Raw genomic sequence first — 144,179 nt, 5'->3', positions numbered from 1 at the left:
GGGTGTGGTGTGGTTAAGTGTGGTGGTTTTTTTTTTAATGTACAACTTTTTTAATATATCAAAAGCCATTATCAAAAGCAAGTTTTACCTGTTTTTTTTTTTTGATGGATCCCACTAGAAAAAGCAAACACACCCTTAGTTTCTTCTAAAAAAAGAAAAAAATTGAAGTTAAAAGAGAAAGATTAATTTAGTCTGAATTTTAAAATTAGTTTTTAACCTAACCTAGATTTCTATAAGACACGTTAAGTCCTAATTGATGACAATTTTGCTTTACTTGCATAACCATTATGTAATTGATTTTTTAATACAGAATATTATTATAAATAATAAATTTAATACAGGCGGGAGAGAAAAGTTGAAACATGAATCCTCAAAGATGACCTGGCATTAAAAATTTATCTATTTTTATATAAAGATAGATAAATATTAAAGGTTCGGCGCAGTGGGCAATGGGACAATGTAAAGCCCATTAACGGCCCATATCCAGCGTTGAAAATGATTTCAATTAATATCAAACAAGGAAAAAGAAACAAAAATTCACAGAAAAAGCTCGATTGATCCAACAAAAAGAAAAAAGAAAAGAGAAGAAGAAGATGTCGACAGAGAGACATGGCAATTCCTCATCAACGTCTCGTGAAGAAAACGCTCTGTAAGTTTATCAAGCATTTATTAAAATAACAATATTTCCAATTGATTATAATAAGCATTCTGTGCTGGTTGCAATTGCAGTTTCTTAGATATAGTGCAGGAGGCTCCTCTATTCGGTCACCGGAAATCCAGGAGTATTTTTGGTGCTATCGTTTACTGTGCTCTACTGGCAAGTACTGTATCCTTTCTATTTCCTCTTCAATTATTGTTATATTATTAATGGTATTAATTAATTTTAGGCAGGTTATGCTGTTTTGGCAGCCGGAGCTCCATATATCTTTCGCCCTATAAAGCATTTGGTTCCGTCTTTGCTTTGCAGTTGTGATGTTGTTCTTCTTATACTCACAGGTATATCTATCTATCCATTAAATTTTGGGAAATACGATATGCTTAAGAGAGAGTAGATTCATTTCATTTCTTCCTTCAGGCATCTTTCAGCAATATTTCGTTTCTCAAGTTCAGAAAATACGGTTGCAGGTAATCTCCACTACCTTCCTACTCTAATTCAATGTAATAAGTTCGTTTTTAGATGTTTATTGGTCCACTCGATAGCCTTTTTGCTGCTCTTATTGGGATTTCTTTATGGAATGAAAGCGCAGTTTATATTCGTCAAACAAATGTTATTTTGACGCCTGTTCCATGTAATTTTCTCCCAGCCTAAATGTTGCTCTTTAAGATACTACTGGGAAACCCGCAGCAAATGTTTTCGCTTTTTTGACATTTCTGTTTCTCTGTAGAGCTGTTGGATTCTTAAATCGTGGGCTCTTGTGAACAACGTTTACCTGCTCTACAAACCATCACAGTCTCTTATTTGTTTTGTAGGGTTATTACAGTTTTAGCCAGAAGTTGAAGCATATTGTTCGCTTACCATTTGCCATTACTGCGTATGGTAAGGAAATGATTTTAAGTTCTGTCCTTATCTTCTCATATGTCTATCTATTTGACCATGGTTTTTTGTTCGTCTGTACAACTCCACCATATTTCTCCTCTATGTCCTGGATTTCTCAACTCAATGAGTTGAAAAATTAGGTCTCATGGTAAAATTTGGATATAATTTGTGAGGGTTGGTACCACAATCATTCTATCATTAAGTTTGTCCATTACTCTGGAATATTTTGACATATTTCAGCTATAGTTAAATCAGAGATTTTGCTATTTGTATCATCTACAAGTTAATTAATGTAAATCTATTATTTCATCTCATAATTTTTATTGTTATCATTGTAATGATTGTTTATTCAAATTCTAGGAACTGCTACTATGCTGCTTGTCATGGTATGGAAACCCCACATCAGTGTCCTTTCAGTCTCTACATTACTGAGGTCTGGACATTATTTGCTTTGCTGACGTGCATCTCAATTGCTTCATTTTCAAGATATGTCCTATTATTGCTCATGATATTGAGCTGTGGTCCTATTATTCACAAGTAACATCGTATCTGATCTGTTCTCTCATTAGATAAAATGGAAATTTTCCTGCTCTGTATCGCTTTTTTTCTAACTGTGCTGTGAAAATTCATTTTCCTTCTCATTAAATCTGCAGGATTAACATGTTGGCTGAAGCACTATGTGCTGCATCATTTATGAGTGTCTATATTGGTGAGCCTATACAATCCTTGTAGTGTTTTGAGTTTAACATTATTTATGTAGCGTTGGTACCATGAAAAAAGCTATTGTCAATAATCAAACCTTATAGGGTGCTTGTTAGACAACTCTTTCCCCATCCAGATCTAGTGTGGAATATTTGCAAATTCTTTATCTATACGCTTCCTTCACCCAGGATTTTGACATTGTGTAGCTATTCTCGTAACTATTGAAACTTCAGTTTGAATAAAAAAATGCTTTTGGAAGTTCCTAAGATCCATGGAGCATGCATGATTACAAGAAGCATCCATTTTGAACTTCTTAAGCTTTCCTATGAACAAGATACTCTGTAAAAGCTATCACATGACAGTACTGAGCATTTGAAATGGGATTTTCTTCTGGAATGCAAATTTAGATAGCCTCGAGATCATTTTATCTTTGCCAATTCAAGATCTCTACTGTTCATACCTGTTTACTGAATTTAAACTCATAAATCAATGTTCCATTGGAGATTATAAAACTTTCATCGCAGTTCTTTCCCTCATTGCTTTTCTGTGTGCACTTGCAGGTTACTTGCACCAGTACAATTCGTTAAACTCTGAACCTGACATTTTGAAGTCATTATATTCTCCACTTCAACATTCAAGTCCTTTAGAAGGTTTGAGGTAGTCATATTCTTATTTTGTTATTCCAGAAACCCTTGCCTATTTCTCAAGCTTCAGAGTGAAATAGACTGTGTACTTTTTTTTTAACTTACAATGCATGATGGTGTTCTTGAAAGATTATTTGTTGCATCTGGAGCTATCCATTTTTTCAATATTCTGATTTTGTCATTGTTGCAGTTGGTGGCATATAGATAGAAATCCCAATTCCCATGGATTAGTTCATATAGAAACTCAAAGTTGAAGATATCACTATTTTATTGGTTGTATGTGAAAAAATAGATGACAGTACCATTTGGTGAAACAGGTATCATGATGGCAGTCGACTTTCTGATCAGCAAATGGCTTTGCTGCAATATCAGCGTGAGAACCTTCATTTCTTGAGTGAGGAGGTATGCTAAACTCAATTAAGTGTCAGTCCAAAATTTGTCAGTGTTGGCAACATGGGTACTTTGTTCCCTGATCTGATCTGTTAAAGGTTATATATTTTGTAAGTTCATATACAAGAGCCTTTATTAGGAGGTTCTAGATTGTTAAAATCTATGATTGCACTGGTTTTACATAGCTGCGCTCTTGAGCTGTCAGTGAAACCTATTATAGCATCAGTTTTTATGTCCCTGCTCTCTTAATGTTGTTGGTTTTAACAAATACACATTGTTTGGTTACTGAAAGTTATGGGCAATGATCTTCTCTAATTGGCGTAGTTAGTTAATTTATTGGCACCAGTTTAACTGATTTTCTTGTTTTTTTGGTAAATTCTCATTAATTCTTCACGCAGGTTCTTAGGTTGCAAGAGTGCTTAAGCAAATATGAACGCTCTGATGATGGGAGTACACCTCAGGTGATAGTCATACTGTTAATTATTTAACTTTACTGTGGATTTCATAAAATCACAATGTAAAGGAATGTAGAGGTCCATAATGTAATTGCAGTTATTGTAGCCCTCAAGAACAGACGACTTCTTTCACACCTGGAAATTTATAACATGGCTTAATGAAATTTAAATGACTAAATGACCTCTATATATCACAACTACATTTAACTGCACTTCAGTATGGAATGGAATGGAATTGTTTTCTGAAAATAATGATAATGATTGCTGTTGTCCACTTTTCCAGGTTGATCTTGCCCATCTGTTAGCAGCTCGTGAACAGGAATTACGGACGCTTGCTGCTGAGGTATACATGATAAAATTCTGTCCTTTAGCATTCAATTTCTTAAATAAGCAAAAAGAGAATTCAATTAAAGCTTACAATATCACCTTACAGATTAAGAGAACATCTCCTACATACACTATACTGTGTAGAATTATCTGTATGGGATATTCAATTTTCCCCGTCTTCCATGCTGTCATTGCTACTTCTACCTACTCCTTATTTGTGCTGTAATGGGTGGATTGTATTTTAGGCAATATATCAAAAACTCATTGTTAGCGTCAGATGACTTTAGCTCCTAAATGAAGTCACTTGATTGTTATTTTAGGCCACATAAGCATCAGGAGAATTTTGACATTTCAATTTTAAGTGAGGAAATTATTTCTCATGCAAAATTGATGAAGTAGGAACCAATGGGTTAAGAAACTTAAGCAGAAAGTTCTAATTATCTTTTTTTGTCAAAAGATGAAGATTTCTATGGATATTTGTAAACGATCAGGGCCTTTTCTTCTCTTTATTACAGAAAATGTATTTAATGTCAGAAGGATATTTGATTATCTTTTTGAGCAAGATGTAGCATAATCAGCTATGGTGCTGTAGCTCATGTTGCTCTTGGAGTTTAATCAGTCAGTTGTTGTGGAAAGTTCAACCCATCCATGGACTGCTGATATATTATGCCTTCCATTGCTATTAAAATTAAATGAGGCACTGGTTCAACAACCATTTGACCTCATCCACGTTATCCTCTCAATGTACAGATGAATCAATTACAATCTGAGCTAAGGCTTGCTCGATCTTTGATAGCTGAGAGGGACTCTGAACTCCAGCAGGTGCGCACCACAAACAATCAGGTACCATCCATAGATTCAACCCTAGAATTTTGGAGTGTTGTGCTTGCTCTACAGAATCCTGGCTGTATGTACTAACTCTATTGCTAAAAACCCAATGCTTCACTAAAAGGACAACATCATCCTAATAAAGATGTGGCTGCTAACAATGTACTGTTAAAGAAAGCTAACTGCATGTTTTTCAAATGAAAAGATGAAGTCTACTAATCGGCCAGGCATGTTATAATAATTAGGGAATATTGGGCACTATTCCTTGAGAAATTGAGAGATGCAAGCTCAGCTTTTGTGCTTTTGTCCAGTTTCATTTTCTTTTGTGAAGGAAAATATCGCTATTGGGTGAACTTATTGTCTTCTTGTTTCCTTGAAAAGTCATGTCCAAATGCATGCACACATTCTCTCGTGTCATTTCCATGAAATACATGCCAGAATGCATGTCCCAGTACTACCACAAGTTCTCTCTCGTGAGCACTCATTAGCTCACTCCAGCAAAAAGCAAAGCTACATAAATATACTGTAATTTACTACTTTGTTGAAGTTTCCAGCCCAGCAATGTAAAGGCTGATATTCTCATAGTAATTAATTCATATATGCATATGGTCATTGTTTGAGGTCGCAAAATTCCATGGTACTGCTTTAACTGTTGCCCGCCCGCAGTTCTTTAATAAAAGATGCATTCTGATTTGTATCTGTGTTTTGGGATTGCCACTTTTGTGCTTTGATTGATGAAATGCTGGAATAGTACGTGGAAGAGAATGAAAGGCTGAGGGCTATTTTAGGGGAATGGAGTGCCAGGGCAGCTAAGGTACTTGTTTTTTTTTTTGTTTACCCTTCCTATGTACCCTTTGCATGAAGCAATAATATCGTTAGCATAACCTCATAATTTGACCGACATGTTACAGCTTGAGCGAGCATTGGAAGGTGAGCGGATGTCAAATCTTGAATTGCAAAAGAATTTTTCGACATCCAGAAATCAATCACATGCATCAACTGAAACAAGTGAGAAACGTTGAACTTAGCTGGCCCAGAATTTTCTCACAACTCTACTACCATTTTCTTGTGGAAGTGTTCATGCCGGACGCAAAACGCCCTCCATGACAAGCATGAAAGTGCTACCACAACGGTAGTAGATGGCTGAATGTGCGTAACAGTTCATTGTGAAGTTAATGTTGTACATAACCGTTCATTATTTTGCTTTTCTGGTTTTGCTGGAAAGTGTTAGATGCAACTCTCCCCGTCAGAAGGCTGTTTCGCTCTCTTTTTTTTGTGAAAAGAAAAAACTACCATTACCATTAGAAATAGAGTTCATCACCAACATTGACGGGAAGGGTTTGATCAAACAACAGAGTACTAAAGGAACTGGATCCATACATATGGGGCTGCTCCATGAAAGCGCTTTTCTGGAAATGATGTAGCGGTACGTTTATCAACAAGGTCGCAGAACGTAACACAAGCTTACCTGAGCCGATATCTGTGTTTTCTAGTTATAAGCATATCACACCAAATTCAACGGCCCTTCTAGCAATTCACAACTGCCAATTTACTCGATTGCATTGGCACCCACAGATGAGTTCTCGTTTGGAATGAAAAACTTTTTATACCTAGGAATGTCAATTTGGAGATGATGCTGGGTTTAAATTAATTTTCACCAACAGAGAAAAAAAGAAACCAAAAAGAAAGATACAATTTTATACCAAAGAAAATCCTCAACCTAAATTACAATGGGCATTCATGTGTGGTTTCATCAAGAAAGAGACAACCAAACACATAACTGAAGAAATCAGTACCTTTCGCTATTCCTCCCCTTCCAACTATATAGATTGTGCATCAATACTTGCATGCCCAGGACAGTAAGTGACCTCCACACAGAAAATGCACGTCCTTTGACACAGGAGTGTCATGTTGGGTTAACAAAGCAAATAGATGAAGTTCTTGTTGATGTTTCTGTCAGTTCATTGTCAACTCTGAGCCTGAATTTTTGTTTTTTTATTGTATGAAAAAATAAATTTATCTGGTTTTCAAGTTAAGAATATGATCTTTTTATATTATCCAACTATCCATGCATTGAAGTTTTCTACAATAAATTATGTTTGTTTTAGTTTATAAGCTTTTTAAATATCTATTTTTTCCAAGTAAAAAATGTGCATGTTTATCTAGTTTTCTATCAAAGTCATTTGTTTGGTTCTTAATTGTATCATTTTAGTGTTTCCCTAAACGTGGAGGGCTATTTCAAGTATATATAATGATGATTCAGACTATGTATTGAGATCTTTTGGCAAAAATTTAATATGAAAATCTTTGACTTAACCTTTTGAAAACCTTTCAAATTTTTTATTTTCTTTGTAAATAGTGGACTTATCTCTTAACTATTTTTTATTTTCTTTGTAAGTGGTGGACTTATCTCTTAACTATGTATTTTTAAAGTGGTGATTTAATTTGTATCTTTAGAGTAATAAGTTATTCATGTCTATATCTCTTTGGTTTTATACCTTAGAACGGTGACTAAAAACATTGATTTGTGTTGATATCATGTTATTTTATGATATTCTTGTTATCCCAATATTCAGTTGGTATTAGAGCTTAGAATTTACAACCATGGTTATTCATAGATATCATGTGTAAGAATTTGAGATGGACGCAATACTCATACAATGGATGAAATAAGAAGGCAAATCCATCAACTTAAAAAATTTCTTGAATGTTATGAGAATCAAGACATTGATGATGGTGAGAATAAAACTAAAATTAGTTCCTGTAGCAATAATTAAGAGGATGTTAATCCTTTTCATCATAGACCTCACCATGATGCTAGTAACAACTCTTCTTCTTAGCATCAAAGTAAAAGGAATAAAAGGCCTTATCAAGATTATCATGTGAGAATTGATATTCCTTAATTTAAGAGAAAAAATTCAACCTAATGATTTCATTGATTAGCTCTAAATTGTTAAGAGTTCTTTATTTTATTTCAAAAAGTATCCCGATGATAGAAAAGTGAAGTTGATAGCTTTTAAAGTTAGAAAATATGCTTTCTCTTTTTTATGGTGGGAGAATCTTAAGAAACAAATCTTGTAAGGGCAGGGACAAGATGAAGTTTGTGGAGAAGATGAAAAAAGAGTTTAAGAGGAGATTATTGCCTCGTTGCGTAAGAAATCCTTGAAAAATAAGGATTGTTGCCTAATTGATGTTCTTAAAAAGTAAGGAATCCTTACAAAATAAGGATTCCACATTTAATTAGATCCTTACCTTGTAAGCATTCACAAATCATATGGAAAACAATCATTTTCCAACTTTTCTTGTTTGTTGGCAGATTTCAAACTTGACTTCAAACATTTTTTTTTCTCTTGTCAGAATGAGTTACCAAACATATCATATTTATATGGAAATCTAGAAATATCTAGTCTCCATCCCAACTAGAATCATATAAGAATTCCATTTGTAGCTATAGATATAGACCAAACAGTACATAAAGATCCAATTTGATAAATTTGCAACTTCTTAACCTAAACATCATGACCTTGTAATAGGCTCAATTGGTATGGATCCTTTGGTGATGCTCACTGATTCTCATCACTTCTTTTTGGCCTCAAGAAAATTTTTACATGCCCATAAAAAAAACTGTAACTTTTTTTTTCATAATTTTGTATTTTTCATAGCCCACCGGTCAACCTTAGGCATATTTTAGGCTTCAATTTATGATTTTGCATGTCTGTGCCAAAACCATAACTTTTGTTGAAATGAGTTTTTTATTGTAATTTTGTGCTTTCCATGACCTAGTGGCTAACCTTAAGCACATTTCAGATCCTCAACACATGTTGTTTCATGCCTATACAAAAACGATAACTATTTTTGAAATGGACTCTTTTTATATATATAATTTTGCACTTTCCACAACTAATTGCCCGACCTCAAGCTTTTTTCGAGGTCTTAAGACATGTTTTTGCATGCCCATGTAAAACCATAATAGTTTTCAAAATGGTTTTTTATATATATATAATTTTATTTTTTATATGACCCATTGGCCAACCTCAGACACTTTTTGGGACCTCAAGGTATGAATTTCCATGTCCATGCTAAAAACTATAACTTTCATTGAAATAAGTTTTTTCAAAATTTTGCACTTTCCACGACTGACCAGCTAACCTTAGGCACCTTTTGGGGCCTCAAGGTATGTCTTGCATGCCCATGCAAAAAAAAAAAACTTTTTATCAAATGATTTTTTTGTTGTAATTTTGCATTTTCCACAATGAACTAGCCAACCCTCAAGCATACTATAGGACCTCAAGGTATGATTTTGCATGCCCATATGAAAACCATAACTTTTGTTGTATCTGTTTGTTTCCTTGTAATTTTCACTTTCCACAACCAACCAGCCAACTTTAAACACCTTTTGAGGCCTCAAGGTATGTTTTTGCATGCCTATACAACAACAATAACTTTTTTGAAATGTTTCTTTTGTAATTTTTTGTTTTCCATAACCTAACAAAGATGTGATCCTTGTGGATCTATTGATCCAGAAACCCAAAGCATGATTGACTCCTGAAAAGTCAAAAATCAGATTTGATAGAAGAGTGTGATATAACAATTACCTTGAATTAAGGCATAAATGCTATTGGAATTTGAACCTCTACCCAACAATTAAAGAATCGGGATCGAGAAGTACAATGAAGATGCTACAAAGATAGTTATTATTTGATAAATCAAATTTAGTTCTTTTAAGAACTAAAAAAAACATGAGAATACCTCACAACATACAAGTAAAGATATGGAAAAATATTAATAATCATCCAACTAAAAATAAGTTCTTAAAATGGAGTTTTTATACTTCCTAAATAACTTTAGGTGTTGGGTTTTTGAAAACATATATAAGCAACAAAAATGATAAATTTAAAAATTTTCAGGAGTCTCAAGATCTTGTTAGACATGTCAAGAGTTATTTAGAGTTTATATGAAAATTACTTGAAGATCAGATATTCTTTTTAACTTTGAATAATTGCTTCGAGGTTAAGTTGTTACAGAGCATAAGTCATCTAAGTATTCGTCCTCTAATAGTAATTCACACAAACCATTAATGAGAAATCTCCTAAATCCTTTTAGAAGAGAGGAATTGCTATGTCTTTGAATGCTAACTCTTTTCTTTTGTATTTTTTAAGTGTTTTGTAATGTAATGTGTACTACATGTTGTACATACAATAAGAGGCATAGAATTCTGTTTATAAGGAAACCTAAAAATCCTATAAATGATAAAATATTAATTTTTTGCCTTGAATAATATCACATATATTATTTTAGAATAATTTTAGAATTCATTTAATCAAATCCCTACTTGATTTTTGGTGTGTTGTTACAGGCAACCAAAAATAAAACCTAGACTCTTAAGAATATATGTAGAAATGCGAGTACAAAGCGTTCCCATAGAGAGTATCTAGTCTAATTTTGTGCTACGTGAACAAAGATATGGGGTTTTAAGTATAATTTAAAAAAAACAACTAAGAAACAACTTAATTTAAAATATCAAAATCAATGAGAAGAACAAACCTTGGTTTAAGTCAACATCCACTATTGGGTCTTTTAAAATTGATCATCAATGCAAATAAATATCAATTCATACTTTTAATATTCACAATTGGAACTATTTTTCTATCTCTCCTTAGTTATAGTTAATTAGAAAACAAGTAATCTAATTAACCCTAACTACTAAACAACTCAAGAAAAATGCTAAAAATTTAATGTAATAGTAGCCTTAAGAATTAGAGAGATTGATTAAGCTAAACAATATAAGCACAAGCGATTGCATTTAAGTTAGATAAATATTCTTTCTAAGATTTACTAATTTCTGATGTAACAAATCATTAACCTTAGTTGCTTCACAGATTACAGAGATCAAACAATTATGGATCTGATATCTAACCTAGCAGTAGATTGCAACAAATAATAAACTAGTCAGCCCCCTAGTAATTAAATAAGACAATCATGAAAATAGATATCGGAGAACATTCAATACTAAAATCATAAATTGAACAATGAAAACAAATTACATCTCATAGTCTTATTGATTCCGAGGCTTTTGTTTCTTTTTACCAAATTAAAATCTAGTTACACAGTACTATAATGAAAACTCGAAGGAGAAAAAGAAAATAGAGAAGAGGGAATAAAGATGAGATAAGAAAGAAGAGAAAGGTCTAATCTAATCCCTTTTTTTCTCTTTTACTCGTTCATTTTTTTTAGAAGCCTATAAAATCTCTTAAAAATACTCTCAATATCATCTTCCAATAATGACTATAAAATTTGAATATTTAATGAAATTATTAATAATAAAATAGTCTTAATATAATAAGGAAGGTAATATCTTCAGCTAGAATGCATGCACCAAATTTGAAAGCTTTTAAAAATAAATTACATTATATTAGATTTACAAGCCAAAGAATGTTCCAACTTGTTGACAATACAGATATTGGACTTTAAAACTACAGATCTAAAAGATGTCTTCCAAAAACATGTTATCATCTAAGAAGGAGAATAACACTTTTCTTTTTTGTTACAGGCGATGTAACAACAATTTGAGCATATGAATGTGTTGTTTGGTGATATAATAATATGTATTGTTTACTAATTTGCAAGAGAAGTAATCACAAAGGGTTCCTAATGCAAGGAGGTAAAAGAAACTAAGGCTCTCAGCTTTGGAGGTTGATGATAAAAAAAAATTAATAAGATTAGTAAAAGAGAGTAAGGGTGAATGACAAATAATCTACTTGTTAACTGGAGAGATGCAATACAAGTCCAAAAAATGCACCAAACATTTAAATGATATTAAACCTTTAAAAGACTTTAAAGTTGATTCATTTGAGATGGATGCTTCAACGAATAAAAATCCAGATTTATATCTTAAGAAACATAACATCATTGATTCTGATCTTAATGATGTTAATGGTGAACAAGTACAATATAAAGTTGAGGGGTGAGTAACTTGTGGTTAGGCTTGCATTAAGTTTACAAGTTAAAGAGGACGATTTAGAGCAATAAAGAGAGAACATTTTTCATTTGAGATGCCACATCAGTAATATGGATGAGAAGTATTGACCTTTAATATCTTTATTACTTTCATATGGATATGAGAGAGAACATCCTAAACCTCGGTATGAAAGTTTAATCTATGGTCAAAGAGTTCATGTGCATGTTCATATACATGGGAGTGAAGAAATTCTAGTGATACGAACCAACCCACAAATACAAAGAATTCATTAGAGGTGCCAATTAGGTTAATGGTCAAGAAGTTAAATAAGGTATTAAATAGGCCTGTTTAACATATTTGGGCCAAGACTGATTTTAAAAGGTTACAACACATATAAGACAACTTATAATAAACCTAATCCAAGTGCAAGAAATATCTAATTCTTCCACAAGATGGGCTTGGGGTTGGCGGCATGATGGAAGCCTTATTTGGATAATTTTTTCTATGTGCAACAAGGAAATAAATATGGTGGCAATTAATCCTACTCATATAAGGATATTTTGGGAATCTAATTTAAGAGTTTCTATCTTTTACTAGGATTCATTATGAGTGACATCAAAAGCTTTCATTGTATGGCAAAGATTAATCAAGATTCTCCAATCAATAAAAGGGAAACTAAAGGCGGCAACAAATAAATATATTTGTCTTTAGTATTTTTTTCATGTATTACAAAGATTCCTAGTTCTATAAGGCAAGTCAATGGTGTCAATATTCAGAGATGATTCTCCTCGCTTATTTGAGATTTCTAAGTGTTGATAATTTGATCTTAGAAAGACTAGGACATTAACTTTGGCCATACACCTATTTAAGTTAGGGAATTACACTATCTTAGGGTTATTTTTTTCCTATATGTTGAAAACATTGACTTTACAAATCAGACTTATTATTTTTATTATTTCTATTAGGTTTTGGGTTTATTTCATTTATTTTAGGTCTAATTATAAGGGGGCCCAAATTAGCCCACAACCTTTGAATCCATTAGAGTTATTTAGGGAGTATAAATACTCTATTGTAAGAACTTATTTCAATTTGATGATTATTGATATCTTGTTGCGGCTTTAATTGTGTACTGTGAGTTATTCTCACGTTCTTAATTCTTCAAAGAATTGAATTTGACTTATCGAAAAACAATTGTATTCGTGACATCTTTCTTATACTTCTCATTCACAATTCACTAATCGTTGAGTGAGGGTTCATATTCCAATAATGTTGTGCCTTAGTTCAAGGTAATTGTTGTGTTACACCCTTCTATCAAATCTGACTTTAACTTTCCAGGATTGTGTCAATCTTGCTTGTGGGTTTCTAGATCAATGTATCCTCGAGGTTCATATCATCCAATCAGAAATATGACTTTCTAGAATATGCCAGTGAGGTTAACTTACAAGATAAATGTGGCAAAGTTAAAAGAAAATGGTGAGTTGGCTAAAAAAAGGAAAAAAAAAAGGCCATTAAAAAAAAGATTATTGAGGGAAAAAAAGAACCACAGGAGTTTTTATGCAAGAGAGTGTTTTTATGAATATTTTTTATATTAATAAGCATATGCAAAATAATGTTTATGCTTCTATATAGCAGAATTATGAGGACATATTGTCCATAAATGGTGCTTTTTTTTTATCCTTTTTTTTTAACTCCATTTCAATAACTAAACAATATTTTTTGTATAAAAAAATAATCCGGCCCCGCAGTGAAGCACAACCACCAAGGTTAATTTTAGCTAAAGTAAATAACCAGTCATTCAATACCTAAACATTTTCTTAAGTATTAAAAAAATCCTTTTAGTTAGTGGGATTTTTTCTATACATGGTAACACACATAGTTTAATTCATTATTATGAAACCCAACTCAACTCAACAGGTTGACTCGAGACCCAAACAACTTGGGGTTTTGGCTGGGTTTCAAATAGGCAAAATCCAAACTTGCAATTGGTTAGGTGAAACTTAGGTGACCCGCTTGGTCAACCCGAAACCTAAGTGACCTCACTACAAGATTTCATAGTTTTACCGACGAACAAATTCCGTCGGTGTGTGATTAGAAGTTCGTCGGTGATTTTTTTACCAACGTCATCATCGACGGATTACGTTCGTTGGCTTTTCTTTCGTCGATGATTCCCTATTCCATCGCTATATCAGTCGGCAAAACAAAAAAACCATTTGCCGATGGTTTTACAGACGGAATTTGCGCGCAAAAAAAAAAAGATTCCCGCTTGAAATATACCAATGGATCTTTAGTCTGTCGGTAAAGCTGTTGGTGAGTGTATGAAATACCGACCGAATATATCCTTCTGTAAATTCGTCGGTAAGTGTGGCAGCTACTGTTAAATGCCGACGGATTAATTCCATCGGTAAGTCAGTCGGTGAGTGTTTAAAATACCGACCGAATATATCTGTTTGTAAATTCATCGGTAAGTGTGGCAGTTACTGTTAAATGCTGACAGATTAATTCCATCGGTAAGTTTGTCGGTGAGTGTTTAAAATACCGACCGAATGAATCCATCGGTAAAATCCTTGGTAAGAGTTTTTTTCTAAATTTGTTTTTAAAAAATTATTTAGGATATATAATATAAAACTATATAAATTAATTGTAATGCAAACCAATTATGCAAATAAAATTTATATTAAACATAAAAAAAACAAAGTTAAATAATATTCATTACAAACTGAATATGTTTAAAAAAAAATATTAAATGAAGTTTTAAAGGTAAATAATGTTTGTTACAAATTAATATAAAGGTGGAGCTGAAGGAGGAGGAGGCTGGTGGTTATACGACCAAAAAGGATTAGGCGCACATGTTCCACTATTTGCCATGTTCATAACCATTTCGCGAAGCTGTTCATAAGCCGCCTTTTGTTGTTCATACTCCGTTTTTTGTTGTGCTTGAGACGCTTTGATTTGCTCAGACTCCGCTCTTTGTTGTGGATGAGACGCTTTTAGTTGTGCGTACTCCGCTGATAGGTGGTCGTATTTGTCGGTGAGCTGAGCCGTGGGTTGCTGCAAGGCCACGAACTCCTTAGATTGGGAGCTCGATATTGATTGGGAGCTCCCAACGCTTGAAACACTACGGGTCGACCGCAAGTTGTCCGCTGTAGTGTTGGAGAGCCCGTAAACCTGATTTTTATCGGGTCCACCTGACGAGCCAACCTTCATCCACAAATCCGGATCGAATTCCAGATGGGTCAAAATATCATCCTCGTATCTCTCCCTCAACCGATTATTATAGGTCTCCTGAAAATAAAAATAAAAAGTAATCATCATATTCAATTCAATAAACATAATAACTTACATAATAAAATGATCGAACAAACATACCATGAAATGTTGAGCACGGTTATCAACGAACTATTGTGCCCCCTTTTGGCGGTCTTAACTCCGCACGTGCGTCTCCACAAACAGCTCCATCGGGCTCAGCTCACGTCTAAGAGACGCAGCCTATAATGAAAAAAGATATATTAACAACAACTTAATTTAACAATATATTTCATTTAAATTAATCTTACCATCTATTTCGTATGTGAAGCAAACGGAACAGAGCCGCCAGTGTGCGTTGTCACCGAGCCATGAATTGGCCGATTCCGATTGCCAGCACCGGACTGTGAGCGTCATATGAACCGCTCAGACGTCACATGCTCAAGATAGTGCGGCCATATATCTTCCAGGATGTATATCGGTTTAAAATCCCTCCAAACTGCAACATCGTTCCCGCTTTGGAAACCCCTATCTCTCGCGGTTTTTTTTGCCCTTTTCTGTGCTTCATACCGAAAATCACGCAATCTACTTCACGCAACCAAAAATTACATTTCAAAACATAAATTTTAGTCTAAAAAAATCTTGTATTTTTTCGATCTTACCTAGTTGCCGCGTGAGTTTCCCACACCCTCCTCACAACAGTGTTATGCTCACTATCCCAGCAGAATTTGTGCTGTGTATAAATAAACAAGTTTAAATAAAAGCAATAATTTATTTACCATTATATTAATAATTTATTAGAAATAAGCTGAAAATTATAAATTAACACCAACCTGAAATCTGCCAAACCATGCATTGATTTGAGGCATCCATTCAGGATGCTTGGATATCTAACTCCATTGAAATAATGGAATTTCCATCGACGATTTAAACGCCGATGATATTACTCGGGCGGCCTCAATGTTTGTGAACCTGAAAATAAATGAAATAAATTAAATAGTGATTACTTCATAAATTATGTTGTAATTTTTTTTTAAAAAAAATTAAACCTTAACAAACTTACATTGAAAGGTCGTCCTTCCACTGTGCCTCGTACTTGCAGGTAAATTGATTCCGCTGTGAAGCCACGCTGCCTCTGCACTGTGAAGTACTGCTGGAAGAGGCAGCATCAGGTGACGGTGCAGGTGTTGTAGGTGCCTCTTCTTGAGAGGCACCTAAGGAAATATCATCATCGCTGCTTGACGAACTAGCTGCGACCGTACGTGAGCGAACAACTCTGGTTTTCATTCTACGCATCTCTACAATTTTATACAAATAATTATATAATTAAATTCAAATGTTAAAAAAAAAATTTGACAGCACCTCCCCTATACCAGATACTACCCAAATCCACAAACCTGCACATATTAACAAAAGACACAACCAATTGACCCAATCTATACTAATTACTCCAACATATTCAATTACTAATCCTAAGGTAAATTCAACAATAAGAATTACAATTCAACAAATTATTCACTAATTATGCCAATACAACAATAAAATATATTCAATAAAAAAAAACTGTAGACTAACAATTAAAATTAATTGAAAAAAATTAAACATAAATCATGCAATAATAGAGTAAAATTAACAATTATTCTAAAATATTCAATTACTAATACTATGGCAAATTCAACATTAACAATTACAATTCAAAAAATTATTCAATAATTATATCAATACAACAAAACAATAAATTAAAAAAAACTCTAGAATAACAATCAAAATAAATGCAAAACATTAAACACAAATCATGCAATAATAGAGTAAAATTAATAATTATTCAAACATATTCAATTACTAATTCTATGGTAAATTCAACATTAACAATAAATATTCAACAAATTAACTAATAATAATTATGCCAATACAACAATAAAAAATATTCAATAAATTCCAAAAAAAAACTATAGACTTTAGCAATGAATTATGCAAAAAAAAAACTATAGACTTTATCTACATTACAAAAAATACACCAAAATAAAAAACATACCAAAAACAAATAGCAAAAAAAAAACCCTTAAAGCAAAAAACATACATACCTTTTAAACTGATGGAGATTCACGAGAAAAATTGCTAGAGATTGCTGGTGAAACCTTTGAAGAACGGAGAGGAAAAGAATCAGTGAAAAACTAAGGAGAAAATCGGTGAAATGCTGAGGAGAAGAAAAAATAAACTGAAACGGTGGATGGGGGGACTTATATGGAAGTTTTACCGACAGATTTACAGACGGATATAAAATTAATTATTATTTTAATTTATTATGTCGGTTAAGTGTCCAAAATCCTTCGGTAACTTTTGAATTTCGCACCAAAATTTTTAATGACCTTTCATATTTTTTCGTGGTCCGTCGGTAATTCCGTCGGCGACTGACGCAGTCAGAGATGCATTTAATGCATAACCCTTTGGAATTCGCACGGTATGTCGATAATGTCGTCGGTAAAATTGACCCGCCGACAACTTGCCGACGTACTTACATTTGTCAGTATAGTCGTCGGTGATTGTGGCATTTCAAGTAATTATTTTCGAACTCTCTGTGAAATGCCGACAGACTTAATCCGTCAGTATTCACGACGGTGAATGTGGCATTTCACGTAATTATTTTCGAACTCTTTGTGAAACGCCGACGGATATAGACTATCGGTATCGACGTTGGTGATTGTGACATTTCAAGTAATTATTTTTGAACTCTCTGTGAAACGCCGACAGACATATGCCGTCGGTATCGACGTCGGTGATTGTGGCATTTCAAGTAATTATTTTCGAACTCTCTGTGAAATGCTGACGGATATATATCCGTCGGTACAGACATCGGTGATTGTGGCATTTCAAGTATTTATTTTCGTGTTACAAAATATATCATCCATGATCTATAATTATTTCAAGTAATTATTTCGTGATTGTGGCATTTCAAGTAATTATTTCAAGTAATAAATATTTCGTGTTACAAAATATATCATCCATAATCTAAATTACATGAAAGAAAGGGTTTTACACAGGGCTTAAATTTGATTGTTAGTCAGAATTTTCTTCTTCTTCGTCATCAATTGAATTATCATCACCGTCGTCACAATCTTCAATACGGATATCGTCTTCTTCATCCATATTTGCTTGTCCGCTAGAGCTCAAAACAACATTCAACTCCTCTGCGTCAACATCAATAAGACTATCATCGAAAATACGAAAATTTGAATTTTCTTCCAATTCAATCGAAGGAGCAACTCGATATGGTTCAACCAGCTCACTAACTTGAAAGATTTCATCTCGCACACTTGTGTCTTCGTTCTCATCCTGAACAACCTCGACACGACCTCGGGGTTTCGTTTTTAAAACGGACAACTAATCCACTCTTGATCGATCCTTTTTAAATGAAGGGGTGTATGTGTAATAAACTTGTTGACATTGCTTTGCGAAAACAAATACATCGTTTATGTTGCGGAGTCTAGCTTTTGAGTTGCCAGACCATAGTCCGGATCAACTCTGATTCCTCTGTCAGTCGTGTCATACCAATAACATTTGAATAAAAACACTCTATTCTATTTGTTATGATATTGCAGTTCGACGACCTCTTATAATCTACCATAGTAGTCAACTTCTAACTCACTACTAATGGATCCCTTAACACAAACACCGTTGTTGTATGTCTTTCTTCCTTGCCCGTATTCTTCAGTATGGAAAACATATCCATTGATAAAATACCCGTTGTAGCACTTACATTATCTTTCAGGCCCCAGGCTTAGTGAAGACAATGACTTAGGCGCACTCCTTCCCATTTGATAAACCTTGTATGTAATGTACATCAATAAACAGTAAATGAATGAGAATCTCATAATGACATACATACGTACAGTAATTTTGCAAGCTAGAATGAGTTTGTGATAGTACTTACATGTGTTCTGAACCACGTGGCAAACTGTTCATCTTGTAATTGAAAAATCTGGGATTCGATCAGCTGTGAGTTATTGGAAAGCAAATATTGTCGATATTGCCTACAAGTGATGATGAGTGTATGATATTACAATATATAATTAACAGTATATTACTAACAAAGTTTAATGAGTTTAAACTTACTGAATAAAAGGTCTCAGCTCATCACATTTAAATAGAACATAGTTGTGTGCTTATTTGAACTCTATTTCCGACAAATATCTTCATCTTACGACATTTTTAGGTGTGGGTCGTCCAGTATTGGAGAATATTAACAAGTTCCCATGGAAGGCACTTCACCGCCATCATCATGCCGTGAAACGCGATTGATTCTCGTTCTCAGATGAGGTTCGAAATAGTACGAGATAAATGTTGAGATCTCCTTAACAATATAGGCATCACATATCGAAGCTCAACATGCGTCTTGTTCTTAACCTTTTTCTTGAGATTAAACAAGTACCTGCATTGAAATATTAATCAAGTATTTTCAATTAAGAAAAACATATAAAATACTTTTATATATGAATTACATTGCAACTATAATATCTAACCGTCGAATGGGTACATCTATCTATATTGGATCGGTCCTTCAGCTTTTGCCTCGAACGGTAGATATATAGGAAGATGCTCCATTGTGTCAAAAAATGATGGAGGGAATATCATCTCAAGTTTGCATAGTGTCTTGACGATATTCGTTTGAAGCCTCTCAATGTGATCAACATTCAACTTGCTGGAGCATATATCTCTGAAGAAATTACTGATCTTTGTGAGTGCATCCCATATTCCTTTTGGCAACAAATCACGAAAAGCTAATGGGATGAGTGTTTGCATAAACACGTGGCAGTCATGACTCTTCATTCCATACAATCTGCAGTCCTCTATATTAACCAGCCTTGGTATGTTCGATGCATGTCCATCCGAAAAACACAGACTCTTAAGCCATTTGTAGACTAGCAGTTGTGCGTTTTTCTCTAACACGAAGCTTGCTCTTGGTTTTGCAACCCATGACTCATCATAAACCAACTCCATATTTTTACGATTACAGTATAAAGCTATATCCAATCTAGCCTTGATGTTGTCCTTTGTCTTCCCCTTCACATCTATGACGGTGTTGAAAATATTCTCAAACATGTTCTTTTCGATGTGCATGACGTCAAGGTTATGACGGAGCAAATTGGTCTTCCAATAAGGAAGCTCCCAAAAGATACTTCGTTTTACCCAATTATAGGTCAAACCAAAACCAGGAAACTTTTGCTTACCTGATTGAAGGCCAAACACAATGTCACCGTACTCTGAGACAACATCATGCAATTCTTCACCAGAAAGACGCGGGGACGCAACATCTTTTTCAACTCTGCCAACAAAATAATCTTTTCTGTTCTTTCTGTACCTGTGATTAAGTGGCAAGAAGCGACGGTGACAGTAAAAAAAAAAAGCTTTACCTCCATTTGCTAGCGTGAATGCCTTGTTGTTTTTCATGTAATATGGATATGCGAGTTTCCCATGTGTGCTCCAACCAGAAAGCATTCCATAAGCTGGAAAATCATTGATAGTCCACATCAAAGCCGCCCTTATAAGGAAATTTTGTTTCCTCGATATATCATAAGTCAGAGCTCCGGAGGACCACAACTGCGCCAACTCATCAATCAACGGTCGAAGACAAACATCTATATTCTGCCCCAGGCTGCTTGGACCGGGTATGACAGTAGATAAAAATATGAACTCCGGCCTCATACACATTCCTGGTGGCAAGTTATAAACTGTGAGTATGACTGGCCAACAAGAATAAAGAGCAGCAAATGAGCCAAATGGGTTGAATCCGTTTGTACACAACCCAACCCAAGACGCACATTCTTTGATTCAGCTGAAAAGTGAGGATGAACACTATTAAAGCGTTTCCACGCTTCACCGTCAGAAGGATGAACCATCACTCCATCAACCGCATGGTGTGCTTGGTGCCATGTCATGTGCTCAACAGCCCTTGGTGACATGAATAACCTCTGTAGTCTAGGTGTGATCGGGAAGTATCTAAGTTTTTTATATGCCACTAGAGTTTTTCCCCTGCCAATTCTAGGTTTGTAACGGGAATGCCCGCATGTCATGCACTCGGTCATCTCAGCATTTTTAAGGTAGTATAACATGCAGAAGTTAGGGCACATGTCAATTTTCTGGTATCCTAAACCGAGGGGTTTCATCATGGACTTCGCAGCATATAAGTTCTCTTTCAGCCTGTTATCTTCAAGTAAAATGCTTCTTGCCCATTCAATAATCTTGTCATACCCGGCCTCACTCAACCCGTGATCTGACTTGATGGTGAACACCTGTGCTACGGCCGATAATTTATCGTGGTTCGTGCAGCCATCCCATAATGGTTCGTCAGAATCTTTCAACAAATCAAAAAACCTAGCTGCATCTACATTAGGTTCTTCTTCTATGATTGACATTGACTGACATTACCTTGATTCATTCTCATTGCATCTATAACCATATTTCTGTAAGTATTAGTGTTGTTATTTGCCGCTTTATGCACTTTACTAGCACTAGAAGTAGACCCAATCACCGTTTCTTCCATTCTCCTTTCACTAACATATACTTCTCCATGTGCATACCAACATTGGTAATTCTCCATAAACCCTTTGTGTAGAAGATGCATCATTACAACATCTGGATGCAGATACTTTTTATTTTGACACTTCCTGCATGGACACCTAATACCGCCTCCAGTAAAATTTCTAGGAATAGATGTTGTGAAATTAATAAAACCCTGAACCCCGTTACAATAATCCATCCTCCGCAATCCTTGGGGTGAATCTCGATACATCCATGAACGATCATCCATGATTTATATCGAACCTCTATAAAATTATGATGACATAATGTATTAATTAACTAAGTTAGGTAAATAAACTTGCAAAAATATTACTTTACCTCTAGATTATCCAACAAACCAATCACAACTTCTCATAAATATTAAATATTCATTATCATTTATCAACGTCCATACAAATTAAAATATATAAGTTTACAGAAATTACCACTCCGCAATACCATTAATAAAACTTTAAACGGACCCATTAAGTAAGCTATTAATTATTTCAAAACAGCACTGTACTTCGATAGTTCCATAAAGTTTTAACAATTTACAAACAAATACAATCTTACGAAATCTAAAACAAACCATAACAGGTATAGAATTATACATTCATATACTACAAGTTTGTTCGAGAAATAACAATAAAACATGTATATTTACTAACAAAATACATATACTAAAAAAACAATAAAATTGACATTTAATTAAATGTTAAAATTTAAAAAGATAGAATTACTTACAAAAATTGATAAAATCAGTTGGTAAATCAGAACACGGATGCTGTGACCATAAAACTTCAAGAAATATAACTTGTTGTGCTGATATGAGAGAGATTTTTGTTTGGGGGGAGGGGGGGCTGGTTGTTTACAGATGGGGAGAGTTGGAATTAGGAAGAAGAAGGAGAAATAGGGGAGGAGAGGGTTGGTAGAGTGGACATATATTAACTTTTCCAGACGGTTTCACCGACGGAAACTCTGTCGCTGAAACTGTCGATGATTTTGATGGAACAATCGACACGTCACCGTACAGATCTGCCATTTTAAATCCGTCGGTGATTTCGTCGGCAATATAAACGACGGTCGCTGTACGGGCTATCTTTTTGAATCCGTTGGTGATTCCGTCTGAAAAAATAACCCGCCAAAACCTCCACGTCAGCGACTCGCTTTTTTTTTACGACGGAAACTTTTCTGTACGTAATTCAGTCTGTAACTACTGACAGAAATTGTCCGTCGGTAGTTACCAGCTGAATTATGGACGGAATATTATCCGTCAGTAATTTTAACCTTAAATTACCGACAAAAATATTCCGTCGGTAAATCCGTTGCTATTTAGCAAATTTCTGGTTGTGCCTAACATAACCCAAGTGAGACTCAAATTTTTTTTCCTATATTTTTAATAAATCCAAAAAATATAAAATTAATTTATAAATATTTAACTTCGTATATTTTTTTAAAAGTCAAAACCAACATAGATTGTTACTTAACTTTTGAATATGAGATAATTATATACATAACTTACACTAGCATTAAATACCTTTTAACTTTTGAATGTAAGATAAACTATATATGCTTATATACATATGAAATGTTTCTTAACTTTCTGATATGAAATAACTAAATATATATAACATGTATCCACATGGATTATTTATTAATTTTTCTAACTATATGTATCTTATATTTATATGAATTATTTTTTTTATTTTTTTATGTGAAATATTAAAATTTCAAATATTTTTTTAAATACTTTCAGGTTGATTTGGATCAATTTATATGACCCGAGACCCGGCTCTTTAACAGAATAAAACCCCCACTAAGTTTAATAACTATAATTTAATTTCTAAATAACTTTTTAATAAATGATAAAAAAAGGGGGGTTTCTGTTTCCCACATATAGCTAATACAATCATGTGCTTCTCACATGACAGAAAATCATTAAAATTTTGATAAATGGAACGAAAATAATTTGTGAAAGAAAAGAAAGAGAGGAAATTAAGAAAATCAGCCTTCCCGAATTCAAATTTCCTAACCCTAACCCTAAAATCCTACTACTTCCACTCTGATTTCCCCAATTATCCAAAATATCCTGATCAAACACAAGGAATTTCCCAAAATCTACAATCTTTGTTACTCTCTGAGTATTACCACTTGAGAGCAGTCCGTCCATCCATCATCAGTATAAGCAGATGGGTGTCGATTCTCAGGTGCATGCCTGTCATAATAATAATAATAATAAAATAATAATAATAATTCATAGCCTTGCAAATGCCCACCAATTAGCTACGAAGTGTATCATATATATAAATAAATATATAGCGAGCAGCAGCGTTCGCTGAAGAGTGAGGAAAGCAACAGGGACAGCCTCAGAGTTGAGAGACAGATGAATAATATTCTGTCGTGATTCTTCCTCATCGGTGGCAGTCAATAGATCCGGCTAAACTGGATTTGTATTAAAATTCAATTCACCCCGTTGAGTTTAGTGATCATATAAGACAAGGAGGAGATCTGATGAGGTGAACATAGTTTTCACTGGGCATGACCTAAAAATTGTGCAGATTATGATATCTTATTGTAAAGCACAACTAGTTCAATTATACTCCCGCTGCATCCAGCATTAAGAATTTGGAGGTATGCTTTATGGTTACAATTCATTTTCACTATCTCCGCAAATACATTAGTGTTTGCGTTTCTGTGTTGTTGATTTAATGCCAGGAGTTTGAGGGGTTTTTTTTGTTTTATTATTAATATGTCAAGTAATTTAGAAGTAATCATCTTCTACTTTGATGCAATTATTGTAGTTCTATACTGAATATTGCTCTTCCTATCAAGTCAGAATCCAAAATACAATAGGAAGGACAGTTTTGGTTTATTGCTGCACACAAACCTGTCTCTCATGTCCCTTCTACTTTTGGTCTCATAAAGTCATAGCTACTTCTGATATTTTTTTTATCCTCAATTTTAAAGGAAATGCCTTTTTTAATTAGAGGAATATACACTTTGTATTGATGGTGTCTTAATGGTGAACTGGTGGAGAAAAAAAGTATAATTTGTCAGTAAGAGGCTGCAACTTTCAGGATGAAGGCAACCCTGTTTTTGTTCCCATTTCTTTTAGTTTAATTAATCAAAATGAAATATTTTCTTTTAGTGGTACTGTTGAGAGCTCATACATGTCATATGAGCCGTGGTAATTTTGTCATTAACATTTTATTTAGATTTCATACACGAGTCTCATGTCCAAAATCTGTCAGTTTGGATGAAAAAGTTTGACATAATTAGGGATGTAGGGATCAATTGTAGACTCACCTCACCCTCTTATATACGGACAAATTACCATTATCCCAATTTCTAATTGTATCATTATTTTTATGGAATTAAAAAAAAAAAGAGTTAGACTATACAAACAGAAAATTATACTAAAAAGCACTAATAACATTTAATGTAATGATTTTATAAATCATGTATATGGCAAGTAAATCACTTATATAACACCATTCATCATTTGCACTTCGTTTAATAAGGTTTTTATGTATGGCTTTAACTTTTAAAGATTTGATCTTTAAGAAGTAACAATCTCATAATACTGGCATCTATATATGCCTGTAAACCTTGGAGAAATTAAAAATCTACTAAATTGAGGAACTTGTAATGCAGTGGAATTATGAGTCTCAGCATGGTGCAATGCTCCTGATTATCTCAGCTTGGTCTTGTTCACCTAATTTTCTGCAATTTTAAACTATTTCTGGTCATGTTGGGAATTTTAGTACAAGTTGTCATTGAAAGCCATTTTATAGATGAACTTGAATTTCAGTTCTTATCCTTTGATTTGTGTCCTTTGCAGGTGCATCATCCTTTACTATCGTTTAAACTCTCCAATTTGCCTTTATGTGCTACAGTACTCCTACTTTGTCATGCATTATTGTATTTATTGGGTTTATAACACAGAGTTTGTGAGGAATCTGATGCAATGGCAACGTCTAGTAAGTTTGATCTGTCTTCTGATAGCCCAGATAGGCAAATATACACCAGTGGTCAGCGTGGATCCCACTTAGCTGCTCAGATGGACAGATCGAGTAGCTTTCGTGAGAGCATGGGGAATCCAATCCTATCTTCTCTCCCGAACATGACCCGAAGCAGTGCTGTTGTAGTACAGGGAGATGTGGTGAACTTCTTACATTGCTTGCGTTTTGATCCAAAGGTGGTGGCCTCAGATCACAAATCTAGTCGTCAAGGGGACTTTAAACGACATGTGAATGCTGCTCTTGGAATTTCAGCAGATGACTCTACTGGTTCTTTGAAAGGCAAGGTGGTATCGTCTCCCTCACCTGAACAAATCAAGCGAGTCAAGACTGGTCTGCGTGAAAGCTCAGTCAAGGGCAGGTAGTTCTTTGAATATTTTGCATCTTACACAATACTTTTTAGTAGTTTAATTGAGTCTTATTAAATAATAGGGAACGTGTGAAGATTTTTAATGAAGCCTTGTCTGCATTCAACAAGTTTTTCCCATCCATACCATCAAAGAAGAGGTCTAGATCAGAAGCTTATTCTAATGATCGACCTAATGCTTCAGTATCAATTGATCGGTCAGTCCTTGCTCCAGGTCTGTGTAAAATGGGAATTCAAAATCATTCAGCCACCAGTGGTTTTGAACTTGAACAGCAGCAAAAGCCAGAAGAACAGACCAAAAATGCTGTTCCAAACAAGCGCACACGAACTTCTTTGGTGGATGTGCGGGTATGTGACTTATATTTTCCTACTACTTGTTCTTGCACTACTCATATATGATGGTTTATAATTTTCTTTTATTACCAATTATGATTTTTTTAATTAATCTGTAAAGTCCACATGACTTGTGATTTTGGCTATTGTTTAGGCATTATTTCCTTTTCTGGGTTGCATTTGTAAGCCAGTAGTGGTATATTTGACCCTAAATTGTCATCTCCCTTAATATTACATGGAAGATTCCTGTCTTTAGCTAATCTACCTTTTTTTTCTTTTTTTTATTCATTTTCATTCAGAATCTCACTGGATTTGAACCCCTTCTTCATCCCCTTCGAAGGAGGAAGGGATGGTACCAGGCGGTTCAGTTACCAGCTATTATTTACAGCTCTATTAATTATAAGACTTATTTTTTGTGGCACCTTGGTTTCCAGTGCCTAATCATAGTGTTAGTGGTGCCTGCCATGTTTTCCAAATGTTATGGACATTCGTGCCTTAGTTTCTTTAAGTGAAAGAGTACTTACAAGCTCTGATTGATAAAGATGAATATGCAGGGTAGTTCTCTGGTCAGGTCATCTGTTACTGTTGACAAAGATAGGGAAGTGCTAAGGTTTGCAAATAATGGTGCAGTTCAAGGTGATCAAACTTTATCAATTGGTGTTGATGGTTGGGAAAAGAAAAAAATGAAGAAGAAACGTTCTGGGATAAAGCCAGATGTTTCTTCTAGTGTGTTGTCAGCTAAACCAACAGATGGCTATCGGGAACCAAAACAGGGAGCGCCGCAAATACCTGTTACTGATGCTCGTTCAAGATTGAACATTGATTCCCATGTGTTCAGGTATGCATTCTGAAATTGATCTATAATTCTATACCTGCATGTGATTACTACAATAGTGCTTGTGAATGTACACCACTATGTTTTTCCATTTTGCGAAGTTATCATTTTGCCATGAGTGTTAAGAGTTCCTGATTCTACCCTCTGTTATTGCATGATTATTGTTTTCAAGCCTTATGGCTATTTTGCTCCAATAGGAGGATTGGTAACAACAATCATGCAGTTTGCTATTGTTTGTGACATGATATTTTAATACCATATTTATTTTACGCTGCTCTTGTTTCTTTCCTTTTCGTTATCATCCTCTTTCCATTTATGGTTGTGAGTCTACAGTCTAGAATTTTTGGGGGAGCCAACTTCATTTTTATTTTTGCTGGAAATTCATCATAAGCAAATGCTTGTTAATTTGAGATGAAATTCGGAAAGCTATCAATTTCTGTACGTACCAAAGTTGTATTAATAAAAAAGCGAAAACACTGGGGGGAGAAATGGCACACCTATATGATAAAAATGTAGCTATCTCTTTTGAATTCAGTGATTATCTTTTCTATATGTGATTTTTTCCTGTGCTGTATTTTTCTTATTTGGGCAAGTTTCAAGGAAATAGTGGAAGAAAAACAACTCAGTTAACAGCAATAGAAGTCAAAGCACATATGGTTACACCTGCTGCCTAAGACACACAGATACTGTCTTGAATGCCTATTTATGAAGGAGATAAAATTGCATATTTTGTCAAGATTTTTTCACAATAATACAATTTGCCTTTTGTTTCAGTTGTCTTGAAGTATTGCTATAGCGATAATCTGGTTAGCATATGCTGTGCTTGATTAGCTGTAAAGATCTGTGAAGTTCCTGCAACTCTTTGATTAGATTGAAACCCATCACTAGTTTTGGGAACAGTGAAAGGATTTTTTCCAAGGTTTGGGCTTCACGTGATGGTCCTGGCTTTCATTGAAACAATAATTAAAAGTAACTGCAGTTATGGTAAATTATTCTTAGATTTCTTTTTGTTTTCTTTAATCTGCTTAATTGAACTTTAGAGGAAGATATGTTTGGTTATATATTTTGGTAATTGCTTGACATTTGGTAATCTTCAGTTTGTGAAGCAAGATTAACTTGTATTTCACTATAGGCCTGGAGGTTCTAATAGTGCCGTTGGAGTTGGAAAAACAGATGGTATCTCACAATCGACAGGCTTGAGTGTGCGATCAATAACCCCTAGGACTGACCTGGACAACGGTTCTCTTCAAATTGATAGGAGAGAACACCCTCTTGGTTCAGACAAGGAAAGGGTGAATGTCAGAGCTGTTAATAAGTATGCATTGCATCCTTAACACATTCATTCACATACATTTGTTGTTATTCATATTCTATTGCATATTAGTATTATGGACTTTTATTTAGCTTTGTTTCTTCCAATATCATTCTGGAGTTTTCTCTTCGGATAAATAGAAGATTTCTTGTTCTTTGAATTGTTTTTTCCTTGAATATTTACAGGGCACTTTCTTTTGCTTTATCAAGCCCTTCTTTTGCACTGTTAATATGTTTGATCAGAATGTGTATGGATTCACTTTTCTTTGTTCCTCTACAACGCTCAGGGAAAGTGTTAGGGATGATTTTAATTCTGTTAGTCCCATTTCTGGTGCAAAAATGAATCTGTCTATTCGGGCTCCCCGATCGGGTTCAGCCATTACATCGAAGTTTTCCCCAGTTTTCCATAGAGCAACTGCTCCCAATGATTGGGAGCTCTCTCATTGTACAAACAAGCCCCCTGCTGTTGGAGCTAACAACCGCAAACGCACTGTATCTGCTCAGTCTTCATCTCCGCCTGTTGCCCACTGGGCCAGTCACAGGCCACAGAAGATCTCTCGAACTGCAAGAAGAAAAAAATTGGTTCCCATTGTTAACAATGATGAGAGTCCCACTTTGGATAGTGTATCTGATGTTTCAGGTAATGAAATTGGGGTGGGATTTGCCAGGCGCTTGAAATTAAAAGGTGACACCTTATTGTCAGCCGTGTTATCAGAAAGTGAAGAATCAGGGGCTACAGAGGTTAAATCTAGAGATAAGAGCAGAAAGTCTGATGAGATGGATGAGAAAGCTGGACAGAATGTACAAAAGATATCACCTTTGGGCCTTCCATCAAGAAAGAACAAGCCAGTTTCAGGTAAAGATCTTGGAGATGGCGTTCGCAGGCAAGGGAGGATTGGGAGGGGTTTTACTTCAACAAGGTATCTTATGCCAACAGCAGTTGAGAAGCTTGGCAATGTTGGAACAGCAAAGCAGCTTAGAAGTGCCAGACTTGGTTTAGATAAAAATGAAAGGTCAAATATTCTCCATCAATTTTTCTAGTTATCCTTCAAATGTCTTTATTTTGTCTAGCATTGCTGCACTCAGATTGGAAACTCATATTTTCATGAAATATTTTTATGCAGCAAGACAGGCCGTCTCCCAACAAGAAAACTCTCTGATCGTAAGGCTTATACACGCCAAAAGCATACAACAATCAATGCAACAGAAGATTTTCTTGGTAGTTTACTTTGAAGTCTCTGAGAATTTCTGATTCCCTAAATGTTTTCTTTCCGTCTTTTATTTTCTGTCTATTTACTTTTGGTCTTAATTTTTTAGTTGGTTCAGATGATGGGCATGAAGAGCTGTTGGCTGCTGCAAGTGCTGTTATTAATCCTGGTACTTGTCACTGAAAATTTGTATTCTGTTTAATTGCTTGAATTCTGTCGTTGTTGGTTAATTGATTTGATTGTCACTGCAGACCAAATGTTTTCCAGTTCATTTTGGAGGCAAATGGAGCCATTCTTTGGTTTTATATCTAATGTAGACATTGCTCACTTGAAACAACAGGTAAAGCCCTTTGTTTTTAGTTTTAGTTTATGTAGGATGTATTACAATTGCTCTACCTCCTTTTAGCAGCATTTTATATATGCAACTATGGTCATTATGGATTAATTAATGCGAAAGCTTAAGCACACAGCCAAGGATGAGTCCTGTTTGACCTGCATTGAATTTAAAGATGTGTGTGAGAGAGAGGGAAGGCTGACCTTTAAGTACAGTCTCTTCCTTGTATACCCAAAATTGTTGTAGGGAATTTACAAGCCCTTAATTAATGACATTCTTAATAGACTTCTATATTTATTAAAATTTCGTTGTTTGTGTGCTAAATAATTTAGCAGTATTACGCATGGCTATATGTTGAACTTCTTATGACAGTCAACACACTCTGGTCATGTTGCAAAAAAGTTCAAACTATTGTTGCTAAGATTGAGTACTTTTATTGCTTCTCTTTCTATTTTGTTATCATTTTAAGGTTGCCATGTTATGTGGAATTATATTCTTGCTATCAGCAACTTTCATTCAATAAGTTTGTCGCCAACAGCATGTAGGTAGAAAAAGAAGAGTTTTTCATTAAGGGAGATGACAACCCCCATAATAAAATTATGCATATTGATATAAGCTCCTGTTTCAACCCAATGACAAATGGCATATACCTTTGAATTTGAACTATCAACCTACAGTAGACCATGTATGGAGTCTTGACACTTGAATCTCTCTTTGGCACACTTCTATATTCTTTCATGAAGGTCTCTTTTGTCTTGATTGAGACTAGGAGTAAATATCTCCTTAGTACACTTCTGTATTCTTTTGTGAAGGTCTCCATCTTGGTTAAGATTAGCAGTAAATAGATTTGCCTGTATCTCCTAGCCAATGATTTGGAAGACTGGTATATATTAAATATGGCAATGAACTCAGATTTTGGGTTTCTTGATTTTGAGTATGGAATCAATGTTGTGTAGGTAGTGCATTGATGCTTTCAATCAGTGTGAAATTTGCTAGAATCTAATGTATTTTTCCACACAACACAAACACATGTATTTGAAATCCTTTTCTACATCATGAATTATAGTATATTTCTTTCATGAAAAACAAGTATTCCTTTTCTTTTATATTCACCGAATGTATGTCATTTCTGACATGTTATTGTTGTTGCACATCCAAAGCTATATATTTTTATTCTTTATGCAAAAGCTTGTCAATGTAGTTGATTTTTTCTTTACTTGTTGTTTTAATTAACAAATAGTTGCAGTGCTGGCTGGGGATCCTACTAGCCAATAACTTAAATTTAAGGTTCCACTTATCTGCAATATCTCTATGGAGGTGCTCTATATACAATGTCACAAGCACTCATCTCATACCTTTCAAAATCTCTAATTCTAAAAGCTGTTATTACTGATTAGGAAATATTATGGTGAAAAAATTTCCTATATTATTTTCTACCTGTGATGGCATCGTTTTTGTCAAATAAAATCTTGTCAAAACTGTGACTTATACTAATTTCCTTAACCCTATGATTCATTTTCCAGGGAAGTATTGTATATGCTGCACTATCAGCAATACAAGTCCATTCTGATCCTAACAACTGCAGTACTGTCTCCAATGGGCATGGGTTATTTGATCATGAGAGGGAAGTTGGGCATGCTGCTGAAACTAGGACTTCAGAACTTCTTCCAGATCAGTTAGTGCATGAAGAGAGAGAAATTCCCCTTTCTCAGATACTCTTGGCAGCCATAATATCAGAGGAAGATTGTACCCATGGAAATGGAGACCTGGAATTTGATGCGCATGGAGTTGGTTTCGAGCTGGATGAGGAATTGGGATCAAATTGTGTGAATCACCTAGATAATTTTCATTTTTCTGGACATGCTGCATTTAATGGTTACAAGGTGACTGGGAAGCCTGACCATGTTGAGACAGATATTGATATATCAGGCATCCCTAACATGAGTATCGATCCAAACTTCAGACATGCTGTAAATGGTGTACTTTCAGATCATGCATTGGTACCTGAGATGGTCTGTTCCAAATTTCAATATGATAATAAGAAGATAGAAGAAAAACTTAGTCTGGAGGTTCATAGTCTGGGAATTTTTCCAGAACCATTGGTAAGTTTACTTCCACATTTAGGTTATCCTTCACTGTTTCATCATTTTTTTCCTGCACTTGAGCTGTGTTTGGACCATGAGGCTGGGTAATGTGTTGGTTCTAATTTTAGCAGCAAATGGCTTCAAATGTTTGATTATTAAGTCAGGATTGATCTGAAGTGTTGCTTTCTTGGAGCTTCTTTCCTTTTCCCCTTCTTCTTCCTTCTGTCCCCCTTTTGAACTTCCCCTTCTCTCAGTTGTGGGGAGGCAGGAGCTTGGGAGTTTTTGGCAGTATGGCTCCTGGGGCTGCCTTTGAATGTCTTATTTAATGTTATTGCAACAGCGCTAAGATCTGTTAACATATACCATTTATTACATAATCCTCTTAATTCAGCCTGACATGCAGATGGATGATGAAGGAATCTGTGGGTATATCAGCAAATTAGAGGAGAATCACCATGGGCAGGTACTTCTGATTATACTGTAAAAACCCTTCATAGCAAATGACTTCAATCAATTATCCTTTCTCTCTCTCTCTCTCTCTCACTCACTCGCTGTATATATCTTTGGGTACATCTCTAATATTAAATGAAGCAAGATTATGTTTCTCTTTTATTTCCACTGTTTCCTTCCTTTCTGATTTTGGATGACTGTTGTTCAATGTTCTGTACTGTGAAATTTGTTTACTCTTCATTTCAAGTAGGAAGTTGAAATATGAATCTTTTGTTTGCATTGATATTTACTGTTGAGCTTTCCATTCTGTGATGAGTTCATTCTTTTAACAAGGTCATCTCATGGTTTTGTCTGTTATTATGATAGGTTTCGAAGAAGAAAGGTTTGTTAGACAAACTGTTGAAACATGCCTCAGAAATTAAAGAACTCCAAGAAAAGTAAAGAATTCATTCTTGAGACAGATCCATTTGCTTGTCTTTTCACTTAAACTCTCACATATACTCATGATACTGCATGATTGTATAGGGAATTTGAACAACGTGCTCATGACAAACTTGTTGCAATGGCTTATGAAAAGCACATGGTAATTTTCGTACTGTTTATTTATCTTTCCTATACTTCATGCTTTCACGTGTATTTTCAAGTTTTTGGTATGAATATATCAGTATAATGAGACTGCAAGCAAAGAAAGGGCAATGATGCCAAATATATCTGAACTGACCTTTTAAAACTATGAATGGAAAGTTTTGCAGGGCTGCACTGCAAAATAAGCTATGGCTTACATGGGTTGGAATGAGTTATTATAGATTCATAGAAGTAATAGATAAAGGAATAGAGAGGCATACAAGTATTTTCTGGTGATCTTGTTTGTCTTATATTGCATTATTTATATATGATTTTTGGGTACCTTCGTTGGAAATTTGTTGCAATTAATTGTCCCACTTGTAGGACCTGTAGCAACCTTCACACCCAAAGTGTAATGATTTAGTTGATTAGCTTATAAAGTTATTAGTCAAGAGTACAATGAGTGATTTCTACTCATAAATAACAATGTCCATAGATCTGTGGGCTTCGTCCTTGGCTGAAAATTTACCTTTTTTCCCCTTTGTGCGTGACATTGGCTCTCTGTTTTAAGCCAAAGGTCTTTATTTCCCATAAAAACATGGGTTGATCCCTTTGATCACCATCCGCATCCATGTAATGTGGGGAAGAATTGAATTTCATGGACATGGATGCTTTTTCAATTTTCATCACCCACCAAACTGGATGGTTAAGAATATATATTTATATATATACTTTTGTGAAGAAACAATAATCCATTAGACTGAATCTGAAAGGGCAACCCGGGCAAGAGGGAGAACACTGCATGTTAGTTGAAAAACCTGCAAAGGCTGCCTAAGAAAAGAAAACAAATTGGTACAGAAGGTTTATTAAGTAGTTGTCTTGAAACCTTGTTTTTCCCAAGGCAAAATCCTTGTGAATCGTCAAAAAGTTCCTAGAATCATATATGCAACTAGCATAATCTAAGCATGCTACTTCTTCAGCAATTTTTTTTATATATATCTTAATAATAATCGGTGTGGTTTCACACTTGTTCATCCTCACACTGTCACTCTGTAAATAAGTGTAATCTTACTGTTAGTGTCTAGTTACCCGACTCAACTCATATAGCATGCCCATACCAGAAAAGAAATGATGAAATCCAGTGAATGGTTGTTTATTAGAGAGACAGTATGGGAATTCTCGAAGCATCAAATGAATTCTTTCTGCTAAATTGTCTCGTGATCCAAGTAGGAGGATAGAATTAGAGAAATTCCTGTTCAAATTGTCTCAATTTGGTATGCCTGTTCCAGGAAGATTTGATGAAAATCCAGTGGAAGGTTGTTTAATAGAGAGACAATGTGGGTGTGCTCAAAGCATTTAATGAATGGCCTTCTGCCATATTTTCTCTTGATCCAAGCAGGAGGATAGAATTAGGAGAAATGCAGCATGTCAGCATTGTTTTGAAGTCTAAAGGTGTGAATGTCACTACTGGTGTCATCAGGGTACTTGGCCAGAAGAAAACAACTGAAGTATGTAGTTTCCAGGACATGATTTTAATTATAAAATCCTTGGTTGAAAACAAATACATTTCTGGCTTGCTAGTTAGCTACTTCAGCTCCCCTCACCAACCTTCTCTTATGTGCTTCACTGAGGGATGAGTTGCATCCTTGTGTGTGCATGCAATTTTCATCCTGGAATCCATCAGCTTTGTTACTTTGTAGACTTTTCTTAATGGGTTTTGTGTAGTTCCTTAGGTAACAGCAAACCCACTGTTCCATTTAACTGGTTTTTTTTCATTCTTGGTGCTTGTTTCATTTTCTTTTTATCATGTGGTGGTCGGTAGGTTGTTATTATTTAAAAACTTCCTAGGTTGTTTTTATTTTAAAACTTCCTTAACAGGTTAGCTAACACAGCATTAATTGATAGACTTGTTGGGGTCCTAACGCTGGTGGTGGGAAGGGTTCCAGTAACAAAATGGCCAAGCAAGCTGCCCTAGCATTTGTTAAACGGACATTAGAACAATGTCATAAATTTGAAGTTACAGGAAACAGCTACTTCAGTGAGCCCTTATTTAGGGATATGTTCCTGGGGACTGCCCACCTAAGTGGTGCACAATCAGTAGATACTCCTACCAATGATGAATCTGCAAAGTTGTATGGCAATACCTCAACCCGCTCTTTGGAAGCTAGAGTTTCAGGTAATTGTTTTTGCTTCAGAATTTGCTTTTGGAATTCATACATGTCTGGATGCGTGTTTTAACTTTTAAATCTCATTTTTCTGGGTTCTCATGGTCTGTAATGTGTTGTTTTACCTTTTGTATTCGTGTTTTCCAGTTACATGGCACAAATTTGGATTGTTAATGTTGTCTTTTCTGCAGCTTCCATGGGTTCACAGCCAAGTCCTCAAACTTTACCTCTGGGGAATGAGGATAGCTACATTTCAAATCCTTCTGATCTGCTTCCACCTTTTAATCGTTTATCCGAACAAATTACTGGTAAGGAAGATACGTGGTCAAACAGGGTGAAGAAGAGGGAGTTGTTGCTTGATGATGTTGGTTGTACTGTTGGTAGTCCATCAAGTGCTCCATCTGTAATAGGAGGTTCTCTATTGAGCATTACAAAAGGGAAGAGGAGTGAGAGAGACAGGGAAGGAAAGGGGCACATCAGAGAGATTTTATCTAGAAATGGAACTAATAAAATTGGTCGACCAACATTTTCTAATGCAAAGGGGGAACGAAAAACTAAAACGAAGCCCAAGCAGAAAACAACTCAACTATCTGTTTCTGTGAATGGCCTTGCTGGCAAGATATCAGAGCAACCAAAAACAACTTTGCCTTCTGAGGCAAAGTCAAGTGAAAACAATACTAATAGCAAAGCAAAGGAAAATGATGGGTTTGTTTTGGATGCGTTGGATGATGCTATTGATTTGTCCAACCTGCAGCTTCCAGGAATAGATGACAACCAAGGACAGGATCTGGGTTCATGGCTGAACATTGATGATGATGGATTACAAGAGCATGGTGACATTGACTTCATGGGCCTTGAAATTCCAATGGATGACCTTGCAGATCTAAATATGATGGTTTGAAGTCTTTCTCTGTATAGTCTTGTTCTTTATACTATTGACAAACAAAAACATAATCACTGTTGTCTAAAGATGACCAGTTATATGGATGGTCATTCAGCCACTGGTCCACAATTAGGTTATATAGATTCTTTTGTATACTTCACAAGATTTTCAAGTGAACCTTTGGGATGCTTTCGATTTTGTTCCTGTATTAAGTTGGTAACTTCAACTGTAAAGAACTTTTGTTCAAGGTACAAGTTAGTTTGTCCTAGCATTTACATGTTAGCAAAACACTATATTCTGGCTGTAGCTTTTACAAATCAGAGAACAATGCCTCCTGTACATACATTTTATATTTCTAATAAAATCAGTTTTTTGTTCAGTGATTTATATCTTGCAGACTCTCACATTTATCTTTTCCTGTCCTTTGTTTCTGATTCTTACAGATGTCGTTACAGTCAAAGTTATGATAAAACTGACTTTATTAGATGCAGTAACTTCTTTGAGGGGTAGTCCCTTAGAAGACTCGCAAAGAAAAGGTCCAATTACAATAAATTTTTTGTCATCACTTTGATATATTTGGCTTTTGATTCATAAACAGGTTCCTGTTGAATGTAATCTATAAGAGCAGCTCATGGTAAGAATTTTCCTTGCCCCATCTTTGCTTTTGTTCTTTCATTAAAATTCTTTTTTTGCAGATTTTATCTGTTTATAGAGATATAAAATTGTGCTGAAACCCAGCAGGTCAATGCTTTTACCGTTGCACCAAGAAATGATCCCAATAAGTAATTTTAGAATGGATGACCATTTGCTTGGAATCCTGCAACGATTAGTGGTCTGGCTAGAATTTTCTTTGCAGTTATATTCGTACCTGGAATGCAAGGCTAGGGTGCCATCTTTCACAGCCCAACGAATTCACCCTCCAGTTTACATGACCAAGGTAAACCTATTATCCATTCCTGTGTGCTTTTTTGCTTAACTAATTAACAGATTTAGGAAATGACTGGCTGTCTTTTAAAGCCAGATCAAGTAACTGATAGTAGAATAAATTACTGTTAAGGGATGTCGTCATGATGTTTGTTTCTCATCTCAGCATTTGTTACTGTGCAAGAAAATCCGAACTGGAAGTTCTAAATGGAAAAATGCCCCTCAGAATTCAAGTCCATAATATTAGTCTTCATTGATGCATGGATAAACGTACAGGTTTAAGATGATAGAGGACTTTTCAAACAAGCTTAGGCTTTATGAAGATGTGGTTTGCTACAATATTTGTCCTTGCTCATGTACACCCAGACACACAAAGCTTAACTGAAAGTCAAATTAGTTACTCAAATGTTACTAGCATTTCTTCACCATCAATGCCCGTCTCAATGTGGGGCTTCAGCTGTACACCATTTCTCCAAGGTTGTCTATTTGAAATGACGACGGCCCTTCTCTTCCTTTTGTTATATGCCTAACCAAAGTTGCTTCAAGCTTATTTAGTCTTGGTTTCCACAGATAAATGGTAGAGATCCATTCAGTTGGTCTTACCATCTTTTTATGCAGGAAGCCATCGCGGTTGTACAAGGACAACACTACGATCATGCAACTTCCAAGGGATATTCTTACTCTGATGCAGGACAATAGTGAATTGAAAAAGAGAAGAAGTAGAGAAAAGAGAAGAGAAGGTATGTCTGCAATTTCTTTAATCAATCATAAAACTTGTATGTCCACTGGAAGAAATATATCTAAATAGCAAATCCTATCCAAAACGCTACCAACAATTGGGCTAACCACCCACTAAAACAAAACAAAATCTAAATGAGGATCAAACTAAAATCTGTTTTTTTATTGAAAAATAGTTTTTTTCTTTTAAAATGTAGTTTCCATGAAAAGTGAGATTATTTTTTAATTTTTGACCTTGTCATAAAAAATAAATTGGAAAATACTTTTCAGTGTTTAAGTATGCAATGGAAAATAAATTAAAAAATAATTTATTAATGTTTTAATTTTTTAAAAAAATTTATTAAAACATATGGACAAAAACTGTCATGAAAAAGTTGGAAGAGAATGGAATTGAGAAAACAATTGACCAACTTTTCTAATAGTAAATAAATATGAAAAAAATTGAAAAGTGGTTTTTATGAAACTGTTTTTCATGAAACAAACGGGGCCTGAGCTCAATGATAAATGAAATAAAAGTCCAATAAAATAGACTTGGATGTAGTTAATCTTCTAATAAAAGAGTGATGTGTTGGCCTATTCTATGTTATCTCTAACTATGCATATGTGATTTGTGGCTCGGGTCTAGTGTCTATACCATCTCTTTCGGGATTGGGAAAACTTGATCTTGTCAAATGTGACAAATGTAGCTCCTAGCAGCTTGGATAATACTAGTATGGATCAGAATCAATTTGTTGTAATATATCTCTAATGATCTAAGTACAGTTCAAATCATGTCGTCTTGACAATGAATTATATCACTGAATTTCACCATCTTTAGTAAAAACTTCTTTATCCAAAATAGCATTAATATATTCCCTTAATGTTGATGAAAATGATAATAGGGCACGGGTCTTAAAAAGATCATTTAGGATGAGTTATTGTCTTTTATATACAAGCAAATCTTTTATGTAAAAAATATAGCTAATATTAAAGTTATGTAATAGGTTTGACATAAGCATTTGATTCCTTATAATTGAACATCTCTTTATAAAACTGGTTTTGGAAATGCCATACAATTTTATGATCTCATTAAAATAGAGTTTAGGAACTCTATAGGTATCCTTGTTCTTGGTACAAGAAATGAAATGAACCATATTGGAAAAAAGATTTAAGATTTCATTGTAAGAATTTAATAAGAAACAAATATCGTGTTCTCAACCCATGAAACATTTTATGACATGTGATAAGGAATAAACTTGAGTTTTAGACAAGCTACAATATTAGAAGAAACATCATTGGTACAATTCCCACTACCAATGATGATCCTACATCTTTTATCCTCACACTTAATGTAGGTGTGAAAAATAATAGCCTCCTAATCTTCGATTTTAATGGGTTGTGTCAGGATACATTTGACTACACTCATCCTAGCTATACCAAACTCTATGATGTGTTATTTAACCAAAATGAATATGAATTGGACATGACTTGGTAAATTAAGACCATACTCATATTTATTTAGATCATGAAAATCCTCAAGATCAAGTTTATACACTTGATCACCAAAGTCTTTCTCTTATATCCTCTTGCTCCTAGATGACTAAGATTGTATTGGTATAATTGGCTACAACTTGACCAAAAACCTTCACATCTCAAACATTGAACCCTTGAACTCATTTTAGGCACTTCAGTAAGCACTTTGTTGTCCTTGTCTTTCTTATAAGATGAGGCATCACTAGGGTTGGTTATAAAGGGTGGAGTACCTAATAAAAAACCATTGTTCCTAAACTAAAACCTATTAAGGGTGTTACGGGAGTCTTGATGGTCATCTATAAGATCTTTTTAACTATCTCATAATCTTGCACTAAGGTATAACTTTGGTTAATAGTAGAACACCTCGGAGCACAACCTTTTTTCTAAGATTATCATTTAAGACCCAACAAAACTTACTCAAAGTCACGACCTCATTCTCTCTAGCAATAAATCTCATCTTGTACTCATTAAATTGTGTTACAAACATCGCTCTTTGAAGTATGTATTGACTCATGCATACTTTGAGTAAGTTATATGCATACAATAGTTATTGTTGGAATTTTCAATATCATTTGGTTTTCTTGTTTGGGAAATCTATATTGACTAACTCTTATAAATGTCAGTCATCTTGGCTTGCATGAGTTGTAGTTGCTCTTAAATGGTTCTAAGTGCATCACTTAGAGTCGAGTCCATGGTAGATGTAAACTCACAGTTGGACATTAGACAACTATTATGCACATGCATGCATTACTAGCTTAAAGATGTAATTAAGACTCCAACAAATCTTGCAAATAAAACCCCAAATAAAATAAAGTAGATCCTCATTTTCTTAAAGGAGATTGCTTAAGACTATAATACACGAGGAAAATTGTAAGTATGCAATGTTATACCTTTTAAGAGCAAATGGTTAATCTAACAAAAAGTTACAACTTTTCGTAAGCATAGGCAAGTTTCACAATTAATAAAAAGGTTTAATTGTTAAAAATGGATGAGAAAGTTGGGTGATGGGAAAAAATATAACGAGTGAAGCAAGATGAGTTTTTTCTCTCTTAATTTCTAGCATAAAGTTACTATTAATGACAATGTTGAATAACAAGTTCATTACAAGACATAAAATTCAACAAATCAAAATGTTGATTGATTTACTAATCAAGATGCTTGAGGTGAGTATGAGACCACTTGGATAATGAAATTTAGGATGTTTTTTACTGCTATTTTTGTTGTTGTGGCTGATGTGGTGGCGTTGTTGTGGTATTGCTCTAACTGACCTTTATATTACTGCTGCTAGTGTTGCTATTGTTTAACTTTTCTATCGTTACTTCCTATTAGGTGTTGTTGCTGTTATTTTTTGCTTGTTATCGCTGGTTGCTATTAATAGTTGTTGCATTTTGTTTTACTGTTGGTTGTCCTTATTATTAGTGCCTTTTGTTTTGTTGTTTTAATGGTGGTGGATATTGGATGATGTTGCTGGTTTGGTAATGATCGTGGTTAGGTTGAAATGGAGAAGTTGTTGGTGGTTGTGTTTGTTGTTTTAGAAGGGTTATTTCAGGGTGATTTGGGTGGCTATTTTATTGATTTATGGGTTGTATTGGAGGCTGTTTTGCTACTAGACAATGGATGTGACTTAGTGGTGTGGGACAAAAGAGATTTGAAGATGACGTAATAAGCTAAGAAGAGAAAAAAAAAAAGCCAAAGAGAAAAAAAAAGAAAAAAACAGAGAATAAAAGAATGAGGTTTAGAAAAGCCTGTAACTTTATATTTTTTTATTTAATTCATCAAAAATTGTCTATCATTTAGAAAAGTAGGATATAAATACTAAAACTCTAATTAGAATAAGCAATTGAGGTTACAGTGCTCTGAATAAAATAACCAACAATAATTAAATTAAGCCCAACATATAAAGCGTAATTAATAAATCTTAACTAAAAGTTTAAATAAATTAAACCAAAACATAAGTTAAAGTCCAATGTCTTAATAGTTTGGGCTACCCTCCATCATTTATGATCATATGAGTGCGTAAATAATATTTCAAGTCAAGTGTTCCCGCCAACTCTTTTGGGGTTAGATAAACCTAACCTCGTCGAGTGTAGTTCAAGGTGACTCTAATAATGCTTCCAAAGATCAAGATCAAGTTGTTGTGATGTCTATTTGATAATCCAAGTATAGTCTGAATTTGATCATCTAGCTCATATATTGAGATTCGTTGAAGTTCACCATCTCTGTTAAAAGCAACTTGTGTATTTAAAGTAGCATTAATATGTTTTTTTGTGCAAAATATGAGGATAATGAGGTAGAGGTTTCTAAAAGATCACTAGGGATAAATTAATATTTTTTAAATATAATGAGATTTTTCATGTTCAAAGTAGAGCTAATATCAAAGTTTAGTGGTAGTTTAATGACAATTATTTGATTAAATCAATTATAACACTTTGAATGGTCTAGCACTACTCACTTGTAATTTTTTATTGGTTTTTAAAGGACATCGTTCAAGTCTATCTGTATTATAAAATAATCTTCAACATTAAATGCATCATGATACTTATGTAAATTAGCTTGAAATTTGTATTGTTCATTACTTGCTTAAATATGTTTTATGATCTCAACATGCAAATTATAAACTCTACATGCAAAGGACTCGGCTAAATAAAACATTTTAGAGTGAGGAGATGAAAAAAGAAAATATACTTTCATCCTAGATTTGTGACCATAAACCTTGTATGATGGGGAGTATGGAATGTAATACATACCTTTTGAATCTTGAATGGGTATAAATTGGACACAACTTAGTAAATTGGGGTTATCTCTATCCTCTTTATCATGAAGAGGTAAGGATCCAGAGAGCTTAGCAGATTGCTAAAGACTTATGATATGTTGGATTTCAAGAATAGGGGGCAAAATGTTAAAGAGTTTAGGAGGTTGTTCACAAACTATGACATATTGGATGTCAACTATAGAGATTGAAGAATTAGAAAGCTCGAAAGGTTTTTTAAAATCTATGACAAGCTGGATGTTAAGCATAAAGGTTGAGGAATTAGGGAACTTAGAATGACAACTATCTTGAATCTCTTCTAATATTACACTTACCTCTTCAAGCAACTCTACTAGAGAGTCTCCATAAACTTTTACAACTAAAAGAGACACCACTAATTCTTCATGAACTCCATTTTAAAAATCTTTTGGACCTATTATGTTAGCCATATTTACCCCTTTAGGTAGAACTACTAGAGAGTTTCTTGAAATTTCTTTTACATCTAAACCAAACATAATAGGTTATTCTTTAACCTCATTCTCAAAACTCATTTAGACTCATTATATTAAGTCCTTGTTCGTTCACATTCTCCTTTTTTATTTATTCTTATTGTAATCCAATGAGTTTGATCTTTTTACCTTTAATATTGAAAGAACATGAATTTGATTGACCATAAATGGTGATGTCTAAATCATATATTCATGGTTTACCTAAAATGACAAGTCCTACATTCATTGGAATTACATCACACCAAATGTCATTGTGATAGTTTAGGAATTTGATAGGAAACAAACATCTCTCATTGACTATTATGGGTTATTATTAATCTATGACACATTATATGGCTTAGGATGAAGAACATGTTTTATGCCTAAGTGAGCTATAATATTTGAAGATATTGCATTGATACAACTTTCATTATCAATGATCATCTTGCAACTCTTATCCCCATACTTGATATAGGTGTGAAAAATAATAGTTCTTTAACACGATCAAAAGATTGATGTTTTATTCTAAGTGAAGGAGTAGCGAAGTAATAAATAACCCAGTAAGACCGGGGTCGAACTACAAAGAGGTGAACTATATAAAATTATAAACAACAAATGAAAAAGACTTAAGAGAACTTTTGAGATGTGATATTGATGTAAGGATTAAATAATGATAAAAACAATTGTCAAGGTTAAAGGATCCACTAATAGTATTAGAAATAAGTATAGTATAAACTCTTTTTATTAATCAACTGGAAACCACACACAAAGAATGTTCCAATCGGATGATTTATCCTTAATAATTCATTATAAAATTTTTAACATGATCATATTAATTATCTTATTTTAGTAACACCATTCTTTTAAATATTGTCAGGAATTCATGATGTTAACTTATGTTAACAACAAATCAAGTTCCTTTCATAGCACATGTGTCGGTTATACCATACAATAGGCTATGAAAGTGCCAAGTATTTGTTGTACCAAGGGTTGTACAACACAAATCTAGATTAATCATTTAACAAGCAAGTTATTAAGAATTAGTAAGATAAAAAGATAAGACATGTTAATAACAAACTTTCTTGGATATAAACATTGAAGTCTATGTTGAGTTTATATTATACATATTCTAACACCATTAGTGAAACCTTTTCACCTTGACATAATAAACTTAGCTAAACATTGTGAATAAGAGAAACATAAATAAACCAGATAACAACATAGTTATGATGAAAAGCATAAACAAGAGATTAATGAAAGCAAAACTTAAACATTACAAAAATACAAAGAAAGAAAGCAAGAATATGATCTTGATCTGAAAACCAAGATGTCTAAATATATGGCAAATGCCTCCTTTTATAGGCTAAAATTCAAAACTATTGATTTAATGATTAATTATTGAGTGGGTGGCTACCTTTTGACTTGGTGATAACCATTATCTTCTTATCTAAATAAAACATCATTGCTAACGTTAGAATTTGAACAGATAGTTCCCATGAAAGTTTGTCTCAGCTTTCCAACAAAACAAGAATAATCTCATTTGGACTTCTAGAACTCGAGTTATGGGTTGAATACTGAACAGTGTCTAGGCTACATGACAAATTCTGACTTCTCTTTTGTTGCTACAATTTGAACTTGAAAACGACCGTTTTGAATCTTGGACTTTTTATGAAAGTTTTAGGCATATGTCTTAGCTTTCCATCCATATAAACCATACCTAAATCCATGATCTACAACTCTAGTTATGATCCAATAATCGAATGATGTTCCAGTTTCAATTGAACCAGCATCTCTTCTTTAAACTTAGCCCTCTCTTTGTCTTTTCACTTTCAATAATTAAACACATCAATCAATTATTTAAATTGTGAGATATGCCTGCATTTAAAATGAGCATTTACCATAAATTAAAGATATTTTATATTATCAGATTTGTTATTATAAACCATGCTTAAGTTAGAGAATTTAATGATACTTTAAGTGCAATATGATGATATAAAACCTTGATAAAAATGCACTTTTAAATAGTAATCATTCTTCTCTAATCTTCTATTCATTTAGGTTGTGTCAAGGCATATGTAATTACACCCATTCTAGTTGTCCTAATCTTTACGGTGTTTTGTTCATAATTTATTTAAAGATATCACTCAATGTTGAATCCATGGTGGCTATAAACTTAAAGTTGGATACTAGATGACTATTCATAAATGCATGCAACACTAATTTAAAAATAGAATTGAGATCACATGTGATTCCTGCAAGTGAAATCACAAAACAAAAATAAAATTAATTCTTTTTTTTAATGTGGATATTAGTCAAGAACAAAATATACCAATAAAATCTTAAGTATGTATTGCTAGACCCTTAATTGTAAATGATTAATCAAATAAAAGTTCACAACTTTCACTAGTTTTGGCAAGGTCGGCAATTAATTAAAAAAGACTAATGACAAAATTTGAATAACAATATATAAAGTGAGCAAAGATATAAGGGTGTAATGTAAAAAGATGTTTTTTTTAGGCATAGAAAGTACTATCAATGATAATTTGAATAACAAATGTAATACCAAAACAATAAAATTCAACATATCAAAAGGTAAAGTAATTTACTGACTAGATTGCTTGGTGGGAAGATATTGGAAATTACTGCTACTAACGTGGTGAGAAAGTTGACATGTCATTGATGGCTAACGCGGCGCTGACATGTTAGTTGTGATAACATGGCACAACGAGTCATTGCTAACTGATGTGCCATTGATATGACATAAAGGTTAATTTAGTAGTGTGTGGTGACATGGCTGCATGAGGGTATTTTTTTAGATTTAGGTTGTAAAACAAAAGGAATCATTTTTTTTCAACTATTAAAGATTATTCTACATAATTTCTAAGGTTTAGGAATTTTGTTGAATTTTGAGGATTTTCACAATCCCTAAAAGATCGATTAATTATAAAAACAATTAAAAACCTAGCTTTGATACCAAAGTTGCTGTGAGAAAAAAAAAAGATTTGAAGATGAAGTAATGAGCTAAGAAGTAAGAAAAGAAGAAGCCAAGAAGAAAAGGAAGAAAAAACCAGAAAAGAAGAATTGGCCAACATCTTAAAAAATAAGATACAAATACCAAAACCCTAACTAGAACAAACAATTGAGAATTAATGGTTAAAAATCCCGGTATAGAACATTGGACCTACAAGTGAGGTTGGTATTTGAAATATCAAGAGTTGATCGGAAAATTCTTAAAGTTATTCTAAATATTCACCAATTTTAATTGAGTGTATTTTTCACTATAATACACAACTTACAAAGAACCTTTTTCCTAAGAATTTATTTGGATACACGAGTCCATAATAAATTCTTAACACCAGATTTATTCATACAAGTAAATCTCAATCATAAACCTCTAAACCACACAAAACAGCTTATCTCAGGCAGGGTGTGCTAGGGATGTTAATATCTTCCCTAACCACAATCAGTCTCTTACCATCGAATCTCTGATAAAGCTAATACACCTGAGTTTCATAGCGACCTTGAACCAAACAACTAGGTGACGACTTCTTCAGCCTCCACTTGCCTTTCACACACGTGCGACAAACGATGTTGTATTTAATACATGAGTGATTAACTTCAGTGTAAGTAGGAGATTGTTAATGTATATGCCTTGTAGCTAATTGGTTGGTTACACATAACTTTGTTTATATAAATATTTTAAATTTTTAATAAAGACTTATTTATCTTTAATATTCAAAAAATATTTGATCAATTAATCTAGAGTAAAGATAGAGTCTTTAGAATAAAAATGCTTTGCAAATGTTTCTAGTCAATACTTTATTAAGATTGGACATTAATTAAAGATATTGACACTGCTACATATTATGCTCTTTTCTTTATGAAAGAAAAGAGTTATTCTCATAAGCTAAGGTATGAGAGATACATAGAAATAATATGTAGGTGCTTGTGTGATGTCATGTACACTGAACTGACCTACATAAGAATTTCATATGGAGAGATCATTTGTGTCTATGGAAAAGCTTACATTATGGTTGTGTAAGTGATCCTTAGACTTCAAATCACTAATTTATCTTATATAGGGAGTGTTATGCTTTTATCGTGCTATATGTTGTCCTAATCAAAGATTAAAAATAAGCATATATTGGGCATAACATGAATTATATGAAAGTGTTCAAGTAATTAGGAGAGGATTCATCATCCTAGAAAAATTAGAAAAAGCATTTTGTTTGTTTTCAAATAGTATTATTTATTGTAGATTCTTGTGCAAGGTGGAATGATATTTAAAATGATTTTAAAATCTTATTCAATGAATTAATTATTATGATGTTTAGAACAAACATGATCTAACAAAAAAAAATGTGTTTTATGTTATAATGTCTAAATTAAAATATTGTTGATGAATGTATAATAATTACACTAAAAAACTCTCACTGAAAACTTATGACTTTCTTAATATTTGGAGGATCAAGACAGGTTGTTAGACATGGTACTTAATCTTCAAATATAAATCAATCAATTGTTGAATTGATAATAAATTAATTTATTTAATCCTATTTTATTAAGATTATGGTTTATATTTGAGTCAACTTATTAGGGAACCTAATAGGTCACACATATATAAACTATTAATTAGAAATTAAAATAAGATGATTAATCAAGTGTGACTTGATTGTAAATAATTTTTAGAAATTAAAGATTAAAATATAATTAAAAAAGGAAATTGTTAGTGTATATGTCATATAGCCAATTAGTTGGTTACACGTATCACTGACTTTGTTCATGTAAATATATTTAATTTATTAATAAATGCTTATTTATCTTAATATTAATCAAATATGTGATTAATTAATCTAATATTTGCAATATAGAGTAAAGATAAAGTCTTTTGAAAAAATGATTTGCAAAGAAAACTATAAATTTGTTATAATTATAAGATTTATATTACATCAAAGCATTATTCCTAAATATTCCTGGTCAATGTTCTATTAAGACTAGATATTAATTAGAGTTGTTGAGACTAATACATATTATGTTATTTCCTTTATGAAAGGAAACAATTGTTTTTATAAGCTGGAGTATGAGAAATACCTAAAACTAATATGTATGTGCTTGTAAGATGACACATACACTGAACTGACCAGTATAAGAATTTTATATGGAGAGATCATATATGTCTATGGAAAGGATCACATGACAATTATGTAAATGATCCTTAGACTTGAGATCACTAAGTTATCTTATATAGAGAGTGTTATGTTTTGATTTTGTTATACGATGTCTAAATCAAAGGTAAAAAATAGGCAGAGATTCGATATAACATAAACTATATGAAGATATTTAAGTTATCAAGAGAGGATTCACCATTTTTGGCGAATTAGAAAAAATATTTCATCTGTTTTTAAATAGTATTGATTGTAAATCCTTGTGCCAAGAGGAATGAGATTTGTAAAGAATTTCAAATCTTATTCAAAGAATCAATGATTATGGTGTTAAGAACAAACATGATTTGACGTAGTAGACATACTTTATGCTACAATGCCTAAATTAGAATATTGTTGATGAATAATTAATAATTACACTGAGAAACTGATCACTGAAAGATTAAGTCAAATCACGTATGACTTTCTTGATATTTGAGAGATCATGACAGGTTGCTATACATTGTACGTGTCTTCAAATATAAATCAAAAAATTATTAAATTGATAATAAATTAATTTATTTAAACTATTTTATTTTGAATTATAATTTATATTTGGGCCAACTTATTAGAAAACCTAATAGGTCACACACATAAAAACCATTGGTTAGAAATTAAAATGAGATGATTAATAAAGTGTGACTTGATTGTAAAATAGTATTTGAAATTGAGAACTAGATTGTAATTTGCATAGGGAGTTACAATTCTAAACCTGAAAAAATCAAATAGGGACTTGATTAAATAAATTTCTAAAATGGTCCTGAAATATACATGTGATATTATTTAAGGGAAAAATTGATATTTTGCCATTTATAAAATTTTCAAGTTTCCTGGTAAATAAAATTTTATGCCTCTTGTTTTCAAAGTAGTACACAATACAATATAAAATAAGGGTGAGAAAAAAATCGACAAACCAATTAAACTAAAAAAATCAAACCATGAAAAAACCTATTAAAGCGATTAGAATATTTTAAAAAAATATTTGATTTGGTTCGGTTTCAGTTTCATAAGCCTGAAACCAAAAAACATCAACTGAACTGAACCGGTTTAGTTAAAAATAAACCGAATCGAACTAAAAAACTTAACTGAACTAAACCGGTTTAGTTAAAAATAAACCGAATCGAACTAAAAAACTTAACTGAACTGAAAAAACTGAACCAAACCGAAATCAAAACCCATCAGCAAGTCTAAAAAAGCCCAAAAAACAATATACTTTTTGGTTTTTAATATAAAATAACCAAACCAAACTGAATAGAACTGAAATCAGTAGGTTGGGTTTCGGTTTTTGATATAAAATAATTTAACCGAACTGAACCGAACCAAAACTGGTTGGTTGGAATCAGTTTTGGTTTTATTTTTTGTATTTTACAAAATTTAAGTTTGGTTGTTTTTATAGGTAAAAACCAAACAAAACAAAAAACGATCACCCCTAATATAGAACATCTAAGAAACACAAAATAAAAGAGCTTGCACTCAAAATCATAACAATCCCTCACTCCTAAAAATTTTAAATGTATAGTTTCCGCTAAGTATATGTGTATTGAAAAACCTAATAGTCGTAGTGAAGCCTTCGTTAGACAGTTAGAGTTGTTGATTGCATTTTTTAATTATTATTAGTGTTAATTTCGAGTTAATTTTTTTATGAAAAAATATTTTTCCAAAAGTCATTTGGTTATTGTTCTTGTCAAATTTGGCTGGATTTTTCATGTTTGGTCGAAATCCACCATTGAAATTAAAAAAAAAAACATATGTTGGTTGGAAAAAGCAAAATCGATGGCTAAGTCACCACTAGTGGGGAAAGCAACAACCAAGGGCTATTGCATGTGACACAACATGAGGTAATAGCCTCGTATTACAAAGGAGGCAGTGCGAGGGTTGCGCCTCACTCTAGTACGAGCAGCAATAACCGCTACTAACACTGCTACTGGTTGTGGGCGATAAGGGGAAAAATTATGATTCTTTTCTTGTATATTTTATAATATTACTTTTTGGGTTTTAGGGGTAGAATTACAATTCTACCTATACACCTTATAAGTTATTACAATATAGTATATTAGATAGAATAATGACTAAACCTCTCCTTATATAAAATGTTGATTTTATATTATAAAATTGAAACCTAAATTAAATTGATTATCCTAATAGGATTAGTATTGAATTAAAATGTTTAATTAATTTTTTTTTTGTTTTGTAATATCCTAATTGGAATATGATTTAATTAAAATAATATTTAGGCAAATGATTTTTCTAAATGAAGGGAGTTTTTAAGCCGAAATGTTTTATTTAATAGATCCTAAAATAGTTTAGGATGTTAATAAAAAATTTAATATGGTTAATTTTCTTATTAAGTTTTGAAAAAAAAATTTCAAAGAAAAAAATATATTAAATAAAATTTGTACTAAAGAAGGTAGTTTCAAGTAGACTGATGAAGCTGAGAAGAGTTTTGAAGTTATGAAGCAAAAGGTGACCAATGCGCCTATTCTTTCTCTATTATATTTTCAAAAGGTTTTTGAAGTTGAATGCGATGCTTTCAATGTTGGCATTGGTATTGTTCTTAGTCAAGATAGTAAACCTATTGCTTTTTATAGTAAGAAACTAAGCAATTCAAGAAGAAAATGTTCAGTTTATGACAAGTAGTTCTATGTTATTTTTCGTGCTTTGGACTATTGGTGTCAATATTTGTGTCCAAAACCTTTGATGCTATATTATGATCATGAGGCTTTGAAGTTTCTTTATAGTCAGTAGAAGCTTAGTCGGTGACATGCTCTAGGGTTGAATTTCTATAAACTTTTAGTTTATGAAACAAAAATCTAGAATTTATAATGTTATTGATAATGCTTTGAGTTGAAGACATTTATTTTTGATTAATTTGCAAGTGGAAGTGACAGGTTTTGAAGTGTTGAAAAATCTCTACAAGCATGATGGTGACTTCAACAAGATATGGGTTGATTGTGAAAATGGTGTTCCAAGCATTTTATTATATTGGAAGGTTGTCTTTTTAAAGGAAACCGATTGTGTATTCCTCAAGGTTCTTTAAGGGAAGTCATTACCTTTAATGCTACTAACAATGGGCTTGGTGGGTATTTTGGAAAGAGACAAAACACTTGTTAATATTCAGGATCATTTCTTTTGGTCAAAGATGGAGAAAAATGTCACAATGTTTATACAACGCTGTAGAACATGCCATATTGCCAAATCACATAGTAAGAATTTGGGTTTATACACTACACTTCCAGTAGCAAAAGCACATTGGGAAGGAGCCGACATGGATTTTATGCTTGGTTTACCGAGAAGTTCAAAGAATAAGGATTCAATTATGGTGGTGGTTGATCGTTTCTCTAAAATGGTGTATTTTTTTCTTATACCAAGACACTTGATGCTATTATTGTTGATTTATACTTTAAAGAGATTGTTAAACTCCATGGCATCCCAAAGACAATCACTTATGATCGGGATTCCAAGTTCATGAGTCATTTTTAGCGTACACTTTGGAGAAAGCTTGGAACTCATCTTCAATTTAGTACAACTTATCATTCATAAATTAATAGTCAAACTGAAGTTGTCAATCATAGTTTGGGAAGTCTTTTGAGAAGCTTGATAAAGAAGAATATTCGAGATTAAGATCTAGTGTTGCCATAATCTGAATTTTCTTACAAACATTTTACTTGTCAAAGTACGGGTTGTAGTCCTTTTCAAGTTATGTATGGTCAGAATCCATTGAGTCCATTGGACTTAATTCCTCTTCCAACAAATCTAAATTTTAGTAGTGATGCTGAAGAAAAGGCCAAACAACTTAAAAAGTTACATGAATAAGTTTGTGACAAGATTGAAAGGTAAAATCAGAATTATCAAATTCAAGCTAATAAGCACCGTAAATATGTAAAGTTCAAAGAGGGTGATCTGGTTTGGATACATCTTAGCTAGGAAAGGTTCCCACAAGGTAAATTTTCTAAGTTTAAACCGAGGGTTGATGGTTCATTTAAGGTTCTAAAGTTAATTGGTGAAAATACATACAAAACTGAGTTACCCATTCACTTAGACATTTCAGACACTTTTAACATGACCTTTTTTTTTATGGTGACAACTCAACATTTGACTTGAGGTCAAGTCTGTTTCAATCGAGGTAATATGACATGGAAGTGTCCTCTATTGGTCCAAATTGAGTTGAGTTACTTGGATTTAAGTTAATATTACAAATGAAGGATGTTTTTTAAGTTGTTTGTTATAAACTTATGGTCAACTTTGAGCCTAAATTTTCATCTCTTTATTGTATGGGAAATGATCTTATCCTACGTAGTTTTCAACTTCAGAATGTCATTTTTCTAGATTATTTAGTCATGCATGCATTGGAGTTTTCTATAAAGAGTTATGTTAGTTTTAATTTTAGTTCTTCTTAAGTGTCTGTTTGCACTTTTTAGAGTAAAAAACGAGTTATTGTTGTTTATTGTCTAGAATTCTATTAAATTCAATTATAGATCTCATTTATGTTATCTTAGTGTTTCCTATACTTGGAGAGATATTCCAAGTATATAATTATGATTCAGACCATATACTGGATCTTTTGGAAATTTTTGAATTAAAGTCTTTTGCTTGATTGGTATCTATCAAGTTTTGTATCTCATTTGTGAGTAATAGACTTATTTCCTTGACTTTGTATTTCTAAAGTAGTGATTTGATCTGTATCTTTAAAGTGATGAGTTGTTTGCATCTGTATCTTTTCGATTTAGAACCTTAGAATGGTGAGCAAAAAACACTTTCTTTTGTATGGGTGACTTTTACTGTTGGATTTTTATACCATCCTAATAGCAATGAGGGATATTTAGAACTAATATGTAGGTGCTTGTTACATGACATGTACACTGTTTGTTACATGACATGTGCACTGAACTGACTTATATGAGAAATCCATATGGAGAGGAGAACTAATTTGTATATATAGAAAAGTTCACGTGACAGTTGACAGTTGTGCAAGTGATCCTTAGACTTGAAATCACTAAGTTATCTTATATAGAGTGTTATATTTTAATCTTACTATATGTTGTCCTAATTAAGAGTAACAAATTGATAAATATTGGGTATAACATAAACTATATGAAGGTATTTAAGTAATCAAGAGATGATTCATCAACCTTGGTGGATTAGAAAAAATATTTCACTTGTTCTTAAATAATATTAATTGTAAATCATTGTGCAATGTAAAATGAGATTTGTAAAGAGTTTTAAATCTTTTTCAAAAAATTAATGAATATGGTATTAAAAACAAACATAATTTGTTATAGTAGACACTTCATGCTATAATATCTAAATCAGAACATTGTTGATGAATGAATAATAATTACACCGAGAAATTGATCACTAAAAGGTTATGTCAAACCATTTATGACTTTTCTAATATTTAGGGGATTATGATATGTTGCTAGACAATATACTTGATCTTTAAATATAAAATCAATCAATTATTAAATTGATAATAAATTAATTTATTTAATCCTATTTTATTTAGGATTATGATTTATAGTTTGGGTCAACTTATTAAGAAACCTAATGGATTACATTCATAAAAATAATTAGTCATAAATTAAAATGAGATGATTAATTAAGTGTGACTTGATTATAAATAAGTTTTAGAAATTGAGAACTAGAGTATAATTAATTCTATTTTATTTGGAATTATGATTTATATTTAGACCAACTTATTAGGGAACCTAATGGGTCACACTCATAAAAATAATTAGTTAATAAATTAAAATGAGATGATTAATCAGGTGTGACATGATTGTAAATAAGTTTTAAAAATTGAGAATTAGAATGTAATTTATACAGGGAATACAATTCTAAATCTAGAAAAATCAAGGACTTAATTGAATAAATTTGTAAAATTATCTTGAAATATATATATTATTTAAGGGAAAAATTAATATTTTGTTATTTATAGAGTTTTCAGGTTTTTCTATAAATAAAATGTTATGCCTTTTATTTTCTGGATACTACACTATAGAAGAATATCTAAAAACATTAAAAAAAAAACACTCAAATACATAGCAATTTCTATTTTCTAAAAAGGTTTAGAAAATTTCTCACTAATAGCTCATGTAAAGAGTCTGTTTGTTTTGTTAGAATCTTCGAGTTTATAACCAAGGTTTTTGCATGGAATAGAAGTAAGAAAGGAAATATAGGAACATTTGCTTCTTCTTTTTTTCGGGCTAATGTGTTTTCTTTACTGGAATTCCAAGGAATTAAGATGAGCAGCCACTAGATTTTTTAGTCATGAATGTTAGCAGGACAATATACATGCATAATCAGTAGATAGTTGCTTTCCTTATGAAAGAGTCGTTTATAAACCCAGTTTTCATAATCTGCAGAAAGATAGAGAATGTAATGGCATATTCTGCACTTCCAACATTTGCAACCTGTATTGTGATACTAACTTCGCATCTAAATGATATTACAAGTTTCTACTCTGTTGAGACTGGAATATATCAGCCATCCACTTGACTGAATTCTAGAGCATTTGCATCTGGATCTCGTGTAAATATGGCAGGCCTTCCAGACCGGCTAAGCGTATATGGAATACCTGAAGAACATAACACCATAAGGCACTGCATTCCTTCAACCAGTTACAAAGCTAGTTGTCAAAATCATTTTTTAGGAGCTGGTGGACTATCCTGACTCAAGCAGGTTAGGTATGTATGTTCAGAAATCCGACTTCATTTGGCACGCAAATGCAAATATATACAAACATGAAAATATACAAGCACACGCATTAGGCAAAAAGAGTGATAATAGAAGAGTGAGGACGGAGTGGTGTACCAGCTTTATCAAGGATCACTTTTAGCTTGGACACATCCTGAATGGCAATGCAAGTATGTCGATCCCGGCCACCATGTTCAGGTCGTCCAGTCAAGGGGTCAGGATTGGGAAGCTCCATTAAATGGATCATTTCAGAACCCACCCACAACCAGGCACCCCTATAGGGAAGTTTATCATGTGGCCTTTCTTCATTTATTTCAAGCCCTAATTTTAAACAGAAAGCAAGTTCATTAATATCTGTTTTTCCATCACGGTTTACCTTGGGGGATAAAGAAGGGGATGATGTATAAACACCGGCCAAGAGATAGTGACAAACCTAAGATTCCCTGATAAAATTCAAGAGACCTTTCAAGGTTATCACACAGCACTCCAACATGATGAACACTAACAACTCCATAATCTGCAGGAATTCCAGCAAATTAACAGATACAACTCAAAAATAGCAGCTAGCCTTCTCAATCGTGCACTGTTATTTAATACGTGATACATAAAGCCATTGTTTAACACAAAAACACACATGTATACGCTCACAAAGAGTAAGGGATGTGGAAATAAACTTGCACCTTCAGATGTAGTCATACCATTCAATTTAGGAAGAGAACTATTGAACTATGTAACTATATATATAAAAGAAAAAAAGAATTTCGTCCTTGTACCTTCTTAAATTTTGCCCCCATCCATACAAGGAAAACAATAGCAAATCCCTCGATTCCCACTTTGGTTGACACTCTCATAACCAAGAGCTTCTCAAAAAATTGATAAAAATGAAACTTTACAGCAGGAGCAGTGTCATTCGTGCTTTAGATAATTTTCTCTCTTAAAACCAAACCAAAACATGGAATTGTAATCTAATGGAAGCTTGTAACATGTAGAACATTTTAATTGGTCCTAACTTTGAAGAAGCATACGTTTTAGTAGCTGACAAGCAAAGGATTAGGCAAAATGCATATCTCTTTAACACTTCATTACAAATCCTCTATGAAGCCACACAAAATATATGTCAAATCATAACATCGGTTCTTTTCCCAATAAAGCTATCAAAGAACAAGGGTTTAGATCATTAAGAAAACTAATTAGAGTCGACAAAAATTAGGCAATCCTCAAATGCATTTGACACCATGAAATAGAGAAAATGTTAAACCAATTGTGAAAACTGATCCCATCCTTTAAACATTCACCAAATCATTTTCTGATCGTTACTAACCCAGGCACATAGTCTATTGGATACTTCGTTGTACATACATAGACAGTCCTCATCTATATGTCAAACTTTTTTTCTGAAACAACTCTACCTTCTTTCTTCCCTACTAACTATCTTCCTAGCACACGGCCGTAGTTCCTAAATGAACCATGTTTTGGTCTATCAGTATATGTGGAGCTCGCATTGAGTTCTACTTCAATTTGTTATTGCAGAAAAAAAATCTAAACACTGTTAAAATGCAAGGAAAAATATAACTGAAGGGTAAATCAAGGAATATGTTTCAATTTTTCCCTAATTTAATTCAGTGTTAATGCAAAGAAGAATCATTTCCAAAGGCACGAAATACAACAGAAGGTGTTGTTCAGTATGTGAACAAGCTAGGGTGCAGCAGTTTTCTAATCATGAACTAATTTGTTGTTTGCTGTTAGAGGAGTGTGATCCAGTAAATGAGACAGGTCAATTTCTAGAAAGATTGAGAACATTCACATTGCATCCAAATTAGCCCCTCCAAGTCTACTTGAGCAAGACCAACATGGCATACTGACTTTCGATCCAAATGCAACTAAAATGGAGAAATATCTGTAACATAAAGGAGCACAAAATCAAACAGGAAGAGTTACCAATCTTCTCATTGACACATGTTGATTCTTTCTCAACTATATTTGTTTCAGCAGAGAGCTTAGCTTTTGTCTTGAAACAAAACCTGGGAGACCTACCGCTACCAACATTGGTTTGATAAAAATGGCATAGTGAATTTACAGATATAGGTTTAGCAGTTGCACAATTCACCTGCAATGCAATAACAAAGATAAATTAAAGATAAAAATAACCAATGGGAGCAACAATCCACAGCTGTTTGATGGGCAATATCAATATCAAAAGTACAAGAAACAATAGAATGAGACATGCACGCTACCAATTTGTGCCATCAAAAACCTTAACCGATACTACCTACCAAAATGCATAAATTGAACACAAACGTCTAGTTTATGAAGGTCTTGTAGGCTAGGGGTCACTGCAACAAAGCGGAACAGTCTATCAACATCAAGAAGTCCTTTGAGGCCTTTTCCCATGAAGATTGTATGTACTGGCCGACTCTAGTCTGGATCAATCTTGTTCTTCTATTGTTATTTCCCAGGTTGAGTAGCTCTTAAGTGCCCTTCAGACAGATTGCAGAACGGCCAGGTATGGTTTTCATGTCCTCTACTTTTCTTTGAAAATATTGCTGGCGACATAGAGTCATTGTCAACTTCAATCAGTCACCCTAATGTGGTTTTCGTCAAAGATTCTCTGGTGTTAATACCTAAGGTATGTCTTAATGATTCATAAAAAGAAAAGCAAAAAGAGACAAATAAAAAATCCTGGTCTTGCATCAAAAACATTGCAGTAGATCATTTTAGGTGATGGAGCGAATTGTGCTGTGATTGGCAACTATTGATTGGTCGGTGATGGAGCGAAATGTGCTATGGTTAGAGCTAGGTGATAAAGCAGCGCAGCAGTTAATTCAAAACATACGTTGGTGACTGCACTGGTAGGTCATGCTAGTGATACTTTGAGGCATTTGAGACAATGAGGTACAAAAATTAAACTCGTTAACTAGACTATAAAGGGGTAATAATAATAAAACAAAAAATTCAAACAAGATAAAAATACAAAATTTGCCTTATATATAATATATGAAAAACAATATGACACTCACTCTCTCTTTCTTGTCAAGCTTTCTCTGTCCCTAAAATCATATTTTCTCTCTTCTTTTGATCCAAATTTGAACCCTAAAAATAATTTATCATATCCTTGCAAATTGAATCAATTAACACAGTTTTAATTCTTAGAAGTGAAAAGTGCCAGTTCAACTGTAAATTATCGGGGCTTTACGTTGAGTTACGAAGTTCTAATTCTAGATAGATAGGATGAAGCATCATAGGCACTGCTGTTTTGATGCCTCACTATAAGACTTGTAGTAAACTTGAACTTAACAGCACCAACACTGTCTCACCATTCTTTTCTTCATTTTTTTCTAAAAAATTTGCAGATGATATTTGATTTTACTGCAAAAGTATCGTTCAGTTATGAATAAGAAAAATCAGGGGAAAATATAGCTGAAAGTTTCACCAACTTCTTGCAAGGACTCATGTCAATCCCCTTGAATATTCCTGGTACTGCATTTCATAGATGTTTAAAGGTAAGTATTTTAGAAAACTGTTGTTCTTCTTCTAGGCTTCATTCGAATCACTTACTGTTTATGCAGAACCAGAAGAGGGCAATAAAACTAATAACTGTAATCCAGAGATTCACAAAGGAGATTTTCTTGAATGGAAAAATAAATGCAACAACCAAGCAACTCATGTTGTCATTATCTTATAATACAATTTTCTGCAGATGCTTTACCCACTGTACTATTATACAATTTGCTTCTCCTGCATCCTCAAGTTAACAAGCAGCATTTGTATGCCATTTAATATTAACAAAATGGGAAAACAAAACCTAAATCAAACTTTAAAACTTTAAGAAGGGTTTTTTTTTAATTATCGCGTACAGGGTAAATTGCGGCATAAGTTCTGCTAAAGTCTGCCTCAATAATGTCAAACTCTGGAAGCCCACATATGGAAGCTGGTTAGAGTTTTTTTTATGCATTGTAATTTTTTAAGAAACATCATTCTGGATTGTTTGAAGGAAAATGAAAACCCATTATAGATTCTGCTTCTTCTTTTTTTAGACAATAAGAAAAGAGCTCATAATCCAAGTTACAATATCTCCAATCTAATTAGCAATGTATCAAGAATATAATCCAAACAAAACAAGAAAAATCACCAATTTTTCATAAAAAAAATTGTAACAAGTATTAAGAAAATATTAGTGTGAATAATATTACCTTGTGTTGCAGAGCAGTGGTGGCTGATGGACTGGGAAGGGAAGCCATGGATGGGATGGAAGGGAAGCGATTATGAGAGATCTGGATTTTGTTTAATTCTTTGAAAGTTCCAAAGCCCAGCAACATCACCCGATAACTTGAGGTGTTAACCACTTGCTGGCTAATTTTTCTGCACCACAAATTTTCACGAATAAGCCACCACAACAAAAATGTCATTCACACGATATCAACTTTTATGAGTAATTAAAGAAATTATCTAGGTTTCCTCCTACAAGGCATAAACATAGTATCCCTTAGTTCTGTTCTTTAAATTGTTATTCAGTTTTTCGACCCATAACCTCTTTTACAAAATAAAATTGTTATTAGTCGAGGTTATTTTTAAATTTTATTTTTATTTAATTTTTTAATATATTTTATTTGCAGCATTTTTTTAATAAAATATAAAAAAATTAAAATAAATATTTGTAAGGATTAAAGAGAGAAGAATTTTATATATATATATATATTTGCTTTGGATAGAAAACATGTCTTCTCAATCTTAAACTATCATGTCATGATAATTTATATGCAGTTGTATAAAAATATAATTAATTTAAGAAAATTATATAAAAATAAAAATAAATATTTTATTATTATTGAATATTTATGTGCAATTTAAAAAAATACTTTACATATTAGATTCATATACAACAATTTATAAAATAATGACAATAAAAATCTCAAATCTAATTTTAAAATCATGTCATAGTTGGATATTTTAAAATGTTAATTTTAATATTTTTTTAAAATAAAGTTTTATTCTAAAATATAAAAATAAAACAATACAATAAAAAAATATAAAAAGCTAAAAAAAATGAAGCTCCAACACATCTACGGTCGAGTGTCTATCCCATAAAAAAAGCCTAGATACACTTTGGTTTTTTTTTATAAAAAAAAGCATGCACTTCTTTCTTTTAAACTTAAATCAACTTGGATAAATAATGTATTATCCACCACAATAAATTTTGGGTATTTATAATAGTTGAAAAGAGAATTTTAAGGTATTTGGACTCTAAAATTCAAAATTTTAACTTATTTTTATATGAAATATCTAAAAATTATTATAGGAATCTCAATAACTTCAAATCTATTTTTACCAAATCCTAAATCATTTTATAATCAATCTAAAAACTCCAAATTAAACTCAATAAAAAATATTTCTAATCCCAAATCTATTTTTTCAGCATAATTAAAAGCTCGAATCACCTACATTAAAGTTGAACTCATTAACAACAAGATTATTTTTTTATGGTTAAAAGGTGGCTCATCAAAATTTATCTCTCTTCTCTCAATATTTAGGGACTAAAACGTTAGAAAGATAAAGTCTTATGATTAAAATATAAGAATTTAAAACTATAAGGATCAAATATGAAAAATTAAAAATTTCAAGTACCAAAGCTTATTTTTCTGCATCCCATGAACATTAAAAATTTACGTTGCGGATTTACAATGCAATCGCTAATACATCTATGTCCGTGTTAATTTAGCTAGCAAAATAAAAATGCTAGCTCTTTTAGTTTTTTTCTTGTATAATATTTCAATCAATAATGTTAATGATTTTTTTTTTACCAAATAACTAGTGATCCTAATTCTCTCTCTTCCATATTAATTTTGAACTTGGAATGTTTTCGTTTTTACTTCTAAAAAAAATTGTATTTTTTTCTTATGCTTCAAATTAATTTTTCTTAATGATTTTGGATTATTTTAATGTGTTGATGTCAAAAATAAATTTTAAAAAATTAAAAAATATTTTGATATATTTCCAAGCAAAAAGTACTTTAAAAAATAATTGTTACCACAATACTAAATATTATCTTATTGTATCACCTGCCTCGGAGAACCCATCCGGTTAAAAATCCAATATATTTAAGGATAGCAATTGTACTTGATATATTATGAATTTAACACCATCAAACCTAGTTGGGTCTGGTTTTTATCTAGTTTGACCAAATTTAAGATAGGTTGGATATAAATTTAATTTGTTGTCATTTAAGAGCATGTTTGTTTGTGTGGTTAAACCATGCTTTAAAAAAAAATTAAATTTTGTTTAGCTTTAAATTAATATTTTTAAAAGTTTTTTTATCATTTTGATATGCTGGTGTCAAAAATTAAAAAAATATTATTTTAATATATTTTCAAGTGAAAAAAATTTAAAAAAATAACATTTATCACATTTTTAAACAGGCAATTGTATCTGAAAAGTTCACCCATCTCATCATCTGACCTATATTTGACTGGTATTAATTTTTTTCTTCTTTATATAAATAGTTATTATAAACCTTATAAAACGAACCTAACTATTACAAAATCTTACTTTATAAATAAAAATAATTATTATTTTCTTCAATTATTTCAATACATATAATAATTATTATTACAATATTATACTTCAGAACTTGTAAAAATAAGTTTATAAATTTACTTTATAATTGAAGTTTAATTTATAATTATGAATGTATGATAATAGTGTATTTATTAAAAATATGTAAAATTAGTGTATTAGTAAAGTATTTCTATATTGTATTTCTATATGAAATACTAAATGTTATATGATTTAATTTTAAGTGATTGATATATTCTTTTTAGATACATAATAAGTAAATTATCCAACATTATATTCATAAACATAAAAGAGATACAAAATGATTTTTATATACAATTTTATTAATAATGATTGATATACTATTTATTATAGATAATTAATATACTTAACATATAATTTTAATTTTCTAATCACATGTAGGTGATCCACTAATAATGTCAAAAAATACAAATAAATACACTAAAAACATATAACATAATAATCAGCGATATTAAAGTGATTAAAGTAAAGAAAAAAGAAAAGAGAGATTTCAAATGTAATGTTTTTATATTTTCCTTAATCTAAAAATAAATAAATAATATGACCATCTTGTGTTATGTGATGAGTATTAGTAGAATTCAATAATAGATGTAGATTTTTTGAGATTGTAGTAATCATTAGAAAATGTTCAAGATAATTGGACTGTGTACTTGAAGATGATTAATATGAAAATTAATGATTTCGATAACTCGACAATGTTACCAAATGGGAAAATATTGCTGGATTTTTAGTAAAATATCAAAAAAAAAATCATAGCAATCTCTATATCAAATGTATATTTAATCCCAGAAAATTGAGTTGTTACATGGTTGTTCTTCATAGACTAAGGGCTTGATGTGTTAGGGACCACTTCAATATTAAACTTGTATTACCTCACAAATACTTCAATAAGATCTCTCAATTTCTTGATCTTTATCTCATTTAGAACAATGAACCAACTTAAAGCGGCTTTATCGAGGCTATCTATAAAGAAATGAATCAAAAGTTTTAAACTTTATCATTGTCAACCTCTACCATCTTGTTTACATAGATTCTCAAGTGTGTCATTGGACATTGAATTCCTATGAACTTGGTAAACTCCAGTACATAAATTTTTTTAGGATAACAATATTAGAGACTAAGCATTTGTCGAGTGGCAAGAGAGGGTCAGACATGTATATTCCCTTAATCTTTTTAAGACATTCTTTAATAGTCGATTAGCTTTTCATATTCCGGTTTTATCACTTTCTTCCCATTAGGAATTTCTATGACAGTGAGATCAATCACAGGTGCATTATGTGGTTACGGTAGCACTATAATGGGATATGGTGCCTTTAAAAAGAACATCTCGAACATGCCCTTATGCATTCCAAAAATAATAATATCAACAACATTACTAGCATTGATTATTTTAGTAGATGATGAGAAGAAAGTTGGCACATGTTCTATCATGAGGAGTGGATACAGGAATAACAACAAGAGCAACATATCCACCCTCATGTTGGAAAAACTCCATCAGAGAAATAAAGCTTATAGGCTTCACTCAAGCACAATAGAAAGCCTTGTGATCTCACTTTTAGAGTATCTAGTTCTACTCAAGTAAGGCTCTCTCTTTATTCTCTGTTTTTTTTTTAACTAGGTGTTGTAGATTCAAGAATGAAGTGTGATCATAATAGAATAACCTATATTTCCATGAAGAAAAATAAAGTAAAAGCACACGGAACATAAATAAATGGTTCAAGTAATAATAAACTAAAGGTATGAGATTGGATATGGATTTAGCCTTCTTGAAAGATGGTGATGGAAAGTTTAGTTCTTGACTTACTGCTATTAAAATTACATGAGATTAGTTTAGTAATGAGATACTTTCATCAGTAACTTTAAATAGATTTAATTTATAAGAGTACTAATTTAATTCCATAAAGTAATCTTATATGAATTGGAATTTTAGTATATGGCATTTAACTAAGATATTTCTCAATGAGTTATAGGAACTAATTATTATAATCATTATACATGCAAGTCATGATAATTTTTACAATCAATTTAATTAGAAAGTTATCATTTCAAAAGGCTTATTCATAAATAATTCATTATAAGCATTATCTTCAAGTGTTTATAAGTCATCATACTTGTAAAAGTTGAAGACTTCATTAATTACAAAAGGAGCTTAAACCTTTCTTTGCCAAAACAACATTGATGAAAACAAGACTTTTTTTAATTTTCTATACAAAAAGTCTTTAACATTATTTTTATAAAATGTCAAAGTCTTCAATTTCTTTGTCTATCTTCTCAATGGCCCGACACTTAGCCATATCAAGATAGATCAAACATGAGTGCATTGTACCTTCTTATATAACTACTAGTGTCTTTTAATGTCGAGCGTTTTACCTCACTACAACAATTTGATCCTCTAACTCATTGAGCCTCTGTAACTGATGTCTATCAATCTTCATCATGTGGTTATTCATGTTATACCAATGTATGGACTTATATAGATGATTTTGAGTCACCTTTTATACTTCTAGTTCTAGCTGTTAAACCCTATTCAGTGTCGCTTACATCAGTTTAGTCCTTTTGTTACTGGTATCCTCTAGAGTATTCTTTTTAGCTTGGAGAACTTCTTCGAGCCTTCGACTTCATCTATATCTTTTCTAATACTATCGATATCATGTTCTTAACTATTGGTTATGTTTAGTCTTTGTTCACTCTACCTCATTAAGTTGCCATTTTAGGATGTCAATCTCAATGAACTTCACTTTCATAGAGGCTTAGGCAAGCTGACACAATTACTTTTAATTCCTTGTTTTTTGAACCTCGAGCTCCAAGTCCCTCTTAGTTTCTACCATTTGTTTTTCCATGCCCTGCTTGGCAAACTTAATTTGTTTAATTTCTTTTTTGTAAGCCTCCTACGATTTTTTTTATTCCTTTTCCTCTTACATCTTTAGAAATATCTTGTACTAGTGTTGGAGGAGTTTGTTATACTCTATTACTTTGGTATATTGCACTCCTAGACATACTAGAGGACACAGCTTCTACTTAATGCTCCTCATGTTTGCAATTCCATAACTTGATGACTTATCATCGGTCATACCATATAGTGGTTTCTAGTCCCATTCAGTCTAGATTATCGCTCGCCATATTTTAGATCATTTGTCTTTCTTAATCTTTAGTGGGACCCCACATGCAAACCTGCCTATAAACCCAACTAAATTGTCTACCTATCCTTATCTGGGGGATACCTTGTAGGTTTCCAACCTGTTTAGCTACAATGGATGGTACATAACCATTAATGTCAATTTATAGGATCCAAGGATAACTACCACAAAACAACATCCAAAAGCCTAATCTCATCCATTATGCTTTCCAAACAATAACATCATCTTGCATGCATAAGAATTAAGAGATCCACTGTTGACCACTTTTTCCATTCGATAACCACTATTCCTGTTAAATTTCTGTGATCATTCCATTATACTAACTTAAACACCGATTTATAAGCTTAAATGTGGTTAAAAATCCAAGAAAAAATATATATTGCACGCAACATCTTAATCCTTTTTATCGGTGTTCTGATAATAATCTAGGAACAAGAATATCTTAGCAAATATTGTGATAGTGAGGCTTATCCCATGATCTTTCATCTCAATGAATGCATCGGCAATATCCACACTCATCACAACTATATTAGAGGGGAATGGTACTATCCTGAAGATTTTCAACCCTGAGATACTTACTCGTTTTGAGATTTTATCAAACCTAGTTAACTTCTCCTCAAACAACTCAGACCATTTATGTCGATGTCACCCCTCATTCCACTTCTTGTCTTTCACCTAAACCGAATTCATCTTTCTATTGAACAACTTCTCAACTCGGCTTGCAACCTCATTATGCCGATATCGAGAGTATACTTTGTAAGGAGGTCTTGACACTAGAAAGCTTTATTAGTATTCTTCTATGTTAGGAGTTAGATCAATAAAACCAATGGAGAAACACCAATAAGATGGGTCGAGCAACTAAATTAAGGCTTTGAAGGTGGTCCTTTGAATAGGAACTTGGAACAGAGTAACTATATTCACTTGACTTTGAATTGTTATTGCTTATTCAACTACATGTTATTCCCAACATTCTTACAGCTCCTAAATGGTGTTAATTGTCGGCTAAATATGATATAAATCTAGGAGGTTACCCTGAAACCTTTCTTTTAAGTAGTTACCTTTTTGTTGTTTGAGAGACTTGGATAAAACCCAGTATTAGGATGCCTTCTAAAATTGAGCTTTTTGATCATCCATCCTAAAACATTATGATAAATTAATGAAGTCAAAGTTTCAATTACATCTAGCCTGCCTTTTATGCCCTAACACAGTGAAAAACCTTAAAGTTTGGATCTAACTTAGTTAATTGATCAAGGTAAGCTTTAAGTCTCAATGGGTATATCACTACTTGAGTAGTCATCAACTATCAAGTCTAGAAAAGAGAAACATAGACAAGGATGAAGTCCATTGGTATAACTATCTCATGCTTCATAGCTTCTAGAGGTTCACCTTATCATGAGCTATAGTGCAGGAACAAGCTCATCAAGAAGCCTCTACTTCCTCCCTAAATAGAGACAATGTGTGAAAAATATCATATATCATGAGTGTGGGGGATGGTTCCATATCAATACACTAGCAGACACAACACAAAAGTTAATCATTCAGAAAAACAAATGGAATAAAAAATTAAAAAAATCAAACATATCAACACAAAACCATAAACCATAAATGATGCTTATGACATTCATACACAACTTAAACCAAACAAAATTATGGTTGTTGGTGGAGCCATCATTTTGTTATTGGTGGACGTGACCTCCCAACCTTGATCTATTTGCACTCGCTCATGCGGGTCTCTAGTGGTTGCTTTTTAGATAAGAAACCCTTCATGAAATGAGAGAAATGATGATATGACATCACACATTCAAATAAAAGAGTCACCACCTAGCGTTAACGATCCTACAAACCTAATAACTAATCTAACTAGAGTACGGATAAGAGGTTGGTTATATAGAGGGAAGATGAACTCAATCAACAATATCCCTCCAACATCTAGCTTAAGTTCAGCTGTAGTGAACACATTAATAATCATAGGAAAATTTTCTAGTTATAATGCATGCAAAAAAGAGTGATATAAAATAAAATAAAAAATATATAAGAATCCTTTCTTGGGAATATGGTGGCCTCAAGACTCGATGGCATGGGTAATAAAATTAAAATATAAGCACATAAGCAAATAAGATTTCAATTATTGATGTATATGATGGAATTCTTGATTTTACCACCTTTTAACACACGAGATGAAACACCAAACCTAGTAGAACTAAACATAAACTACACATAAAATATAATCATCATCATTAACCAACCATATTTCCAGGTTTTTATTATTTATATATAGCATGCAACATATCATCACGTAAAAACAATCGCGTAAAATAAGAGAAAATATTCTTTCAAGTGGTCAATTAATGGCAAGAAGCTAAAGGACGAATCGATTAGAAAACCCAAGTTTTAAAAGGATTGATAAAAAAAAAAACAAATCACTCATGGATGGATTAATTAAACATAACATTTTGAATAGGATTGGTAAAGAAACAAACCGTTCATGGGTTAACTGATTAAAAAACACAAGTTTTGAAATCAACTGGCCAAAACAAACTTCTCATAAGTGGACCGATTAAACATAATATTTTAAAAAGGATTTGTCAAAAATAAATTGCTCATGGGTAAACCAATCATGAAACACAAGTTTTGAAATTAGCTTGTCAAAACAAATCGTTCATGGGTGAACCAATTAAACATAACATTTTAAAGATGATAGGTCAAAACTAAACCTCTCATGGCAAATCAATCAAAAAAGAAACACATTTTGAAATCAAATGGTCAAAATAAACCATTCATAAGTGGACCACTTAAACATGAGATTTTTTTAATAAAGCTCAGTTGAAAATGAATCGTTTATAGGTTAACTGATTGAACATGAAATCTTTTTAAAAAATCAATTGAAAATGAATTGCTTATATGTGAACCGATTAAACACAAGGTTTTGAAATTAACTCGAAATTCATCACACGTCGATGATTAGGATGCAAAGATAATTAAGCATTCGATATACCAAATCTTGTCATATCAGAAAAAATCAAATCACAATCAAAATCGAATTACAAAATTTGAGATTTCATCTCACAAAATAATTCATGATGATATATATGCAATTAATCAATAAATCAACAACTAATCTCATATGGCAACAATTAATTAAATTATATGATACAAGCCTTTTGATCACATGGTCAAGCTGTTAGTTTATATGTCTTGTAGCCAATCAATTAGTTATACGTGACATTATTTAATTCACGTAGAACATATTTAATTTTATTAAATAAATGTATTATTTATCTTTAATATTCATTTATCTTTAATGTATGAATTTAATGTTTGATAAATGAATCTACAATAAGGATAAAGTTCACAGAACAAAAACATTTTGCAAAGAAAATTATAAAGATGTTATAATTATGAGATTTTTATTGCATCAAAGTATTTTTCTTAAATGTTCATGATCAATGGTCTCTTAATAATAGACATTTATTAGAACAGTTGAGACTAGTATATATTATGTTCTTTCCTCTATGAAAAGAAGCATATGATCTCATAAGCTGAGATATGATGGATATCTAAAACTAATATGTAGGTGCTTGTTAGATAGCATGTATACTGAACTGACCCGCATGAGAATTTCATATGGAGGTATCATATGCATTTATAGAAAGGTTTACATGACGGTTGTGTAAGTGATCCTTAAACTTGAGATCACTGAATTATCTTATATAGAGTGTGTTAAGTTTTCATCATGTTACACATTATCTTGATAATGATAACAAATGAGCAAGCATTGGATATAAACATAAATTATATAAAAGTATTTGAGTGATTAAGAGAGGATTCACCACCCTAGATAAATTAGGGAAAATATTCTATATGTTTTCAAATAGTATTAATTGTTAAATCCTTGTGTAAGATGGAATGAGATTCAATAGGTTCTACAAGAAGATCTTGATCTCGATTCTCGTTCATCAGTTAATGGTGGTTGTGTATATCATAGCTGACCAGGGGGAGATTGGTGACTATAAAGTCTTGAGTGGCCACAATTTTCCCTTTTCCAACTAATTTTGGTGATGTTGGCCACGAAAGCTTCATGTTTTAGTCGAGGGAGGTGCTCCTTTTTATAGTGGTCCAGTGTTTGGTGGCAAAAATATGGAGATACAACTATTGGAATTAATGCAATTAAGGAGAGAAAATAGGATATGGTTAGGTTCCAGTGTGATGTGGTCCATGGTAAGATCACTGAGCTCACCTGAGTTGGATGATTTGTATTCTTTATGATTTAATCTAACAATCTAGATCGAAGTTGTTTTAAGCTGGATCAACGACTGAGATCTATTTGGGCTATGATTCGATGTTGGTGAGCCTAAATCAAGCGGATTTGATCAATGACCAAGATCTTTTAAAGTTAGACCTAATGATTGTGGTTATTTGCAATTTGATTTGGTGTGGATGAGCCTAGATTAGGTCTAAATCAACGGGTAAGGTGTTTTTAAAGGATGGATTGAGCTACCATGATTTGTTCTCTCATTCTATTTTCATTTTAACAGCCAGATCTCCCTCTCATTTTTCCTTTTTTTTTTTTTTAAAAAAAGCAAAAGACAGACAAAAAAGATGGAGTAAAGAGGGGGGGTGTCAAAAGTTGTTCTTGGTGAACTCTTTTGTTCTAAAATGGTTTTTTTTAAAATCCTTTTCTAAATTTTACATTCGCTATAAATAGCCAATACATCACTGCTTCACCCATGTAAAGTGTAATTATTTTTTTAATAAAATTATTATTATTATAAAATTAATATAAAAAATCATTTTGACCGCAGAAAAACCAATTTAGACCACAAAAAATTCCCTTTCTTAACTCTAAAAATGCTTTAGCCGTGAAATAATAAATTTGATCTTGGTAAAATGATAGATTTGATCTTGGTAAATCATATTTTACCCGTTTTGAAGTGGTGAAATTGTGAAAAAAGGATGGTTTTGGTCCATTTTAATGAGGAACTGAAATTTTGACATGGTAGCTTAGTTTTTCCTCCAAAAAGTTTCTTTTTTGCTTTAAAAAAATCAATTTTTTTTTGAAAATATCATTTTTATATTTTTATATTTATTTTTATCATAAAGCAAAAAATAAGATACAACAAAACATAATAAATATTGTTTTTAAAGACATATTATCTTTATACCTTCTATTTTAAAAGTATAAAAATTCATTTTAAGTTTGAAAACACAAAAAATTGTTTTAAGTATATCTCAGTGATAAATTTATTTTTATTTTTATTTTTTTATTTTTAGTTTTTTAACTAAATATATTTTTGTTTGTGCTATCTTTATATTTTCTATCACAGTATAAATAATAAAATATTACATTCTTTATTTATTAAGGTAAACTCTCTCATTCTTATTTTCAAGAAAAACTTGGGAATTTTCAAGATTTTGTAATTTAAAGATTTCTAAGTTTAATATCAAGCATCGAGGCTGTCCAAAATTGAGGAAATAAGAAAACTACAAAACAAGAGTGAAGTTTGAACGACAAAACAAAAGCGAGTTTGGAATCACACGTGGGCCAACAAAATCATTCATCCAGCCGATAAAACGGTGCACTTCTGCAAGACCCACCGCGAATCTTATTCTCAGGCTTCAAGATTTGCAATTGCAAGAGGAAATGGCTTGTTTACACGATCATAGCTGTGAAGATCACGATTGCTCCTCTAACTGGTCTCTCTACAAACACATAGACCTCCCCAAGGTGTCAAATTTCCTCTACTTCACACTTGCATCAAATTCTTCTGCGTAGAAATCAACAAAATAATTTATTGTTTTTTCTTTTTGTTTTGTTTTCCTTCAAAGGTATCAGCTTTAAACGAAGCAGTTCCAGGAAGTGCTAAATCAGTTTTTAAAGCTTGGGAGCACCGTCTCGATTCTTCTGCGGTATTTTTCTTGGGAGTTTTTTTTCCTTCTGATTATTAATTTAATTTAACACATATGCAATGATAGGGGCATTTGGAAAGCAACGAGGGTGATCCGGAGTTACTTGTTTACATTCCGTAAGTTGCGAATTCTTTTTTCATGTAGCGTGGCCTCTTATTTAGTGATGCTACTAATCATTATCTGGATAATAATGAAATGGGTGCTTACCAAATTATTTGTACCTGCTGGAATCTTGAAGTTCACAGAAATTTAACATTGCTTCTATGTTATTCTCGCCTGTCAAAGAATTTTCTTTGATCAGTTTTCATACCTTTATTTGCCAATCCAGTTATTATAACAAAATAGCACCTTATTCATATAAAAAATTGCTTGACCTCTTTCAATACGGGTAAAATCGTTCCACTTTGGTGGCCTATGTTTTATAACGAATAAAAATGTTTGGAGACATGGAGGCTTCAATTCTTAAAATGTTGTTGATGATTGTTTTTAATTGCATCACTTTGATTTGGGGTTTGGATATTTTTTTCCTTCTATCTACCTGAGATAACTTTCTGGATTTCTTATGTTTCTGTTGGATTAATTGTGGTAGATTCACATCGGATGTTAAGATCAAGAGCATTTCAATTGTTGGAGGTGCTGATGGAACAAGTCCTTCTAAGATGAGAGCGTAAGTTCAACTTCCATGTTGTGTTGTTACTTCTTCATTGCAGTTCTTGAAATTTTGCAAGCGGGAGTAATTCTGAAGCTTCTACAGATGGTAGATGCTGCTGATTTGATGTAGTTTACGCAACTCCATAGAACTTACTCAAAGCTGTTTTAATTAAATTATTGAATGGCCTCACTCTACCTTGTGTGTGTGTGTGTGTTTCAGACCCCAATGTTCTCACCATTATGGTAATATTTAGGCAACTTTGAACCTCATATTTTGTATATTTAGATTTTTTTTGTTGCATTCTCCCTGTTTGGTGTGATAATGTTTGAGTGTTAATGCATCCCTACAAAGACAGGTTCAAGCCAGCCTTATTGTGCAGCATCAATGAGGCATTACCATTCCAACCTAGCTAGCATACTTGCCTTTTTCATTCACTCAATGTATGTTCTTCTTGTTGAGTCATTGGATACAATGATTGTTAAGCCATGGAACTTTCCCATCCAGATCAGTTAGGCTAGTATTTTTAGTAAATATATAAGGAACTGATGTTAAAGCAGCGTTTTGAATAATACAAATTCTCTTTCAATATTCTCTGCTGTGACCACTTTTTGTAACATAAAAAAAAAACTTAGATTTGCTTGCTCTTTAAAATTATTTAGGTTTATCAATCGAGATGGCATTGACTTCTCAGATGCTCAAAGTATGCAAGCTGTTCAGGTATTGTTTCATCTTGGTTGTTGCTCAGCTATCACTAAACTCAATAATATACCTTACTGGCAATAGTGGTTTTTATTGTTTTAAGGAGTGGGATTTGGTTGAAAATTTGAATGGAGTACTTGAGTTTCAGACAAGGTAATCATTCCCTACCGCACTGCTACTTAGCTTATTGAACTCAAATACTTTGTTCCATTTTGTAACTGCCTACCATCTCAATTCTGGAAATCCTTAATTTAATCTCATCCGAACGAGAATGAATGCAACAAAGAAGAGTCAAAAGAAATTATATTTCATTGTTTCAATTAAGTTTGGTTCACCAGCAGTTATCTTGTATTTGCTGATTTTATATTTGCTCACATTAATAGATACGCCAAATTTCAAAGTGTGGCAAGCATCACATTGCATTTCCCTGATAATTTTGGTGGCGATACAAGTCAGATACACTATATTGGCTTCAAAGGTGAAGCCACCCAGGTAAATGCACTGCAAAAGATCAAGTTTTACGGCTTTGTGCGTCTGTTTGGACTCAGGATTGGTATCTAAATGACACTTTCTTTTCTACAATGAACAGTTGAAGAGGGATGTTGTTGCCACCATTGTTTATGAACTTATGCCCAACCCTTCTGACCACAAGTAAGTGCTTATACCTCTGTGGAATATTCCAAGCATATAGGGGCATTATTCAGATAATTAGATCATAATTCTATTTTAATAGTCGTCTTGCTTCCATAGACATCTTGATTATTGTAGCAACTTGTAAATTTAAATGTACTTCCTAATATGCTGCTTGATTCTGTTACTCATAGTGACAACTCACTGGTCAAGGTTATGTTCTCCCAACTTGAAAGCAAATAGGAATTAGATCATAAATGCCCTTCAAACAATGTTTTATTCTTCATAACATGTGTAATCATTTGTTGATGGAAATGATGGGTTTGTTCAGGACAAAGGCTGAAAGTGGTGGAGGTTTTTCACAGGTGGAATGAAGAAAGGTGCTCTGCTTTGCTTTTAAGGCATGGGTCAAACCTAACCTTATGTTCCATATTCCTTTGTGTATTATCCTTCCCTTTTCCTTGTAATGGAACCTGCTCTGAAACTCTGAAACTCAAACTGTACCTGGCATCTGCTAGTGTGTGCTTGGTCCTCTGGCGTTTACCATGCAGGCTTCCCATAATGAGAAAGCACAGTTGTTTGAATTGCCTGTTTGTTGTGGTATGTTTATTTTAGGAACTCCAGTGTCTCATGGTTTAATAGAATCATGTGAGAACATGGAATAAGAGCTTGCCTGTAAATAAGATTTTGCATGCAGAAAAGAAACAGTCGGGTGGGTTTCGGGAGGGTCTGCTGCATGTCTGGGGATCAGAAAAGTGATCAGCAGATGAAGTGCGAGGTTGTTCAGGGTAGGATTACAAATTGTGGTGGTCTGAAGCGGGACCTAAGCTTTGTAATGATGATCAACATCTCAACTGTAACAGAATAAACTATAAGATCATACAAGCTGAAGCCAGATGGCATCTCGCCTGCCCGCTCGATTCGCTTTTCCCAGTTATATACGAGACTCGGTTTTTTTTGGTCAATCTAAACGTGAATTTGTATCAGTAAGTGGAAAGGTGAAATAGTCATGCAATTTAGAAGTAGCGAGGGCTTAAATAATCCACAACTGCAGCTTAGCCAATTCACAGATTATTAGGCGGGGGAGAATCTGGAGACTGGACAATGTGATGCCACTAATTAGATATGCTTTTCAACACCCGGTCTTGGTAGATGTTAGGGGTATTTAAAAAAACTGACCAACTGATTAAATCGAAAAAACTAAGAACAAAATTAATCGAAAAAACCGAACTGATAAAAAAAACTGAATAAACAAATTAAAAAATAAAAAAACCACTCGGTCCAGTTCGGTTCCTGTTTAAAAAAGCTTAAACCGATTGAACCAGATCAAACCGAACCGTTTTAAAAAAAAGTATAAAAAGAACCATCGCTTACCTTAAATCACTTTCCCACTTTCCGGCTACCAACCCCCCCTCCTCCTTCAGCATTCCCCTTCCCCTTCCCAGAACCCTAAATCACTCACTTCCCCCCCTCAAGCCTTCCCTTCCCAGCTTTCTCTTTTTCCCCTTCCCAGCCTTTCCTTTCCAGTTTCACAATCTGGATTCGAGGGAACCATTATTCAAGAATGGTTCTCATCACCAGTGAGAACAATACTTCTGTAGAATTACAATGAAATTCATGCGAGAAGAATACAGAGCGAGATAGATCCGTACTGCACCATTGTTTAATGCTCAAACCTGAAGGGATCGAGGAGTATTTTATATGTTGGATTGAGCAGAGTCAAGGATTCAGTAGCCATCAATGAAATTTTCTCCCCTTGAGAACGATGCTTCTATAGAATTACAATGAAATTCATGCGAGAAAATCTCAGTAGCTCAGTGATTAAGATTAGTCTGGTTTTTATGTTAAAAAACCGTCCCGAACTGAACAAAACCGGTTCGGTTTAAACCGGTTCTCGGTTCGGTTTGGATTATATTAATAAGGAATACTATTTTCCGGTTTGGTTGAATTTTTTGGTTAAAACCGGACTGTGAACACCCCTAGTAGACATTGTAAAACAAAAATATGGATGGGGTAACCCTATATAGGTCATTTCATTTTTTCCCAGACAAATCCTTAAATTAACTTTGCACCTCGAGGTTTCAAAAAAGTATCTCCATCTACATTTGATCATGCATTTCACTATATTGTACTTCTTCGTATAATAAAAATGATAATAGTTTTTGTGGAAAAATTTAACATTCTCTTGCTCATAGAAGGTTTCAGCTGAGAAATCATATTATTCCAAGATAAATCATTGTTGGATATTTTTGAGGTTTTATATCTGAGAGTCTTGTCTCCTATCAGGGTTTTATAGTTCTTTTTTGTTATTGAATTGTTTTTCTTTTCAATTCTATTCTTTGACGTTGTATTGGAGTTTTGGGTTGATTATTTATTTTAATTAATTTTTATATGGTTATCGTGGATTTTTAAAATCATCTTAGTATAAGATTGATGGTTGATTTCATGAAAAAAATCAATATAATTGTTTGCAAGAGAGAACCAAAATTGAAAGTAATGAACAATAATTGAATTTTTTATTTTTTTGAAAAATATGTCAACTCTAGTTTTGTTTTTTTTTTTTTTTTTGCCTTCGATGACTGAATTTTTTTTCTTTTTAATTGGATCCTTTAATATTATGTTAATTAAGATTTGAGGTTAATGGTTTATTTCGATCTATTTTTTTATGTCTTTAATTTTATCTAAAAAAACACCTCACAATTGTCTTGGTGCTCGATTTAATAGAAAATAATTAGATTTTATTGTATGTAAATAATTAGAAACAAGGGACTGAAATTGTCTTAAAGAACAATTAGGAGGCCCTTTTTTTTCTAAAAAAAAAGTGTGTCAATGCCTTGTCCACATATTTGCTCTTTAGGTTTTGGCAAACCATTATTTTTTTAAGTTTCATATTAACGGTTCTATTTGAAAAGAAAAGTTCTATTTTGGTATTTTTTTTTCTTTCTTTTTATCTTACCAACAAAAAAAGATCGAAACACAAAAAACAAATTTGATTTTGGTTGACTTTTTGTTTTTAAACCAATTAAATGCTAATTTAAAAGCATGAATCAGTTTATTGAGGTTTCTATGATGTTTCTTAAATGTTTTTCGATAAAAAAACACTTAAAATAGGTTTTTGAGCCCTTGATATTAAGTGCCCATAATCCAGCCATTTGTGATGTATGAATTCTGGAAAAACAGGCAATATTATATTATTATTTTTTAAAACCTAACTGAAAAGAAAAATAATTATGGGCAAGCATGTGGGCTTATTCTTAGCCTATTCACCTGACCTTTTTTTTTTTCTCTTTTGATTTTTTGAAAATTTATTAAACCCAGCTAGTGGGTTGAACCATGGTAATACAAGGCCCCAAGTTAGGAGGGTCAACAAATTATTTATAAAAAGACATTAAAGCTAAGTCATTTTGATCATTTTTTTCAAAAAAAAATGTCAACAGGTTATTGAGCAGGTTTTTCTTGGTTGATCGGATCAATTCAGGTCAATCTCTTTCATCATTTATTTTCCAACTCGGATCGGTCCATATCTCGGGTGGCCTGAGTTCTAAGTTGGCCCATTGAGTCGGTCTAGTTTTTTTAACAATGGTTTTTTTTTCTCTTTCCAATTTCATCATTAAAAATTGGATCTTTACTAATTTGTGCTCAACTTGGTTGGTACTTAATTTTGCGAATGAGTATTTTTTTTTCTATTGAGTTAAAAAAAAATTATTTTAGAAAGAGCACGGTTGTTAAACTTAGCTGATCCATTACGGTTGGCTTTGAATCATGTATATGCTGGTCATTCAGGTTGTCTTTGAACCCGTTAGATTGACTATGTTGGTTCAACACACCTTCTAAAGGGTTAGGTGAGTGACGGATCGAGAGATTTCAAAATTGACTTGCTCACTGTTAGAAAATTTCATGTGAATTGGATATTCTTTTCTTGCAGCTAAAAAAAATGGTGCGTCATCATAGGCCACTTATCTAGTTACATCTATATATAAGTTAATCTTGAAACTAGAGGTCTTGAAACTAGAGGTGTTGAAAAAACAAAAACAATTGATCACTTATAATATTTGAATTATTTGACTTGATCTAACCCGTTAAATCTATATATATATATATATATATATATATATATGTGTGTGTGTGTGTGTGTGTGTGTGTGTGTGTGTGTGTGTGTGTGATAATGGGTTAAACAAACCTAAAAAATGGATATCACGAGTCAGTGATGGGTCAGGATTTTTGAAACTCGGTCATCTGATCAATCTAATTTTTGAAATCCATTGTTCATGATGCAAACTTAAAGGGTAAGAACCTTAAAACCCACAAACAAGATAGAAACAACATAAGAAAGCTAAAATTAGATTAATAAAAAAACTCAACTCAATAATTACCTAAGTTAAGGAACCGAAATTATTGGATGAAAGACCCTAACTCATTGATTATAAGGAAGAACACCACAAAGATAGTTAATCTTTGATAAGTCTTAAAGAGTTTGATGAAAAACAAATAGTATGAGCAACTTCCCACACAATATATTATTTCTGAATAAACCAAGTCTGAATAAAAAACATAAATACAAGATAAATAACATTATTTATACTAGATGAAACATTATAAACAAGGCTGAAGAAATAACAAAAGAGTTCTAAATAGAATAGAAAAAATAATCTTAAACTAACTAAGAAAATAATGTAATTTTCGCACAATAGCTTATATACTTTATCGTAAAGTCTTTCTGATGTCTTATCACCAATAAATTTTTACTTTATGGGAAACAAGGTTTTTAGAATCTTCTGAAAAAATTACAACTTGATCTAGGAGTTGGATCAAAAGTTATGCTTGTTAGCATAAAAGTTTACATTAAAAAAAATAAGTCCAAAACCGTCTCTGATATCAAAACCGTCTCTGATATCCTTGAATAATTAAAAAAACCTTTTCAAAGAGAAAATCCACAAAACAAAAGGAAACACAACTTCTTATCATCTCTCTCTACGTTGCCAAGGCTACCAGATGCTCAAGCTCAATAACGATCTCATTCCTTTACATAGATCACATTAATTAAAGCTTGTCCATCCTTTATTGAAGTCTTGAAGCTTAACTTGGTTTAAATATCCTGAATAACCAATTAAATGTCTCTTTAAACTTATTGTCCATTGACCTCATAATTGGCTCAATCAACACCTTTGGATTTTTTAGTGATGCTTATTGATTCTCATCATTTTTTCTCTTCTCAAAAGGATTTGATCTCTAAACATCTCTTATATTAAATAGAGAAAGATTATAAACATTAAAAGAAGCACTAATATTATACTCATCTGAAAGATCTATTTTATATGCATTGTTGTTGATTTATTTAAGAACTTAGAATAACCATTTTCTCTAGGCTGCAACTTAGATTTTTTATGATATGAAAATATTTTCTCATATGCAACAAAACCCAATCACCTTATTTAGAAATAACACGTATACAACCTTTTGTAAGGTTTATATGCATATTGTTAATTTCTTTTTTATATATGTTGTTGAACTCTCATGGAGTGTCTTCACTATAATTTAAGTAATACTTTCTAAAAGATTCAAACTCCAAGCAGATAATAGATGATAGTACAGTTTGATGTTACTTTCCTAATGTTAGCAGACTAAAATTCTCGTGTTGAGGCTGTGATTCGTTAATTTTTTGTTAAGAAAAATAACAATGGGCTGTTAAAAAATACTTACTAATATTATGAAAAAAATGCTACAATCTTATTTGAAAAGTAAAGAAAAAAATAAATAATATTTAATAAAATAATATCTAAAATATATTCTAATTAATTTAAAATTTAAAAATATAATAAATTAATATATTTATAATATTTAACATTAATTAATTTAAATTTTTTTTTTAATTTTGAGACAACGATATCTTCAATTGATCTAGGTTAACTCGAGCCAATCTACTAAAATGACAACTTAGATTATGAACTTGATTGATTTAATAACATCTTTTTCCTAAAAAAAATTATTTAAGTATATAATAACAAACATATACGTTATTAGAAGAGCAACATGTTATCAAAAGAGCAACCCAATAATTTTTTTAAATAATAATAGGCTATAAATAATATAAAAAAAACAACAAAAAATAGAGCAAGCATGCGGCTCTGGGCAGTCTAGTAATGCCTAGCTTTCTAAAAAAAAAGCCCATGTCTTTATGTCTATCAAGCTAAGACTATACATTTGTTTTATTTAAAAAGCCAATATAACACACCAGGGCTTGTAGCCCAGCGGCAGAGGCAAGGTTTCCTTGCCTCTATCACCTGGGTTCGAGCCCTAACGTGCATGCCTGTCACCCCTGTGGTGTCTTACATGCCTACTGGGATTGCAGGGTGTTCAGTGGGTCCGGAGATTAGTTGTGGTGCGCGTAAGCTGGCCCAGACACCCCGGGTTACCAAAAAAAAAAAAAGCCAATATAACATACTTCTCTCTCTTTATATATATATATATATATATATATATAGAGAGAGAGAGAGAGAGAGAGAGAGAGAGAGAGAGAGAGAGAGAGAGAGAGAGAGAGAGAGAGAGAGAGAGAGAGAGAGAGAGGTAATAAAATGCTTCTAATGATGGGTGAACTATTGTTTGTTGTTATGTTTTTAGTCATTCTTAATGATCGAAAAATTACTTGAACCCTAAAAGTTTAATTTTCAAGTTGTTTAAATCTAAAAACACCTCAGAAACACTATAAAACATCCATAAACTTACCAGCTTTAAAATATTCTTAATTAATTGAAAAATAAAAAAATTAAATGAATAAAAAAAATCTAAATGGATCTCATTCTAATTTTTAAAATACGTTTATGGGTAAAAATGTGGCCAACCAAATGTTTTCTTCCTCAACCGTTGTTTTTGGATGACTTTATCTTTCATTTCTCAAATTCATGGACTAATATGTAAAGAAAAGAAAGTTTTATATCAAAATGAATTATTCTCAAACTAAAGGGACCAAAAAATAAATTTGACAAAATGTTAAGGCAAAAAGAAAAGGCGTGTTTTGAATAGTTAAAAAACACTTTGTTTAATTCACAAAGTCAATTTGAATCTATGTATTTTCAATATTGTTTAATTAATAAAACCAAATTTATTTTTGTAAAATTAAACATAAACCACGTATGAGGACTTGTTCTTGACTGTTGACACTCTAAGAATCCCAAGGTAATCAAAACAAATTCAACAGAATGTGTAAGGATAGAAAAGAAAGAAAAAGTTTCGTGACTAACTAAAAAGGAATTAAAAAAATAACATTATTTTAATAAACAATGTTAATGTTTTGTGAGGGTATTTGCAGTGAAATCAATAATTTTTTAGTGACTTATCAAAGCCAAGCATGCAAACCTATTTTTAGATTCGAGTTTTAGATTTTGACCGGTTATCAGGTTGGTTATATATTTTTTTTAAATTATAACGATATTATTTTAATAAAACGAACAAAAATCAATGATTTAAAATTAGATTTTTAAGCAAATTTTATCAGGTCAGCCGGATCACACCGGGTTTTTTTTTAATTTTTTTTTCAACTCAGCCTGATTTCAACTTTAAGTTAGCCAACTTCCGGATCGACCTATCAGACCGGACCAAGTTTTAAAATTATCCTTGCTAGAAAATGTCTTTATAGATTTGAAATTACTCTTATATTTCTTCAGTATTGGAGTGCCGAAAATAAAATAAAAATTAAAATAGAAGAAGAATATTTTAAAATTCATTTATTATCACTTAAAAAAACTCGAAGAAAAGAGAAATTTGAAGCTTTACAAATCACACACCTGAATAAAACAGGTATTGATGATGAGATCAGAATCCAACCTTCCACGTTAAAGACCGCACAGTAATATCCTGGGGATGCGAATACAGTAGCGTTACCTACAAAACCACAGAATCCTCCGCAGTCGCGTCGTCCATCACGTTAAGGGTTTTAGAGTTCTTCTTTCCTTGCTTCGTCTCCAATCTCAACAGGTAGCAAGCAAGCTAAGGTTAGTTCTCTCTCTCTCCCTCCCCGTTTTTTGTTTTTTTTTTCTTACTGCCATATTTATGCTCTCTTATCTGTTTCATAATTCCTACCTTCTATTTGATTTTGATTTTCATACTAAAAATAGTTTTTTTTTTTTTAAAAAAACCCCGACTTGCTTGTGTTTGCCTGGAAAACGTAGCAAAGGATTTAGCCTGAGAACAATTAATTTGGCGACTTTTTTAGATGTACACTTTCTTTGGTTACTAAACAATGCATATCAACTGAGAATTTTCATCTTTTTTCTCTGCCCATGACAATAAAGAAGAAAATGACATTCCGAGATATTCTCGAGTTTGAACCATTTGCTGCATCTTATGTGGGAATTCAGGTTGCTGGCCGTGGCCCTTTTGTTTTGCTGTTTTTGAGCTAGAAGTTTTGTTGTATGTCGATGTTATTTGTTTGTTACTCTTCTATTCTCCGGTCAGTTGACTTACATCAGTTGGTCTTCAAAACCATTAGTGAATTCGAGGATTGTTAGTTGGCATTTGAATTGGGTGATTGATACTTGGCATTCTTGTTTTTTTCATGGATTTTAGTAAAACAACAGGGTATCAAACTTTTAGCTTGATTCAGTATGCCCAAAAAGAGTTCTTCCAAGAAACCTACACAAGAAAAAGAAAATGCAGATGTACAGCAGGCAAAACCCTCATCAACACCAGAGAAATCAGGTAATGAGATTGATGATATCTTCTCTGGAAAGAAGAGGAAGAAACCTGAACAAATAAAGGCTGATAAGGCAAATGTAAATGGAGAAGAGAAACCGAAATCGATGAAGAAAAAGAAGAAGAAGAGTAAAGAAGATGAAGAGAGAAGATTTACTGATCCGCCTTCTAAGTCTCGAAAGAAAACAGAAGATGGATTCAGCATATATACAGAAGATGAATTGGGTTTTAACAATAGCAGTGGTGGAGGTACCCCTCTTTGCCCATTCGATTGTGATTGCTGCTTTTGATGATTCTTACTGATGGGCGTAGCCGCTTCCTAGCTAGAATGGAGTTATATGATATCAATGTAGTTTTGTAATTCTTCATTGTGGTTTGGACGCTTTAGTTTGCAGAAAATTTATGTGCAAAATTTTCCTGTACACTGGAATTTTGGTTGCATGGAACTTGATATTATTGAATCGATTTTGCCAGTTTATTTTTAGAACTCTTTTACCAGGGTGGATTTGTTATATCTTCGATATGCCTCTGATGTGATCCATTAGCAATTCCTGTACTTGTTCTTTTGTGATGAAGTGGCTATCGAAAATTCATCAGGCACCATGTGTGGTATCTGATATGAATGAATACTTGCAGCTTTGAATGAGTGGTGGTTCTGTTTATCATCTTCGAGGATTGTTTTGAGTACAATTCCTGCTCCTGTGAATCAGCTTAAAGGAATTGTGAGGTTATTAAATGTCCTCGGTTGAATCAGATTCACTAGATGAGAAAAATACTTGTGCATGCTTTCATATCAAATGCAATTTTTTTTTTTTGAATTTCCATTTTCTGATTGACTCAGCTTGCCTTTTTGTCCATCTGGTAGTGAATCGAAATTGATTAAGTTGAATTTCCAACAGTCATATAACTGGCAGTTGGATTCTAAACTTCTCACCTGCAGCAGCAGATTGAAACTGGAAGAAAATGTAAAACCAGCTACAAATCTCGTTAACTCTGATGGAACTCCAAAAATGTCCGCATGTTGTGCCTATATAACTCTTAAATTTTGTTCTCTCACCTGTTGACCCCTTCCAGCTTATCTTCTCTTGCCTGTTTTGTGTCCTTTGCTTCTGTTTATCCATTCCTTCACCTCCTCCTTCCCAGAATTGGATTGTGTTGTTTTGTCGCAGCAAGCTGGCATACTTTACTCCCAAAACGCTCAGCGTTGCTCCTTCTCTCCTCATCATCTCTTGACAGTTCAGGCTTCCATTTATCTTTTCCTTCATCCCATCCTTCCCAAAACCGGATTGGATAGCAAGTCTTTGCACGTTTGCACACTCCACTCCCATTCTCATGAATATCGTTTATGGCATTTCAACTGAAAAATAGTCCCGTGTTCAACAGTGAGAGCAAGCCTCAATTGGTGCTTTGATTAACTCCCGGAGTCGGGCTTCCTACTTGCTTAGAGACGGTGGTTAACTCCTGTATTTGTGATTGCATGTTCAAATTTCTGGCTGGTTTTCTTTCCTTCGAATCCGGCACTTCATGCTACTTTATAGCCTGTAGAAAGGCTGTAGAATCAAGAATTTCAAGTCATACGAACCCACCAACTACATCAACGCGGACTCTGGTCCCAAAAATGAAGGGTAGAAGTTCAAAGCACATTACAGATTCTCTGGATTGGTCCAAATGGAAGTCAAAATATAGTTAAGCGTTTAGCTAAAGTGTATGATTTGCTCACTGGAAGTCCAAATACAGTTCTGCACCAGATCAGCAATGGCATCCAATTAAAAGCTCAGCCTAGATCTCACCGTTGATGAATAGCCCGAATCACCACTTGACATTTGGGTGCTGTCTAAAGATGAACATGTTTAACAAATCGAAAACGACAAGAAAGAGAAAAAAACGAGATGTTTATTTGAAAAACTGCAAAAAGACCAATTTCAAACATTGTAAGAAAGACCATTAGGGGATTTAGCTGCTTAAAACTTGAAGGAAGCCATGATCAAGCAATGACCCACCCCAATCGTGAAAGCAGCTCAATTTAGGCACCATGCAAAAGGTGATTTGGCATCAAATAAACCAATAATCACCCGTGTCTGACTGGGTGCCTCCAATTTTTGTTCTTTTTTTCTTTTAAGAAGAAAATCCTTTCAATTGAAAAAAACAAAGAAGAGATGTAACCGGATTATTGTGTCAAGAAACAACAATGAGTTCCAAGGTATCTTCATCCGGGCAAAACTGAATTTTGGCTCCAAGCGGCAGTCAGATCGCCATGGATCGGCGCCTGCTGTTGACTCTGTTATGGAGCCTCTCCATACACATTAGAGAAATTAGATTTATGCTTTACATAAATTGAAAAAACAAAGTAGAAGAAACAGAGACGTGTCGTGTCGTGGCACAGAAAGTAGAGCACGCGGGATGTAGTTTAGGTGATTAGCACAAGCTTATATAGTGGTTCGCAAAAACCCTAAAACAAAGCCGGACTTGCATTTACCAGTTTAGACAAAGGGTTTGCACATGGAGTATCTCTTTGACAAGGGTAATTTAAGGAACCAAAAATGGGATCCCACCAAAACGACGCGGCTTTGAGAACCTTCTTTCTTGCAGCAGCAGCTAATGGACAGTTCTTCGTCTTAGACAGCTTTCTTCCTTCAGTTTTGGAGTAGAACTGACAATTATAAGGTTACAATGCAGGATATTATAAGACTTCCTTGGCTGTTTCGGTTTCTTCAGAGACCTTTGGCAAAATTAATCTCCGTGCTCCGTGCTCCGTGCTCCTAAAAGTAAAGAAGGGTATGCTTCTATTGGAGGTGGTTCCCGTTTGCGTAAAATTACAGACGAGCTGGTAGAATGCATGTCCTCTTTAAGAATTAGAATTCAAGTTTTCTTTCAGAAAAGCATGTTTTGGTCATTCTGCTGCTTTCTTTCCTTTTATCAGTTTTATGTGTGCCACTGCTTCTTCCTGTAGACAAATGCATTTACACTTCGAGAAAATTGTTGCAGGCTGATGGGATCGAAATGGCTTTGCAAGCCAACAAGGGTTTGACTGCCAATGTTTATGTCGGGATGCGTTACCGGCAGGTACCCTTTCACTGAAGAAGCAATTCATCAGGTGAGACTTTAATCTTTCTACAAATTATCAAATCCTTTCAAACTAATTGTGAATCTCCTAATTACATAAGCTTTTGATTGCAGACCTATCTAACTTGTATTTTTAATTTTATCTGACACATTAAGAGGGATAGCATAGCAAAGCTTGTTGTGTTGCCTCTTTATCCTCAGCTCTCAATATCCACAACTGGGTCGAGTCTCCATGTTCTCCAGAATATATTCAGGTGTTATATTTGTATCAATTTCTTGTTTTCTTTTTGCAGCACATAGAAAGTATTACCTAAAACCTCTCTGGATGTGAGTGAACTTTCAGAGAAGATGCATATCTATCATGGTAGCCAGTTGCCATTGTACAGTCCTGATATCAATGAGAAGGTTATATCAAGTCAATGGCTGACTTGATTGGTGAAGAGCTACAAAAATTTGCTAAGCCTGAAGAAGTGAGTTCAATTATTGAATTTTTTTTATGCATAATTCTGTGGCGCCCAAAAACAGTCTATTTTCTTAGGTAGGCGTGCACTGGTTATTCTGACTCTTTCTTCTTTTGTATGGAATCTTAGGTCATGATATTCTTCAGTGCCCATGTAGTGGTCATTGAGTTACGTGCAGGATGCAGGAGATCCTCACGAAGATCAGATGGAGGAGTGCATCTACTTAATAATGCAAGAGTTAAAAGCTAGAGGATTTCACAATGATCATACTCTTGCTTATGAGGTTGGTTATACTATCTAAGTTCACAAGGTTTACCACTCAGTATTGCTCCTGGTTTATGAGTGCTATACTGGGTTGCTGTCTATTTTACTTGAGCATTCTTTCCTTATTTCCATCATTAGGTTGTACCTTTAACTATGTTTATTATTGCTTATATCTTGCAATATGACCTATTATCCCTCTTTTATTTTATTTTATTTTTACTAGAGCCGAGTTGGACCTGTACAATGGCTGAAGCCCTACACTGATGAAGTTCTTGTTGAGCTTGGCCATAGAGGTGTTAAAAGTCTTCTAGCTGTACCTGTAAGGTATGCAATTGGCAGTTTCCTTTTTCATGGAATTAATCGCTGTCATTCAGGCACCTTTCAGTAGGTTTATGCATTCCACATTGATCCAAGTATATTACATCACCAACTTTAACGATTTGTTTGGTTGGTATCTTAAACAATGAATGTTCTCATGATGTGACTTCTTTCATGATGTTTGGCCTGTTAATACACTGCATTACAATCAGTGGATTCCAGAAACTTGTGATTATTAAATGAAGTCTCAACTCTGAAGATAACTTTGCTTTGTTTGTATATAAAAAGAATGATATTTGACCAATCCATTAGTGTTTTGGATTCCAAGCAGGCAAGTATGAGTTCCCATCAATGCGCTACAGATGCTACTTTGAAGAATGTCTCGTACCAAAATACTTTATGGTGTCATAGGGCTTACAACATGTGGGGTGCTGATCTTTTGAATGTTTCATGCATCTATGAACCTAAACTGTTCCTGTATGTCATGAAATTCTATTAAATATGGACTGCTGGTCGTACTGTATGGACGGTATTTTGGATTTGACAGCACAAGCTAATTTTCCTCACTGGATTGGTACACATTGTGTCCAGACCGAAGGCCCTTGGTGTGAGTTTTAAGTACTTTTTTTCGAGTTTTATAAGATTGGTAGTTGTTCTCAATAAAGTCATGCACGATGTATTCTTTTTACGTTTCAGTGTGACAAATTGAAATCTGTTTAGTTGGATAGTACAGCACACTCTTGCTCTAATTTAATTCAAATGAGAACTTTAAGATTGACCTGTTGTTATGTCAATTGAAATCGCAGCTGACTCAGTGAACACATATAGACACTCGAAGAGATTGATATGGAATACAAGGAGTTGGCTCGTGAATCTGGAATGGTGAACTGGGGCTGTGTACCTGCTCTGGGTTGCACCTCATCCTCCATCACAGATCTGGCAGATGCAGTGGTAGAAACTCTACCTTCAGCTAAAGCCATTTCAACCACAAGGAGCACCTCTGAAGAAGCTGACCATGACTTTGTGAGCTAGGCTACTAAAATGATCTTTGGTCCATTCTTTAGCATTTGTCATGCTTTTGTCCCCAAAAGTGTCTCTGGCATTCAGGAACCATCTCTTCTAAATTAAAAGAAGTCTGATACAGGCTGCTGAATAGCAAATTATAACTGCTGTAGAGATTTTTGCAGAATCCCCTTTCTTAACCCCGTCCATATTTGATTCTATACAAGGCAGACATGGGATTTTGAGTTGTAATTTTGCAATTAGGGTATATGATCTGTAATCAGTAGATTAACTGTGGAGTACATTCTAGTTGCGCGCTTCCTAAATGAGTTACATTATGGACCATCTCCTTTCTTTTATTTATCGTTCACTTTTGTTAACTTTGGGGTATTTTGCTCTGTTGTTGCTCCAGTGACTGCACAGTTAGTTTCCTCCAAGAGGAACAGTACATTTAATAGAAGTGCCCAAAACGCTGACACTGGCCAACAGCACAAAATACTATCATTTTCACATTCAAGCTCGTATTGGAAAAACAATTCAATTGCTACAGCAACCATTTTTGCCACAAACAAAAGTTGCTTAACTAGTTTTCCAAGTTCTTTTGGCCACGGATTGTTTAACAGATATGAGCATCAGAAATCCATAAAAGCAGCAAACATATATGTCAATTCCAGGGTGCTATAGTTTCCACGCACGTGAATCAACAGCCTTCTCCAGTAAACCATATCAATTTCCTGAAAACGCCATGGTTCTGAAATTTTTAAATCTTGGGCTAGAAGTCATGCGCCGGCCTCAGTCAGTATTAATCCCCCCTACTACTCAAACAAACACTGCTCATAAGGAATTGTATCACAAACAAGAAACAGTACATGATAATTTTCATCATTGCATTAAAAAACTATAAAGTAACTCATCTCTAGAAAAAAAAGTTTTCCCTGTAAGAATTTTCAGAGACGTTATTCTGAGCGAAAGAAATCGGGCCTAAGGGACAGCTGCCTGGCACATGGGCAAATGCAAAGAGAAATTTAAAATACAGAAGATCACAGAAATGAGTTTTCCTGGCCAGTTTTTCTATTTTTATGCAGGATAGTAAATTTAGTATATATGCAATAGTCAATTGCCGACATGATGAAGGGGAAAAACAGAAATCTCAAGCTTTATCAGTTCAACTCCAAAGCATTATCTTCTTGTTTCAGGACCTAGACATAGTAGCCAGTGAATGTAAACCCTCGACCAACTATCTCACCAGCACAGAACCAAGCAAAACACTCCAGCCCAAACAGAGCAGCAATGCCAGCATCCTCAACCTTCAACTCCTGCCTGTGCTTCCAAAGGTGTTTGACATAATCAAGCTCCTTCCAAAATGCTTCAGAACGCACAGGAATACTGTTTCACATACCCAAATAAATGGATTAATATGACATATACATGTCTAAGCACAAAGTGCATGAACTGTTTAGGTAATATTACCTCTCTCACTTCTGTATACAAGAAATGTTCTATAGATTCGCTAAAAAGATGCTACTTCAAAGTATGCATGCAAACAATTTTTAAGAAAGGAATGTGTTCTTTTCCCTTGGTTCACAACATAATACTGATTTGAATACTCATGGAATATGTACAGTCAACACAGGTTCGGTGTTTTTAAATATTTTCTCTGGTTTCACATATACATCTTGCAGGCACCTCTATGGAATCTATCCTTAGCATCTCTACAATATTTCCCGTTCCTAAAACCAAATTATATGTCAAAATTTCCATGAGATCCAACCAGTTAGGAATCCAAAACATTAATGATGTCATCTAGGCAAGGAAGAATCGAATGATATAGAAAACTATCTATGTGATTTCCATACTCCTATTTTGAAAACACATCGGTTCATGACCTTCAAAAAACATGAATATGACAGGAGAAAGAAAACAACATATACGCATGCATCAAGAAAAATAATGCATGATCCGGTTCAAAAATATGCTAGCTGACAATATATACAGCACAATATTACATAGCCTTCCTAGAAGAAAACAAAGGATATATATGCTAGCTGGAAACAGTTTTAAGTTATGGAAAGTGTCTGATTCTCCATTGTATAGTATTGGAAATAGTTTAAGCTGTGTCTACAGAAGGTCTGACCTTCCATCGGCTCATGAAAGATTCATTTTCAATGCATCAAGGTTTACTAGTTCAACAACAGTTCTTGATTAATGCACATAGATTTTCGTATTTCAAGCATCAGTGGGAATAAAATTATCAACAACGCCTTCTTACCTTCAATGAGCTGCCATTTGAAATGGCCAACTTGATTTTTATTATTTAGGTTCAATTAAGTAAGTTGTGAAAGCCATTCTTCTCAGAACTAATGTACAAAGTTCTTAGGCAGTTCATTGATGCATTCTCATAGCAGGATGAAAGACATTCCCTGAATAAGAAATGAGGCTTAAGCTCGATCTAATCCTTTCTCCGTGCCTAAAACCACTACTTGGCTTACCGATGCAATCCAACCAATTCACATGGACACCCACACAAGTAAATGACATGACATGATCTATGGAATATGTTTACAGATTGAGCTAGTCAAATACTGTTTCGTAGGCTAAAACAATCTATGCCACAGTCATATTTGCCGATTCCATACATCAGATTAATTTTTCGTAGGCTAAAACAATCTATGCCACATTGTCATATTTGCGGATTCCATACATCAGCTTAATTTAGGACTCACATGCAATGCAAACAACCCAAAACAGATCCAAAGTTGATGGTTAAGATCAGACAGATCATCCAATCCCAAATTTCACAATTAAGCAAAACAGCCACCTAGTACGAGGTTCCACACACTTCAGAATTTTGCAGGCATCTGCAACAGTTTGATAACCTAACAATTAACGACATTCACAAGGTCTTCAATACGAGAAATCCCAACTAGAGAAACAAGTAAATGATGCAAATAACATATCACAGAAATCCAAGATAACAGTGGCAAACTTAAAAATCTATGAAGCATGCAATAAATTGATATCATGTATATGTCCATTTTTTTTGTAGTGGGCAACAAAGTCATGGAATTCGAGTAAGAGAGACCGACCTGGCAAGGCGAGTGTAAAACAATTGCTTGGACAAAAGATTGCATTTCTCAACAGAAGGTGGGTCCTGGATATATTGCTTGTTCTGTTCTAACAACTGCTTGTAATAAGCACTACCGTGTTTAGACACGAACTTTGAGGCTTGACAAGCCTTGGATTGCAATTGAGTTAGCTTTGATGCCATTCCTGCTTACCTAACCTAATCCCAAGAACAAAAAAATCACGAAAGTAAAATGTGGGTCGCAATTAAATTCAGATCTTGCCTCGATAAAACCAAAAGAATACCCAATTTCCAGAAATTAGTGAGCTAAAACAAGATTTAAGGCAAGGCGCTTGTGTAATATATTATTATTTTGAATAAAATCAAATGTTGGATTTGAAAAATGAAGTTAGAGAATGATTAAAAATAAATGAATAAAGAAAAGCATTGCCAGATTATAGAAAGCTAACCTTTGTCACTTGTGTTCGTGATGGGAGATAGAGTGAGGGAGCGTATGCCGTTAGGGTTTTAAGCTCGGGTTTGACGTCACTACTGTAAGTTTCTTGAATCGGGTGGTAATACTCTGCAGTGAGGATACTTACGGTATCTTACAGTCGCCACTAAACTCTTGCCATATGTCATTTTTTAGATGCCTTTTCTTTCTCTCTTTCCTGTTCTTTTCTTTTCTTGGCAAACCTTGAAAATTCCCAGCATTTTTTGTTAATTTGTTTTTGTCCATCTTAATCAAATACTCTCATTAGTTTCCATTAATACAATTATTTGGGGTGTTCAAAAAAACCAAGAAATCGAGTAAACTGATAAAACCAACAAAAAAAATAACCGAAAAATAAAACCGATTAAACCTTTTAGATTATATAAAAAAAACCTCGACTCTGTTTGGTTTTTGATTTTGTAGTGCAGAAACCGGTTTAACTGGACCGGACCAGACCGGTTCAAAAAAGGGTCCCTAGGCTAGGCTAGTATAAATAGAAAAAGTTGCGCCGCGCCCCTCTTTTCTGGCCAGTTTACTCTCCGCTAACCCTAAACCTTTCAATTTCAATTTTCAAACAATCTCTCCTCTCACTACTCAAAGCCACCCCCATCCCCCTCGCCTTCTGCCCTCTCCGGCCTCCACTAAAGTTGCCCCCGTACCAGAGCACCCTTAACCCATCCCCTCTCGCCTCTTCGCCTCTCCCTCTTCACACTCCTTAGATTAAGAAAACATAAACACAAATTGACCATCGACGTTTCCTCAGTCTCAACTGGACCAAAATAGTCTGTGTTTCCATCAGACCGACGTTTCCTCAACCTCTCAAAACTAGTGAGTTTTAATATTTTTTTCTCATTTCTAATTAATTAATTAATTAATTCGGTTAAGGTTATTGTTATTTTTAATACCGTTAAGCTTATTGTTTATACATTTCTTCCTCAGTCTCCACTGGAAATCTGGATCAACACTGTCGGTGACTCGGTGTTTTCATCAGACCGACGTTTCCTGATTTCCTTAGCCTCTCAAAACCAGTGAGTTTTATTTTTTTTCTCCTTTCTAATTAATTCATACAGTTAAACTTATTGTTACTTTTAATCAATTTTGTTGGGTGATGAATTTTGGTTTAGGTTTAAATTAGAATTTATAGCTATTTGGGTGATTAAAGCGAATTTGTTTTTCCTTTGTTTGAATAGAAGGGATTTAGCAGTTTAGGATTATGATTATTTTTAATCAAAATTATCGTTCTTACTTCTTACAATTGTTTGCAGTTTAGGATTAGAGTTGTCTTGTACATGTAATTTTAGAATCTTACATGTAATTTTGCAGTTTATTTTGCTGTTTTATAAATGTAATTTCAAAATCTGCTACTGTAAACTTGTGTTGATTCAGTTGCTGTTACTGTGTTGATTCTGTTTTGTTGTTGTGTTGATTTTGTTGCTTTGTTGGTTGATTACTAAAAACAAATGAATTGTTGATTTTGTTGCTGTGTTGGTTGATTTATAAGGTCACACCAAGTAGTTTGATTAAAATTATGTTTATAAGCCTGTGTTGATTGACTTGATTCTGCAAACTAGTTTTGTTTTGATAGGTTTTTTTTATTCGATTTTGTTTTGTCATTCTGTAAAATGTATTCATTATTCTGTTTTGGATGATCTTGATTGGCATTTTGTATTCATTAAAATCATGTTATTCTTGTATTCATTGTTTTATTACTTTTGTAATTATTTTTCCTCCATTGATAGATTTTCTAAGCTTGTTTTGACACATTTTCTAAGCTTGTTTTGACATGTTACTTCTGTAATATTTGTTTCATTTTAATTTTTAAACATGATTTTAATCTTTATGTTTATTAAATGCTGAAAAGAATTGTGCAAGTGATAATAAACATATTTGCATTTGGTAGTTATAGATGGAAAACTTTCAAAATCAAAGTGGTTCATCCACTAGCACTACCCCAACATCAACCAATGCCCCAGGTTCAAACACTAACCCAACATCAACTACTGCAGTATCCACCATGGAAAATAAAGGTAAACAACTTCAAGTCCTTGCATCAAGGAAAAGAAATGTTGATGATAAAAAAAAATCACAAATATGGGATCATTTTACAAAACTTAATGGTGATCCTACAACCCCTAGAGCTGAATGTAATTATATGGAAAGGATTATGCATGTCATACTATTATTAATGGGATAAGTAATATGTGGAGTCATTTGAAAGTATGCAAAAAGTTTCATTTTATGGTTGATAAGAAGCAAAAAATTTTGGTATTAGAACCTAATAAAGTAGGGGGTGAATTAGGACATCCAAGTATGGGAACTCTTAAGGCAATAGGTTATGATTATGATGAATGCAGAAAGGCACTAGTGAAAATGGTTATAATTGATGAGTTGCCTTTTAATTTTGTGGAGGGTAAGGGATTTAGATTATTTTCTAGGACCTTGCAGCCTAGATTTAACATTCCTTGTCGTTTCACTGTTATGAGAGATTGTTTGAAACTTTATGTTGAAGAGAAGGAAAGATTAAAGAGAACTCTTAAAGGTCAACGATTATGTTTAACAACACATACATAAACATCAATCCAAAACATTAACTATATGTCCTTAAGGCTCATTGGATTGATAATGAATGGAATTTGCATAAAAAAATTCTGAATTTTTGTCAAGTTTCCAATCATATGGGTGAGACAATTGGTCAAGTTATTGAGAATTGTTTGTTAGATTAGGGGATTGATAAACTTTTAACTGTTACAGTAGACAATGCAAGTTGTAATAGTGTTACTATTTCATATTTAAAGAATGTAATGAAAGATTGGCCAACTAATATATTGTAAAATGAACATTTGCATGTTAGATGTTGTGCACACATTGTAAACCTTATTGTATGTGATGGTTTGAAAGAGATGAATGTTTCAGTTGTTAAGATTCGAAATGCAATTAGGTTTGTGAGATCTTTACCTTCTAGGCTACTTGCATTTAAGAAGTGTGCAGAAAAGTTGCATATCGAGTGTAAGAAATCATTATGTTTGGATGTTGCAACTCGATAGAATTCAACTTATCTTATGTTAGAAGCTGTTGAAAAGTTTGAAAAGATGTTTGTGAGGTTAGGTCAAAGTGAACCTAGGTATGTGAGTTACTTTTTAGAGGTTGATTCAAAGGGGAATAAAAAAAACATAGGACCACCTAGTTTGGAGGATTAGGAAAATGCTAGAACTTTGCTGAAGTTTTTAAAGATCTTTTACATGGTTATATTTAAATTTTCTGGCTCATTGCATGTTATATCAAATTCTTTCTTCAATGAATTGATTTACATGCATACAAACTTGTTGCAATTGTGTAAAAGTAGAGATAATCTTTTGAGTGGAATGGCGATGAACATGATGAGTAAGTTTGAGAAGTATTGGGGTTGTGGAGCAAATCAGAATTTTTTATTATATGTGACTAATGTTTTGGATCCACGTCTTAAGTTGAAATATGTGAAATTTTGTTTTGGTGAGTTGTATGATTATGACAAAGCACAATTGCTAACAAAAAAAGTGAAAGATAATTTGGTGAGCTTGTATGAGTTTTATTTGAAAGTCGATGAAGTGATGGATGATAATAGGTATAAACAAGATGTTAATGATGCTATTGATGACATGGAGGTAGATGTTAACACTTTAGCTTGATTCAAAAGGCACTTACTAGAGGAAGATAGTATGGAAAATAGAAATGAGGTTAAGAGGTATTTGGTTGATGGTTGTGAGGATCCTAATGATGATAAATTAGATATTTTGGGTTGGTGGAAGATTAATGCTTCAAAATATAAGATACTTTCGAAAGTTGCACAACATGTTCTAGTTATTCCTATATCCACAGTGGCTTCCGAATCAACATTTAGCATAGGTGGTCGTATACTCGACCAATTTCAAAGTTCTCTATTTCCAGCAATAGTTCAAGCACTTATTTGTTGTCAAAATTGGTTGCATCATGGTCCAATTCCAACTGATAATACAACCTTGATGAATGATTTTGAAACCTACAAAAATCTTAAATCAGGTAATGTTTCTTAAAAACTTACACCTTTTATTTTATGATTTATTAATTAACACATTTTTATTCTAACATGTTTAATATTTTATTTTGTAAAATTTGGCGGAAAGTTGCATTTAGCAACGGATGATAATTAGTTCACAAATTGTGATGTATTTATTGAAAACATATGGTATAAATATCTTTTTTTATTTTTATATCTTCTGAATTAATTTATCATGTTATAATTCTAGATTATGAATTTCAGGAATCAAAGTGCAATGCTCTCGAAGTGCTTTTTTATTGAGACGATGTGCACATGAAGATTTATTTTTTGTGGCTTGGAGTGTTTTATGATAATATTATTTGTTGTTTTTTTGTTAAGCCCTTTGAAGGCAATGGTTTGTAATTTGGATTTTAACTTATTGGTGTGTGATTGTGAGTGTGTTTTATTTATTTAAACTTTTCGGAAGTAGAAAATATTAGTAAGTTAAAAAATATATTGAACACAAGATTGATATTAATAATTTTATATGAATGAATATTCATTGGCTAAAAAATTTAATAAAAATAAGATTGATAATAATAATTTAATGCAATTGAATATTTAGGGGTAAAATAATTAAATATATTTGGAATCTTCAAAGAAAATGATACAATATCAACATTAATTGTAAGCCCAATAGAAATCAATTACAAAGCCCATTAAAAAACCCAAATAAGCCCAAAATAAGCCTATAGGTCTGTACGGTTTTTTATCCAAAAAACCGGACCGGAATCGACCGGTTCCAGTTCAGGTTCGGTTCTCTTTTTTTTTGGTTTGGCTGTTTTTTCCTGGTGAAAACCGAACTGAACCAAAAATGATCACCCCTACAATTATTACATAAAATTTGAAACTTGGAATATTTTTTTAAAAAAATCATCATTTATTAAAATAATATATATATATATATATATATATATATATGTATATGTATATTATTTTTCTATAAAATGCTGTAAGTATTCTTAAATTCACTTAAAATTAATCCATAGTGATGGTGAAAATAAAGTTAGAGAGAGAAACCAAAGGATTTTGAAGAGAAAAAATGAGTGAAAGAAATTCACTTGAGAGACATTTATTGAGCATAAGATAGATGAGTAAAGTGTCATCTACCAATTATTTCATTTTTTAACGAGGTTTAGTCAAATTTTAAGCAAAATCCTTAAACTTTCAAATTAGGGCTCTTGGTCAAAATTGTAGGAAATACAAAATTTACCTTGAATGGGGTTATTAGTGTGAAATAAAAGGTAATTAATGTAAATTTTTGATGAAATAAAGAAGGAAACTATGTGTTTTGAAGGCCTAAGGGCGAGCTAAATTAGGAGAAAAAAAGGGATTGATTTATTTTGTTTAAATGCTTATTAATTGTATGTGATTGATATGTATTACTAAAGGATGATAATCGATGATGAATGTAATTATTCTCTTTAGTTATATTTGAATTGTTAGTGTACATTGATTTGGGGTTTTTGAGAATTAATTAAGGAAATACTTGATCATGGTGTATTTTTTTTAGTGTAATGGATATGTAATGATTGTTGTTAGTTTAAATTATGGTAAGATTTGAGATAAATTAAAGGGGGGAAAAAGACTTTGGTCGAGATTATGAATGGGTCCTAGGAAATCAAATAAATTAATAAATAAATTCTTATGCATTGTAATGTGATTGTATAATACAAATTGACGAGTTCAAAGAGAGTTAACATGACATCATGCTTTTATTGACTTACTCATAAATTGGTAGTCTTCTTTTGCCAATAACAATTTCCTGCTAATAACTTTTAAGTAAGGGATTACCATAGATAAAAGAATGAGCTTTATATTCTAAGAATAAGAGTGTTTGTTCTTATTTTGATATAACAAATACTTCGGGATTTAAATGTATTAATGTCTAGAGAATAGGAATTGTGCACCCTTTACCTTGATGGTTCAAGGGGTATTTATAGCCCTTAAACCTTGTTATTTTTTTTAGAGATGAGGGGCTGAAGAATCATTTCTTTCTAATACCATTAATGAAGGATAAATATCTCTTACACAATATTAATGAGATGAAAATATGGTAGGCTATTAATAGATTTTTATATGCCTATGGGTGTAGAGAGACAAATATCCTTGATAATAACATTTTATGTTAAAAGTCATAAGAATAAACATACAATGCTTTATAGCCCAATATAGAGCCTATAATGATCTCTAGACCTTTACCCTTCATGTTTGACACATTATCAGGCCCGCAGTTAATGAGTATGACAACAAAACAAACTTATGCTCAATTAGGCTTGACACGTATCCAAGCCCAAGGTTGATGGGTCGAGAGGGTTGTCTAACCCGTGCCTAAATGGCCTTAGCCGTTTAGGTTCAGCAAGTAGTTGAACCTAAGGATGTTGAGCCTAATAGCTCACTAGATCTATGTCTGTTTAGTCTCAAAACATAGCTGGCCCCAAAGATGTTGGGTTTGACAACTCGTCATATCCATGTCTGCTTGAGCTAAGCAAATAGATGAATCTAAAAATATTGGATCTGGTAGCTCGCTAAACCTATGCCCTCTTGGACTTGATTAATAGCCAATATAAAGGTCGTTGGGCCTAGAAACGACCTAGATCCATGTTATCTAGGCCTAACATTCTTCTAAGTCTAAGGATGTTGAGCATGGACGCAAGCCTCATCCACCTATCATTAGGTTATTACCTTGCCTTTAGACCTTCTATACAAGAACTTAGGCTCAAAATTAAAATTTTAAAACATATTGATCCATTAAAAATTCAATGCAATAAAAATTACAAACCTCGTATCTTTTATTATATTTTATTTTTACCAAGATATAATAAATTCAAATCAAAACATGGTCATGAGACTGAAATAGCCTTTATAGAAAGCAAACCAAAACAAGTCATGAAGTATTCATAATAAATTCAACATTGAAGGATGAAGTTGGAAAAAATGCTAATTAAAAAAAAAACTCGAGTCAACTAGGTTAACTTGTCAAACTTGCAACACGGGTCAGCAGACTCAGATAACCACATAGAAAGCAAACACAACAAATCATGAAGCCTCTTCTCTAGTAAATCAAATATTAAAAGAATGAAATTAGAAAAAGAAAAACATATATTAAAAAAAAAGCAAAAGAAAAAAAAACACAAATGAAAGCGAATTGAATCAAACTATGAAGCTCAACTATAAAACAACTTAATGTTGAATAATGAAATAAAAAAAATTAAAAAAAAATCTGGGTCAACACGTGTTAACCCGCTAATCTCGCGACCATGGACACATGATTGGGATAGCCCTATAGAAAGAGAAGTGAAGAAAAAAAAAGCATGCATACCAATTCCCCCAAAAAAAGTAAATGTTAAAGGATGAAATTGAAAATAAATAAATAAATTGACAAAAAAACCTAAAAAAGACCAAAGTCAACTTGTGTTAATCTTCAAAACTCGTGATCGTGATCATATGATTAAAAGCCTTGAACTTACTGTATAGAAGGCAAACAAAAAAAAAACAACGAAGAAAAATTCTTAATAAAAAACAATGCCAAGGTATGAAACTTAAAAAAAAATCTAAAAATACAAACCATAAAATAGATTAGAGTCAACCAAGGTTAACCCTCTAACCCCACGACCATGGAAATCGGAATTGGATAATCTTATAGAAGAAAAAGGTGAGAAAAAAAGAACAAAGACCAACTAAAAAAAAAGATATAAAAAAAGACAAAAACATATCGGTCTTAACCTTTAAAACTCATGATCGTGTTTATGAAGCCAAAATTGACCGCATAGAAGACAAATATAAATAAAAAAACAATAAAGCAAAATTCTCAATTAAAACAAGAAATAAAAAACCATTTAAGTCAACTCGGGTTAATCCATCAACCTTGTGACCATATGCATAAGATTTGGATAACCCTAAAGAAAGGAAAGAGAAAAAAATCACGAAGAACAATTCCATAAAAATCAAATATTAAAGGATGAAATTAAAAAATAATAATAATTTTGTAAAAGGACTAAAGCCAATTCGTGTGAACCTTCAAAACCCGTGGCCCAATAAAAAAAATGTCAATTGATGAAATTTAAAATAAAATAAAGATCCAAAACTAAATAAACATCATGAAAAAAAATATAGGTCAAATTCAACATGAAAAAAATTAAAATCAAATGATAAGAAATGAAATTAAAATAAAATATAATTAGTGAAAGGATTTAAAAATATCAAAAGAATGAGGATCAAATATGATATAAAAATCATATGAAACCAATGATTATGGATGGAATTAAAAAAAATCAATCAAAAGAAGATAAAAAATTAGTAATAAAAAATAAGGACTAAATTGGATATGAAATATAAAAGGTAGGACATTTCCATATTTTGATCAACTACATTTCCTTTCCATTAATATTTTATATTTATGAAAGAATAATGATAACAAAAACAAAAAACAAAATAAAAAGACAAAAAAGCTCCTTGAAATGAAGCTTTAATTTTGTTGCTTTTTATGGCAATTAATAATTTAATTGTGCTTAGAAAATAAAAATATCTAAGAGGCCCCTCGATGCAAGTTGATGGTTTTTTTTACATATACAGCTAATTAAATCGTTTAACTATTCATAATAGAAGTTAAAAGTTAAAAACATACCGGTATTAATCTCATAGAAAAAAAATGAGAAAAAAAAAGAACAAAGACCAACTATAAAAAAATAGATATAAAAAAAGATAAAAACATACCGGTCTTAACCTTTAAAACTCGTGATCGTGTTTATGAGGCCGAGATTGATCGTATAGAAGATGAATCTAAAAAAAAAACAAAGCAAAATTCTCAATTAAAAAAAAAATAAAAAAATATTTAAGTCAACCCGAGTTAATCCACCAACCCTGTGATTATATGCATAAGATTTGGATAATCCTAAAGAAAGGAAAGAGAAAAAAAAAAGCACGAAGAACAATTTCACAAAAATCAAATATTAAAGGATGAAATTAAAAAAAAAATTGTAAAAGGACTAAAGTCAATTCGTGTGAACCTTCAAAACTCGTGACCTAATAAAAAAAATACCAATTGATGAAATTTAATATAAAATAAAGATCCAAAACTAAATAAACATCATTAAAAAAAATGTAAGCCAAATTCGACATGAAAAAAATTAAAATTAAATGATAAGGGATGAAATTGAAATAAAATATAATTAGTGGAAGGATTTAAAAATATCAAAAGAATAAGAATCAAATATGATATAAAAGTCATATGAAGCCAATGATTAGGGATGAAATTAAAAAAACATTAATAAAAAAAGATAAAAAAATAGTAATAAAAAAATGACCAAATTAGATATAAAATATAAAAAGTAGGACACTTTCATATTTTAATCAACTACATTTCCTTTCCATTAATATTTTATATATATATGAAAGAGTAATGATAGCAAAAACAGAAAACAAAATAAAAAGACAAAAAAGCTCCTTGAAATAAAGCTTTATTTTTATTGCTTTTTATAGCAATTAGTAATTTAATTGTGCCTAGAAAATAAAAATGTCTAAGAAGCCCCTCGATACAAGTTGGTGGTTTTTTTTACATATATAGTTAATTAAATCGTTTAACTATTCATAATGTAAGTTAAAAGTTAAGTTTATTCTTAATCAATTTGTCAATGGTTAATATACCTATATGAAAGATTGAATTACCCCTTAATTGTTAGGTAAAATATATGTTTTTTTAAGGGCTAAAATAAAAAAAATATTGTTCATTAGTATGAACATATTTTGTTAATTTGAGTTTTATGCGACAAATATTTATATGTATGATTTTAGCATCATTCTCTCGTTAATGAATTTTTTATTATATTATAAATAAAACTAAAAAATATAAGAAAAATATTATTTCCCACACATATTAGTACAATAGATTACATGGTAATCCAAGTTTATATATATATATATATATATATATATATATAGACTCCTTTTTTTTCTTTAGTTATTGATTTTTTTTTAATTTAGTTTTTATATAATGTGTATAAGGGAATGTAGTGTAGATAACTTATTTTAATTTGTCTTTATATGTTTATTACAGTATCAAAAAAATCTCAATTTCAAGTTGGTATCAGAAAAATATTTCAGCATTGTGGTATGGTCTATTTAAAAAAAATTAAAAAAAAAACTAAGTTATTAAACTTTGTGGAGCGAATAATTCAGTTTGTGAGTTTGGCGAGATAACCCTAATTACCCCTGTTTGTATTTTGTAGATTTAACAAGATATTTTTTTATCCAATTAAACTCTATTATGTGATCATCTATTTTTATTTTTATTATATGGTTAAAAAAATAGTTATAAAAAACATATTATTAAATTTTAAAAAGTTCATGGGTCCGTTGACGTGTACACCAAGTTTAACTTTTTTTTATATAAATTTATTTTTTTTAATTTTACCCTTTATATTAATCAAACTAATTCATAATTTATTTTGTTTGATTTTATATAAAATTATCATAATTTTTTTAAAATCTCAATATTAATTTTACGGATTTTTTATTTTTTCGTCATATATAACACGCAAGTCCCTCTCTCCCTTTTGCTAGAATTGATACATGCAACGTCGTCCTTTTTTTTTTCTTTTCCTTGCATACAAGTTTTTGGTTGCTGACTTGACAAAAAGAGAGATTGTCCATGCGTCGCGAAGTAAAACATGGCTGTTCTATTCAAGAAACAACGTGAGGAGAAAGAAAGAGGAGCGAAGAAAAACTGGAGCTACATATCAAAAGTATGGCGTCTTCTGCTTCGCTTCAAGCCACCATTTTAGCCACAAATAAGGCTGTCAAATCAGTTTCTCCAAGATTGTTTAACCACAAATAATCAAGCGCACAAAACGCATAGCCACCAACTCCACGGAGCTTAAAGTTTTAACCAGAGGTCCAGTGTTTATACAGTAAAGGCACCGAGTTGGGAATCTCTGAATCTATGCTGGAAGTCATGGATGTATAGACTAGAGTCAGCACCATACCCTTGCCGCTCCCCAATCTTTTCTCAAACATATGCTGCCAATAGTAGCCAGTGAATGTGAAACCTCGACCACCAATCTCACCAGCCCAAACCAAGCAGCAATGCCAGCATCCTCAACCCTCAATTCATGCCTGTTCTTCCAAAGCTGCTTGACGGAATCAAGCTCCTTCCAAGATGCTTCCTAACGCCCAGGAATACTGTTCCACACACCCAATTGGACGGATTGGTAAGATGAATGATGTGAAATTAAAGTCCAAATGAACAGTATATGTACTTTCAAAAGTAAAACCACCTACCTCAATTGTGCATAAAAAAAGTTGTCTACAGATTGGGAACCAAAAAGCTACTTAAAACTGTGCAAAGCAAATATTTTTAACAAGCATTTGCTGGAAAGAGTTGAATTTGGAAGAGACTTTCAACTTCTCCAATCCATTATGGTTTTCCTAATAATGAACTTTCTACTTTGAATCACACCAGCAACTGCAACCTTTCACCAGCTCTTGAAAGATTCATTTCCAGAGCATCAACACCAACTAGTTTAATGGCAGTTCTTTACTAAGCGGGACATATTGATAAATCTCCACACTTGAAGCCTCAGAAGGACATAGAAGAACGCTACTGCCTTTTTAGCTCCAACAAGCAGCTACCAGCTACTTGACTACGGACAACCTAACTTGATTTTTTCAAATCCGTAAGACTAAAATGTCAAGGCGTATCTTTCTAGAAATAACCTGTAAAGTTCTTAGGTAACATACCCTCAAAATGCATTCTTATAGCAGCAGGCAAAATAACTGATTTTGAAATGAGAAACCAGGTCAAGTTCTGCCTAGAATAACTGAGATATCCTAATTACTAGACTAGTCAAGAATCAGAGGTTAACAAAAATGGGAGAACACAGTTGCCAAACTTGAACAATATTACTAAACAATGTAATCCTTTCACAGTGACCGCGACAAATTTGTAAGCTTTCTGAGGTAACTGACACATTCACATAATTACATTGGTCTAACACTATTACATTAACTCCATGCATTATTACATTAGTCTGGAATAGCCAGCTTAATTTAGAATCCAGATGCAATACAAACATGCCAAAATCAATTTGAAGTCCCCGGTAGAAATCAGCTGGGTTATCCAATCCAAACATTAACCACTGAAATTAACTAGAAAATTATAAAATAGTTCAATTTTTTGTTGACAAACGCGGTTGAAGAGTCAAGTTTGACGTTAGCGAGGTCTTTCATACTAGAGATACCCATTTCTTGACTTTAAGCAAAAAGAAAAAAGAAAAAAAAGGGGGAAAAAACAGAGCATACAATTCCAAGAAAATTTAGCAAAACCCTAAATCCATAAAACATGCAGTGAATTGGCAAATACTCACTTGCTAAACTAAAGTTGCGTGATTTCCCTTGCAATTGCAGTACAAATACATGATAATTAGACAAGATGGAAGAGGGTTCGAACCTGGCGAGGCGAGTGTATAACAATTGCTTTGACAGATGATCACATTTCTCAACGGTGGGCGGGACCTGGATGCATTGCTTATTCTGGTCCAGCAACTGCCTGTAATAAGAACCACCATGCTTTGCCATAAACAGTGAAGCTTGAGCAGCCTTGGATTGCAACTGAACTAGCTTCGATGCCATCACTTCCCCTAAATGTTACCGCAGCCACTAATAAACACAACACAAAAAATCCATTGAGGGGATCAATCTCAGATCTTAATGTTGAAACGCACATGAGAATTCAGAGCCTAAACAAGAAAAAGATGAATCAAGTTAAGATCATACACCTCAAAATCTCACTGCTCGTGACAAGAGAGATAGGGTAGGGTTTTTCGAGGTTTGATCCGGACTCTGTGATACTCTTTATTCTTGATCTGCCTCGAAACACTGCAGTGAATGTGCTAAGGTGACCACTATACTCTTGCCACATGTTATTTTCTCTTCCGTTTTTTTTATTTTCATTTTGGGATCGGACGGTGTAATTTTCTAGACTGAACCAAAGCACAGCTAACTGTTCATGGTCGCTTGAATGCTCCCATACAAATTCAAATTCATCCATCAAACCCTCCAATGATTCTAATCTCACAGTTTTGGGTAAAACTTCTTAGTCTCTTTCTTGCTCCAAGCTTTCTGCTATAGCTTCTCCCTGCAACTTAAATTCTCTTCTTGCTTGCTGGCGAGTTTGGGCAAACTTTTTACCTTTACCACTTACATAGATAGCTCACGGGATTTTAAACACCAAAGCAATTGTTTGGCGCCATTGTTCATAAAAATGCCGTACACCATGCAAATATAAACATGGAATCTCATAGCATAACAAACAAGACAAACGTTGCTTCGAACTTTTATGGAAATAACTACCGGCAAGTTTCAGTCAGCTTTGCTCGCATAACTGGAGTCAGCAATCCATGACACATGCTAGAGTACACAGCGAGAGAATAAAGAAAAACACATCTTAAAGCGCTACAAAAACCTGTCTACACCTAAAGCACTATCACATGAACCCCATTTCTCCAACACCCAATATGGGGGATCCTCCAACATAACTCAACTTTGAGGTGATGCTTTAGCAACTCCACTCTGTTGGGCAGTCTGTGATGCTGGTGCTGATTCATATGTCCCACGACCATTGTTAGTTGCGTTGCCGTCAGCAGAATATGCAGCAGGCTGAGAGTAACCACTACCATAAGAGGTGCCGCTGTAGGGGGGAGGCCCCTGTCCATAACCTGGTTGGCCAGCTGGTGGGACACCATAGGGAGGAGCATATCCTGGCTGAGCACCTGTGGCACCATAACTGGATGGTGGAGCACTCTGGGAACCTGAATCTGGTTGCGCATAGCCAGATGGAAGTGGCTGGGAGTGTGGATATCCTGGCTGTCCAGTAGGCTGGCCATAGCTTCCAGGGGTGGTGGGTGACTGTTGGCTCTGCCCATAAACAGGTGGATTGGCTGGAGGTTTCTGTGATTGAGGTGCTCCATAGCTCCCATATTGTGCAGCTGGTTGACTCCCATAGCCAGATTGGGAAGATGGGGGCAACCCATAACCAGGCTGAGCAGCTCCCTGAGGTGGATAACTTGCTGGGTTTGGGCTAGGCTGCTGGCCAGTAGAATAACCTTGCTGCCCCATTGCAGATGGCTGAGATGACCCTTGAGCTGAATCTCCTTGAGCTCCATATGAAGGAGCATGTCCTTCTTGAGCTGGGTTGGCCACATTGCTGTAGCTAGGAGCAGAAGTATAACCTTGCTGTTGATCATAAGGTGGTGGCTGACCATACCCAGGCTGCTGATACCCACCATAGCCATCTTGGCTATAACCCTGCCCTTGTTGGTTATAGCCAGAAGCTGGTGCCTGGCTGTAATTATAACCAGTGCCATCTGCTGGAGCTGCAGCACCACCAGAAGTTTGCTGCTGGGATGTAGGTGGTTGGCTATAGTAATCATAACCCTGATTTTGCTGATTTGCCGAGACAGATGACTGGTCCCAGTTAGGGGGGTATCCACCAGATGGTTGTTGTGGAGGATAACCTGGATAAGCTGGCTGAGACGTATTATACTGTGCTGATGCACCAGGGTATGCTCCAGCCTGCATGTAGCCATAACCAGCTTGTTGCACTGGCGGACCAGACGATGGACCCCAACTTGTAGGTGGTCGTGCTTGATATCCTTGCTGAGGATAACCTCCACCCATGTTTGGATTCCTCATTCGATTCTGCAGAAAATTGATGCTTCATATAACCAATGTGAACTTTAAAAAATGCATTGCAAACCACAGGACGCATGAGCAGATATAAACATAAAACAGCTAAAATGAGAAAATATAAAGTCTGCATAAAACAACATAACTAAACAAATAGGTCCAATTAAGGGATTAATTGATCTCATATTTTACCAGGAAGAGGTATGAATGCCTACATACCGTACTTGGTTGGAGGAATTATTGAGTACTCCAGCAGAAGCCCAACCTCACCCTACTTGAAGTGAATGGGTACAAAAGAAGCCACAAATACTATACAAGCTATACCACAAAAAGAGGAGAGATGCGTACTAATTGACATGCATCCTTGAAGGACCTTATCTATGGGGACATGGGTCTCATTAATGATGCTCCATTGATTTAAAAGAGCCTAATAAGCTTTCAGCAATGCAACACTACCATCTTCCCAGGAGCCATTGCATAGAAAATGCAAGGATGCCATGGTACCTTTATAAAATTAGTAACTACATATAACCTAAAAGAAAATGCTTAATAGAAAGCAGTCTAATTAGCTTCACCACAAGCACTTAACTACAAAAACAGTATTTCACAAATATGTGAACTGAATGTACATGAATCCTTCCAGAAGAATACAGGAAAAGAAAGCAAAATGGAGACTACACTTTTGCATGCAATGGCAAAGAGCAATAGAATGCATAAATGTGATCTCAACCTGTATAATTCTTTAACAACTTGTTACCCTTGAATCAGGGTCACCAAAAGAAACTTGGAATCCACATTGGAAAAGCAAGAATATAATGTTAGGCAACTTACTAAAGAACTGGAGTGTAGCTGTTAGGGAATTTACCAATAGCATTATTGAAAACAGAAACAAATTCACTAAAACAATTTTCCAACTCAGATAAAGAAAAAATGACAAATTAAACATGTTATTTCTTCGAACTTCAATTTTTCAAAAGAGAAGTCCAAAACTACCAAAGGTTTAGTAATTGCCATGATAACTACAAAGTCAAACACTAGACAAGATATTGGAGGAAAATCTTTAAGGTAGTGTTTGGTTACTATCTTAAGACAAAAGAGACAAAAAAGATGAAGACTATGGGGGAAAGGAGAGATGAGACTAAGACAAATTGTGTTTGATAATGGTATAAAAGATTGAGTAACGGTCTCTATATCTTGTTTGGTTATGGTGGAAACAAAATTAAAAAAACAATTATTATACCTTTAATATGTATTAAGATCAAATTCACATATTTTGAAAAATAACTACACTATTATTTTTACTTTAGTTTACATTGAGTATTAAAATTAATAATATTATAATAACCCTAATTATAAAACCCGAATTGGCGTAGCAAGTAGATCCAAGGCCTAAGCTTGTCCGGGTTTAAGAGAAAATAAAGTATTGACCCGACCTGATTCAGTCAAAAACTCAGATTGACCAACGACCTGGGTCAACCTAGATTAACCATCCCGACCAGTGACCCGAACATTGCCCCGGGTCAACCCTCGAGTCAGGTTCTAAAACTCTGACTAACTATTTTTATTTTTACATTGACTTGGGTTGACCCTCCCAGACTGTGATTTAGGCCTTATCAGTCAACCCCTAAGTCAGGTTTTCAAATTGTAATAACCATTTTTTACTCTTACGTTGACCCGGGTCACAGGAACCCAACTTGTGACACAGGTCAACCTCTAAGTCAAGTTTTAAAACTATGATAATAATCATTTTTATCCTTACATGTCTTAGTTTGACAATTTTGAAATTGATAATTTTTTACAATGATGTTTTAGAAATAAAAAATAAAAAATATTATCTCTCCATACATGTCCCCCTTGAACCTCCTATTTTGGAACTACAAAAATTCACTCCAAAATCATCCAATGACAGAATTTTTTATGTCTCTTTGACCATACATTTTTTTGCCTTCTCTATCTGTCTTTTTTATCCTAGAACAGTAACCAAACACTAGCTAACAAATGAAATTGTCCCAAAGGCTAAGATCTAATAATAAGTAATCCAAGCTAAAAGAGCATTCCCATCACAAGCAAGCTTGCAACTCCTCTCCATTAATATCATTTACTAAATATTAGAAAATGGGATTTAGAACCATACCAAGGCATTCCGAGTGGAACACCAACATAAAGGAATCCATGTTGGTGTCACCAGAACTCCAACAACACTAATCCTACAATAGTTCTCAATAACAATATCAGTAATATGACACAATCAATAAGCACATATGGTGGTAGAACTATATCCATAAACCATTCACTTAGGGATCCAACCAAGAATGACCAAATATTTTGCTCAACTAATCATTGGCTAAGGATGCCTTTACAATGCTTACCAACCTAGACAGAAGTATGAGACATTGTATCACTGAAGATCCAATGGTTCAACATAGCACTAAGAACTTGATGACAACCATAATCACTCTCAATTACAGCTTGACACTTCAAACTTTCAAAATAAACTTATGTTAGAGTCTTAAACCATATATCCACCATCCACCTCAAGAGATATAGCAAGATAACACTAATTGCATGTATAAGAGCCTGACACAGTTGCAACCAGAAAACAGCAATGGTTTATAGTCTTCCTATCAAGTTGATCTAAGAGAAATCCAGATGTATATTGAACAGTACAAATTAAGTGGCATCCAATTCCTAATTGAACCATAAACCAGCAAAATATTAATAAACAAACCAAGAGTATCCACCACAACAGTTAGCACTGAACAGTCACCACTACGCTTCAAGAGCTAGGCTTGGCAAAGGAAAAAAAAAAAGAAAACAGAAAAACTCTCCACCAGCTAAGCACGCTCTTGCCAAATGGGTAAGCAAGCAAAAGCAGTCTGCAAGTCTAAATCTTAACAACCCAACAAGTGAATAATAAAAAACTGACATGCTTATGTCCCAGAAGCAGGTCTTATAACTATTCAGTATTACAATAGAATAAGAAAAACAAACATATCTATGAAAATTGATTGACTTTGAAGCATGAATGGAAAAGGAAAAGTTATATCAGCTTCTTCCCATGAAATTGATTGACTTTTAAGCATGAATGGAAAAGTTATATCAGCTTCTTCCCATGAAATTCATGAAGGAAAAGGAAAGGCAAAAAATGTTCTTGATTATAGAAAGGCGCCCAAAGTTCCTTGAACGACACAAGAATAAATGTTCAAGATATGGTCCAAGTTCATAATGCAAAAATTAAGCAAAAAGAGAACAGCCTAACTAAATAATACAAGACTTAAAACAGATATTAGAAACACAATTGAGAAAGTGCAAGTGCTAAAAAAGCAAAAACTATTTGACTTGAGAAGGAAAAAAAATGCAAAAGCAAGGATATTTTATGAACTTGAAGATTATCAGAAAATGTCTAGAATATTTCTGGGATGATTTAATATTATAAAAAAAGAGAAGCCAAAATAATTTTATGTGAGATATTTTACCAGACCAACAATAAGAATCCCCTTCTGACCTGCACTGGAGCATACAATATACGAAGACCAATCTGAAAAATATACCTAACCCTAAAGTAGCACAATAAAAGAGAGGACTGCAATGGATGCTAGAATTACTTATCATATGAACAGAAATCTGTATGCTAATTTTTATATCATGATTAAGAAACTATATTGTCAAAAATAATAACATAACTAAAAAAAATTTAGTCACATAAGCACAACCAGATCACTAACCCTAAACAAAAAGGCAATAAAAAAAAAACATCATGGACATGCTTATTGAACTGTTTCCCAGAAGTTCAATGTTCCAATACAACAAAAGGTAGGAGTTCCTAAAAGCCAACCCCACAAACAAACATCAACAACCATACATACCTCACTGGTGACTTCATTAACCAACTGTTTTGCAGCCTCAACTTGTTCACTTGTCCCCTCTATGTGAACTGTCCTTTCTGTAGATGTATCACCTGGGGGCAGATGCAAAGGTATAACCTGAAGAAGTTCAAAAATATTGACCCAAGTAAATGATAACTGAACATTAATACTCAACCAGATTAATAGACAGCATGAACAATAACCAATTTACCATGCACCAACTACCAAACTTCAAGAGAAATACATCTCTCATGAGAAATAATGATGCAATAAAAAGAAGATACGAGAAAAATTGGTGAGGATGTAATTCAGAAAACAAACCTGAATACGGGCTCCAGACCTAGCTTGCATGTTCTTAATAGAATCACCACCTTTGCCAATGACCAGACCAACCTGTATTCAACATGCATCACAAATTACCCTGAAAGAAACCACCCAAAATAGTAACAAAACACAACTACTTCCACACACCTTGTTATTGGGAATCTTCATTGAAAAATGTTCAGAACCACCTTGTCCTGCATACCTTCGGGAAATTGTACCAGAACCCCCTGCATCAGCCTGTACAGAGAAACATTCACCAGTAAGTACCAATAACAAAATTTTAGTTATAACCAAACTAGAAAAACAAAATTCTAGTTGTGGGAAGAAAAAACCCTAGAAGAAATAATCCTATAAAGCAATAAATCAACATTAAAGTACACCATGAGAAATCATCAATGACAAAAAACATACAATACTTGCAGCTAGAAATGCATGGCATCAATTGATTATCACTAACTAAAATCTCAAACTACTGAAATAAACTATCCCATGTGGCTGAAAAGCACAAATGAGTATACAAGTAAAGCAGCATGTACATATCACACAGTTAGAATTCAAAGTCAGTGTCCTACCTCTGCAAGGACATCATTAATCAACTGTTCTGCCTTGGCAATTTGTTCAGGTGTACCCATAAGCTCAACAATCCTATATGGGGAGTTGGGATCAGCATCCATGTCTCGAGTGACCTGAATTTTTGCTCCAGACTGAAGCTGAAGATATTTGATAGTCTCTCCACCTTTTCCAATGATAACACCAACCCTGCCTTGTGGAACATCAATTTTTTTACTCAAACCAGAACCACCCGGGTATGAGCCATATGAAGCCGGAATTGATGAAGGGGCTGAGTTTGATATGGTAGACTTCGTATCTGTAGTCAATCAAAGAAGTTAGTTTGAAATTCCAAATCAAACCTGAATATGATCTTGAAGCTGGCAAAAAAAATCAATAAATCTAAAAATTTTGTAAGAAAAAAAACCTCAAAATCAAGTTGGCAACCAACATTGAAAAAAAAAATTACTGATACAAACCATAAACATCATAAAAAAATATGTATAAGAAATATAATAGAGAGAGTATCAGAAACTGGAAAAACAAAAAAGACCCTGGCTACAGTATACTAACATAAACAACCATTAGCCACACCTACAGCAACAACCATTAGCTATATTTTTTTAGTTTTTTACATAATAAATGAAAAAGGTTACAGAACGGGTACAATTCATGGGCATGGAACCTACAAAACATCAGAAACCCTAGCTACAATACTTGCAACAAAACAGCCAACAGAAACAGCATTGCACAAGTGTCAAAGCGACAGCAGAATTTCATAAAATAAATACGCTAATAACATTTAAACACCCACACAAAGTAAGATTCAAAGTTCAAACAGTGTAATAAAATGAGAGCGCATATATCCACAAATATATATACAAATATATACATAGAGAGAGAGAGAGAGAGAGATTGAACCTGGAGGAGCAGAGCTAAATCCCTTATTACTCTCAACAGAGTCAAACCCACTCGCACCGTTTTCAGCCCTAGGTCGCTTAATATCAGCACCGGCACCACTCATTATACGAGCGGCGATCTCCTGAGCTTTCTGTTTGGCCATCTGGATCTCGTCAACAGGGGGCGGCACGCTGTTGTAAGATGGTGGTGGAGCGGGGTCGGAAATCGGAGATGAGAAACCTGTTTGCCTCCGAGTTGAGGGAGGCGGTGCTGATTGGTCATCGAATTTGCGTTTGTTGGACGATGGTGGTGTGGTGTCTGTGGCTGTCGAGTATGTAGATTCGTCTGCCATTGTTGAAAGAAACCCTAGGGGATTGAGAGAGAGCGAAGCTGGGTGATGTAAGAGGAAGGAGTGGGGATTTTAATTCTATAAGGGGAGGTGGTAGGGCACGTGATCTTTAACCTAAAAAACAGGCTTCGAAGCGAGCCCACTAGCGTATGGTTGAAAATGAACCTAATTATCAAAGAGCTGTGAAGCCAGCCCACCAGTGCTGCAAGCTTTCATTCTCGGCCTTTGATCATATGCTGCTACCTTCAGTTTAACCAGTAAGGACTACAATCTCCGCGCCTGCAAATGCCAGAGCCTAGAAGCCTCTTCACGCCTTTGAAAATCCTTGATCATGTCCTCCCAACACAATACATGGTTGCTCTCCTGGATGAAGGAGTCAAAACCAAACCATTGAACTTTCCACGATCATTCTGGCGAGATGCTCAAAAGTGGTCTACTTTCAACTTCTCGTTACAGGGGGAGGCTGTCTTCCCACTCAGGGTCTTTCATCATTGACTCGCAGAATTTGTTGGTTTACATGAAACTCTGCTCATCAGGTGATGCTTGAGAAAGACTCCCTGATAAGTGTCAAATTTTGTATTAACGCAGAGCTTCACCTTGAGAAAGCACGCCCAGGATCTGCCCACCAAGTATCTTTCCAGCTAGGCAGCATCCTGAGTGGACAATTCTTTAACAATTTTTCAAGCAACAGTTTAATGCGTGAAATAAACAGTTGGAAGCAACAAGACCAAAGAAGCTACTGCTCTAAGACTCAAAAGTCCAGGGAGGAAAACACCCAAAAAGAGTAGCTTTACACGAGCTCTTTTTTCAGTCCACGGGTCATCAAGACAATACAGCTTTCTGAGAATTACACATGCAAGCAAGACAACTGGTAGCTTAGCGCATCTGGTAACAAAAAAGGTTTTAGAGGGTCTGCAGCCACAGTAAGAGCTCCGGAGAATATAGGGCATGGATCTATAACCAAAGAGTGTATTAACAGCCTCTCCCTTCACACAGCACTCGGGAAACAGTTTTATGCCAACAGGGAACCAAACTTTAACTCATTGGGTCCACCAATGGAGGAAGTCCTTGCGTCTATGGATCTTCTTCTGCAGTTGGAGTAATCCGTAAAGTAGGGCCTCGGCAGTGGCCAGTGGGTGGGCATCCTGGAACATAGATGTATGTCTACAGGGACAATCCTGTCGCAACCACGAACAACAGAGTATGAATAGTGGTAATATCCACCACCGTTTGCACAGCTGCCCATTGAGATGACCCAGCTAGGCTCTGGCATTTGCTCATACACCCTGTGAACAACTTTCAAAAGCAGTAGAAACTTACTCCCCTTTCATCATATATGTATGTCTGAACTGACAGAAAGGAATCTAATCTGAACGCTTTGCCTGTGCCAATTGTATTTTGAAGCAAGTTCCAACTTTAAAAATCAAGGTATATGACATTAGAAGAGAAAATTCAACCAACTCTTGTTCAAATTGACATGGAGGGGATCCAAACATCTTTTCTAGTTACAAAATGTATTTTCAAAAACATCTTTTCTAATTACAAAATATAATTTGAAAATTAACGAGTTCAAATTATTCAATGCTTCTAAATTTCTAGCATGGATTCATTTTTTTTCTCTCAAAACTCTTTTTTTCACTTCTAAATCTTACTCTCTAAACCTTCAAGATAAAAACAAGAAAAAAAAAACGAAAATATTCTTTTTTTTATTGCACATCGTATCGTTGGGTTATAACTAAAATAATTGCTAAAATAGTCTGATCATTTTCTTATATCGGTCTAACCATTTCTTAAAATGACTAGACTATTTCTACTTCTATTAAAATATACATATCCAGCCATAAACTTTTCTTTTTCTAAACTCTTTTTCCTCCATTTATTCTGTTTATTTTCTTATTTCATTTTATTACACCTATAATTTCTATTATATTATTCTTAATTTTATCTCGGGTTTTACAGCCCATGCCAAGTAGGGTCCCTCGATATTTATCAAAAGCACTTATAATAGCATTAAAATCTCTCAAAATAAGCCACGATCTAGACTGAAATGCAATAGCATTACATTATAAATAATCTCATAGGGCCTAGCACCTCATAGATGTATTAAGGTCATAAATAAAAGTGACAACAAAAGAGTACTCATCAACCAAATTAGACACCCCATGGGTTATCCATCGAAGAAAAGAATGCATTCAAGAGACACTATACCATCAGGTCCTAACCAACAAGAATATGACAATTAACTATATCCGAGACATTAGATAGAAACTTTTACGATGAAGGATTAATAGTTGTTGTAACCCTTCTTCATCTTATTAGAAGCAATCTTAGTCTCAAAAAGACCAACAAAACTGAGTTTATACTTATTAATCCAAACATTTATTGCTTTATGATTTTGCAGACCATTTAAACTCCAAATATTTCGATAACCTAACATATATAATAGGAAGTAAAGTGACAGTAAGAAGCAAAATCAACAGTCCTTAGACCCTTTCATCTTATTCTTCTTACCAGCAATTGTAGACGTAGGTTTGATTGTTCTAGCTGAAGCTTATCTTTAACTTTTATGTTCACATCCAAAGTCGTAGCAGTACTTAGGGTATCCGTAATCTCATCACTGCTTGACAAGTTTGGAGTTTTGCTAGTTGTTTGAAGAAAAGAACCTTGGTTCTTTTCAAGATGTGATATGAGTCTTGATCCGACCCAACATTATCATCTAAAGCATCCTCTCTAGTAGTTTAGGCAAAAGGTTTAGCAATAGTGAGCTAGTCGACCGGTTTCTAGAGAATTTTAATCGGTCAACCAGTTTTTTAGACAGTATCTCTCAAGGCTTTTTTCTTGTCCAATCAGTGGTCTAGTTCCTGGCAAGTTTGAACTGGTTAATAAGTTTTTTGTAGAATTGTATGTCTGGGATGTTGATTTTATTATAGCAGCACATTTGAAGGGGATGTAAACCCATTAGCAATTAGGGGTGATCATTTTCGGTTCGGTTCGGTTCGGTTTTTATCTAAAAAACTAACCAAAATAAAATTTTGAAAAACTTAAAAATTCAAACCGGACCTGAACAGAAAATGGTTCAAACCGACCGGTTTCGGTTCGGTTTTTTAACAGAAAAACCGGAAAACCTGTATTATTATTTTTTGGGTTTTTTTGGGCTTTTTAATGGGTTTTCTGATGGGCTTTCTGATGGGCTTGTATTTAATGTAAATATCATTTAATTTTGTTACAAAATTCTATAATATATTTAATATTTTGTCACTAAATATTCATTTATATTAAATTATTAGTGCTAATATTATGTTTAATATGTTGCAAGTTTTTCTAATATTTATGTTTTGGAGTTTGGCCTCATGCATCAAAATTTAAATAACACACACACCAAATTAAAATTAAAATTACAAAGCACTATCTTCAAAAGGGCTTAAAAAAAACAACAAATAACATCGTCATAAAAAATAAAATACTTCATGCAAAAAATATAAATCTTCATTGTGCACATCATCTCAATCAAAAAGCACATCAAAATGACAAAAACATTGCACTTTGATTCCGTAATACCATTGACATCAAAACCTGAATATCAAGATCTAAAATTATAACATGATAAAATAAATTAGAATATGTAAAAATAAAAAAGTAGTATTTTAACATCAAAGTAACTTTTGAACTAATTATCATCCGTTACTAAATGTAACTTTCCACCAAATTCTACAAAATAAAAAATTAGACATGTTAGATGATTGCAAACAATTTAATTAATAAATAACAAAATAAAATGTGCAAATTTCTAAAAAAAATTACCTGACTCAAGGTTTTCGTAGGTTTCAAGATCATTTATCAAGCTTCTAATATCAGTTGGAATTGATCCATGATGCAACTAATTTTGACAACAAATGAGTGCTTGAACAGTTGTTGGAGATAAAGAACTTCAAAATTGATCAAGTACACGACCACCTGTACTAAATGCTGATTCAGAAACCACTGTGGATATAGGAATATCCAGAACATGTTGTGCAACATTTGAAAGTGTCTTATATTTCAAAGCATTACTTTTCCACCAACCCAAAATATCTAACTTATCATCATTAGGATCCTCACAACCTTCAATCAAATACCTCTCAACCTCATTTTTATTTTCCACACTATCCACCTCTAGCAAATGTCTTTTGAATCGAGCCAAAGTGTTAACATCTACCTCCACATCATCAATAGCATTAACATCCTGTTTATGCCTATTATTATCCACCACTTCATCAATTTTCAAATAAAACTCATACAAGCTCACCAAAGTATCTTTCACCTTATTTGTTAGCAATTGTGCTTTGTCATAATCATACAAATCACCAAAACAAAATTTCACATATTTCAACTTCAAACGTGGATCTAAGACATTAGCCACATATAACAAAAAATTCTAATTTACTTCACAACCCCAATACTTCTCAAACTTTAACATCATCTTCATTGTCATTCCACTTAAAATACTATCTTTATTTTTACACAATTGCAACAAGTTTGTATGCATGTAAATCAATTCAATGAAGAAAGAATTTGATGTGACATGCAATGAGTCAGAAAATCTCAATGTAACCATATAAAAGATCTTTAAGAACTTAACCAAAGTTCTTGCATTTTCCCAATCCTCCAAACCAGGTGGCCCTATGTTTTTTCTATTCCCTTTTGAATCAACCTCCAAAAAGTAACTCATATACCTAAGTTCTTTTTTACATAACCTCACAAACACCTTTTCAAACTTTTCAGCAGCTTCTAGCATAAGATAAGTTGAATTCCATCGAGTTGCAACATCTAAATACAATGATTTCTTACACTCTATATGCAACTTTTCAGCACACTTCTTAAATGCAAGATGCCTCGACGGTGAAGATCTCACAAACCTAATGGCATTTCGAATCTTAACAACTGAATCATTAATCTCTTTTAAGCCATCACACACAATGAGGTTTACAATGTGTGCACAACATCTAACATGCAAGTGCTCATTTGACAATATATTAGTTGGCCAATCTTTCATCACATTCTTTAAATATGAAATGGTCACATTATTAGAGCTTGCATTGTCTAATGTAATAGTCAACAGTTTATCAATCCCCCACTCCAACAAACAATTCTCAATAACTTGGCCAATTGTCTCACCCATATGATTGGAAACTTAACAAAAATTAAGAATTCTTTTATGCAAATTCTAGTTATTATCAATCCAATGAGCTGTTAAACACATATAGTTAATATTTTGGATTGATGTCCATGTATCTGTTGTCAAGCATAATCGTTGACCCCTAAGAGCTGTCCTCAATCTATCCTTCTCTTTAACATAAAGTTTCAAACAATCTCTCATAATTGTAAAACGAGAAGGAATGTCAAATCTAGGTTGCATAGTCCTAGCAAACAATTTAAATCCCCGACCCTCCATAAAATTAAAAGGCAACTCATCAAATATAACCATCTTTGCTGGTGCTTGTCTACATTCATCATAATTATAACCTATTGCCTTAAGACTTCCCACATTTTGTTCTCCCAATTCACCCTTCTCTATCTTAGGTTCTAATACCAAAACCTTTTGTTTCTTATCAATCACAAAAGGGAACTTCTTGCACGCTTTTAAATGACTCCACATATTACTTGTGCCATTAACAATAGTACGACATGTATAATGTTTTCCACAATAATTACATTCAGCTCTAGGGGTTTTAGGATCAACATCAAGTTTTGTAAAGTGATCCCAAATTTGTGACTTATTTTTATCATCAACATTTCTTTTCCTAGATGTAAGGACTTGAGGTTGTTTACCTTTTGTATCTGTGGTGGATCCTGCATTGGTTGATTCTGCATTGGGTTTTGAAGTTGGAGAAGTAGTTGATGTTGGTGTAGGCCCGTGGATGAAGCACTTTGAATTTGAGTAATTTCCATCTGTTATTACATAATGAAAACATGTTAAAAAACAATAATTTATAATAGATTAACAATAATATGACATGCATAAGTTCAGCTGTACTTTTAAAGATTATTTTCACAAGTTAAGTTCTTTTATTTTGGTTGATATGATGTAAAACAAATTCTGCTGCTGAGTGCTGAGATTGTATTTTGTAATTTCAATAGACAATAATACAATACAATATATATATAAACATTATTCTCTTTTCATAAAATAAAAAAAATTCAGTTTTCAGAATTGATAAATTACAATCCACCGAACCCCCTTTTTTTTATCACAGATAATAAACATTATTCTCTATTTTTTTAGCACACAGCACACCATAATAATGGATTAGCAATAATATTTAAAACAAATGCCTCTTGGGGAAACTGTCTTTTCCTATTTTTCTCTCTGATGTAATAACATCAGGCTCATAATACCAATTCACCGCATTGGTATTGCAAGCTTTTATCATTTGTTTAGTATCATTTTCTCCTTCAGTCGTTTGGCTATTGATATAATGAGATAATTTTTCTAATCTTTTACCAGTACTCCACCTCAGAGTATGAGTGGAATTCAATCTCTAATGTCTAGCTAAAACAGCACAAAAAGGTTTCTTTAGTAATGATCAAGTTTTACCACTACCAGTGCCAATTATTCCCATTTCTTTCAGTGATGTGCTGTTAGCTTTAGCATTTGGAACAATCATAACATATTGTCTTTCTCATGACCTGTGCCATTTCTACCAGTGCCAATTATCTGCGTTTTGTATATTAAATTAACATGCAAGAGTTTGTATATTAAATTAACCCTCATTTTGATATTAATCTAGATTCCATTATTTTTTCATTGCTACTAATGACCTTAATAAAATAAGAATTCAGCAAAGAAAAACACATTGTCTCTCTCAGCAAAGAAAAACACATTGTTTCTGTCATAAATCTCTTCTTAAGAAGTTTATTAAAAAATAAACAAAATCACAGAGCATATGTTAAAAAAAAAACAGAGATTGATAGGAAAAAAAAAATCATACCTGGTGTGACACGATTCAAGGTCTGGTGTGAGAGAGGGAGGTGACTGCCTGACTGGTTTGCTTAATCTGGAGTTGGACTCTGGAGGTTCGGTGAGCTGGTGTGGTGTGTGTCCTACGATTCAAGATCGGGTGTGACCGTGTGAGAGAAGGATGTGGCTGACTGGGGTTTGAAGATGAAGATGGTGGCCGGTGGGAGAGGGATGTGGCTCACTGACGTTTGAAGATGAAGATTGTGGGAGAGGGATGTGGCTGGCTGTGGTCCACTAGATGAAGATGGATTGATTTCTGAATTGTGAGTTGAGGGAACGACTCAGGAGAAAGGAGATGAAGATGGTGGGAGAGGGATGTGGCTGGTTGTGGTCCAATAGATGAAGATGAATTGATTTCATTACAGATGTGAAATTGTGAGTTGAGGGAACGACTCGGGAGAAAGGAGAAGGACGGCTGGAGCAAGAGTATGGATAGCGATGCTAGGGTTAAGAAAAACAACGCGATTTTTTTTGTAACTATTTATAGTACCCCTTAAACCGAACCGAACAGGGTTTTTCCGGTTTCAGGTTTCGGAAACCGAAACCGAACCGAATCGAACCGAAATTTTTTACAAAAAATTTAATCGGTTTAATCAGTTGTTTTTCGGTTCCGTTTTTTTGGTTATTTTTTTCTCGGTTTTCTCAGTTTATTCGGTTTCTCGGTTTTTTTTGCTCACCCCTATTAGCAATATTAAGTAAGGAGCTACAAGCATGCAAAGCATCACCCCCATTTTAGATCTTACATATGTCATTAACACAAAGATTTGGGGCCTCAACCGAGACCTTGTAAGAGTGCCTAAATACTTGACAAGTGTCAGAAGCTCATGATTTTCATTTATACTTAACCATAACTATGATAGGGTCCAAAGATAAGTACTGGAAACTGTGAACCATTGGCAATGAGGCATCTGATTTAACACAGAAATAGGTATAGCCAAGTCGGGTGCCATTAAATGTTTGTTCATCACAAGCCAGAGGTCTTCCAACCATGGTAATGGCCATTCCTATACCCATTTCATTCCAAAAGAAAAAAGGTAACACTTGAAGGCGAACCTATGCTGACACTTTTGAGATTTTATTCTTGTCGAGAACAAAGTGAGGGTGCATAATTGGAGGATAATGGTCTTTCCCTCAAACATCCAAGACCCTTTTTCCATAACCGAGTGAGCATCATCCTTAGTCTTAAAACAAAAATAAAATAAAAAAACCTTGTTGTGTCATCATAACATTCTTAAGGTCATAATTCTTCCACACCTAGAAGGAAATAGAGTTGGTCGTATGGTAGGGCATCCTATAACCAGGGAAGAACCCCACCAATCACCGGTTCTATTTCGATGTACTCTCATCAATGACATTATTCTATATTTGCAAAATAGTTTCAGTCTTTTGTCATGGAAAAGAGGTTATCTTAGCTCCGGGTTCTTGAGTTGAAAACTTTCACTCTATCAACCTATGAGGTGTTAGGGGTAAAGTTGGTGGTGTTTAATGTTGTAGTGGCAATGAGTTTTTTTTTTTGTGGTTTTGATTTAGAGTTAGGTTTGGTGTTATAAGAAGGTTGAGTGATGTTTAAGGTGTTTGTGTTATTTGGGTTGGTGGTGTTCAAATTTGATCTCCACCATTCAGAACAAAGAGGAAACTTAGGCAAACCCCCTGAGAAATTTGAAGCATATCCAACAGTGAACAAAAAAGAATTGAGTTGAAGGTTATGGCTGTCCAAAACTCAGTTTTTCAAAAATAATATGGCGATGGATCTCTCAAACAACAACAGTTATCAAAATCCAAACAGTCAGTTTGTAAGGTATAACTTGGCACACAATATACTAGAACCCTAAACAAATCCAACGGTGGATGGCGAGGCTTTAGTAGCTTGTTTCTCTCATTAATCTCTCTTCAGACCTTTTCTCTCTCTAAAAGGTTTCCTCTCCCCACTAATTTTGATATGAAAATGATCCCTAGATGATCCATTCATGAAAAAACTAGGTCCATGTATGATCTTTTTTTCCTTGAGTTTTCGGATCCCTAAATGATCCTTTCATGTATAAAAATGAATCTTTATATGATCCTTTTTTATCTATGATTATGGATCTTTAGATGATCCCTTTGTGTCCAAAGTTAGATCTCTTGATGATTTTTTTATCCTTTTATGTTTAAAATTGGATCCCTAGATGATTTTTTTTCTAAAAAATGTTTGTATTTTTCAATAATTTGATAGATCACCCATGAGAATTAGACCATTCTGAAAAATCTTTGTATTTCTCCTTATCGGGTAGGTCACCCATGAGAATTAGACCATCCTGATAAATCTTTATATTTTTCACTAGTAGGTAGGTCACCTAGTATAATGATATCATTCTTAAAAATCTCTATATTTTTCACCAACATGTAGGTCATTTTGAGAATGAGATCATCTTTGAAAATCTCTGATTTTTTCACTAGTGGGTAGGTCATCTAGTGAAATGAGAACATCTTGAAAAATCTTTGATTAGAAGGCATGTAACCTGAGAAAAACCAAACCCGATCCATATTCAACATTCCCGAGTCGTTGCAATGTCCATCGAGGTATGAAAAAATGGTGACTCCATTATGGTCTAGGGTTGAGTCTACTGCTTGTGTTTGTTTTTAATTTGTTCCTTTTAATTTCTATTTATTTTTGGGCTTTTATTTTTTTTTGCATTGTTTATTTTCATATAATTTGTTTATTGTATTTATTTTACATGCATGCATATTATTTATCTGAGTTTTCACACACTTCATAACAAACACGTAAAGTTTTGGACCCGAGCTCATCCCTTGTAAGATCAAAAAGAAAGATTCAGGTTGCGAGTGTGACTTATGTTTATCGATACTCATTTAGACTTCTACTTAAATTGAAACTCACCCTATGCACCAAGTATCATGGAGTTTCTCCCATGCTCAGGTTGTATAAGGTTAAAAGACTAATTATCCCATTAATAATTCAAGCAATCCAGGAATTTGAGAAATTTATAAGAATAAATAGGCTAGGCCCAAACCTTTATGAGCTAAAACCCTATCTAATAGTACAAACCCTTTTAAGACACAAATAAATAACAAGTGTGCATATTTAATTTTATATTTTACATTCATTTGTACATTCTAGAAATATAGATCTCCCCTTCAAAGTCCAACTCTTCCTCAAGATCCGCTACACCTTTAAAAAATAGGATAAAAAGACTTAACTATGACATAATCGGGATAAACTTTTGATAAGGGAAATAGTTTACCTAATTGATCTGCTAAAATAGACAATTTGCTTTAAAAGTTTTAATTGAGAACCACTTCACATAAAAAATCAATATTGTGAAATACAATGTGGAAATACCTCTATACCTAAACTGGAAAACAAAACCACATTTTCCAAGTGACATGCCTCTATGTACCAAACTAGAAAATAAAACCACCTTTTTCATAATGAAAAAACCAGCTATAACTGTCAAAGATCTCAAAAGACTTTTCCTTTCAAGAAAAGGAAATTATTTGATCAAAGTACATTAGCTACATCTGATAGAGCATTTCATTGTGAAGACATGTTTAATTCTTTTAATAAGAGGACCAATGGCAATATCATGGTCTCAGGTGTAAAATTGCATAGTTACTAGTTATTATTTAATTTGTTCTTTATATGTTTATGTTTAGACTTTGCAGTTGCATTTAGGTTTAGGTGAATAATCCTAGCTCATTTATACAGAAACCGAAGCATCATCCTCAATAACATGCCAACATGCATCTCTAGATTCAAAAGACTATAATGGTAACCTTTCATATGAAGGATGTGTTAAGGGTGATGTCTATTTTTATTTAAGCATACCTAATCTAGTGTCTGAATCTCTAGAACTAGTATCAATTTTGGGATTTCTAGTTCCCTCAAATTACTAGATGATGACTCTAATTCTCTTATTTCCTCTATATTTTCCAAACAAATCCAATAATCAATGGAGCCATTGTGACGGCCACTGAGGTATGACAAACCCTAAACTTATAACCCCCTCTTGTTAATGACTATCTTAGCTTGTTATATTGTTCCTAAATCGAACAACCATCTTTGTTAATCTCTCCAAAGAACTCCTTTCTCTAATTTTATTGTGTGTTAACTTGTTAAATATGGTTGTGTATGTTTGAAATTGAGGGGAAAATACTTCAAATGTGAATTGTGAATGTTATGTTAAAATTTCTTGTTTAAATTGGTTGAGTAATTGATTTATGATTTTTTGAAAAATATTCAATAAGTTGATCTAGTTATTTAAATTAGATTTTGATTGTTATAAAATCTTGGTACAAGAGAAACATAAATGTGTTGTACCTTATAGAATAATAAAAAAATTAATGTTAAATGCAGATTATAGTAGAAATTATGTAAGTTTAGTGTCTAGGTAACATTATTATGTTGGAATTGATTTGAATGGTAATAGAAATATAATTAAATGGATAGTAATCATTGTGGATAAATTGTGTTGAGATTTGTATGCTTTTATAATATGATTGAATTGTGTTTGAGCTCAATTGAGATTTATGTAAAATAGGTTATTTTGGTAATGTGTTTTTTTTTTTGGCTAATTGAGTAAGAAGAGAAGTATGGAAATTAAAAAAAAATTATGAAATTTTTGTTTTAAATAATGTTAAAGATGTTTAAATTTGATTGAAACATTTTAAATGGTTGTCTTGAGTTTTTCTAAGTATGGTCAAAATTAAATAATTATAAAGATGGAAAATTTAGAAATTTGATTTAATTATGTTTTTTATATACATATATATTAATTGATGATGTGTGAAAGTAAATTATTATAAGAGTGATGAAACTTGAGTTATAACATGATTAGATATTGGTGGACAAGTTTTGGAAAATATAGGAATGTGAAATCCTAATTTTGTTGTGGTTGAGATGTGTATTGACTAGGGACTTGGTTAATTGGTGTTTGGAAATTGATAAATTAAGAAACAAATGAAGACATTTTGTCAACTAAAAGGTTTTAGTTAGATATGGCCAAAATGTTATTTTAGAGAATTCCAAAAAAAATTGATCTTGGTTTTGTTTAAATCATTTTGTTGCAATGTGTTGTATGTTTGGTTTTTAGTGTGAGTACGGTAGGGTTAATTTTTTTGTGTTTTATTATGAAAAATGAAAATTTAATTATATAAGTGAGAGAAACTTTCATTGTTGAATAAAATTATGTGTAGTAAAGTGCTGGGTTGAAATTATGGAAATGTGGAAACTTTTATGTTAAAAACCCTTAGTTGATAAAGTAAATATTAATTATTAGATTGTTTAAATATGAAATTAGAAATCTAAAGTGTCAAGGTTCTAAGTGAGAATTTAAACTGTTGGCATGAAGACTAACTTATAGACTTTAATACTAGTTGATGGTTGAGATGTTGAAATTTCATGTTGAATGTAATAAGCAAAGAGTGTGTCAATACATATGATGATTGTGAAATTTTGTGTTAGACTTAAGTAGTGTTAAACAAGTAATTAAGAGTGTATCAGGTTAAATAAACATTAATTTTTATTGTTGGGAGTTGTAGGAGAAGCGTTTCATAGTGGGACTTGACTTTTCAAAATCCTGTGTAGCAGGAGCTTAAGGTAAGGATTGTCCCTTTGCATTTTTAATCATTTATGATGTTATTGTAATTGTTAGATTTTCATGAAAAATTATTGTATTATGTAGTGTATAATTTCTTATTATAAGATATAATGCCTACGAGGCAAAAAATTATATGTGGTTAATACTCGATTGCAACAATGGTTACCAATACCTGAATGTGATCAATTGTAATGGTGGTGGTAGATATGTGATTTGTAACTGACTGCAATCACAATAATTTATATGTGATTCACAATTGATCACCAAACTGGAAATCAAAGTGTGAATTCAAATTCAACTGTAATAACAAAAAAAATCAAAGTGTAAATTCAAAATTGACCACAACAACAAACATCCAACTACAAATTATAATTAATTGCAATGTCATAAAACAATGTGTGAATCTTAAATAGACCACAACGATGAATTTAATAATGTGATGGATTTGGTATTATAGTTGAATATTAATTGGAAGACAAAAATTATAGATATTAATTGGTTGTTTGGACATAGACTACAATGATGGAATTGGTAACATAGTCAGTTGTTTAAGCGGAGACTATGGATACAAATATGTGGATTAGTATTTAAACAGAGATTAATGTGATGGACTTGGTCTAATCATTGATTGTTTAAACATAGCTTACGGATACAGACATAAGGATTAATCAGTAATTTGGGTAGAGACTAATATGATTGACTTGGTATCATAGTTGGCCATTTGGATGGAGACTATGGATACATATATATGGAATAGTCGATCATTTGGTAAGAGTCTATGACATGAAAAGTATTTAGTCATCCGTATGATAAGAGGTGTGAATTTTAAAAGAATGAAGCTAGTATTTATTTTCAAACTAATAGGTAATATGTGTGGGCTAAAGGCGATATGAAAATTATAGTAAATGGAAAACAACTAGGCATAACAGATATTTAAGATTCAAAAATGCATGAATGACCTATGAATAGGGCATAAAGAGTATTTGATATTGAAAAATATATTAATGCGCCAAAATTAGGTATAAAGGATATTTGAAAATGAGAAATATTTGAAGGAGTCATAAATGGGCACAAAACATTTTAAGAATGAAAATACATAAATAAGTAATGGAAATAGCATTTGACCAAAATGAAATAAATGTATACTTGGAAAGTAAAAAATGGAATAGAATGTGCTAGGTTGGAATAAATTATAGATGTCTTGAGCTACTATATAAAATAAATTCAAGATAAATTCAAGAGAAGCTTAAAAGATATAAATTTTGCTTAGACGAAATAAATGCTTAAGTAAATGGACACATGATTGGTCAAAATAACAAAATAAATGTTTGAAAAAATGGATAAGTAGTGGCAAAAAAGGGAATGTGATGAATATGTAAATAATAGGTTGATAGCCCAAATGAGATATAAAGAATGCTTGAGATGATTTAACTAGAAATTAGTTGATCTAAATGGTAGAATAGGGGTTGAGATGAACTAAAGTGATTAGTTAGACAAAAAAGATGAAATAAGAGTTTGCAATGAATGAATATAGTTGGTGAACCAAAGTTTTATCTATGAACACTAAGAGGAATTAAATGGATTGATGAATCCAAAACTTAATGAAATTATGGATTGGGGGTAAGATATAAGATAAATGAATCCAAAACTTAAGTACGATTAAGGAATATGGAAAAGAAAAATGATATGGAATATATACATCGTGAATTGGTTTAAATGTACAAGTGAAAAGAAATATGATATAAATTAAAAAATGGCAGCACAAGTCTAATTTAATGAAGGGAGGCTCATTAATCCATAAAGTGAATGAAATAAATGGGATTCATGGCACAGACAGAAAATTTAATGAAAGGATACTTAAAGCTACTTAATGAATATATAACATTCTATGTTATTCTTAAAGTTTGATTTATTGAAATGATACTTAGTGCTACTTAATGAATATATAGCATTCTATGTAGAGGTGATCATTTTCGGGTCGGTTCGGTTTTTATAAAAGAAAATAACCAAATTGAAATTATTTTTAAAAAAACCAAAATCAAACCGAAACCGGTTCAAACCGACCGGTTTCGATTCGGTTTTTTTGGACAAAAACTGGTTCAAACTGTTTTGACTCGGTGTTTTCTGGTTTGACTCGATTTTTTTCGGTTCGGGTTCAGTTCGGTTCAGTTTTTTCGATTTCAAGCTTATAAAATCAAAACTGAACCGAATCGGTCTTTTTTTGAAAATTTTAATCGGTTTAATTGGTTTTTTTTCACGGTTTGGTTTTTTCAATTATTTTTTCCTGGTTTTCTCGGTTTAATCAGTTTTTTTTATTTTTTTACTCACCCCCAATTTTATGTTATTCTTAGAGTTTGGTAGTGATTAGTTAAAAAGGAGTACTCGTATACTTAAAATCTTATTATATATTCTTATATGTTCTACATGTGTTTTTCATCAATCTAAGATATCTCAGGATCATGTTTCAAATCTTTTTTAATTGTTTTATTCTAGGAAAGATCTTGTAAAATTAGTTAACGTTATAAAATAAATTATTATATGTAAGTAAGCTGAAAATGACATAGAAGTTGTAAAATAATGAAAAGAAAGGATGGATATTTTAATTATAGGAATGTGAGTATATGTATTACAGAAGGTGTCGTATTTTTCTATATTTAAAAATTAAGTATCATTATTTTATGTCAATGAAATTGAGAAAATGGTGAGCATGAGCTTGCGTGTGTGTGTAATTTACCTTATTTTTAATGTACACGACAATTGAAAATGTAAAAATTACATTTAAAAGTTTGGGTTGTTACATTGTTACTCATAAAAAATTATAATATTATTTTTAAAAGATTAGGAATTTTTATGGGATATTATCAATTATATTATAAATAATTATGTATTAGCTTGGTATATAGAGTTTTTAAAGTAATTTGCTATAATAAAAACATTTATTAATTTCTTGAATGTTATTGCTCTCATTCTTTTAAGCTAGTTGTAGTGAAATAATTGATTCATGATTTGTTTTAATTAAAACTTACTTTCACAATTAAAATGAATTCTTGCTTAAAAAATAATGCTCCTTAAAAAACCATGTTTTCATTAGGAATTAAAAAATAAGTGAATAAGAAAATTTAGTTTTTTTTTATTAAAAATATTTGTCTTTTCTTTTATATTTCAAATTATTATATTTTCTTTAAAAACAAATTTCTAATTGTTAGTGCTTTTTATTTAATGAACTATTCTACTAATAAATAAACAATTTTTATAGTCTAAACAAAAATATTTACATGAATAAAAACGGTAAACTTCGATGAAAAAATACATTTCTCCTCGATAGTTTTATTTGTAGTCTTTCCTACAAATAATCGCTTAATGAAATAAAAAAGAATTCTAGAAAGTAAAGTTATTAAACCCGGCTAGGGTCATAACTTAGATCATGAGTTGGACAAGTTAACTGATTTAACCTAGATCAATACAAAACATCATTATTTTAATATTTTTTATTAAAAATATTAAATTGACAACATTTTTTTTTCTTTTTAAGAAGTCAAATTGAGTTTTTACCAAGTTGACCAAGTCGTAGATGTGCTCGTCAGGTCGACTATGTCATACTGGGTTAACTCTCGCTATGTTTACTTTGAAACTAGACATGGTATTGAAACCATGTCTATATATAACCTTATTGATTCACCAAGCTTGAATGAATTAATAACATTAATGAAAAATTTCATGTGATTATACATGAGCAACTGACCAATTTCAAGTATACATTTTATCAACAAATTTATCAGATATTTTTTGCCTACTTATCATTGAAAATCAAGAAGCCCATTAGGCACTTTATTGATCAAAACAATGAACAAATAGCATGATTGCTTACCCCTGCAAGTCTTAGCTTAGACCATGAAAAACCTATAATATTTGTAGTTGTTTTATTATTACCATCTCAGCACTTCATGTCCAAAAGCATAGACATAAACCTATAGCCAAATTCATTAAATTTAATGTAATGCAAGTTTTACTAATGTATCGATAAAATTTAAAGGTGGTTTGGTACAATGGGACGAGTCATGGCCAACACTATGTTTGATTTGTGCCATGGTGGACTTTAGGAGGTTGGGAAGGCTAAATGTCTTGAAAAGCTATTAGGAAAAGATAAGATCGCTTATTGTGAAATGGGATATATAGTTGGGAACGTTTGTTCATCCGCAAGCATCCTAAACACATTTATGAACTAGACAGGTTTTGGTGCTGACCCTTATATGGGAACTATAGGCTCGTCCTCAAGTTAGACAAGTTGGGGTGGTGATTCAGACCTGGCTAAGAGCGTTTTAGGACCATCCATAAGCTAAGTTAAGTTTTCGATGTAGTTATATTATATGACTTAATGTTATAATAGTTATGATTTTAGTTTAAATTTAATAAAATGTTGTTTGAGTCATTGTGTTTAATTATGAATTGTTAGTTTCGATGAATTGTAAAATATGTTAATCTTATAATTATGTTGGGGAGTTGAATTGTAAATTGAGTTTCTGAATTGTGAAGTTGGGTTTTCAATTGTGAAGCTAGTTTGTTTTTTGGTAAGGAGTTAGAAAGGCAGGAAAAATTGGCTTAGAAGCATTTTTTAAGGGAGTCGCAATCTTCAACTACACTTAAAGTCATAGATGTGAAATCTAACTCACCAAACTGTGTTATTACTCTAAATATTTTTAGAAATGTATTATTTCTCCTTTTTTTTTAACTATGCTAAAGTCTAAAAAAAACTCTACTCATAAAATGATTTCACTTGTAACACAAATGTCTAGAAAAATGGAGAGGGTTAGAACTAATCATTACAATCTAGCAAAAATTGATAATAAAAGAAATACTAAATAAATACGTAAAAAAATAGTTGGAAAGGAAAATCAAGTTCCTCGTGTTCATAGCTCTAAAACTCTGTTTTGTAGCAGAACTTATGAATTAGGATTCTATCAAGGGTAGCCTATCTTTTCTAATCTAATATTTCCACACCACTAAACATTGCAAGTTTATTTATTAGAGATATATTATAGTAGCATAATGATTGTAGAACAAAGAAAATTGATTTTGGAAGTATGCAAGCAAACATATGCATCCACAATTGCACATCTTATGTCAGTTCATTAAATTAAAACCACCTTCCCTCCATGATCTCTAGTAACAAGGTGGTTAACGGTTCTATTAAATCCAACAACATATATTAATGTGGGACAAAGAAAGATTTGAAGCTAAAAAAGAAATAAAAACTAATAAACCATAAAAATAATAATATGAGCTGAAGAAAAGAAGAAAGATTTGAAGAAGAGAAAGAATAAGGGTTGGAAAAGTTTGAAACTCTACAAATTTAATTCAATTAATCATAAACTCTTTATAATGTAAAAAATTACAGATAAATAAAACTCTAATCATAATCAAACTTTGGCTTAAAACTTACTAACTAATAAAAGTCTAATAGAAAAACATAAATTAAAGTTCAATAAGAAAGCTAAATAAAACTCAATAACAATGAGTTGGGTTATCCTTCATCATCTTTGTCCATATACATGCATAACATATTCCATGAATATGGTGTCCTCACCAACTCTCCTAAAGTTGGAGAAACTCGACATCATCGAGTATAGTTCAAGGTGACTTTGATAATGCTCTCAAAGATCATGATCAAGCTATTATGATATCTCTCGGAGAATCTAAGTATAGTCTGAATATGATCATCTAGCTTATGAAATGAGATTCGTTGAATCTCATCATCCTTAATAAAAACAACTTGTGCATTCAAAATAGCATTAATATGTTCCTTTTAAGCTAATGATAAGGAAAATAGGGCAGTGGTTTCAAAAGATTCATCATGGATATGTTGTTGTGTTTTATATATAATGAGGTCTTTTATGTCAAAAGTGGAGTTAATATCAAAGTTTGATGGAAATTTAATGACATAATACTTTGAATGTTCTAGTACTACTCACTTATAGTTTTTGATTGGATTCCAAAGGATATTGTTCAGGTCTAATCTATATCATGAAATAATCTTTAATATTAAGTGTATTATGATATTTATGTAAACCAATTTGAAATTTGTATTATCCATTACTTGCTTGAAGTTGTTCAATGATCTCAACACGCAAATTATAAACTTTACATTCAAAAGACTTAGTTAAATTAGACATTTTAATATGAGGAAACATAAGAAAAAGATTTACAAGCTTTTTAGATTTGTAACTATGAACACTATATGATAGAGGGTGCGAAGTGGAAAAAACATTATTTGAAGCCTGAGTAAATATAGTTTGGACACAACCTAATAAAATAAGATTATCTTCATCTTTCTCATCACATGTTAAGGGCAAGGATCAGAGAGCTCAACATGTTGCTCTAAACTAATGACATATTGGATATCAAGTATGGGGTTGAGGAATCAAGTAGTTTAGAATGACTTATATCATGAGACTCTTCTAAAACTATACTTACCTCTTCAGACAATTCCACTGAAGAGTTTCCTAAAACTACTTCCTCTACCACTAAAGTAGGCTCACTATATTCTTCATTAGTCTCCTTTTCAGACTTATTTGGACTTATTGTATTAAGTTCCTCTTTTTATATATTAGATTACTATGATGTCATTGCATGCAATGATATCTTAGAGATAAAATCGAGATCACAAACTATTCTTGCAAATGAAATCACAATACAAATGTAAGGTTAATGCTATTTTTTTTCCTTTTAACGTAGAGATTAAACAAGAAAAAGATACACTAAGAAGATTTTAAATATGTTTTGCTAGACCTTTAAGTATAAGAGATTAATAAAAAATAATGTCACAAGAATGAACTCACAATTAATAAGAGGACTAGATGTTAGATATCAATGATGAAAAATGTTGATAAGCAAAAAATTAATAGATAAAATGTTAAATGAGATATTTTTTCTCTAGGCATAAAAGGTATTATCAACGACAACTTTGAATAATAAGTGCAATACCAAAACAATAAAATTCAATGTATTAAAAGGTAGAGTAATTTATTGATCATATTGCTTAACAATGATGATAAACCACTTGGATCGTCGTTGATGATGTAATAGTCCTAATGTAGTATGCCAAGTGACCTACAAATGTCACCAAATTGCTTGATAATGATGATATACCACTGAGATCGTTGTTATTGATGTAGTGTATCAGTTGACCTGTAAATGTCATATTTTTTACTTTAGACTTTTTTTCTTGGCTTTTTTTACAGTCACTTAATGCTCAATTCCTTGCTTCTTATATGAACATTGAACCAAATATAACCTGAGATTCTATTACTGGTTATGCCTCGTGAAATCCTCCAGCATATGGGTAGTGATAACTGTCAGGAATAAGTTGTTAAGTAGTGGTGGGATTTATTGAACTAATGTTTTGGTGATGATCTATCATCATGAGAGACACAACGGGTTTTTTTTTTGTTGTGAAGTCGCTGTGATGGCGGGTGGGTTCGACAATGACTAATGGGTTTGATATGGTAATGGGGGATGTGATTAGTACTTAAAAGTGCATTTTTATCAAGGTTTTATATCATCATTTTGCACTTGAAGTATCAATAACTCCTTAACTAAAGCATGTTTTATAATAACATATCTAATTACATAAGATACCTTTAATTTATGGTAAATGTTAATCTTAAATGCAGGCCTATCACATAAATGAAAGAATTGATTGATGAGTTGAAGTACTGAAATTGAAAGGACAAAAAGATGGCTAAAGAGATATGGCCACCCATTCATCAATTAGTCAACAAATCAATAGTTCTGAATTTTGGCCTATAAAAGGAGGCATTTGCCATGTATTTAGGCATCTTGGTTTCCAGATCAAGATCATGCTCTTGCTTTCTCTCTTTGTATTTTGTAATACTTAAGTTTTGCTTATATTAATCTCTTGCTTATGCTTTTCTTTTCCTTTCCTTGTTTATTTATGTTTCTTTCTTTCATTATGTCTAGCTAAGTTAATTATGTCAAGGTGAAAAGGGTACACTAATGGTATAAGAATAAGTATAATATAAACTTAACATGGACCTTAATGTTGGATACTAACATGCTTTATATTTGCTATCTTGTTCACTTTTAATACTTTGCTTGTTAAATGGTTAATCTAGATTTATGTTGTATAACACTTGGTACAACAAATACTTGGTACTCTCATAGCCCATACTGTATGGTATAACCGACACCTGAGCTATGAAAGGAACTTGATTTGTTGTTAACATAAGTTATAATCATGAATGCCTGAAAACATTTACAAGTATTAGCATTATTCGAATAAGATAACTAATATAATCATGTTAACAATTTATAATCTGATTGGAACCTCCTTTGTGTGTGGTTTCCAATTGAATAATAAGAGTTTATACTATACTTGTTTGAAGTATCATTAGTGGATCCTCTAACCTTGACATTTGTTGTTATCATTGTTTAATCCTACGTTAATCTTCCATCTCAAAGTTCTCATCAACTTCTTCCTCTTCTTCTTCACTATTATTATTATCACTATTATTATTGTTGTTGTTGTTGTTATTGTTACTTTTGTGTTATTATCTATAATCTATACAATTAACCTCCTTGTGGTTTGACCCCAGTCTTACCGGGTTATTTATTACTTCGACACTCCTGCACTTGGGAAAAGACATCAATCTTTTGATCGTGTCAGGATGCAACTTGATGTGGTGGGTGAATGGTTAATGATATGTTTTTGAGAAATTATGGATGAGTATTGGAGTGGTTTTGAGATTTGTTAATTGGGTGTTGATTCTAATGAGTCGAGTGGTTGGTAGCTTTTGTTTATGATGGATGGGTGGCCGATAACTATTGTTGATGTGTTGGATATGTATGGTGGTCTAATGTGATGGCTACCATGGGAGAATTTAAAGGTGTTGTGGATAATTGTTGAAGCTAATGGTTGCAACGAATATGGTATTTGTGGAGACAATAGTGGTTAGGGATGGAAGTGGAGGTGAAGAAAAAGACCAGGCCAGAGGTTTTTTAGGAAAAAATGATTTAAATGTGTTTAGCTAGGTTTTTTAGGTCATGTTGACCTTGTACCTTTTTTCTTCTTTTCATTGTAAACAGAAAGAAACACAAAATAATTTTTTTTATCACATATTGATTTGATGAGAGCTCTTATAAATTTAAGGCTTACAAAATGGATTAAATGTATGAAATTTAATCAAGCCTATAAATCATTTCATTATGAGAAAAATTAAAAGAATCACGCTTTAAGACCAAAGCTAATGCAGGACAAAGAAAAATTTAAAGTTCAAGTGATGCAAATCTAAAGGATAAAAACCCTAAAATCCACAATACAAGATAGAAATAACTCTAGAAAGTTAAAATTAGATTGAAAAAAATCTTCACTCAATAACTACCTGAATCAAGAAATCAAAATTATTGAATGAAAGCCTTTATTCCTTTGATTATAACGAATCAATAATTGAAAGTATAAAGATGAACACCACAAAAATAGTTAATCTTTGATAAGTCCTGAAGAGTTTGATGAAGAACCAAGAGTATAAGTGACATCGCTACGCAAAATATTATTATGAAATAATCCAAGTCTTTTTATTTATAAAAAAACCCTAAATATTAGTTAAATAATCCTATTTATAGTAAGTAAAACATCCAAAACAATACTGGAAAAGTAACAAAAAAAATCTAAATAAAATAGAAAAAATAATTCTAAATCAATTAAGACAATAATGCAACTCTCGCACAACAACTTCTAGGCTTTATCATAAGGCCTTCTCGAACTACGATTGCTATGAAAATTTAACCCTATAGAAAACAAAACCTCTTGAATCTTTTGGTAAAATTTCAGTATGATCCAACAATTGAATTGAAAGTTATGTTTGCTGGTATAAAACTATATATTAAAAAAATAAAGCCTAAAACTACCTTTAATGCTTTTGAATAATAAGGATTTTTATTGCATAAAGAATTTGCAAAATAAGGATTGTTGCTTAATTGATTTTTTTTTAAAGTAAGGAATCCTTGTAAAATAAGGATCTCATATATTATTAAATCCTTACCTTTTAAGAATTCACAAATCACATGGAAAACAATTATTTTATGACTTTACTTTTCTTATTTACTAGCAGGTTTCAAACATAACTTCAATCACATTGTTCTTTTTTGTTTGGATAAGTTATTAGACCTACTATTTATGAATACAAAGTTTGAGATGTATAGTTTCCAACCCAACTAAAATCATATTAAAATCTCATTTGTAGCTTTATATATGTTTAAAAAAATACATGAAAATCTAGATTAGCAAATTTGCAACCTTTTAACCCTAGCATCTTAATTTAGCCTATTAAATTTTTTTTGATCTTCTTAGTTTTAAATCTTGTAAAAAGCTCAATTGGTACCTTTTAACCCAACTTTGGTAATGCTTGCTAATTCTCAAAGAAAAAACTAAAAAGCCAAAAAGATAATAACTTGAGCCGGAGAAGATAAAGAATGGAGGTTGAAAAGGTTGCAACTTACAGGTTTTATTTAATTTATCATAAACTCCTTGTAATATTAAAATTACAAATAAATAGTAAAATCCTAATCAAAATAAAATTTGAGCTTAAAACTCATTGACTAATAAAAGTCCAATAAAAAAATATAAATTAAAGTCCATTAACAAAGCTAAATAAAATTCAATAACTTGAGCTTGAATACGTTCAATCTCGAGCTTCGTCCATATACATATGTAATCAATGTCATGGATTTCCCATAGATATGCTATCAAAAACAATTCATAAATCAAAATAAGTAACAATGTGAGGGTGAACACAATGATTCCAAAAAAAACTTGTGGTAAAAAGTCTTATTGTACACGAATCATCTTCTATTTGGCTATTTCTAGTATCATTTATAATGAAACTAGAAATCCTAAAAGCCTGACTAGCTCCTGACCTATCAAAATGGTATCCCAACACTAAACCAAAAGCACCTAATTTACAATACATCAGGTTTCCACATTTCTTGACAACTTACAATATTATCATATGATTTGTTGTGCTTATCTATCAACAATAGGATTTGAACCCAAAATCCCTCTCCTGCCTCCAACCCGTTCTTATAGCCAAAATGGATACCATAGGGTCGTCAACATTCATCAATTATTCTTCATCCTGATAACCATGTCAAATATCAGACCACATGTAATGTTAAAGTTGTATGCATTAAAGCTATGATATTAAGTAAGTACATATTCAAGTCATTTGAACTTACATCCCAACTCGGAGCAGATGACTAGGCCAGTAAGTTTCCCGATGATAGGACTAGTGCTCGGTAATGGGGTAAAGAAATTAGATATCCAGTGAAGGATTTATTGCTCGTAAATGGACAGAGAGATTAGTCTTGCAGTAATGAGATATTTCTGGATAAGGGATATATGAGTAAATGTCAAAAGATGTAAGATTATGCTTGAAAAAGGTCTAGTAAATCCACTCTCCATACTTCCCATTCACTTTTACTTTTGACTGGCTTTTCTATTCTTAGTATCTCAGAACATTGCAACTTGTGTGTTAAGATTAATGCACATTGCAGTTTTGCAAGAGCACACATGATTCAGAACCCATAATATTGTCAATCAAACATGAAACAGTTGACTATCATGGCAAGAAAGTCATCAAACCAGTAAGCAAGCAATAATAGCAATTTCCCCCGAATAATTGATCATTGTGCACATAATGTCTCAAAAACTTACCAACATTGCTTTAATTGCACTTCTAGAGTTGACCAACTGAAACACTATTCAATAAAATAAACACTTATTCTAATTCAAATGAAAGCCCCACTACCCTCACATTTGTCAGTATTTATTCTGTTTGATACATGACTGGAATATAGTTTAGAACAAAATAAACAGTTGTATCCACGATTGAAAACAGAAACGTTAATTAACAACAATATAAACACAGATTGTACCTTCATATACCTTTATGTACTTGTTCACAGACTGTTCCTTCATGTACTTCTTTACATACTGTTCGCTAACCTAATACTAGTGTAAACTTGTCGTCCAGTAGCAGCAGTGCCCCCACTAAAGCTGCCAAAACAGCTTCCTTGCTGCCACCACAAATCATTTCAAAATAAATTTTTAAAAAAAAGAATAAAGAAAAAACTCAAGGCACCAACGATTTACTCAGATTTACAATGATAACATTAGTGACTTGAAAGAATGTTCATCAAGAATGCTAGTTTGATTATTTTTTTCTTAATAAACACTCAGCTGACAAATGATACACATGTATCAGAGCTAGGTGGAAAGATCTAACAAACAGGCAACAGAGATCAGGTCGAAGAGAAAATCAGCTCCTCAAAACAATAGGCGGGTATAAAAAGAAGCTAAATAAAGAAAAATGACGAAATTGAAAAAACAGAATAATGAAACAAAGTAAAAAAAAAATGAGGTTCAAATAGCATAACAATGATAGAAAATAGTAGCAGATGTTCTATGAAGTATATAAGCAACATATTCAGAAACAAGTCATTTAGCAGCAAGGGTGGATATGCAGCAGCAGAAGTATTTGAGCCAAAAGGTTAGAATTCATTACCGCTCGAGAAACTTCAGCATTAAAAAGAAATGGGATGTCATATAATTTAAACTACTTGAGCCATTGAAACTAGAAATTCATTACGCTTAATCTTTAGCTTAATGTTGACTGGCCATCAATAAAAGGGAGAACCATACACTTAACATAGACAAATTGGCACTTAAACAACAATATAAAGAAAAAAAATCCTCTTTTAATATGGTTCAACCTTGTGATACCACCCAAGCAAGGTCAGATTCGGATTTTAGCGTAAAATTTTCTACCGTCCAGTTTTACGCTATTGAGCATAACTTCAAATCCAACCGTTTGATCGAGCTAAAACTTTACCAGAAGATTCCAGATGTATTTGTCTATGTTGGGGTAAATTTTCAGGTAAATCGGAGCTCAGAGAGAACTTGCGATATAGGTCAGAACAGTCTGTACGAATTTTGTTATTTACTTCCTTTTGACCTATAGACTTCCTATTTAGCAAGGATTGTTTTTCTAAAATGATGTGTTAGCTTGTTTTGGGAATTTTCTAGTTCCATAAAAATCTTTAATGAGCTGAAACATAATTTTCAAGAGTGGCAACGATTCATTAATTTTTCAGAATCCTTTTCGTATAAGGATTTTTTATTCAAAAGAAGAACTAATGTTATTTAATGACAGATTAATTATTTTTATTATTTTCTTTTATGTTTGGACTTAATTAAAACTTTTTTTTGAGTTAGGATCCAAGGTTTGTTTGGATCAGGTTACAGGCTTTTTAGTTTACGGTTTTTTAGTCAGTTTTAAGTGAACCTCATATAAGTCCACATAAGAGGTCCATTAGAGTTAATTTTTTAAAACATGTAACAAAAATTTCAGCAACCATTGAAGAATATTACTTCTAAATTTTTTAGTTTTAACGTGCAAGAGTGATTCTTGCATTCTTCAGTTCTTGAACGAACTAAATCTGACTTATCAAAGATTAATTAGTTGGATCAGGTTACATGCTTTTCAGTTTACGGTTTTTGAATCAGTTTTGAGTGGACCTCGTATAAATCCACATAAAAGGTCCATTAAAGTTAATTTTTTAAGACATGTAACCAAAATTTCAGCAGCTATTAAAAAATATTACTTCTGAATATTTTAATTTTAACATGCAAGAATAATTCTTGTATTTTTCAGTTCTTGAACAAAATAAATTTAACTTATTAAAAATTAACTAATTCTATAGCATATTCTCCTTTATTCTAATAGTATTGATACATTAAAGCATATTTCATTACACCACACTCTTATCAAATTTATTTTAACTTTCCAGAATCAAATCTCAATTAATTGTGAATTGTAGATTTCGAGTTTCGCATCACTTTCTCTTTCTAAGAAAATCGCTAGAAACTTGGTGTTTCTTTATCTGGCATCAGAACACAAAGATGATAAAGGCCATCCCAACGAAACAGATCCTCTTCCTTCTTTTCAGAAAAAGTACATTCTTCATGTTATGTTTTCTGGTTTGAAAATGAAGTGATTGTAAACCCTAATTACAGAACTATCAAGTCTAACATCATATCGTAGAACAATTCCATCTTCTTGTATCAGTTGTTGCCTCCAGACCCGCCCTCCCTGTTTGGTGCTCTCACCGCAAGGTTGCCTCTACTGGCTTTAATGACTGAGATCAACATCCGATCGTTCCCAATGATCCGTTTCAAACTCTGGATCATTTGGTCTCGGTTAATCTTACATTTCCTATGATCGTCAAGGCTTTTGGAAATCATATCCCCCTTGGCAGGACCAAAAACCTTCACCAGTATAGGAAGCAAAACAGCAATACTCAACTTCTCTCCACCGGTTCTTACTTCATTAATCTGCTCTCTTAAGGAACCAATACTGAATGACGGTGCCTTAAAACTTACAATGTAAATAGGAAGGATAAAAGAATTCATGTAAGCACTCCACACAACCAATCTACTAGGGTACTCCAGATTGTCAACGCCCGAATCAAACTCCACCGAACTTGGATATATTTGCTTCGAACCCGCCCGAATCAATTCCATTTTCCCCATCTCAACATAACACAGCAACATATGCCTTAACCCTTTTTCATCCTCAATCGTAGACGGAAACCTGTGAGTAACAAATTATATGTTAATTTGACTTAATTTAATTTCTAAGTAAAAAAAAAAAAAAGGAAAGGAAAGGAACTTACGTTTCAAGGATAAACTTTGAAGTAGACAAATAAACACCAACGCCATGCGATTGACCATTGCAACGACTAAATCCAAAAGAAATGATATGAAGAATCTCCTGTTTTGAAGCACCATACCACCCACACTTAACATTTCTATCTCCACGGCGTTCACGGACCGCATCTACACAGCTCTTGAAAGCTTCGAATCGAGCTTTCATATACATAGTAGAGCAGATATTCCTGTGTATGGTCACAACACTTGTGTCCTTAGCAAGCTGATTCATTCCTGTAAGGAATTGATTCTTAATCACTCTGTGTTCCTTGCTTTCTTCTCCGATCCTCATCATTCCATTTCGAGTGAATGCATCAAAACAATCAGGCTTCGGAACAGAAGACGACGACGACGAGGAGTCGGTTTCAGAACCAGCGTCCAGGATTTCTCCGCCATCATCTATGATGATTGACACTTGATCTTCCCGCTCCATCTCTTAATTTAATTTCTAGGAATAAAGGATAAATTTGTTCAAAAAGAAGGGGGAGAGAGTGAAATGAAGAGGAGAAATCTGAAGAGGGAGGAGGTTTAGGGGTGTTCTGTGATGAGAAATTGAATTGAAATGATGGAGAGGTTTTTGGATTTATAGAAGGGTCTAAACGGTCTAATGACCGTTGATTCTTGTTCATGAATCCAAATTGATTGATTGCGTGCCCTGGTTTCTTTCCTTTCTCCTAGTCGGACTCGGATTGCCTTTTCCTAATTGTCCGTGCGGGACCTGGATTTTTCAAGTTGGGGGAATTACGTAAGTGACCCCGGAAAGTGAACGCATTGTTTGGAAATGTTCAGAGGGTAAATTAATCTTTCAATGGTGTTTTTTAAAGTGGTTTTTATTTAAAAATATATTAAAATAATATTTTTTTATTTTTTAAAAATTATTTTTGATATTAATGTATTAAAATGATTTAAAAATATTAAAAAAAAATTTATTAAAAAAATTTAATTTTTTTCAAAAATAATTTTAATATTTAAAAACAAATAAAGCTTAAAATATACAACCAATCAATGTTAATAACAGCAAATTAAGTAATAAACTAAAGGTTGTTGGGAATTTATTGTTCACCTACACTCAATATACTATAAATTACAACAATAATCCTAATAATCCACAGTGTATTTCTCTTTTTCTTTTTTTTTCTTTTTTTTGTTTTTTTAATTGCACTTTTTTATTTTTTTTTCCAACTTTCCTCTTCTTTTTTTTGTTAATTTTTTTTCAAAATTACTTTACTTTTTTTTCCAACTTTACCTTTTTTTTCGTTTATTTTTTAAAAAATTATATTTGTCGATTTTATTTTTTTAATATTCAGCTGGTTAAAAATTTCATTTTGTAATTTTTTTCCTTTAAAATATTATGGATTACTACGGTGTTTTCCCACATGGTTTTTCTATTTTATTTTTTTATTTTTTTAAATTATATTTATCGATTTTATTTTTTTAATATTGAGCTGATTGAGAATTTAGTTTTTTAATTTTTTTCTTTAAAACATTTTTTATTATTACAGTGTTTCTCCGCATGGTTTTTTATTGTTTTTTTATGATTTTCTCTGAAATTATCTTTTTTTATTTTATTTTTTATTAAGTAATAAGTTAAAGGGTGTGAGGAATTTATTGTTCACCAACACCCAATGCACTGTGGATTACAACAGTAATCCACAGTGCATTCCTCTTTTTATTTTAACTTTTTTTTTTTTTTTTGCACTTTTTCATTTTTTTTTCAACTTTCCCTTTTTTTTGTTTATTTTTTCTAAAATTATCTTTGTTAATTTTACTTTTTTAATATTGAGCTAGTTAAAATTTTCGCTTTGTAATTTTTTTCCTTTAAAATATTGTGGATTGCTACAGTGTTTTCCCACATGATTTTTCTATTTTATTTTTTTATTTTTTTAAATTATATTTATCGATTTTATTTTTTTAATATTGAGCTGATTAAGAATTTAATTTTTTAATTTTTTTTCTTTAAAACATAGTTGATTGCTATAGTGTTTCTCCGCATGTTTTTTTATTATTTTTTTTAAAATTATCTTTTTTTATTTTATTTTTTAGTATTGAACTAGTTAAAAATTACAATTATAATATGTGAGGAAAGTACTGTAACTTTCCTCACAAATTACTGTGGATTTCTGCAGTGTTTTTTCCCACAATATTTTTTCTGTTTTGTTATGCTTTTCCCTAAAATTATCTTTGTCAATTTTATTTTTTAAATATTTAGCTATTAAGAATTGTAATTACAAGTAAATACAAGTAAGGCTAAATCATGTGGGGAAAATATTATAACTTTCCTCACAAAACACTATGGATTGATACAGTTTTTCCTCACATAGTTTTTTCTAGTTTCTTTTGTGTTTTTTTTTGTAATATTTTTTTCCAAAATTATATTTGTCAATTTTAATTTTTTTTAATATTGAGCTGGTTAGAATTTAACTTTTTAATAAAGCTTAATCATGTAGAGAAAGTAATGTAGTTTTCCTTACAAAACATTATGGATTGCTACAGTGTCTCTTTATATGGTTTTTTTTTCTTATGATTTTTTCAAAATTGTCTTTGTCAATTTTATTTTTTTAATATTGAGCTGGTTGAGAATTACAATTACAAGTCATTGCAAATAAAGCTAAATAATACAGGGAAGCACTGTAGCTTTCATCACAAAACATTGTGAATTGCTACAGTGTTTCCAACATGGTTTTTTTCCTCTATTTTTTTGTTATTTTTTTTCTAAAATTATTTCTGTTGATTATATTTTTTTTAATATTGAGTTGATTGAGAATTTAGCTTTGTAATTTTTTTCTTTAAAACACTATGAATTGTTGCAGTATTTTCCCATATGATTTTTTTTTTATTTTTTTCAAATTATCCTTGTTGATTTTTTTTTAATATTGAGTTAGTTAAAAATTATAATTACAATAAAGCTAAATCATAGGAGGCAAGCGTTGTGGTTTTTCTCACAAAACTATGGATTGCTACAGTATTTCTCTAAATGGTTTTTTTATGATTTTTTCTAAAATTATCTTTGTCGATTTTATTGGGGAAAGCACTGTAATTTTCCTCACAAAACATTGTCAATTGCTGCAATGTTTTTCCTCATGGGTTTTTTTCCTTCCAAAATTATCTTTGTTGTTTTTTTTTTAATATTAAGTTGGTAGAGAATTTAGCTTTGTAATTGTTTTTGCTTTTTATTTACAGAAAAGCTAAATCAAGTGGCGAAAATAATGTATATTTCCTTCCAAAACACTTTGGATTGCTACAAATCATTTTGTTCAGTCTCTAAATTTTTTATCACCAACACAACTTTTTTTTTCCGTCATGAAATATTGCCTCCATCATAGCTTTAGTTTCTATTACTTATCTAGCGTTGGTTTATAATTATAACACTATAAAGTACATTTGTTTTATAAGCCCGTGACAACACACGAGCATGTTATCTCGTTAATATCATTTGGCATCGTCGTTTAAAAATATGTTTAACTTAAATTTTTTTATTAAATTAATGTTTTTTTAATTATTTTAATGTACCAGAATAAAAAGAAAAAAAATTAAGAATTTTTAAATTTAAAAAAAAAACAAAAAACAAAAAACTATACCACACTGCAAGACGACAGAGCGTGTGATATTCCATGTGGAGATTTTTTGGTGCCTTACTTTCAACGCAAAGTTTATGTATTAAGTAATATTCTTTCGATTTTTATTTATTTTTTTCCAAGGAGAAGGTATGTGTTATGTTGTAAAGGTCACCAATTGTTTTTCCTTCATGTGTCATTAAAAGCTTTCTATGACCGCCTGCACGTATTATATATTATATATTTATATACAGTACTCTTATTCGCAAGAGAGAAGAATTTATATTGTGGTCGATGGAATTGACATATTTTTCCCAAGAAGAAGGTATGTGTTATGTTCAAACTACATACAAACTACAAAAATCTACAAACAAATTTTAATAAATTAACTTTAAACATAAATGAGTGTTACATAAAAATTAAATAGGTGTTTTTACTTGGTGGAGTAAAGCTTGACAAAAAAATAAAACTAATAGAGAAAGTTTGTATCGACATTGGCGGGTTAAGTGGCTGAATTTTAGAGGGGAGTTGTCAAAAATTTAAAGAAATAGGGTTAGAGTTTGAATTGGAGTCAAAGAAAAAGAAGAAGTGGGGGGAGAACCAACGGGTTTTAATTCCTTTAATAATCACCGATGAAAATTTCATCAACAATCATGTTGGTAATTTGACAAGTTAGAGATATTGACAAAATTATCGATGAAATTTTTTAAAATTTTTTATTTCATCGTCGTTTTCATAAAAAAATATAAAAGGAAACTTTCCGTTGCAATTTTCTTCAGTAAACAATGACGGAATACTTTCCATTTTTTTTTAATTTTCTAGTAGTGTGAATCAAGACTTGTAAAAAGTTTTTTTTATTTGGTATAGTTTTTGTTTTTTGAGTGAATAAAGAATGTTTAGAAGTTGATTCAGGGTTATTAAGATTCTTATAATATTTTTTTATATTTTGAGATAAAAATATATAAAAAATTAAGTTTTGGAGATTTCAAAACTCAAACCTGATTTTGTAATTACTAAAAGTAATAAGAAAATGTATCAGTGGATGATATAATCTTTGCAAGTGGACAAGGTGTTGTGTTGTTCATTCAATTTTTAAAAATAAACATAATATAAGGCAGGTAACGTCATTCACTCATTTAAAAACATTAGGTGCGCACGCCTAGCCTTGCACGCCCATGCTTGCTTGGAGTATTTTATGTTTTAGCAATGACTCATAGAATTGTTCAAAAAACTAAAAATCTATTTTTTTTAATCTTTTAAATTTATACTGAGTTTGAAAAACACATTTTAGAGGCTATTAACAGTTTTCTAATATAACTTTTTCGAAGCTTTCCAAATAAAGGAAAAGCATGGAAAAATTAATTTCTTTTCTTTTATATATAAGCATTTTTTAGAAATGTAAAATATTGAAGTTATTTGTTTTTGTATTTTTTATTTAATTAATGTCATAAATTTATTAAAGATATTTTTATATTTAATTAGTGTTATCAACTTAATTTTTATTATAAATCTAATATTAAGATTTTTTTTGATTTAACAATATAACTTTTTCAAGATGATTTTTAATTTGACTGAAATAAAACTAATATTCTATAATTAGATTATTACAAATACAAAATATTCATATAAATATTACAAATTATGGTTTTGATTTCTAAGTAAAATAGTTCTAATCTTGATGTATTTTTTATATTATTTTGTGTGGAAAAATTCGTTTTTGTTTTCAATAAATGAACATGTTTTTTTTTTTAATTTTTCATTGGAAAATGAAAAATGGAAAAATGTGAGGGCAATATCTAAATATAGTAGAGCTCACTTACCAGGCCTTCAAGGTAAGGTTGGAGTGGAAGGGAGAGCAGACCCGAGAGCTGCAATAGTATTCTAGCACCAGCCCGTATGGTATCGAGACAAGGCGGAGCAAGGAAAGCTAACTTATGTAGTTACCTTCTCTTTCATCGAGATTGGTGAATCACCATAGAAGATCGAAGAGAATCTGGTTCGAGGAGCCTCGCCTTCTTTGCTATGATTAGTTTCAAACTTTCAATATACGTTGCTTTTGCACCAACCCTCTTAGAAGGAAGAACTCTGGGGAACTTCTGGGTTAACTGATTAAGGAGTTCTGATAGGAAGAGAAATGAGTTAACGGGAAGAAGATTACCAGTACGAGGAGGCTACTTAAGCAAGCTACCCACACCTCCATCACTTTGACACTTTCCTATTCACACCGAAAAGAGAGTGCCAGACTTGTGCCCAATAAAAACCCAAGCAATGCATCTCAAGCTTTCACTTTCAGAGCAGATGTATGAGAATTCTACTATTGAAAAGGAAAGTGAATTCATTCCAAATCATTCTCAATTTCAATGACATTAATTTTACGTATATTTCTCTCTAATCAAACATATTTTTTTATAGAACAATAACAAAACATTATCTTAATGTTTTCCATATTTTTTTTTATTTATCATCTTTGTCGTAACAAGATAGAAAATGATTATAATTAATACCGTCCATACAAAAACAAAAACAATTAAAAGAAAAAAAAAAGGCAACAAAAGTCCATCCATCTTTTTCTAGGATGCAATGCAAGAAAAAATGATCATTTTGTGCTCAGAAATGCGCTCTCCGATCCAGCATGCATCATGCAGCATAGATTCATAATCACAAATGAATTATAACGACGATAACAGCATTATTTAGTCCTTCTGACTAACGGACTCGTTTCCTGAATTAACTAAGCACGTCTGATCCGTTGCTTACGAAACGTATCTTACAGGCAAGCAAGGAAAAAGCAGTTCAGAAACCCTAGAAAAGAGAGAGGTAATGCTTCAATTCGTGGGAATTTAATGTGCAGGGTGACCTCGATCATAAATGAAACACGAAGTGAAGAATGATTCGCACGAGACCTTTTGTCCTCCCCAAACGAAATACTATTTTGCAACGACCAAAAAAATCAGCAAACTCTGTGAAGGAGAAAGAATGGTTAGAATTATGGGATAACAATAATCATGATAGAATTTTCACAAGCCTGGAGTTCTAAGTTCTAATGGTACAAAAT

At 32.6% G+C, this 144,179-nt stretch overlaps 9 protein-coding genes and 2 pseudogenes across 16 annotated transcripts in view; 5 read left to right on the top strand and 6 right to left on the bottom strand.

Annotated features, from left to right (window-relative positions):
- The first annotated feature begins 494 nt into the window (after positions 1 to 494).
- On the top strand, positions 495 to 6,191 carry LOC133673922 (protein FIP1-like). Of its 2 annotated transcripts, XM_062094858.1 has the most exons (14): positions 495 to 649; positions 730 to 821; positions 892 to 996; positions 1,076 to 1,125; positions 1,471 to 1,537; positions 1,898 to 1,970; positions 2,191 to 2,246; positions 2,800 to 2,896; positions 3,201 to 3,285; positions 3,672 to 3,734; positions 4,012 to 4,071; positions 4,806 to 4,898; positions 5,635 to 5,697; positions 5,795 to 6,191. In XM_062094858.1, the coding sequence occupies exons 1-14, from the start codon at positions 594 to 596 to the stop codon at positions 5,903 to 5,905; spliced, it is 1,071 nt and encodes a 356-aa protein (XP_061950842.1). In that variant the 5' UTR covers positions 495 to 593; the 3' UTR covers positions 5,906 to 6,191. The 2 variants fall into 2 exon arrangements, with proteins under 2 accessions (XP_061950842.1, XP_061950843.1); XM_062094859.1 differs by lacking the exon at positions 495 to 649 and having other exon boundaries at positions 731 to 817.
- A 17,402-nt stretch (positions 6,192 to 23,593) lies between these two features.
- Positions 23,594 to 36,574, top strand: LOC133674271 (uncharacterized). 6 transcript variants are annotated; one of them, XM_062095309.1, is made up of 15 exons: positions 23,594 to 24,273; positions 25,484 to 26,022; positions 26,094 to 26,376; positions 26,916 to 27,199; positions 28,329 to 28,511; positions 28,795 to 29,520; positions 29,632 to 29,726; positions 29,834 to 29,884; positions 29,967 to 30,055; positions 31,573 to 32,151; positions 32,525 to 32,596; positions 32,950 to 33,020; positions 33,109 to 33,166; positions 35,053 to 35,323; positions 35,504 to 36,574. In XM_062095309.1, the coding sequence occupies exons 2-15, from the start codon at positions 25,610 to 25,612 to the stop codon at positions 36,211 to 36,213; spliced, it is 3,885 nt and encodes a 1,294-aa protein (XP_061951293.1). In that variant the 5' UTR covers positions 23,594 to 24,273; positions 25,484 to 25,609; the 3' UTR covers positions 36,214 to 36,574. The 6 variants fall into 6 exon arrangements, with proteins under 6 accessions (XP_061951293.1, XP_061951294.1, XP_061951292.1 ...); XM_062095310.1 differs by having other exon boundaries at positions 29,825 to 29,884; positions 32,537 to 32,596; XM_062095308.1 differs by having other exon boundaries at positions 29,825 to 29,884.
- A 17,566-nt stretch (positions 36,575 to 54,140) lies between these two features.
- LOC133674612 (uncharacterized) lies at positions 54,141 to 58,954 on the bottom strand. The gene is made up of 5 exons (XM_062095824.1): positions 58,691 to 58,954; positions 56,439 to 56,607; positions 54,934 to 55,017; positions 54,618 to 54,821; positions 54,141 to 54,381 (listed from the first exon to the last, which is right to left on the bottom strand). The coding sequence occupies exons 1-5, from the start codon at positions 58,904 to 58,906 to the stop codon at positions 54,287 to 54,289; spliced, it is 768 nt and encodes a 255-aa protein (XP_061951808.1). The 5' UTR covers positions 58,907 to 58,954; the 3' UTR covers positions 54,141 to 54,286.
- Positions 58,955 to 69,720: 10,766 nt separating this feature from the next.
- Positions 69,721 to 72,700, top strand: LOC133673958 (uncharacterized). Its single transcript, XM_062094906.1, has 9 exons — positions 69,721 to 69,953; positions 70,055 to 70,135; positions 70,202 to 70,251; positions 70,725 to 70,802; positions 71,447 to 71,504; positions 71,590 to 71,639; positions 71,870 to 71,978; positions 72,076 to 72,137; positions 72,448 to 72,700. The coding sequence occupies exons 1-9, from the start codon at positions 69,870 to 69,872 to the stop codon at positions 72,488 to 72,490; spliced, it is 615 nt and encodes a 204-aa protein (XP_061950890.1). The 5' UTR covers positions 69,721 to 69,869; the 3' UTR covers positions 72,491 to 72,700.
- An 8,016-nt stretch (positions 72,701 to 80,716) lies between these two features.
- LOC133674684 (H/ACA ribonucleoprotein complex subunit 4-like) lies at positions 80,717 to 81,553 on the top strand. The gene is made up of 2 exons (XM_062095895.1): positions 80,717 to 81,053; positions 81,441 to 81,553. Exons 1-2 carry the CDS (start codon positions 80,717 to 80,719, stop codon positions 81,551 to 81,553), a joined length of 450 nt encoding a protein of 149 aa, XP_061951879.1.
- A 1,652-nt stretch (positions 81,554 to 83,205) lies between these two features.
- LOC133674473 (ferrochelatase-2, chloroplastic-like) lies at positions 83,206 to 86,257 on the top strand (annotated as a pseudogene).
- A 521-nt stretch (positions 86,258 to 86,778) lies between these two features.
- On the bottom strand, positions 86,779 to 89,603 carry LOC133674474 (uncharacterized). Its single transcript, XM_062095585.1, has 3 exons — positions 89,447 to 89,603; positions 88,999 to 89,195; positions 86,779 to 87,298 (listed from the first exon to the last, which is right to left on the bottom strand). The coding sequence occupies exons 2-3, from the start codon at positions 89,178 to 89,180 to the stop codon at positions 87,112 to 87,114; spliced, it is 369 nt and encodes a 122-aa protein (XP_061951569.1). The 5' UTR covers positions 89,181 to 89,195; positions 89,447 to 89,603; the 3' UTR covers positions 86,779 to 87,111.
- A 10,574-nt stretch (positions 89,604 to 100,177) lies between these two features.
- LOC133674468 (uncharacterized) lies at positions 100,178 to 102,659 on the bottom strand (annotated as a pseudogene).
- A 140-nt stretch (positions 102,660 to 102,799) lies between these two features.
- On the bottom strand, positions 102,800 to 110,283 carry LOC133674467 (uncharacterized). Its single transcript, XM_062095575.1, has 6 exons — positions 109,867 to 110,283; positions 108,969 to 109,264; positions 108,544 to 108,633; positions 108,394 to 108,465; positions 108,073 to 108,189; positions 102,800 to 104,218 (listed from the first exon to the last, which is right to left on the bottom strand). The coding sequence occupies exons 1-6, from the start codon at positions 110,195 to 110,197 to the stop codon at positions 103,058 to 103,060; spliced, it is 2,067 nt and encodes a 688-aa protein (XP_061951559.1). The 5' UTR covers positions 110,198 to 110,283; the 3' UTR covers positions 102,800 to 103,057.
- Positions 110,284 to 136,764: 26,481 nt separating this feature from the next.
- Positions 136,765 to 138,233, bottom strand: LOC133674249 (probable inactive poly [ADP-ribose] polymerase SRO2). Its single transcript, XM_062095279.1, has 2 exons — positions 137,537 to 138,233; positions 136,765 to 137,454 (listed from the first exon to the last, which is right to left on the bottom strand). Exons 1-2 carry the CDS (start codon positions 138,001 to 138,003, stop codon positions 136,926 to 136,928), a joined length of 996 nt encoding a protein of 331 aa, XP_061951263.1. The 5' UTR covers positions 138,004 to 138,233; the 3' UTR covers positions 136,765 to 136,925.
- A 5,854-nt stretch (positions 138,234 to 144,087) lies between these two features.
- Positions 144,088 to 144,179, bottom strand: part of LOC133674607 (serine/threonine protein phosphatase 2A 55 kDa regulatory subunit B beta isoform-like) — a 7,011-nt gene continuing 6,919 nt past the window's right edge. For both annotated transcript variants that reach the window (XM_062095818.1, XM_062095819.1), the window contains exon 14: positions 144,088 to 144,179. This exon is cut by the window's right edge and continues 548 nt beyond it. The gene's annotated coding sequence lies outside the window, so the exon portion shown is untranslated.

This window comes from Populus nigra, chromosome 15 (assembly GCF_951802175.1).
Source record: "Populus nigra chromosome 15, ddPopNigr1.1, whole genome shotgun sequence".
NCBI lineage: Eukaryota > Viridiplantae > Streptophyta > Magnoliopsida > Malpighiales > Salicaceae > Populus > Populus nigra.
Note: the sequence above shows the minus strand (reverse complement) of the source record. Positions and strands in the feature narration are given on the sequence as shown.

Coding starts and splice junctions, on each gene's coding strand:
- LOC133673922 (XM_062094858.1), top strand. CDS start 594: ATGTCGACAGAGAGACATGGCAATTCCTCATCAACGTCTCGTGAAGAA. Junction 650..729: donor TCTCGTGAAGAAAACGCTCT/GTAAGTTTATCA, acceptor TTGCAATTGCAG/TTTCTTAGATATAGTGCAGG. Junction 4,072..4,805: donor TACGGACGCTTGCTGCTGAG/GTATACATGATA, acceptor CTCAATGTACAG/ATGAATCAATTACAATCTGA.
- LOC133674467 (XM_062095575.1), bottom strand. CDS start 110,197: ATGGCAGACGAATCTACATACTCGACAGCCACAGACACCACACCACCA. Junction 108,466..108,543: donor TGAAGATTCCCAATAACAAG/GTGTGTGGAAGT, acceptor TGTTGAATACAG/GTTGGTCTGGTCATTGGCAA. Junction 108,190..108,393: donor GGTCTGGAGCCCGTATTCAG/GTTTGTTTTCTG, acceptor GAACTTCTTCAG/GTTATACCTTTGCATCTGCC.
- LOC133674612 (XM_062095824.1), bottom strand. CDS start 58,906: ATGACATTTTTGTTGTGGTGGCTTATTCGTGAAAATTTGTGGTGCAGA. Junction 55,018..56,438: donor ATGTGTCAATGAGAAGATTG/GTAACTCTTCCT, acceptor GAATTCCTGCAG/ATTATGGAGTTGTTAGTGTT. Junction 54,822..54,933: donor ATTTTATCAGGGAATCTTAG/GTTTGTCACTAT, acceptor GTTTAAAATTAG/GGCTTGAAATAAATGAAGAA.
- LOC133674271 (XM_062095308.1), top strand. CDS start 25,610: ATGGCAACGTCTAGTAAGTTTGATCTGTCTTCTGATAGCCCAGATAGG. Junction 28,512..28,794: donor AATGTCAGAGCTGTTAATAA/GTATGCATTGCA, acceptor TACAACGCTCAG/GGAAAGTGTTAGGGATGATT. Junction 32,597..32,949: donor AGGAGAATCACCATGGGCAG/GTACTTCTGATT, acceptor TTATTATGATAG/GTTTCGAAGAAGAAAGGTTT.
- LOC133674684 (XM_062095895.1), top strand. CDS start 80,717: ATGCCCAAAAAGAGTTCTTCCAAGAAACCTACACAAGAAAAAGAAAAT. Junction 81,054..81,440: donor TAACAATAGCAGTGGTGGAG/GTACCCCTCTTT, acceptor GAATACTTGCAG/CTTTGAATGAGTGGTGGTTC.
- LOC133674249 (XM_062095279.1), bottom strand. CDS start 138,003: ATGGAGCGGGAAGATCAAGTGTCAATCATCATAGATGATGGCGGAGAA. Junction 137,455..137,536: donor TCAAAGTTTATCCTTGAAAC/GTAAGTTCCTTT, acceptor TGTTACTCACAG/GTTTCCGTCTACGATTGAGG.
- LOC133673958 (XM_062094906.1), top strand. CDS start 69,870: ATGGCTTGTTTACACGATCATAGCTGTGAAGATCACGATTGCTCCTCT. Junction 69,954..70,054: donor AACACATAGACCTCCCCAAG/GTGTCAAATTTC, acceptor TTTCCTTCAAAG/GTATCAGCTTTAAACGAAGC. Junction 71,979..72,075: donor TCAAAGGTGAAGCCACCCAG/GTAAATGCACTG, acceptor TACAATGAACAG/TTGAAGAGGGATGTTGTTGC.
- LOC133674474 (XM_062095585.1), bottom strand. CDS start 89,180: ATGGCATCAAAGCTAACTCAATTGCAATCCAAGGCTTGTCAAGCCTCA. Junction 87,299..88,998: donor TTTTACACTCGCCTTGCCAG/GTCGGTCTCTCT, acceptor TATGTGAAACAG/TATTCCTGTGCGTTCTGAAG.